Source organism: Aquarana catesbeiana, linkage group LG09 (genome assembly GCF_042186555.1).
Source record: "Aquarana catesbeiana isolate 2022-GZ linkage group LG09, ASM4218655v1, whole genome shotgun sequence".
In the NCBI taxonomy this organism is placed as follows: domain Eukaryota; kingdom Metazoa; phylum Chordata; class Amphibia; order Anura; family Ranidae; genus Aquarana; species Aquarana catesbeiana.
The window spans coordinates 90,262,417-90,368,701 of NC_133332.1; the positions used below are offsets into that span (position 1 = coordinate 90,262,417).

Sequence of the window (106,285 nt, forward strand, 5' to 3'; positions counted from 1 at the left end):
CGTGCCCTGGCCATGGAAGCAGAGAACAAGGGTGAATGGTAAATTGGGTCAGTGGACCAATATGACCGCAACTTACTCTTTTTATTCAACCCCATGAGGAGGGAAAGGCCCAGAAAGGTCTTAAATTCGGAGACCGTAATTGGTCTCCAATCTCTGGCAAGGGAGGACTGGGGATTAGCGGCGATGTGTTGACCAGCGTATAAATTGCTTTGGTCCACAATAGATCTATAGAGATCTTCGGTGAAAAACAGTGAATAAAAATCCAGTGGCGTAAAGTCAACTGTTTCCACCTGAATTCCGGGTTGGCCAGTGAAAGGGGGAAGTACGGGTGCTGCAGAAGTGGAGGGTTCCCAATTCGGATTGGCCAATGCAGCAGGAAGGGCACTATGGGCACGACGGGCCTGTCTTTGTCTTCTTGGTGGCAGCGGGACACTACTAGTGCTTGCCACCTCGCCAGCTTGAACTGCACTTATGGGACTCGCCACGTCACCACGTGATACTGCAGTGCTGGATGTACGACCAGGGTGTACTAGGCCGCTGGTGCTTGCCAGTTCACCAGAAGGAATAGCGGCGCTAGTACTTCTCTGCTCCATACGAGAGCCCTGCGGTTCTTGCACTTCAAGGACAGAAGAAGATTGGGGTCTGGTACGCCTGACCTTAGCAGGGACCACAACTCTGTCGTCAGAGCTATCTGTCATGGAGCCGCTGTCCTCTACAGGTTCGTATTCTGAGCCTGAATCTGACAGATGAGTGACTTCCTCTTCACTATCTGTCATGCTCAGAAACGTGTAGGCCTCTTCACTAGTGTACCTTCGATTTGCCATTTTGGCCTCTAAATTTAGGGGTACACTAGTGAGACTCACAGGCAAAAAAGCTCCCGACTGTCAGCGACTGTATCAAAACGCTACCAAAAAACTGTTAGCGATCGCAGGGATCAGGCCTGACTCTGCGAACGCTGCAGTTATGTGTGCTTAGTGTTTTGTAAGTGTCAGTTATCGATCGATGCTGCACTTGGGTGGGCTGGGCAGGGCTGGGCCGAGGAGCAAAACGCAGGTGCTAGCAGGTATCTGGGCTGATCCCGCTAACACTGCGTTTCAGGGAACCCTAAACTGCTGGGGAGTATAGATCTGATCGGATCAGATATCGATCCGCTCAGATACTATAGCACTAAGGGAGGTGTATGCTGCGTGCGTGGGTTTTAGCGGTACTGGCGCTAACCTGACGCTGCCTGGGGCGACGCAGACCTTATCTGACCCTAAAAATGTAATTTATATCACCGCCGGGCAATTAGGGGGTTAAACCTTTATAGGGTAATAAACGGCGGGTGCCCTAAAACTATAATAAACTGTAATAAACTGTAATAAACTACAAAAAACAAACTAGCTAACCAGTGTCACCCGTAACACTTATACGGTGCGCGCTGGTGAAAGGGTTAACTAGGGGGCAATCAGGGGGTTAAAACCTTTAGCAGGTAGTATATGGGGGTCCCTGTCGCTATAAAACACTGACAGCGAACCTATATACTTACCTCCCTAACTAGTGTCACCTGTGTCACTAATACAGCGATCAGAAAAACGATCGCTTAGCGACACTGGTGACGGGGGGTAATCAAGGGGTTAACTTTTATTAGGGGGGGTTAGGGGGGTACCCTGGACCTAAGGGGGGGTACCCTAGACCTAAAGGGGGCTAACCTAACTGCCCTAACACTTGTAACTGACACAAACTGACACCAATGCAAAAAAAAAAAAAAATGCTATTGGTGTCAGAGTGACAGGGGGTACAGGGGGGTGATCGGGGGGTGATGGGGGGTGACAAGTGTGCCTGGCGTGTTCTACTGTTAGTGTAGTGTTGTGCAGACTTACTTGATGTCTTCTCTCCTCGGCGCCGGATCAAAAAGACCGACTCGAGGAGGGATGACATCACTTCCTTTCCCTCTGTTTACATTACAGAGGGAAAGGAAGCATTCTCATTCGCCGGGAGCGATCGGGAGGGGGTGGCCAACAATGGATGGCCTCCCCCTCACCTCTCATCGCCCGGGAAGAAATGGCGACCGCCTCGGGCACCGGGGGGGGACCGATCGGACCCCCCACCCGCGGAAGGCAAATCACGTATATGTACGTGATTTTGCCTGTCCGTGCCACCTTGCCGACGTAAATCGGTGTGAGGCGGTCATCAAGTGGTTAAGATCAGTGTTCATGATTTCACAATAAGAAAGAGACTGGGCAAAAATTACATCCATGGGAGAGTTCCAAGGTGAAAGCCACTGCTGACCAAAAAGAACACAAAGGCTCTTCTCACATTTGCCAAAAAACATTTTGATTATCCCCAAGACTTTTGGGCAAACTCTGTGGACAGACGAGACAAAAGTTTTTTTATTTTCCAAACAAAGTTTTATTGATCAGATTGTGCCTGCATTACATAGTCCATAACATGTGTAACACATTAAACATACTGTTCTGGAATCACCACTGCATCTAAACAGTAAACTCTCAGAGAGCACAAAAAATAGAAACCAAAGACAAAATAGGTACAAAGAAAATCAAATACATATAATCCATTGCCCCGGGTTCCTTCCTAACAGAAGTATTTATCATGCCCTACCAATTAATAGAAGGTTTAAAATAAGTCCTGTCGGTGCAAGGCTTGTTGTGTCCAACCAGGGAGCCCACAACTTATCAAATTTGCTGAAGGTACCCCTGTGCTGAAAGATGTATCTTTCTAACCAAAGGGTATCTCCCATTTGGGCAATCCATTCCTTTAGAGTGGGGGGGTCAGTGGATGTCCAGTGCCGAAGTATCAACTTGCAGGCCTGAAACAAGGCAATAGCAATAGCTTGCCTAGGGACTTCATCCACCGGTACATCACCCAGAATTCCTAGTAGACAAGGCTTGGGTTCCACCAGTACATGGACCTGGAACACCTGGTTGATTATAGTGATAACACCATTCCAATATCGATGTAGCTTTGGGCATCGCCACATAAGATGGATCAGATCCCGAGACAAAAGTTTAACTGGTAGGTGTGCGTCCCGTTACATCTAGTGTAAAACTAACAGCATTTCATAAAAAAAACATCAAATCAACTGTAAAACATGGTGGTGGTAGTGCAATGTTCTGGGGCTGCTTTGCAGCTTCAGGACCTGGATGACTTGCCATAATTGATGGAACCATGAATTCTGCACTCTACCAGAAAATCCTGAAGGAGAATGTCCGATCATCAGTTCATGACCTCAAGCTCAAGTGCACTTGGGTTATGCAGCAGGGAGTTTAGGGGCAATTACTTTTTCACATAGGGCCAGGCAGGTTTGGACAGATTTTTTTCCTTAAAGTGGTTCTAAAGGCTGAAGGTTTTTTTACCTTCATGCATTCTATGCATGAAAAGAAAAAAATCTTCTGTGTGCAGCGCCCCCACTTCCCAGCCCCCCCACAATCCTTACCTGAGGCCCCTCCAATCCAGCGATGTTCTCCTCATTGACGGAGACGATTGACCCAGTGAGCCAATGAGGAGAGAGAGGGGGCGGGGCCGAGCTGCAGCTCTGTGTCTTATGGATGCATAGAGCAGTGATTCGAAAGTGAGCATGCAGCGGTGCCCCCAGGGCAAGCGACTTTCTCTAGGGGCACTGCTCAAGGGGGAGAAGCGTCAGGGGGGACCCAAAAAGAAAAGGATTGGAGCTGCCCTGTACAAAACCACTGCACAGAGCAGGTAAGTATAACATGTTTGTTATTATTTAAAAAAGGAAGCTTTAATATCACTTTAATAAATTAAATACCGGTATTCATTTAAAAACTGCATTTTGTATTTACTCGGGTTATCTTTGTGTAATATTAAAAATCTGTTCGATGATCTGAATATTTCAGTGTGACAAATATGCAAAAAAAAAAACAGGAAGGGGGAAAATACTTGTTCACAGCACTGTATATTGTAGCTTCCCAATCTTCAGATGTGGCGACTGCGTTAGTTTTCTTTTTTTCAGGCTAAGAACAATTTTAGCAAATTCAGAAAATTCATCTGTTCCTCTGGACTGCACTGAAAGTTTGTTGTTTTCAGCTCTTACAAGTTTTCATCTGTAAACTGCAAAACACCTCCTCCCTCCATAATGGAGAAGAGGAGAGGGGGCAATGTTTGTAGTTCAAATCAGGAGAGCAGCTTTGAGAAACAACCCTGCTCCTCCCTAGATACAGTACAAAAAATAAGTGTCACTCTATGAGAGGGCGTGTGTAAATAGCAGAATCACCAGGTGAAATTAAAGTGTTACTAATCCCACAACAGTAAAATCAGTCTGTATATGCAGTAAAGTGTGCTTGTTATACTCACTGTAGATCCTATGGGGTTTATCCTCTGCATTGTGTAAAAATGTTGTTTGATCTTGTCTTCTCTGATCCTCCCCTTCTTCCACACCCCCAATGCATCTGCTGATAGTACAGAGCCCTAGGAGGCACTCTGCACATGTTCAGTTTGGTGCGTATTGCTAGAGAGTTTTTTTTTTTTGGGAGGGTGCACAGGGCCAATCAGTACTGTCCAAACAGAGTCATGCAGCCTCATAGGACAATCAGGGGAAGAATGAAAACTCCTCCTACAAGCTTTAACCAGACACTGATAGAAGTCACAAGACTGCTATATACTGCTGATGAGAAAAGGTTTTTAGCAGTTTATATTTACTAAAATAATTGGATTTCCATGTTCTGTGTACTGTGGGAGACCAGATATAATGAACGCACAGTCCTGGGTTTAGTAACACTTTAAAGAGAAAACAATGGATTGCTGACCACATACTACACAATCTGATTGTACAATCTTCTTAGATTTACCAACAACTATGTCATGTAATCAGTAAGCTCCAAACGATTACAATTTACAAGTTAATTGGCTTGTATAGGTTTTTATATTCCATAGACAGGCATGCGGAAGAGAGACCCTGAACATGCAATGTCAGCGTTTGAGGCCACTCCCACATACGCATGTCACATTAGGGTGAGCAGCTGTGCCCCTGTCGCTGCTGTGTCCTCAGATTGGTAAGCTGCAAACTATTACGATTTTTTCTGATGGGTTGATAAACTGTGAAGCTGACGTTCAGGAATGCATATTTTTACACATCGGTTCAGTTTGATTCAATCACTTGCGGGATCCCAGTGGGAGCTGGAAATCCAGCGATCTCCACTTGCTTCTGGGTCCCGTGCCGAGCGGCTGCACCTGCTGCATAGTGAACACAGGAGGTTGCTCGATCAGCATGGGCACCATTCAGAGATCACTTTGCATTTTTCTCAATGAATGCAAAATGTTCTCTGATTGGACGAGGTGGAGATCATGATCTGAAGTCTGAATATTTAGGGCTCGGGGAGACTTTTGAGAAGAAAAGTTGTCAATTTCAGTTCCATTTTTCCATGTGCATTTCTAATAGAAATCGCCAAATATCAGTTATCCTATTTCTTGCAAAGGTTCAAGACTAATAGCCAATATCTCATAACTATTTTAAAACTAAAGTTTAATCTGACCTGTCTTTTTATATTACATACCTTTTTTTAAACCCTGTGACATCATCACTGTCTCTGTGCTTCTCTATGCAATGTAGGCAGATAATGGGAGTTATTTACTAAAGGAAAATACACTTTGCACTGCAAGTGCACTTGGAAGTAAAGTCGCTGTAGATCTGAGGGGGACATGCAAGGAAAATAAAAAAAAGCATTTTAGCTTGCACATGATTGGATGATAAAATCAGCAGAGCTTCCACTCATTTCAGATCTACCCCTTAGATTTAGAGCGACTGCACTTCCAAGTGCACTTTCAGTGCAAAGTGGACTTGCCTTTCGTAAATAACTCCCAATAGCTGGTTGGATGGGCTGGCAGTTCTGTACATAAATTCCTAAAATCATCACAACACGTTTCCTCAGTGCACTCTGACTAATGCAAGCAGTGGGCTGGCTCTTGGGATCAGTTATGCAAATATAAAAAAAACCTTGATTGTTGGCTGTCAGTCTGGAGGAGTAGTCATTCCTAGGAAGACTGTATTTGCATGCATATAAGCAGGTTGAGTTTTATGCTGCTCCAGCTGGGAGAGTTAAGTGTTAATATGTTTTCTGGTTCTTTCTTGCCTGGCTTTCTTGGGCCTGACCCATTTGGTCCTGTACTATATAAAAATGGACAACGGTCCGACTCGAGGGTGCACAATGAGTGAGTAGGTGCGCATGTTACCTGTTATGTCGGCGTCACCAGGTTCCGGCCACACGACTTTCTCCCAATTCCGGAGCATCTATGGATCAAGAACCTCCACAGAGTTTAGGGACCACTGAGAGCTACAAAATGTCTGAAGACTTCAATTCTGGATATCTGCCATAATGGACTTTATCCTGTGCAGGTATGCTGGGGCAGCCACAAGCCTGAGTTAGGGATTAGGGATGTTAGGGAAAGTCTGTTCCCATTTTTTTTTATAACTGTTATGCCTAGAGTTTCCAGTAAAGCTTTTGAAACTTTGTCCTTGCCTGGTGTGAAGTTACTCAAGGGGTGTAATGCAATTAACAGGCACAATAGTTCACTGCGTGAGTCCGCTAAGCACATATGAAGACAACAGTGTAAGAGTTAATACTGTGTAAAGACACAAGTGGGTACCAAGGGTAACAAAGGTTTCTGTGGCAGCCTGTTGTAAGTGTGTACATGTGGCAGGTGTGATAGCCTCTTACAGGAGGAGATGATGTTGGCACTCTCTCAAGGATCACTCCATCTCCTATAGCAATAGGAGCAGATCTGCACAGCAGAGGTCCCCAGTCTGTACACAAGTGTACGGAAGAGTTAAGTGAAGTGAAGTGCACACATGGAGTCATGGCTCAACCCCATTTCGTTACTGGTAGTGAGGTAGCAGGGATACACTGGACAGGTGGAGAGGGCATAGGCTTTGCATGTACCTCCTAAATGCAACAAGTGACAGTAGTGGTGTAGATCAATGTCATGAAAGTCAACTAGAGTTCAGTCATCTGTTAAGTCAAAGGTACCCCATGTGAGAGGTAGTGAACCTTTCCAAAGTGCCTAGAGTAGCTCAGAAGTACCCCACACCCTGGGGTAGGCCTCCTATGTGACCCACACTTTGCATCCCACGAGGAGATGACCACCCTAGGCCACCCTAGGTGATGCCTAAGTGATGCTAAGCATCTATGATTAAAAGAACCATATCTCGCAACTTTTTGAGATGGAAACGAGTAACACCAATTAGCGAAAGTATGTAGGCATAGGACACACCCCCTGCCATGCCCCCTTAAAGGAAAATTATACAAAAAAATGATTAGGTAAGCCCACAAGTGCATTTTTTACCACTACTGTTCCTTTATACTGGCTTTTGGTATAGCACTGAGAAACACTTTTTGAAAGATAAAAAGTGCATTTTATATACACCTATATAGAGCAAACCAAAATGAGGGACAGGGGGACTTTGTTACAAATCAGGGACAATCCCTCAAAATCAGAAACAGTTGGGAGCTATGAAAGAACTGAAATCCAAAGAATGAATGGGGAGGGCTCGGGAGAGTAAAGCTGGCAAGGGAAGGTTTAGATTGATGTTTCTCAACTATGGCTAACTGCCAGGCCAAGGCCTCCCCTCTCTCAAACCATCTGCAGCTCTCTTAACCTCCAACAATGCCTCCCAGCTTCCATAATGCACACCAACCTTCCATAGTGCCCAGCCCCCTTGAGACCCCTTCATCCTCCACAGTGCCACCTAGCCTCCCACAGTGCCCCTCAGCCTGCAGCAGAGACTCCAGCCCTTTATAGTGCATGCAACCTCTAACAGTGTCCCACAGGGACCCCCAGTATCACAGAATGCTCCCCAGCTTCCTCCAGAAACATTGGCTGCAGAGTTCCCTAACCCACTCCACAACCCCTATCCTCCCCACAGTGACACCCAACCTAATCCAAAGCCTTCCAGCAAGTGAAACGGGCTCCATCTGACTTGCTGCAACTTCTAATGTATACTGTGAGAAGCTCACAGTGTTCAGTGAAATCAGAGTAAGCAATTTTAGTACAGGAGAGGAAACTGTACAACTGTGCAAGACTGAAGGGAAGTCCAGAGTTAAGCTTTAAATAATTTTCATTTTGATGCTGGGCTGGTGCATCTTAATCAATCACATGTAATACAACCTCACAGAACCATGACCCATTACAGTCTCCATTATATCCTGCACTGAATCAATGTGTGCACCTATAGAATCTAGTAATGCAAACTGGTCACTGCTTCTCATGGCAGTCCCCTAGAGGCTGCAGTCTGCTTGGAATTGTCAATGGACACCCTGTAGTAGATTGGATTAGTTGTGGATTAATGCCAGTGCATAGTACACATATAAACAGATAGAAATTAATGAAATTATAGATAATTGGTAGAAGGAGGTCAGTAATAAAATGGATGAGATATAAGACAGAGTCCCAGAGAAAAATCAAGAGATAGCAAGAGAGAACAACAAACATGAAACTCCTGGTGGCTGTAACCCTACTTCTTCTAATACACAGCGGTAAGTGCAACAGAGATCTGCTGGCTAATTCTGGGCACTCGCAAATGATCGAATCCTTTGATGATCACATCCACTAATCCACAATGAATTTGAAGATTGATTATTGCAGGCAATGGCTCCAATTTGTGCTTGTTTTATTCTCTCTAATTTTTATGAATCCGCCTGATTAATTTGTATCTTTAGGCAAAACCCTTTTTTTTAGTTTTAGAGGGAGCAAGTAAAGCTTGCTGTAGATAGATGTTAACCAGGTTAAAAAAAAATAAAAATGAATGGATTCCCCCATCCACTCAATTGAGAAGGATGAAGAAATCCTCCCTGCTGTGCTATATATACTGACAGTGTATTCTCGGCTCTCAGAATACACTGATCATTGCTGCCGCTGATTGGCAGCAGCGCTTATCAAACAAGAATTTTACAACATTCCTTTTCGAGAGGAACCAGTTGGTAGATCAACTTCTATCTAGCGGGAATTGACATAGATGGATCGAAATTCAACTGGTGAAGCGGTCAAATTTCAATCCACCTAGGGTTAGCTTCAAAGTTAGGAAGAGCTTGACAAGCTATTCTCAACCAGGGTTCCGCAGAACCCTATAGTTCCTCAAGAGGTTACCAGGGGTTCCTTGGGTTGTTACTGATTTACTCTCCATTTGATAGTGCCAACACCGCTTGGCAAAGCCAGCATCATGGCAACAAGCTGTTTTAGCTGTCTGCAAGGCTGGCATTCCTCCTATTGACCAATGTAAATGGCATTTTTGCCATTGGACCACAATGAATTGACTTTAGTAGGAGTTTCCCAAGACCTACCAGGTTCTTATGCTGTCTGTGTCACCACAGGGATTTAGCCCTCTGTTTGTACTCATGACCAATGCCTTGTGGACATCTATCAAAGAAGGGATATCCCCTTACTTTGGAAGATTTCCCCTAACTAATTAATATATCTCTGGGACACAAAGTGAAAGGAAACTAAAAAGACAAAAAAAAAACCTACAAAGGATTTTACCACTTCTCTACTCAATAGATTGTAATAGTGGTGTGTATCGATGTGTTCATATTAAGAACTAAAGTTACTTTTGCCCACCAATTGGCATCAAGCTACCCTAAAGTTTGAATCTGATTGGTGGCTCCTGGAATAAAATTTCAGTTCTTAGCAAGAACACACTGATATACAATAAAACCTTGGTTTGAGAGCGTTTTGCAAGACAAGCAAAATTTTTAAATAAAGTTTGACTTGATATACAAGCGATGTCTTGATACACAAGTAGTGTCATGTCACAACTGAGTATAAAAGAGAAGAGAGGCGCCTCTAAGTGTAGCAATATGGTTACATTTAATGAAGGTACAACATTTTGCAACATATTGCTACACTTAGAGGCACCTCTCTACTCTTTAATACTATGTAGCTCCTGCTGGATTTTGCTTCTAATCCCCTTGTGGAGGCTTCCCTTTGTGGATGGACATTTTATAGTTACAGAACCTGATCGCATTGCTATAATCTTTTTATATGGACTATAAACTGAAGGACCTATGAATAAATAGTTATGGAACGAATCACTTGAGTTTCCATTATTTCTTATGGGGAAATTTGCTTTAATATACAAGTGCTTTGGATTACAAACATGTTTCTGGAACGAATTATGCTCGCAATCCAAGGTTTTACTGTATAAGGCTAAATATTTGGTTGTTCATCTGACTGTTGTTTGTGCGTTATCATGCTTATCGACATTATGGTTCCAGATTCTGGAACACTTTTGACCTCGCCCATTTTGTCCATGCCCAAATCACACCCACTTTATGAATTGGTCCTGTCCAGATCCCACCTCTACATATTGTGTATACGCACAGCTGCGGGGAATGCCTCTGCCACCTCTGATTGTCTGTTGGCTTTGACAGCTTCCCGGTGGGATAGCTCAGGTAGGTTTGGACTCAAGTCCACCTGAGCTCATCACTGCCCCTGACAATGCCTTCATCTGTTATTCTCCCTGAACCTTTAGAAGCCATGAGTGTTCAGGCATCATCCAGAGCAGCATCTACTTCCTTACTCAGAGATGACACACTCAAATGAATCCTGGCCTGTGCAGTTCTTGGCTGTGTCCACAAAAGTATGCCACAGACCAGACTTTGCTGTAGCCTCTCACTATGTGGCTTGCAGCAAAGTTAAAGTGGTATTGAACCTTCATTTTTCTTAAAATAACAAACATGTCATACTTACCTGGTCTGTGCAATGCATTCGCACAGAGCAGCCCTGATCTTCTCTTCTGGGCCCCTCCTCTTCCACGGGTGGCCGCACTAAAATCGGCTTTCCATGGGGGCACCCTACGTGCTTGCTCCCGAGCCCTGCTGCTACATCCATTGACACAGACAGCGGGGCTCGGCCCTGCTCCCACGTCACAAAATTTGATTGACTTTGGCTCCCATTTCTATCAATCTGTCCAATGAGGGAGGGAAGACAGTGGCGGGAGGCTGCACTTGTACACATCGCTGGATCTGATTGAGCTCAGGTAAGAAAAATGGGGGGTGTAGGGGGGCAGGGGGAACTGCAGCAGAGAAGATTTTTCACCTAAATGCATTCTATGCATTAAGGTGAGGAACCTTGAGACTTTAGAACCACTTTAATGTGTTGCAGTCTGATCAATGGGGAACGGAGACTGAGGAAATGTTTATTTTTGCCTGCAGCAGACTAATGACATCAAATCAGACTAGGTATGGTCACTGGACAACAAGATAATCAAACATAGAGCTTAGTTTGAAAAATAAACTGTTGCTGCATATTGTAACATTAGTAATTTTTTCATGCAGACTTGAAAAGCTACGAGCATTCCATTTTTAAATAACCATTGGATAGCCAGTAACTGTAAATGTAAAGCAGATCTCTCTCTCCCAGTCTATGAGTAGTCCTGACAACTTGCACTGGGCTCCAAGTTTTACACTGGTGAATGGTCTTCATTATTTTTAAGCCAACAAGAACGAGGATAATATAAAGTGCTATGTGTATTGCTGTGATTTATCCTGTAGGGGGCAGTCTTCGATGTTACACTTGCCTGTTCCCAACCCTTTCTCCAATGGACTGTATAAAATTCCCAGTGAAGTGTCTTCCAAGTGAAAGGTGTCTCTTCTCTACAGCGACTGGGAAAACAAGTAAGTGCGAGATAGCTGAATGCTTGCACATAAAATAAATCTACAATTTTAACCAACTCAAGACAGTCATGTTTTTAAAAAGATTCATGTATTTCACATTGCATCTCCACTAAAAATATACAGCAAAAAACATTTTCTACTACTGTAAATCATAAAAATTAGGTCTCACTGCATTTTTAAAGTTGTGCTATTAGGAATTATTGTCATAATTATCTGTTCTCCATTATTGCAGGCACAATGGCTGAAATTATAAATCAGGCTGACAGGAAGAATAGCTAATAGACACAAAATTCTGTTTGCAGTCTCTCCTATCTATAGTTCAAACAGTGTCATATTTCACATATCGGGGGGGGGGGGGGGGGGGGGGCAGGGGTGTCTGTCTATAAAGGGAATATAAAGACCTTTAACCACTTCAATACAGGGCATTTTCACCCCCTTCCTGCCCAGGCCAATTTTCAGTTTTCAGCACTGTCGCAATTTGAATGACAATTGCGCGGTCATACAACACTGTACCCAGATGAAATTTTTATAATTTTTCTCCCACAAATAGAGCTTTCTTTTGGTAGTATTTGATCACCTCTGCGGTTTTTATTTTTTGCGCTAAAAACAAAAGAAGAGCGACAAGTTTGAAAAAAAACACAATATTTTTTACTTTTTGCTATAATAAATATCCCATTTAAAAAAAAAAAAAATGTTTCCTCAGTTTAGGCCGATATGTATTCTTCTACATGTTTTTGGTAAAAAAAAAAAAAAAAATCACAATAAGCGTATATTGATTGGTTTGCGCAAAAGTTATAGCGTTTACAAAATAGGGGATAGTTTTATGGCATTTTTATTATTATTTTTTTCTTTACCAGTAATGGCGGCGATCTGCGATTTTTATCATGATTGCAGCGGGCATATCGGATACTTTTGCCACTATTTTGGGACCATTCACATTTATACAGCGATCAGTGCTATATAAATGCATTGGTTACTGTATAAATCTCACTGGCAGGGAAGGGGTTAACACTAGGGGGCGATCATGGGGTTGTGTTACCTAGGGAAGGATTTTAACTGTAGGGGAAGGGGACCGATCAGTGTTCCTCTGTACTGGGAACACATGATCTGTCTCCTCTCACTTGACAGGACGTGGATCTGTGTGTTTACACACACAGATTCACGGTCCTGCTCTGTTAACGGGCAACCGCGGGTGCCCGGCAGACATCGCGCATCGGCTCCCGAGTGACGCGGCGGGGGCGCGCACGCACGCACGCACGCCCCCCAGACGGCCCGGGAAGCCCAGGACGTCATATGACACCCGCCCAGGATGGGAGATTCCTCCTGCGGACATCATATGACTATGGCTGGGATGGGAAGTGGTTAAATTATGTTTATTTTTATGTAAAACTATAGAAAACTGCTTGAATTCAACAATATGATAAATATGTTTTAAAAACCTTGTTTCTATGTAGAATTTGCAATGATGTACACTATATTACCAAAAGTATTGTGACGCCTACCTTTACACACACATGAACTTTAATGGCATCCCAGTCTTAGTCCGTAGGGTTCAATATTGAGTTGGCCCACCCTTTGCAGCTATAACAGCTTCAACTCTTTTGGGAAGGCTGTCCACAAGGTTTAGGAGTGTGTCTATAGGAATGTTTGACCATTCTCCCAATAGCGCATTTATAAAAGTCAGGCACTGATGTTGGTCGAGTAGGCCTGGTTCGCAATCTCCGACCTAATTCATCACAAAGGTGATCGGCTTGAGGTCAGGACAGTCAAGTTCCTCAACCCCAAGCTCGCTCATCCATGTCTTTATGGACCTTGCTTTGTGTACTGGTCCAAATCATTTGGTGGAGGGGGATTATGGTGTGGAGTTGTTTTTCAGGGGTTGGGCTTGGCCCCTTCGATCCATTGAAGGGAACTCTTAAGGCATCAGCCTACCAAGGCATTTTGGACAATTTCATGCTCCCAACTTTGTGGGAACAGTTTGGGGATGGCCCCTTCCTGTTCCAACATGACAGCACAACAGTGCACTAAGCAAGGTCCATAAAGACATGGATGAGCGAATTTGTGCTGGAGGAACTTGACTGGCCTGCACAGAGTCCTGACATCAACCTGAAGGGACACCTTTGGGATGAATTAGAGCAGAGACTGTGAGCCAGGCCTTCTCGTCCAACATCAGTTCCTGACCTCACAAATGGGCTTTTGGAAGAATGGTAAAACATTCCCATAGACACACTCCTAAACCTTGTGGACAGCCTTCCCAGAAGAGTTGAAGCTGTCATAGCTGCAAATAGTGGGCCAACGCAATACTGAACCCTACGGACTAGGACGCCATCAAAGTTCATGTGCCTGTAAAGGCAGACGTCCCAATACTTTTGGTAATATAGGGTATGTACATAGAGGTAGCCATATTTCACTGGTTACATATGTAGGTTCTGCTTCTTACTTTGCAGTGCTTCTTAATGGCTGTGCTTTACTTTGTTTCTGCAAATCTATGAGTCAGCTTCTGCCTACAAAAGTTAGAACCTCTGTGGGGTTTTTATTGCTGTCTGTGTCCCCACTGAGGAGATTCACCCTCTATAATGGTCCTGGCGACCATTAGCACTAGAACAGAAAGCAATGGGTACTCCACAATTGTCACTGGTATAGGAGGTAAGGTAGTTGTTACTGTTCCAACAAGATAGGTTTTCGCTTCACTTGCATGATAGATAGATACAGGGCAAACTGTGTCCTGTATTGAATCAATCAATATACAGTTGTGCTCATAAGTTTACCTACCCTGGCAGAATTTATGATTTCTTGGCTATTTTTCAAACAATATGAATGATAACACAAAAACTTTTCTTTCACTCATGGTTAGTGTTTGGTTGAAGTCATTTATTATCAATCAACTGTGTTTACTCTTTTTAAATCATAATGAAAGCACAAACTACCCAAATGACTCTGATCAAAAGTTTACATACCCTGGTGATTTTGGCCTGATTACATTCACACAAGTTGACTCAAAGGGGTTTGAATGGCTATTAAAAGGTAACCATCCTCACCTGTGATCTGTTTGCTTGTAATTAGTGTGTGTATAAAAGGTCAATGTATTTCTGGACTCCTGACAGACCCTTGCATCTTTCATCTAGTGCTGCATTGACATTTCTGGATTCCGAGTCATGGGGAAAGCAAAAGAATTGTCAAAGGATCTGCGGGAAAAGGTGGTTGAACTGTATAAAACAGGAAAGGGATATAAAAAGATATCCAAGGAATTGAGAATGCCAATCAGCAGTGTTCACTCTAATCAAGATGTGGAAAATGAGGGGTTCTGTTGAAACCAAACCACGGTCAGGTAGACCAACTAAAACTTCAGCCACAACTGCCAGGAAAATTGTTCCGGATGCAAAGAGAAACCCACAAATAACTTTAGGTGAAGTACATGACTCTCTGAAAACATGTCATGTGGCTGTTTCAAGATGCATAATAAGGAGGCACTTGAAGAAAGATGGGCTGCATGGTCGAGTCGCCAGAAGAAAGCCATTACTATGCAAATGCCACAAAGTAACCCACTTACCAAACAGAAATAAGCCTTAAACCTTCTGGCTGGCGCACAGTAATTTGGAGTGAGACCAAAATTGAACTTTTTGGCCACAACCATAAACGCTTCATTTGGAGAGGAGTCAACAAGTCCTATGATTAAAAGTACACCATTCCTACTGTGAAACACGGAGGTGAATCACTGATGTTTTGGGGATATGTGAGCTACAAAGGCACAGGAAATTTGGTCAAAATTGATGCCAAGATGAATGCAGTATGTTATCAAAAAATACTGGAGGAACATTTGCATTCATCAGCCAGGAAGCTGCACATGAGACGTACTTGCACATTCCAGCATGACAATAATCCAAGACACAAGGCCAAATTGACCTGTCATTGGCTACAGCAGAATAAAGTGAAGGTTCTGGAGTGGCCATCTCAGTCTCCTGACCATAGGCGTCACCAGGGGGGGGCTATCGAGGCTGGAGCCCCGAATGTGGAGCTCATAGCCCCGAGTCTCAGCGGGTGTGGACTGTGGAGGAGAGAAGAGCCGGCGGGTCGCTGCTGTGGCGGGCGGCATTGGAGGTGGAGGAGGGACGATCAGGCATGTACAGGCACTGAGCCATCGGACCGCCACCTCCCCCCCCCGCAGCGCTCACCTCTTCTCCCTGCCTATGCAGCGCGGCTGCATACAAACATGATCCTAGGAGTGGACACTGATAAGCTCATCGTACGATCCAGAAGTCATGCAGCAGCACACAGCTGTGACATAAACTTCCTCGGCACTCGTTCACTTGTTCTTTCCTTCCCCCGCTCTTCATCCTGTCTGCTGCCGCGGAGAATCTAGATGAGAGCGGGGGAAGGAAAGAACAAGAGAACGAGTGCCGATGAAGTTCATGTCACAGCTGTGTGCGGCTGCATGACTTCTGGATCGTACAATAAGCTTATCAGTGTCCACTCCTAGGGTCATGTCTGTATGCCTATCTAAGCAGGGAGAGGAGGTGAGCGCTGGGAGGGGGGATAGAGCAGCATGGGGGGGGGGGGGATAGAGGAGCACGGGGACCAGAGCAGGGGGGGGGGGACCAGCAGAGCACATGTGGGACCAAAACAGCATTCGGGGGATCAGCGGAGCATGCAGGGGACCAGCGCAGCACACAGCACGCGGCGGACCAGAGGAGCACAGGTGAACCAGAGGAGCATAGGCGGACCAGAGGAGCATAGGCGGACCAGAAGAGCACAGGCGAACCAGAGGAGCATAGGCGGACCAGCGCAGCACGTGGGGGACCAGCGCAGCACAGGCGGACCAGAGGAGCACAGGCGGACCAGAGGAGCACAGGCGGACCAGCGCAGCACGCGGGGGACCAGAGGAGCACAGGCGGACCAGAGGAGCATAGGCGGACCAGAGGAGCACAGGCGAACCAGAGGAGCATAGGCGGACCAGCGCAGCACGTGGGGGACCAGCGCAGCACAGGCGGACCAGAGGAGCACAGGCGGACCAGAGGAGCACAGGCGGACCAGCGCAGCACGCGGGGGACCAGAGGAGCACAGGCGGACCAGAGGAGCACAGGCGGACCAGAGGAGCACAGGCGGACCAGCGCAGCACGCGGGGGAGCAGCGCAGCACGCGGGGGACCAGAGGAGCACAGGGGGACCAGAGGAGCACAGGGGGACCAGCGCAGCATGCGGAGGACCAGAGGAGCACAGGGGGACCAACGCAGCACGCGGGGGACCAGAGGAGCACAGGGGGACCAACGCAACACGCGGGGGACCAGAGGAGCACAGGGGGACCAACGCAGCACACAGGGGACCAGAGGAGCACAGGGGGACTAGCGCAGCATGCGGGGGAACAGAGGAGCACAGGGGGACCAGCGCAGCACGCGGGGGACCAGAGGAGCACAGGGGGACCAGAGGAGCACAGGGGGACCAGCACAGCACGCGGGGGACCAGAGGAGCACAGGGGGACCAGCACAGCACGTGGTGGACCAGAGGAGCACAGGGGGACCAGCGCAGTGCTGGGGACCAGAGCAGCACGCAGGGGACCAGAGAAGCACAGGGGGACCACAGGAGCAAGGGGGACCAGAAGATCCGGCATGGGTGAGACCTGTCAAAGTTGGCCGGTCTGGATGAAGTCCAGGGCCAAATTTTTGTCTCAGTCCAGCCCTGGAGATGAGCAGGCGGACAAGCAGAGATGACATCATCTCTCTCCGCCCACCCGTCACCAATCTTCCGCTTTCACAGCTGGGACTTCAATGTGGGAGCGATGTGCGGCGGGGAGCAGAGAGATGATGTCATCTCTCACTGCCTGCCACACATCAGCGCTCTTCTGCCCTCACTAAATGGGCCTCTTCAATGTCGGAGGTGTGGTGGGGAGCAGAGAGATTACATCATCTCTCACTGCCCGCCCTGCATCTCCGCTCTCCTGCCCTCACTAAATGGGCCAGTGCTGCCAGCCTGCCACCAATGCAGCGAGAATGCACATTTAGTGGCACTGGCTGGCATAGCAAGTGACAATCTGCTAATGGTGGCAAGTGACAATCTGCTAATGGTGGCAGGTGACGTGGCAAGTGACAATCTGCTAATGGTGGCAGGTGATGTGGCAAGTGACAATCTGCTAATGGTGGCAGGTGACGTGGCAAGTGACAATCTGCAAATGGTGGCAAGTGACAATCTGCAATGGGTGGCAAGTGACAATCTGCAAATGGTGGCAGATGATGTGGCAAGTGACACGCCCAGGGCTCCCACTGATTCTGCATTATGGTGAGTTGAACCACTTAATTATATATTACAATATAACAATGGAAACAATGCGCTTTGATCACCCTGACACCATATCAACCATGGTGCCATGAAGATTGAAACGCCAACACCAGCCTTCTTTTGCCCGCAAAAAATTGCTTACCACCAGCGTGCACCCCCCCCCCGGTTGGTGACCGCTGCTATGGGCTATAGCCCCAGATCTTTTTCAGACCTAGCAACGCCCCTGCTCCTGACCCCAATATCATTGAGCCACTCTGGGGAGATCTCAAATGTGCAGTTCATGTAAGACAGCCCAAGAATTTACAGGAACTGGAGGCTTTTTGCCAAAAGATATAAAAGGAAGCTTTACCATCTGAGAAGATAAAGAGCCCCATCCACAAATACCACAAAAGACTTCAAGCTGTCATTGATGTTAAACAGGGCAATATACGGTATTAAGAACTGGGGTGTGTAAACTTTTGATCAGGGTCATTTGGGTAGTTTCTGTGTTCAATATGATTTAAAAAAGAGTAAACACAGCTGACTGATAATAAATGGCTTCAGTCAAGCACTACCCATGAGTGAAAGAAATGTTTTTGTGTTATCATTCATATTCTCTGAAAAATGGCCAAGAAATCATAAATTTTGCCAGGGTATGTAAACTTATGAGCACAACTCTACAGACATAAAATATGGAATGGGTAGCAATCCTAGTGGCCGCCTTAAGACAAGAGGTGTGTTACTAGTGGGATCACCAGGTGAAAAGAAGAAAACTAATGTAGCCACCACATTTATGGACTAGCAAGCTGCAGTATTTTAAGGTTTTGTTTTTGGGTTTAGCTATGCCTGAATTTAGGGTGTAAGATGGTGCAAATGAGACCCCCGCTTCCTCTGACAGCATGAACATACATACATTGTGTCTTTCTCTCCTTGCAGGAAATAAAGTGTGTAAAAATAAACACAAAGATAAAAAAATAAAGAAAAAATTAGCTAGATCAAGGTCTAATCTAGGTTAGTGCCAGGGTTAGTGTTAGGGTAAAGGTAGGGTCAAAGGTCATGGCAGGTATACTTTGGGTAGGATATAAAAAAAAAATTAAGTTAGTGTCAGGGTCAGTGTCAGTTTGTGTTAGGTAGCATAAAAAATGCAAAATGTACACAATTGTTTCTGGGCCCTACTACGGATACATAAACAAATAACATACACATATGTGGTATCACTGCATTTGTCAGGAGTAGGAAAATTAATGTTGGGTTGTTCCTTGGTGGTAAAATATGGTTATAGCAAGCAGTTAAATAAAAATCTTTTTTTTTTTTTTTTTTTTTTTTTACTATTTTGGGCCAATTTTCGTTTGATAATAAAGAAAAAGTCATGAAATATCTTTTACCATTTACTGCCAAAAGAAAGCCCAGTTAACAAGGTATAATCTACCTGGATGTACAAAGTAGTTGTGATGATATGTACGGTTTTACTAACACATGTCAAAGTTGCAAAATTGTGTTCAGGCATTAGGATTTATTTTACCCTTAGTCACCAAGAGGTAAAACAAGGCCTAAACATTGATCTCCTTGCCTGTCATTCTTGGTGAGCTCCTTTCCTGCCTATAGGTACCCTTGAATGCCCTTTGTGGAGAAATTTTCCAGGTTTATTATGCAACACAAACAAAATAAATGAATATATCAAATCTTACAAAATATACTGTAAATAGGCTGCTTAATATGTCCCCATAGGATGGCACAGAGCACCCATGTAGTAACCTGGTAAATGAAAGGCTCACATGTACAATGATTTACCATCTTTCTCCTACAGAAAACTTCCCCTTTGTCCTGCATGAGATGAGCTGCGCCCCCAACAGTCTTTGCGGCATCAGTGGTCAGAAGAACACCTTGGGCATCAACGTGACTTATGAAAACACATGCTGCGACACCGACCTCTGCAACGCTGGCACTGCCATTACAACGACTTTAAGCTTTGCCCTGCTGCCCCCTTTATTGCACCAGCTACTGGTATAGACACAGGAGCGGTTTCAGAGTTTCTATAGGCCGGGCTGTGTCTGAAACCTTCATACAAACAAAACATATGGAAACTACGGAAGAGGCTTTCTTCTGGGTCTGTATGTTTATCACAACCCCTTTTGATAAATAAATGAAACCTGCACCAAGGCTCCATTCAGTTTTTTTATAGCATTTTTTTTTTTTTTTAACTAAAAGAGGCAGTGGTGGTGGGAGCACACTCCACAGGTTACTGTACATGGCTGGACATCAAGGACCATGCCATCTTTAGGTCCCGTTCCCATGGGCGCTCCGTTAGTCTCTTTTTGACCTGTGATTGATCAAAAATGGAATTCAATGTATCACTATCGGTGGCCACATGTAAATGGGTGTGCGTCCGTTTACGTCTGGGTCTGTTCAGGTTTGTCAGACCAAACACAATAAGTTTGTGTCCAGGTGGACCTGAGTGGAATTGATGTCAATAGATGCACGTCCATCAACATCTGGCCACGTAAGATAGAGATAAACTAGAATGGATCAGGACAGACATGGCTATCACATCTTTTGTCTATGTCTGTTCTGATCTGACTCAGCAGGGGATTGTCTATGGATCTCCTGCTGCGATGAAACCGAGTCGCTCACTCTCATGTCCCACCTCTCCAGATAAATCTGATCCAATTGGTACTATGATGCAGGTCATGCCCACATAATTCGTAGCACCAGAAGCTGCCATATTGTTGTGTTCATATATACCAATCAGACACAACATGACCACTTACAGCTAAAGCGTTGATTATCTTATTACAATAGCATGTGAAAATGGGTGGTATATATTAGGCAGCAAGTGAACATGTCTCTGAAGTTGATGTGTTGAAAGAGGAAAAAACGGGCAAGCGTAAGGATTTGAGTGACGTTGACCAGGGCCAAATTGTAATGGCTAGATCACTGGATAAGAGCAACTCCAAAACTGCATCTTGTGGGATGTTCCTGGTCTGCACCTACAAAATGTGGTCCAAGGAAGGAAAACCGGTGAACCAGCGACAGAGTCATGGGTATCCAAAGATCATTGATGCATGTGGGGATCTGTAATCCAATAGAAGAGCTACTGTAGCTCAAATTGCTGAAAAAGTTCGTTTTTCCAATAGAAAAATGGCAAAACACAGTGCATCACAGCTTGTTGTGTATGGGGAGAGTCAGGGTGCCCATGCTGAAATGTGTGCATGGGTAAAACTGTCTACAATGGGCTCGTGAGCATCAGAACTGGAGTACGAAGCAATAGAAGGTGGTGTCTGAGGCGTTGACTTGGTCTCCAAAGTCTCCAGATTCTCAATCAAATTGAGCATCTATGAGATAAGCAGGAAAAATGTCTGATCCACGAAGACCCCACCTCGCAACTTACAGGACTTAAAAAGGAACTGCTACTGACATCTTGCTTCCAGATACCACAGCATACCTTCAGAGGTCTAGTGGAGTCCAAGCCTCTACAGGTCAGGGCTGTTTTGGCAGTGAAAGGGGACCTACTCAATATTACCTCTGCCGGGTTAGCCCCCCCATATCAAAATTTTTGAAAAAATCTTATGCAGTTTGTTAGATCTTTGTTAGATCAGGTTAGATCAACCGTTGTTTGCGTTAGATCTCACACAGAAGAAGCGATATTAACAGTTATTTGCTGGGGGGGCTAACCCGTCATCAGCCCACCCTTATCAAAAAATTGACCAAACAGTTAGCTATTTTGGAAGCAATTTGTTAGATCCGGTTTGATCAAGTGTTTTTAACGTTAGATCTCACATAATTAGAGACTTATTAAGTGTTTAATGAGGGGGGGCTGGCCCCCCTTATCAAATTTTCGGCCCAAAAATCATTCAGGCTAATAGATATTCGTTAGATCCGGTAAGATCAAGTGGTTTTAACGTTAGATCTCACATCATTTCAGAGATATTCCACATCAAAATAGAGATATTAGGTGGTACATATGGACGGGTTAGCCCCCCCTTATCAAATTTTCGGGCCAAAAATCATTCAGGCTAATAGATATTCATTAGATCCGGTAAGATCAAGTGGTTTTAACGTTAGATCTCACATCATTTCAGAGATATTCCACATCAAAATAGAGATGTTAGGTGGTACATATGGACGGGTTAGCCCCCCCTTATCAAATTTTCGGGCCAAAAATAATTCAGGCTAATAGATATTCGTTAGATCCGGTAAGATCAAGTGGTTTTAATGTTAGATCTCACATCATTTCAGAGATATTCCACGTCAAAATAGAGATTTTAGGTGGTACATATGGACGGGTTAGCCCCCCCTTATCAAATTTTCGGCCCAAAAATCATTCAGGCTAATAGATATTCGTTAGATCCGGTAAGATCAAGTGGTTTTAACGTTAGATCTCACATAATTTCAGAGATATTCCACATCAAAATAGAGATATTAGGTGGTACATATGGACGGGTTAGCCCCCCCCTTATCAAATTTTCGGCCCAAAAATCATTCAGGCTAATAGATATTCGTTAGATCCGGTAAGATCAAGTGGTTTTAACGTTAGATCTCACATCATTTCAGAGATATTCCACATCAAAATAGAGATATTAGGTGGTACAAATGGACGGGTTAGCCCCCCCCCTTTATCAAATTTTCGGCCCAAAAATCATTCAGGCTAATAGATATTCGTTAGATCCGGTAAGATCAAGTGGTTTTAACGTTAGATCTCACATCATTTCAGAGATATTCCACATCAAAATAGAGATATTAGGTGGTACATATGGACGGGTTAGCCCCCCCTTATCAAATTTTCGGCCCAAAAATCATTCAGGCTAATAGATATTCATTAGATCCGGTAAGATCAAGCGGTTTTAACGTTAGATCTCACATCATTTCAGAGATATTCCACATCAAAATAGAGATATTAGGTGGTACATATGGACGGGTTAGCCCCCCCTTATCAAATTTTCGGGCCAAAAATCATTCAGGCTAATAGATATTCGTTAGATCCGGTAAGATCAAGTGGTTTTAACGTTAGATCTCACATCATTTTAGAGATATTCCACATCAAAATAGAGATATTAGGTGGTACATATGGACGAGTTAGCCCCCCCTTATCAAATTTTCGGCCCAAAAATCATTCAGGCTAATAGATATTTGTTAGATCTGGTAAGATCAAGTGTTTTTAACGTTAGATCTCACATCATTTCAGAGATATTCCACATCAAAATAGAGATATTAGGTGGTACATATGGACGGGCTGCCCCCCCCCCTTATATTCAGCGCAATGAAAATCACACCCAACTTTTGCTGTGGCGCAAAAACTTTTCCTCAGCTGCGGGGGCCCAACTTATGATTCTGCACACAGGCCCACTGCTTTCAGAAAATGCCCCTGACCTGAGCTCATCATTGCACATCCATTCCAGATGCTCGTATGTGACATCACATACATCCCATACATCCCATACATCACATACATCACATACAAGCATGTGGGTTGAATGCGAGAGGTGAATCAGCAGGATGAGTGTGCCAGGAGAGGGTAGATGTGTCTCATCTCTGCTTCCTTTTACCACTCTGCATATCACACATATCATAGATGAAAAGAGGGTACAGTGGTGGGAAAAATGAGCAGGAGGGGTTTAGATGTGGGACAGAAGAACAGGAGGGTACAGCCGTGGGGCAGATGTGCAGGGGGGGTTCAGTTTTGGTGTAGATGAGAAGGAGGTTCAGTGGTGGGACAGAAAAGCAGGGGGGGTAGAACAGTGGGGCAAATGTGAAAGGAGGTGTATTGGTGGGACAGATGAGCAGGAGGTTACAGTGGTGGGGCAGGAGAACAGGGGGAACATAGGTGGGGCAGAAGAGCAGGGGGTACAGAGGTGAAACAGATGTGCAGGAGGTACATTAGTAAGGCAGATGAAAAAGCGGGTTACAGTGGTAGGGCAGATGAGAAGGTGATTCAGTAGTAGACAGAAGAGCATGGGAATATGGCGGTGGAGCAAATGTGCAGAGAGGTACAGTGGTGGGGCAGATGAGAAAAATGGTACATTGATGGGGTAGATGAGCAGGGGGGTTACAGTGGTGGGGCAGAAGAGCAAGGGGGTACAGTGGTGGTGCAGATGTGCAGAAGGTGCAGTGGTGGGAGGGATGCGAAGGGGGTTCAGCAGTAGGACAGAAAAGCAGGGGGGTACAGTGATGGGGCAGATGAGCGGGGGGGGGTTTAGTGTTGGGCCAGATGAGAAGGGGGTTACAGTGGTGGGAAAATGAGCAGGAGGGGTTCAGTGTTGGGGCAGATGAGAAGGGGGTTTAGCGGTGGGACAGAAGAGCAGGGGGGTACAGCGGTGGGGCAGATGTGAAAGGAGGTGCATTGGTGGACAGATGAGCAGGGGGTTACAGTGGTTGGGGAGAAGAGCAGGGGGAACAGAGGTGGGGCAGATGTAGAGGGGGGTACAGTGGCGGGGCAGAGGAGAAAGGAGGTACATTAGTGGTACAGATGAGCAGGGGGTTACAGCGGTGGGGCAGAAGAGCAGGGGGAACAGAGGTGAGACAGATGTGCAGGAGGTACAGTGATGGGGCAGAAGAGAAAGGGGGTTACAGTGGTGGGGCAGATGAGAAAGGGGGTTACAGAGGTGGGGCAGATGAGAAAGGGGGTTACAGTGGTGGGGCAGATGAGAAAGGGGGTTACAGAGGTGGGGAAGATGAGCAGGGGGAACAGAGGTGGGACAGATGTGCGGGAGGTACAGTGATGGGGCAGAAGAGAAAGGAGGTTACAGTGGTGGGGCAGAAGAGAAAGGGGGTTACAGTGGTGGGGCAGATGAGAAAGGGGGTTACAGAGGTGGGGAAGATGAGCAGGGGGAACAGAGGTGGGACAGATGTGCAGGAGGTACAGTGATGGGGCAGAAGAGAAAGGGGGTTACAGAGGTGGGGCAGATGAGAAAGGGGGTTACAGTGGTGGGGCAGATGAGAAAGGGGGTTAGAGAGGTGGGACAGATGAGCAGATAAGTTCAGTGTTAGGACAGATGAGAAGATGGTTCAGCAGTGAGACAGAAGAGCATGGGGGTACGGTGGTGGGGCAGATGTGCAGGGGGTTACAGTGGTGGGGCAGATGTGCAGGGGGTTACAGTGGTGGGGCAGTTGAGCAGGGGGGTACAGTGGTGGGGCAGATTTGCAGGTGATACATTTTTCGGCACACTGCTCAAAAGGCTGCTTACCTCCTGGCCTATCAGTTTTTATTAAAGATGGAAAATGGGCTGTGGAGCAAGACCCGCTGTCGCCCAAAACTATTTTCTCATTTTCAATAATCAAAGAAGGTAAGGAAAAAAGGATGGAAAAGGTAAGAGGAGAGAAGGGGGGGGGGGGGTAAGGCTGGGGGGGTGAAATGGCATTGGTTCAGGATAACTATGGTGAACGGGCTCCGGAACTTATCTGTGACATTAAGTCCCAAGAAGGGCAGTACCCTCTGCGGAAACGACAAACTGGTTCCATAGTCCCCAAGTTTTAGAGTATTTTTCCTGTTGGTGTTGTGCAGTGAGTACTAGATCTTCCATCTCATTTGGAATGGAGTTTTTATAGAGTTTGGCTCAGATGGAGGAGACATGTAGCAGGAAAAAGCTGGATCACCAGGAACCTTGTATTCCGTAAATTTTTGCGTGGTTTATCTGTCTCCCAGAAGTGGATCAATTTAGGGCACAACCAAAATATGTGAAGTAGTGTTCCTCCATCCCCCTGGCATCTCCAACATTGGTCAGTAGTTGCAGGGTGAGGTACCACCTTGTTAACAGTTTATAGTTGGTCTCTTTAATTTTCGTACAAACCGATGATTTCACGAAAATCTGAGGACATGTTGTATCTGAGCAGATGTAAATGTACACCCCAGCTTACTTTCCCATTTGTTCAAGAACGGTAAGTGTGGTTGTTCAGCCGGACAGTTCAAGAGGGCGTATGTTTTGAATAGAGCCTGTGGAAGGGAACCCTCTTTGGAACAGTATGCTTCAAAGGACGTCAGGGGACGATTAAATCCCTGTGGATTAGGCAAAGTATTGAGAAAGTGTTGTAATTGTAGCGCTGTCCACAAGGAAAGTTTGAAGGGCTCATTAGCACTACTGTGGAAGGCCATTGGCCTCCCGTTAGGAAGTGGGATGCCTGGACCCTACCTGTTTGGCTTAGGGTACGAAACATTTGGGGTTCCAGACCAGGGAGGAACCACGGTTTTTCTATGATAGGGAGCAATGGGGAATCAGGGAAGAAAGCCAGTTCTGTGTGCTGACCTGGGAGCATATGCGGAGTGTCGTACCCATTATGGGGTGTGACTTCAGCACAGGCGGTAGTTGGTCATAGCACCACAGAGCCCCTGGCAGCAGAATGTCAGTCTGGGCCTGTTCCAGTTGTGCCCACAATTTAGAGCAGCGATGCCAAAATTTATTAAGTTTAAGCTACTGCCACAGGGGCCTAACTTCTCATATAAAATAACGAACTGTTATGTATTTATCATAGATTAAATAAAACATCTCACTGATCAAACTGCAACAAGCTTTTATCCCTACTTACATTGCGATTATTACTGATTTCTGCCATGTGCATGCTAGGTTTAATGCAATAATAACTTCATCTAACAATTATCTACTAACATGGATGTTGTTATTGGCAAAGAATATGAAATCTCTGAAATGATGTGAGATCTAACGTTAAAACCACTTGATCTTACCGGATCTAACAAATATCTATTAGCCTGAATGATTTTTGGCCCGAAAATTTGATAAGGGGGGCTAACCCGTCCATATGTACCACCTAATATCTCTATTTTGATGTGGAATATCTCTGAAATGATGTGAGATCTAACGTTAAAACCACTTGATCTTACCGGATCTAACGAATATCTATTAGCCTGAATGATTTTTGGGCCGAAATTTTGATAAGGCCTCATTAATCACTTAATAAGTCTCTAATTATGTGAGATCTAACGTTAAAAACACTTGATCATACCGGATCTAACAAATTGCTTCCAAAATAGCTAACTGTTTGGTCAATTTTTTGATAAGGGGGGGCTGATGACGGGTTAGCCCCCCCAGCAAATAACTGTTAATATCGCTTCTTCTGTGTGAGATCTAACGCAAACAACGGTTGATCTAACCTGATCTAACAAAGATCTAACAAACTGCATAAGATTTTTTCAAAAATTTTGATATGGGGGGGGGGGCTAACCCGGCAGAGGTCTCAATATTAGGTGGATGGTTGTAATGTTCTGGCTGATCTGTGTATATCTCTAAATATTAAACAATCAGGCACAGAGGTCACAAGCAATTCTGAAGTACACTTACAAGCAGTAAGGCAAGTACAACATGGACAATTTTGAATAGCTCAATAGTGGTACTTAACCACTTCAATACAGGGCACTTCCTGCCCAGACCAATTTTCAGCTTTCAGCGCTGTCGCAGTTTGAATGACAATTGCGCGGTCATACAACACTGTACCCAAACTAAATTTTTATCATTTTGTTCCCACAAATAGAGCTTTCTTTTGGTGGTATTTGATCACCTCTGGGGTTTTTATTTTTTGTGAAACAAATAAAAAAAAAGACCGAAAATTTTGAAAAAAATAAAAGTTTTACTTTTGTTTCTGTTAAAAATTTTTGTAAATAAGTAAGTTTTCTCTTTCACTGATGGGCACTGATAAGGCGGCACCAATGAGCAGGCACTGAAAGGCTGCAAAGATGGGTTGTTATGAGTGGCACTGATAGGCATTGTGAGTGGGGCACTGATTGGCAGCTGCCTGGGCACTTAGTATTTCCCTGGGGGTCTAGGGGGCATACCTGGTGGTTCAGTGTGGATGGCTTCCCTGGTGGTCCTGGGTAGGATCCGAGGGGGGGGCTGTGCTGATAAACAATCAGCACAGACCCCCCCCCCCCCCATCAGGAGAGCAGCCGATCGGCTCTCCTCTACTCGCATCTGTCAGATACGAGTGAGGAAAAGCCGATCACCAGCTCTTCCTATTTACATCGTGATCAGCCGTGATTGGACACGGCTGCTCATGTGGTAAAGAGACTCTTTACCTAGACAGACACTCACACTCATATGGACGCCCAGTCAGGATATTGAAACCACTTTGCCGCCGTCATTCTGCTATATGGCGGGCGGCAAGTGGTTAAAGAGGAACTGCAGTCTGCTCACATAATTTGTAATAAAAACATCTTTGCCATTCTGAAACTTCCTTCCAACCACTTTGCATATTACTTTATATATATATATATATATATATATATATATATATATATATATATATATATTTATTATTTTATACATACTGCGATTCTGTACTTGCCAAATATGCTGCAGCAACCTCCCTCCACTGAGTCTGGCTGTAACCATTCTAACTCTGGGCAGCTGAAGCTGCTGCCTGTTCCATTCCTGAATTTACACAGAGGCACACCTCCAGCTCTCATTGGCCCTCTTAGGACTCATCCCCCCTCCCTTCCTGGCAAACTCTCACGAGTGTGAGCTGTGCATGATGTCATAGCCTAGGCTTTTTACCAGACAAGAAACAGGAAGTGGGCTGTATAAAGGTATTTACTGGCAAAAAAAAATGTTTTACTATCTAAAATTAAAACAAGGGCAGAGGATTTAATAGATGTTGAAAAAATGACCGAAGTTCTGCTTTAAATCACTAGCAATTAACCCCTAGGAACACAGAGTGATGGCTAAGCAGATAAAACCAAATGGTGTAAGCTACACAAATAGTATAGACTGATTGATCATGCATTGTTGTGCAATGCTTCAATTGTGAGCACTTCATCACTACTACATCATACTTGTGCAGCCTTCACCATAGCAAACCAATTGTTCCACTTGCTTAGCAATCTGTCCCTAATAAATAGTCTATCAATTTTAACAACATGAATGACCTAATTAAACTGTCTCTCTCTCTATCTTAAAGTATAAGTAAAAAGGCAAAACTTTTTTTTTTTTAGTTTTAAAATTTGTTGTTGAGTTTGATTGCTGTCTGTGTCCCTGTTAGGGAGATTCGCCCTCTCTATTTGTCCTGTTTACCGTTATCATTGAAAGTAAATCCCAAATTTTGGGCTGTCCCCAGAAAAGTAATAAAAGGGAAATCTTCCAATGAGGACACTAGTTCAGGTGACCTGCAGGGATTTCCTCGTACTTCTGGTTTTGGCTATGTGACAGGAAGTGAATGGGAATCTCCCCAATGGAACACAGAAGGCAAAAAATAAACTGACAGGGGTTATGACCCATCCTTACTCTATCAAAAAAAAAAAAAAAAAAAAAAAAAAAACTCTCCTTTAAAAGGGCTCATCCAAAAACCAGCATTGCAATGCCATTATTTGTGGTTACTGATGGTGTGCGGTGATAAAACACGTCCAAGCACCTGGACGTGACAAAGATCGAAGCAATCGTTTTCTAGCACACTTAGTCACTGCATCAGAACTACATTTTGAAAGCACTGTGTGGGTCAGCACAGGAACATGAAACACACAGTAAAACTGCATTATGCAGAAAAAAAAGACCTAGGGCTTAACAGTTCACTGCTCATGGTGTGAACAAGTTGTTCAACGCATTTTGCTGCACTTTACAGCAATGCATAGGGGTGAAGCCAGCTTTACTGAATTTACCCAAGTTAAATTCCCTTTGTCCCATACTGCACCCCAAAAATAAAAGCTGGCATTTGATTGGCTGCTATGGACAAAAAGAACTGCTCTTCCTTCTGCCTCTGGAGTTAAAGAGTACTAGTTGAGGGACAGTAATACCATGGCTCAATAATGAGGTTTTACCTACCCCCCCCCCCCCCCACCACCTCACGTATGAATGAACCATAATGGTGCTGCCACTCAGTGTTGATAAATGTGATAGGTAGTCAGAAAATTATATGTGCAATTCCTGCCCCTAAAGTGCCTGATGGTTCCTCTGGATTTTGTGCCCCTCAATGTAGCTAGCCTGTGAAAAAGTCTCACACATGGTATCACTGTACTCGAGCGGCATAGCAGAATGTGTTTTGAGCTGTATTTTTCTAAGTATGCCTATGCTGTATGTTAGAGAGGTCTTATAAATTGACAACTTTGTGTAAGAAAAAAAAAGAAAAAAAAATTGTTTTTTTTTTGTGGAAAAAATTAAAATTAAGACTCATCATGACTCTTAGAAAATACCTTGGGGGGGGTTGCTTTCCAAAATGTGGTCATTCTGTTTCAGTTTTAACTGTCCAGGTGCTCCAGGGCCCTCAAAATGTGATGGGTATTCAGGAAATTTAATGTGTAATTTATGTCCCTAGAATGCCTACTAGAAGGTGCTCCTTGGATTTTGGGCCTATGGCTGGGCTGTGAAAGTCTCACACATGTGATATCCCCATACAAGAGAAGAGTAGCAGAATATGTTTTGGGGTGCAATTCTATGTTGTGTTAAAAACTGTATTTCATTAAAAAAAAAAAAAAAAAAAAAAAAAAAAGTCACAAAAAAAAAATTACAACTTCAAAAAACTCCCTATGCCCCTTACTAAATACCTTGGACTGTTTAATTTGCAAAAAAGGGACATTTTGGGGGTATTTGTACTGTCCTGGCATCTTAGGGCCTCAAGAAATTAGATCATGAGTAGATATGTTGCTTAATTTTCAAATATATATGCCATAGTTTGTAGACACTATAACTTTCACACAGACTAAATATACCCACCCATTTGTTTTTCCCCTTTACCAAAGAAATGTAGCGGAATATATTTTGCCTAAAAGCTATATAACAGTAAGAAAAAAGTTTTTTTTTCCCCAAAATATTTGTGTTTTTTCTTTATCTGATCTTGAAGTGGTTAAAACATCTCAATATTGATAATTATTAAAAAAAAAAAGGTGATTTTAAATTAAAAAAAACAAACTACTTGACCTATGCCATCTTGTACTTTAGGACACTAAGAAGTGGAAATAAGTCAATTTTTTTATTTATATTATAGAAAACATTGTAACAACAATACAAAGGATAGAAAGAATTTTGCGTTCCGATAACTCATAGTTCAAAAAAGGCACTTCTGAAAGAAAGATTTACCAAAGCAAAGTTGTATTTGCATACTTACAATCTGAGATCAGGAAATGTACGCATATGCATTTCTCTAGGACACTACAAAATATATTTTTTTGGGTTGAGAGACCAACATGAATCTCGTCAGGGCCTTTCCTACAGAAAATGGGATGACCTTTGTGTGTCAGCATACTTTGCTGGGAATGTACAGTACAATTATTTTTTTGTTAGATACACCTGTAAAAGATCAGCTTGCTGAATAGGTTATCAACCGTGTGTTTTCACAAAAGCGTGTTTCTCTGTATAGCCCATCATTATATATGTAAATGGGGCAGCCATATTTGATCATTCTATATACAGGTTTTGCATCTTACTTTGTGGTTATGACCAGCTTTACACTGGTGATCAGTGGAGGAATGCTCTGGGAAGTTTATTACATTGAGTAGATGTGGAAAATTCTTTCATTACAGATATATAAAAATATAATTGGTGTCCTTGGGTACCTATCTGAAAAGACAAAAATTTGCTCATTGCTGAAAGGACCCCTAGCAAACTCAAAAGGAACCTTAATATTCCACTGAACCCTGGTTGAAAAAGGTCTATCTACACAGCTGATTCCCAACTACTCAGTCAAAAACTGCTGCCATTCCACCATGATGACCATCAGGGTTTTTTTTTTTTTTTTATAACATATACACCATCATTTATAATCAAATGAACAAGCTCCTTTTGTATGTAGTTTGCTCCATTATTATAATTCTTATATGTTTTAGCTTTTGCTTTATATAGATATACAAAAATTAAAGAGGATTTTTTAGATTTTTTTTTTTTTTTAAGATCTGTGTAAAATAGATAAACTATAAACTTTAACAATAGTAACGTTTTAGGGAACCTGGTTTCAACTGAAAAGTTTGTACTTGTATATGAACATGAAGGCATCCATCTTTGCTTATTATGTACACCTCACAATGAAAATCTATGAGTCAGCTGACTTCTTCAAAACAATGTACTCCCTATGAAGCTCTCTGCAGCTTTTAGGTGCTTTGCTCCACTTAGTGGCTAATGGATAAACAGCTCTATTTCATTAAAGAGACTGAAAAAGCAAGCTTGTAAAAAAAAAAAAAAAAAAAAAAAAAAAAAAAATCACACAAAAAAATTACTTTAAAACCTAGCAATAAAAAGTCAAAATATTCACTGATGATACACTATACTTTCCCTTTAACATGGTGCCGCTGTATAAATAATGGCATTCATGTACAGTAGCACATATGCAAATAATTTGTCACACAAGCTAGGCGCTAATTCTTTAAAGTCTATATAAAAAGGCAAAACTTTTTGTTTTGGATAGAGTGGGAAAATGGTTAGACCCTCGGTCAGGTTTATTGCTTGGAGGAATAGCTAGGAAGCACCAAAACCTTGGAAATGTCTTACTGGTTTTACTATCCAATAGTGCTGTGGTAGTGTTTATACAGGGTGTTAGGATTCTGGGCTGGCAGCTTCTACACCGCAATGGATTCCCACAGTCACCTTGGTTTGTAATGTAAATAGACTTTAGATTGAAGCACCATACCACAACTTCCAATGTAAAATCTGGTGGAAGAATAAAAAAAACCAAGCTATCCGCAGATGAACACTGCATCTTCAATCCAGTCTGTATACACAGTTTTCTATGAAGTAGGCGCGTTTTGGCCCCCCCGACATGTGTTGGCTTTAAAAAAGAAGTATGGATTTTCTTTTTATTTCAGAATCACTTAAATAGATGGAGCAAAGCTGCATCTGTCCCCGGGCGCCTTCAGGGCCTTATGTACACTGCAGCTGCTAAACTGAAGTTTAGGAGCAATTGGGTGTCTGGATGTCACAGTACCGCTAAAAATCACAGATCACCGCCTACTTTACATTACTAGTAAAAAAAAAAAAATAATAATAATAAAATGCCATAAATCTTTCCCATAGTTTGCAGACGCTATAACTTTTGAGCAAACCAATATACGCTTATTGCGATTTTTGTTTAACAAAATTACATAGAATATATATTGGCCTAAACTGATGAAGAAATTTGTTTTAAAAACAAAAACTTTTGGGGACGCAAATTTTGATTGGGCACAACGGTGAACGACTGCACAATTGTCAGTTAAAGCGACGCAGTGCCAAATTGTAAGAAGTGCTCTGGTCAGGAAGGGGGTAAAATCTGCCGGGGCTGAAGCAGTTAATGTATAGTCTTCCACCTGATTTTACATTCCAATTGTAGTGCAATGTTTTTTGCTGACTGTGTCACTGCTGGGAAGATTCAGTCCCTCTATTTGTCTGGGTGACCACAGGCACCAAAAAGCAAAATGAGGGGAAACCCAAAGTTCCCCTTGCTTTGGGGAGATTCCTTCCCACTTCCTGCTTTGTCTCCAGAATAGGAAATCTCCCTAGCAGGACAGGTGGCAGAAAATAATCCAAAAGGTTTTTTACTCTTCCCTATTCTATCCAAAACTACACAAAAATTGGCTATACATACATAATGCAGTCCGGTCCAGCAGTCCTCTGTGCCTCAGAGGTCATGTCAATCTCTCTTGCTTCTATAGTTGAATTTAAAAGGTCAGCAAACCCAAAACAAAAAGTAAGGTTGTGCAGTTAGCCAACGCAGGAGCCCACCAAGGAAAGCGTCTGAGCTAACATGCACATTTGCGTAACATACAATTTTCCTGATCTCCAAAACAAAGACGTAGCTCATGTTTAACTATATACATATTAGAGGAAATATATATTTATTTTTCAGGAAAACATATGTAGCCCTGCTGATTTCTTCTCCCCTGTAAACACAAAGGAGCAAAGGCGAGCGACAGACACAGCAAATAAGAGCAGATCTACCTAAAATGTTGCCTAGTGGTCAAACCCAGGAACTGCAATGATGGCATTGTATTATAACACTACTTTGAATGAGAAACAGCAAAAAGAAGGAGCAAGTTAAATGAGTGGCAGGTGGACAGGCCAATCGGCGCCCTGTCTTTCTTACAGTAACAAAAGCTAGGAATGTGAATGTTTTTTTTCTTCCTTTGTTTTGAATTAAATTTAAATACAAAGAATCCCTCTTTCTCTTCCCAGAAAGCTGAATGGGTTTATTTGAGGGGTTTGGCCACCTCGGCATATGCAAGTTCAATTTCAGAGGCGATAGGGCAGGTGTTGACAAATTCTTCACGTTGGTACGCATTTTGGAGATAGCGATAAATTCCAGAAAATTCTTGGGGGATCTTGAAGCCTCGGTATTTCTCACAGACCACCTAGAGAAAACAAACAATACCAGAATTGTAATTGCTGTACACTTTTCACAAGGCTCGTTCAGAAAGGAGAACAAAGCAAACTGCATTTAGGCTTAATTCACATAGCGAGTCAGCAGCTTCAGCCTATCTGTGGTAGATTTCACTGTCGACGGTGGCTGGGCCATGGTTAGCAGGCAATCAGAAGGGGGATATCCACCTTTTTCACATTGAATTCCCTCTTCAGCAAGCGGTAATTGCGTCCATTGGTCACAATTGAATTGCATGCACCTCTATGTGTTATGGTGGCAGGTGTCACGTGCCCTATTTTTTTTGTTACACCATGAAGCACAGCTGCGCATCCTCAACAATGCATCTAGGGCTCTCAGGTGGCCCCTCACTGGCTCAGCCAACTGCCTTATTTTGCAGCCCGATAGTGACCATCTGAAAGGGATATGAGTATATGTCTATGTACATCTTTTTGTGCATGCTCTTAATCATGGTTTATTTTTTTAAAGCAGGACATATTCCGTTTGCAGAATGGCCTTCTTTTACTCTCATTTTATCCACATGAATGTTTGCACTTTTAAAACAGCAACACGCTGCAGCTTCAATCCTTAAGAGTAAGAAATGCATTACAGTCAGTGGCACACACCCGTACGAAATCCACTCAAGCGTTGCAAAGCAACGAAGCTATCATAGCCTAATTGTTTCTAAACAACAGTTGGGCTTCAAAAGCAGATCATGCTAACTGCATGCAGTTTATTCTCACCAATCAACTACTTAATGTGGATGTAAAGGCAGAAGTTTTTTTTTTTTTTTAGTTTCTGCATGGGGGACTGCCAAACAGGAGGTAAGGGATGTAAGGGATCGCTCTGTGCAATATTGTTGCATAGAGCAGGTGAGTGAGGCCAGGAGCTGGCTAATATTGCCTGCATTATCAGAAGACACTTTGCAGCAAGTGCTATGGTGAAACTATTTTCTCCTAGTGCCCAGCCCAGGCACTATGTCATCACATTCTGAAAGCTGAGTTAATGAGACCGAAGAGTGGAGCAAAGCATCTTGGGACATGTAGTCCAAAGAGCCAAGTTTTGCATTCAGTGGGACTGTTATGAACTACAAGTACGAGTTGGCTGGAGAAGAGAACAGAATGCCGGCAGAGGTAATAAAAAGCCTGTGTGGGGACGGAATCGCCCTCTTGGCACCAGAGCCTGGATCTGCAAAGCAGTGACTCGGTGTTAGGTTGTGCTGCGGCCAGTGCTACAGAGAGTCATCGCGAGCGGATGAGGGTACATGCGCTGCCAGCCACATCTGATTGTTCGTTGGCAGCCTAAGGGCTGCTCTCATCTCATCTACATCAGATTCAGCTGAACAGTAACTGGTGTCAGGCACTATCCCTTAAGCCAGACTCTGCAGAGGCCTGCTGCAAAGCCATCTCCCCACTCTCCAACACAGAAGGTCGCGAGGATTGGTGAACGGGCACTTGCCCATTCCTTTTACACCAAAGGACACTGCATGCAGACATCGTTGTCTTATTCACTCCACCAAGCTTGCAAGGGGACCCTTGTTACGCTTTAAGCCAAACAGAGAATCTAGTGTACATCTTGCTTGCCAGGACACATTGTGCACATCTTAAAGAGTTAGCTGAAGACTCCAGACTTCCTCTTCAGACTACAGAATATCTCCCCACAAGGGATAAGAACAATAGGTGCCTACCTAGGCCCCTACAGTAACCAAAGAGTGCTTGCTTGGTGTAAATTCAGAGTTTGCACATTACTGGGACTGTGGTGTCGGGGATAAAAGGGAGGTTTGACTGAAGCCTAGTCACTCCTTTTACCCTTTTTGGCCTGTAGCCATAGGATTCTATACAGGATTAAATTCCACTGCTTATATGCTCTTGAAGTGTTATAATTGTCCATTTCTTAATTGTCACCAAGTTTGACTGTCTTATCTGTTGCAAACTCTTTATTGCTGAACTCATAATCTTTAACCTGCCAGTAAACAAATCTAGCTGGTTTACTTTGTATGCATGTGTGTGCCTTTAAATTCCTTTGTTTATAACAGAAATGTCAGAACTCAGCGTGTCAGAGGACTTGCAAGGTCAAGGCAACCAGTGGGGTACAGAATATCTGAGCGTCCCTCACGAGGGTGGCACTACATGGGTATAACTTTTTCATTTTAAGAAGAAAAAAAACAAACAAACCCTAAAATGTAAAATTTTTGTTTTAGGAGCTTGGAAAGTATTGCACCAGTGATCAGAAGATTGCTGATGCCATGCAGGTCTCCTGCAGACTGTCAGTGTAAGCATTCTGTTTGTACAGCCTATGGGCAGGCAGTTTTACACTGACAGGAAGAATCAATGAACTACCACAATGCTCAACAGCACCGCCGTGGCAGTTCATTGAGAACTACAGGCCAACAGCCACAAAGGCCGTCGGTACTTGTAGTTCATTGATTCACAGAGATCTGTAAATCAATGATGCGGCTATGTGGGCGGAACCCCGCACGGCCATGCTCTCTTTGAATTGCGGCAGCGAGTATGGGAAGAAGATCCCTGGCTTGCTGTTACAAGGGGGGGGGGACAGAGGGAGAGGGGTCTGATGCTGAACATGTTACACTCTAAATATGAGTGTAACATGTTCAGAAAGGTGAACCTATGTTGGTTTTACCCTGCTTCTCATGGTTGCCTCATGAAGAAGTTATTGTGTGGCCTCTTAAACTTTGCGGAGAACAGTTTAAAAGTTTCCATCTATACTGACCTGTACTATGTGCAACTTGGGTAGAAGGTTGCAGTCAGCCAGCGTCAGCTCATCTCCGTCCAGGAACTTTCGGTGTGATACTGTCTCATCCTCTGCGCTGTTTTCATCAACTTCATCTGGGAGAGGGGTGATCAGGTACGAGTCCAGAGTACGCAGAGCCTTTGAGAAACCCCTTTCCAAAACTGAAGAACAAACAAGCAAAGTTAAAGCAGAGGAAGTGAACAGCAATGTTCAAGTATGATGCTATAGACTGCTAAGGGCAGATATCTTGTCAGCTAGTAATGTACAGGAAGGCAAATCAGACTTTTCGATAGTGACATTACCAGGAGACTCGGTACAGTGATGTCAAATGTCCTTAGTGATGATCTTTGAAGCCATGCAGCTATCAAGAGAAACCAATAACCTTTCACTGTTCTGCCTCCTCTAATCTGACTTGTCAATGAAGAGACCTTCACATGTCTCTATTATTTCTAGCATGTCCCTGCAAACTCTCCCCCCGGTGTCCCAGCACCGATGCCTCTGGAGGCCTTTTGAGCATTCAACACTACTAGGGTGTTGAATGCCTGTGTTTCCCATTGTGCACTTCCTTTCCTCCAACCCCTATGGTTCTACCAAATCATGCGTTGACGAATGGGTCTGAAGGATGGGAACCTGCATGCACATGCCTTGTGGATGCTCCACACTATTCAAACACTACAAAAATACAAGAGAACCTCTTTGTCCATTTAAAGTAGAACTATAGGCAAAACTTTTTTTTTCCCCATTTTGGATAGCGTAAGGCAGGGTTATAACCCGTCAGTTTATTTTTTGCCATCTGTGTCCCATTGGGGAGATTTCCCTTCACCTCCTGTCCCATAGCCAAAACAGGAAGTGAGAGGAAATCCCTGCAAATTAAGGGAATCCCTTGTGGACCCCCAGGTCACCAGAACTAGTGTCCCCATTGGAAGATTTCTGGGGACAACCCAAAATTCAGTATATTCTTTTACTTTCAATGATAATGGTAAGCAGGATAAATAGAGTGAGGGAATCTCCATAGCCGTGTTCTAATCAGTCTTCACTCCATCCAAAACTAAAAAAAAAAAAAAAAAAAAAAATGGTGTCTTTTAGTTATACTTTAACCTCCCTGGCGGTATGATTCTTTCGGATTTTAGGTGCTGAAAGCGGTACAATTATTTTGCATGGAAATTTGACGTTTTATATTTTAGGTCTGTAATTCTTAACAATAACACACTTAAATCTGTCCAAACAAGAGTCTAGTAGATATCCCGGGTATGATAAAGTTTGAAACACAAAAACATAAATTATAATATAATAAATAAAAATAAATAATTAAAAAAATAAAAATAAAATAATAAAATAAATTTCCCCACGATTCACTATCGCTCAATTCTGCAAGTGTTCTAATTTACTATCACTGTTTTCTAGCTGGTCTAAAACCATTTTTGACGTAAAGGGACACTTTTTGGTTGCTATGGACAATCTCCAGTTTCCAGCCAGAAAGAACAGTATATATAATATAGAACTGAGCACTGGGGACAAAAGGGATGTGAAATCATTTCATACAGTACTGTAATCTGTAAGATTACAGTACTGTATGTGTTATGATTTTTACAGTTTTTTGAATTTGCCGCCAGGCTCCGCCCCCGTGCGTCGCAATGCTCGCAGGGAACGGAGCCTGGCACGGAGAGGCTTCGGGCAGAGGACGGAGCCCGTAGACACAGCGGGGGACATCGCAGGATCCCGGGGACAATGTAAGTAACGCCGCACCAGGATCCTGCAATGCGATCCCGAGTGTGGCTCGGGGTTACCGCTAATGGGACTGAATTTTAACCCCGAGCCACACTCGGGAAAACCGCCAGGGGGGCTACAGGGGTTGTAAAGGTTCGTGTTTTTTCACCTTAATGCAGTCTACGCGCTGTCTCTCTGCCCGGGGTTCTCGGCTGTTGATTGGATAGATTGATAGCAGCGCAGCCATTGGCTCCCGCAGCTGTCAATCAAATCCAATGAACAAGCGCCAGGGGGCGGGGCTGAGTCCTGCATTCGGCACCGAATGCTGGACTCGGGAGCGTGCCCGCAGGGTAGCCCCCCAGGAGAGTGCTTCTCCCAGGGGGGTTATCTGATGTGGGGAGGAGCCAAGAGCCGCCGGGGGACCCCCAGAAAGCGAGGTTTGGGGCCACTCTGTGCAAAACAAGCTGCACAGTGGAGGCAAGTATGATATGTTTGTTATTTTTTTATTTTTTTTTAAAACCCGAACCTTTAGTGTCACTTTAAGTCAAAGTGACAGAATCAAAATGTAACATTGCAGCTTACCAATCCTTTGAGAAGGTGGCTGCACTAGTTTTATTTTCTTTTTTTCCACCTCTTTTTTTAACCTGGTGATCTTGGGAAGACCAAACTTGCTGCCCTAGGGTGGCTACACAGGGCAGTTGCGACACGGGTGCTTTGGCTTGTATAGGCTGTGTTTAAATGCAACAAGGGGCATACTTTTTCTAGGCTTTACACAGGACAGACCTCAACCTAGCCACATTTTCACTTGGACACATGTTCAAAGATTGAGCTCTTTGTTCTATTGAACTATGCAGACAACCTGAGGCTGATGTCACATGGACAACTATGGGACAGCCCTTCACAGACTTCTGTGGGATCGCTCCCGTACCAGCAGGAGAGTGACGTCTCACTGGGGAGAGATTCTACAGAGACGGTTAGGTGCTCTCTTAGCAATGCTGATGCTGGCGACTGCCTTCGGCTTCAAGATCATTCATGTCACGTGGCACTTCTAGTGTATTTCCGCTTTTGCAGTCAGATTTTAAAACCTTCCACTATAATGTTTATTATATGCTCCCAATCACACTGGACAGGATCATAAAACAAAATTCTTACATTTCTGGTTGTTTCTGTGGCACAGGTTATACACAGGACTCTTCTGGTAGCTTGCAAGCGATTCCAAACCATTTCAAATTGTAATTAGATGGACATTTATTATTTTTTTTTCTTAAGGTACTTTAGCATACAATGCACCAGCCAAGCCTTAAGATCTATAAACCTTTGTTAAGACAGACAGTGTAGGTGTTCTCCCACTTTGGTTGTAAAAGTGGAAATAAAAGTAGCCAGGCTACAGCCATCTCCCTCACTTACGTTGGTTAGCTGCTGGATTGGAGTTCTTGATGTAGGCAGAGAACTTGGCAAAGACATCCAGCCCAGCTGTGTGGGATTCAGGATTCTTGGCAGCCAGCTTTGGGAATCTGAGAGAAATAATAACATTCATGAATACAAATATGGACAAATAGATGTCTTCAGAAAACAAGCACTTTTTTTTTTTGGTTTAGGCCCCTATCACATGATCGGACCGTTCAGGTCCGCCTGTCAGTTTTGACGGCGGACCTGAACGGACGCTCCATGTTAGCCTATGGAGCGTCGGATGTCAGCGGATACATGTCTGCTGACATCCGACCCGGTCCGATCCGCTAAAAGCAGATGGATGGCCCTACGTCCAGGTCAGTCGCTGGCGGATCGGATGAGATCTGATGAAAACGGACATGCTGTCCGTTTTCATCCGATCCCTCCATAGGCGGCAGCGGCGCCTAACAAGCCCCTCCCTGCTCAGTGAGCAGAGAGGGACCTGTCATCCGCCGGCTCAGCGGAGATCAATGGACAGATTTCCCGCTGAGCCGGCGGACCGAGGCGGGCTCCGTAGAAACGGAGTCCGCCTCGTGTGAAAGGGGCCTAAGGGTTGAGGCATGCTTACAAAGTTCTACAAGGAGGGCTAGGCAAAAAGTATTTCCAATTGTAACCAATCCATGGTTTATTTTCATTTTCAGAGCTGCTGAATCCGATTGGCTACTGCAATCCTAAAAAGGCCAGGCCTCTTTTCGATCAGATCTTGGTTTTGTAATACATGTTTGGCCTTACAACTATAAATGGTCATTGGAAACATTTCATAGATTGTTTTACACACCCTGTTTGTAGCACTTAGCCTCAATCACGCACCGCACACTTTAAATGAGGCCTAGTTTTTACCACCCCCAACTACCCAAATTTAAGCTGAAATATGCAGCAGACAGGGTGCTTTACATACTACGCATAGCTCACAACTGTCCCTGATTTCCAGAGACTGTCTCTAATTTGGAACAAAGGCCCCTTGTCCTCATTTGTCCCTCATTTTGGTCTGTTCTAGATAGTTGTACATAAAATGTACTTTTTATCTTTTGAAAAGTGTTTCCCAGTGCTAAACCTTTCATCCAGTTTCTAAATTGCTGCTTTTGTAAGTTTCAAAAGCCACTATAAATGAATAGTAGTGGTAAGAAAAAAAAAAAAACCCCGCACTTGTGGGTTTAACCAATATATATTTTTTGTATATTTCTCCTTTAAGAGGGTGTGGCAGGGGGGTGTGTTCTATGCCTACATACTTTTGCTAACAGGTGTCCCTCGTTCCCATCTCAAAAAGTTGGGAGGTATGTACTACCGTCAAGGTGCTTCGCGTCTATGGCACAAACTACCCAACCACCCATTTGGGCAAAAAGGGAAGCACCACAATCGCCTGTGTAATGTACACAGTAGTGGGCACGCTTGTCAGCAAAAGGGGGGTAAAATCATCTATAAAAAGAAGACCGGTATATTTAGACGCAAGTCTAAATCTAATGTTACTTTGCACAGCACCAAGGGTGATGGGGGCGCTAGATGCAAGGAGTATTATTATTTCAGGTTCTTTTAAAAACACAAAAGTTGATAAAAAGCTAAATGTTTGCTTTTTAAATAGTGTAGTTGAAGCTTTTGTATATTTCTTTTAGTACATGCTTAATAAATTCTAGTTGATTCTATGAGTTTGTAGTCTCTTGGAAGCCTTCCTGTGATAGGATGACATTGCTAACCACAGGCTGCGAAGGCTGTGATCATGTTGTCGCCTCACCAAGCAGAGTGACAGAGAGATGAGCTCATCAGTCTACTGCTTCTCCTGCCACTGTCCAGTCCCAGGCTGGGGGAGGGACATGACCTGTAAGTGTTACTGAACTGCAGCAGATAAAATCCAGGTCCTCTGCTCTGCCAGACAGAGCAGTGCATATCTATGGACTGGATAGCAGGAAATACAATCTTTTAGCAGGTAGAGCATCTCTTGTCTATGCAATTCCATCTGTGTTTTAGCGGATTGCATGCAGTTTGCCATTCATGATGTAGCAATAAAAAATAACATATGTGTCCTTTTATATCTGATGGGAGTTTATTTCTACAGGTACAGTTGTGCTCATAAGTTTACATACCCTGGCAGAATTTATGATTTCTTGGCCATTTTTCAGAGAATATGAATGATAACACAAAAACTTTTTTCACTCCTGGTTAGTGTTTGGCTGAAGCCATTTATTATCAATCAACTGTGTTTACTCTTTTTAAATCATAATGAAACTACCCAAATGACACTGATCAAAAAAGTTTACATACCCCAGTTCTTCCCCCTTTAACATCAATGACAGCTTGAAGTCTTTTGTGGTATTTGTGGATGAGGCTCTTCATCTTCTCAGATGGTAAAGCTTTCCCATTCCTCTTGGCAAAAAGCCTCCAGTTCCTGTAAATTCTTGGGCTGTCTTGCATGAACTGCACGTTTGAGATCTCCCCAGAGTGGCTCAATGATATTGAGGTCAGGAGACTCAGATGGCCACTCCAGCACCTTCACTTTATTCTGCTTTAGCCAATGACAGGTTGACTTGGCCTTGTGTTTTGGATCATTTTCATGTTGGAATGTCCAAGTACGTCTCATGCGCAGCTTCCTGGCTGATGAATGCAAATGTTCCGCCGGTATTTTTTGATAACATACTGCATTCATCAATTTCCTGTGTCTTTGTAGCTCACACATCCCAAAAACATAAGCGAATAACTTCGGTGTTTCACAGTAGGAATGGTGTACCTTTCATCATAGGCCTTGTTGACTCTCCAAATGAAGCGTTTATGGTTGTCACCAAAAAGTTCAATTTTGGTCTCCTCACTCCAAATGACTTTGTGCCAGAAGGTAAGTGGGATACTTTGTGGCATTTGCATAGTAATGGCTTTCTTCTGGCGACTCGACCATGCAGCCCATCTTTCTTCAAGTGCCTCCTTATTGTGCATCTTGAAACAGCCACACCACATGTTTTGAGAGAGTTCTATATTTCACCTGAAGTTATTTGTGGGTTTTTCTTTGCATCCCGACCAATTTTCCTGGCAGTTGTGGCTAAAATTTTAGTTGGTCTACCTGACCGTGGTTTGGTTTCAATAGAAATCCCTAATTTTCCACTTCTTGATTAGAGTTTGAACACCTCTGATTGCCATTCTCAATTCCTTGGGTATCGTTTTATATCCCTTTCCTGTTTTATACAATTCAACTACCCTTTCTTGCAGATCCTTTGACAATTATTTTGCTTTCCCCATGACTCAGAATCCAGAAACGTCAGTGCAGCACTAGATGAAAGATGCAAGGGTCTGTCAGGAGTCCAGAAACTCATTGACCTTTTATACACACACACTAATTACAAGTAAACAGATAACAGGTGAGGATGGTTAGCCATTCAAACCCCTTTGTGTCAACTTGTGTGCATGTGACTTAAAAAGAGTAAACACAGTTGATTGATAATAAATGGCTTCAGCCACACACTAACCATGAGTGAAAGAAAAGATTTTGTGTTATCATTTGTATTCTCTGAAAAATGGCCAAAAAAATCATAAATTCTGCCAGGGTATGTAAACTTATGAGCACAACTGTATTTATATAGTGCCGAAAATGTATGCAGCTGTATACATACTGTACAATACACCAGGAGCTTACAATCTAAGGTACCTCTCACATGCATAGATACACATATTAGTGCCAACCAGGAGAAACCAGAGTCCTCGGAGGAAACCCAGCAAGCACAAGGAGAACATGAAATCTCAATGCAGACAGTGTCCTGACGGGGATTCAAACTGAGAACCCCAGTGCTGAAAGGCAGAAGAGCTAACTACTAAGTGCTTTATTGGTTTAAATAAATCGATCCACAGTTCTTGGTATAATGGCCCCATTATCAATCTGTTATCAACAGGATTACTTGTAGGTCAGATACCTACTTAGGGGGGCACAGGGTCTCTTCCAGAAACTCCTCTATCTTGTTGATGTCAGTACGGACCTCATCCCCAAAACGCAGGAAGGGGGGCTGGGCTCCGGGGGCCATGTTCATCAGTATGTCTGGCTTCCTGTAGGAGTAAGAATTACACATATGTATATATTCTGAGCAAAATTCTTAAAAAAAAAAAAAAAAAAAACAAAACAAAGAGGATCTTTCAACCCAACCAATAAAATAAAACCTAAAAAAAAGGTAACAAGGTTATATTACACATACAAAAACACACACATTTTATTGTCAAAAGTAATGGAATGCCTGCCTTTACACGCACATGAACTTTAATGGCATCCCAGTCTTCGTCCATAGGGTTCAATGTTGAGTTGGCCCAACCTTTGCAGCTATAACAGCTTCAAACCTTCTGGGAAGGCTGTCCACAAGGTTTAGGAGTGTGTCTATGAGAATGTTTGACCATTCTTCCAGAAGCACATGTGTGAGGTTAGGCACTGATGTTGGACGAGAAGGCCTGGCTTGCAGTCTCCGCTCTAATTCATCCCAAAGGTGTTCTATCAGGTTGAGGTCAGGACTGTGCAGGCCAGTCAAGTTCCTCCAGCCCAAACGCGCTCATCCATGTCTTTATGGACCTTGCTTTGTGCACTGGTGAGCAGTCATGTTAGAACAGGAAGGGGCCATCCCCAAACTGTTCCCAAAAAGTTGGGAGCATAAAAGGAGACGAAAAATCACAGTAATCCAGGCTGGAGATCGCGGGGATGTTGAATCAAGAACGCGATTATTATACAAGTAACCGTGCAGCTCTACCTAGGAGTCAAAATTGTCACCATAACAGGAATAGAGGGGAAATCTTCCAAAGGGGTCACTAGTTCTGGTGACAACCAGGGATTCCCTCCTCCACTTTGGAGGAATTTCCTGTTTTGGCTATGGGACAGGGAACATACTTGCCAACTGTCCTAGATTTGTGACCATTGTTTCCAACACAGAAAGTGGGGGGGGGGGGGGGGGGGGGGAGTCCAAAATGTTGTCACATCAACAGGGTGTAAGAGGAAATCTTGCAATGGGGACACCTGTCCCAGCGACATATTACTAGAGAGATTTCCACTTAATTTTCTGTTGTAACCACGGAACAAGAAAGTGAAAGGGGAATTCCTTCTGAAAACACGTAAAAAAAACAAACCCATTCCCATTTCATACAAAAACTTAAAAAAAAAAAAAAACTATGATCTACGAACTCTTTGAAGTAAATCTAAGCCCTATCCTTCCTGGCCATTGTCCTGAAATACCTGTATGCCGATTTAGTCTGGTGGAAGGATTAGCTACCTCTGTAGTAGGTAAAACCTTGTTGAACTCGCTCTTCTACGCCAGGAAAATTATTCTTCTAAATGGAAAAAATCTGATTCAACTACCCTGTTATTTAGAGAAGCCTAATTAAGGGCTCAAATAAAATATCAAAGCACAGGAGGAGCCAATACCATATACAATCCCCAGCAGCTAGCAACACAATGGCCCCCTGGGCAGGTTAACCCCTTACCAACCAGCCATCGTCATACTGCGGCAGGTTGGCTCCCCTGCGCGAATCGCCATAGGTGTACGTCGGACGTTTTAAGAGCGATAGGGGGCGCACGCGGCGAAACGCCGTAGCCGATGCGCATGGCCGGCAGACGCGATGTCTGCGGGCCACCCGCGATCGCTCCTCAGAGAGCCAGAACAGGGATCTGTCAATGTAAACAGACAGATTTCCATTCTGACAGGGGAGGAGAGAGATCTGCTGTTCCTAGTGATCAGGAAGAGAGATCTCTCTCTCCTCCTCTAGTCAGTACACTGCCCCCCAGTTAGAATCTCCTCCCTAGGGAACACTTAACCACTTGATCGCCCCCTAGCATTAACCCCTTCCCTGCCAGTGTCATTTATACAGTAATCGGTGGCTATTTGTAGCACTGATCGCTGTATAAATGTCACTGGTCCTCAAAAAAGTGTCCGATCTGTCCACCGCAATGTTGCAGTCCTGGGAAAATAAATAAATAAATAAATAAATTTGCAGATCACCACCATCACCATCACTAGTAAAAAATAAATAAAAATGCCAATCTATCCCCTATTTTGTAGACGCTGTAACTTTTGCACAAACCAATCACTATACGCTTTTTTTTTTTTACCAAAAATATGTAGAATACATATTGGCCTAAACTGATGAAGAAATCTTTTTTTTTTTTTTTTTTTTAATTTTGGGATAACATAGCAAAAATTAAAAAATATTGTTTTTTTCAAAAATTGTTGCTCTTTTTTGTTTATAGGGCAATAAACAAACAAAAAAAAATGCAGAGGTGATCAAATACCACCAAAAGAAAGCTCTATTTGTAGGGGGGGGGGCATACATTTTGTTTGGGTACAACGACGCATGAGCGCGCAATTGTCAGTTAAAGCAATGCAGTGCCGTATTGCAAAACATGGCCTGGGTCATTAAGGGAGTAAATCCTTCTGGTCCTTAAGTGGTTAAAACATATAATCTAAAAAACATCGCTCAGACAAATGTCCCGATATTCAAAGTCCCTAATGTAAATATGTAATAAAATATTTCCTCATGGGATTTTCATGGGGTCTATACATATGGTGAGGATCCCATGAGAAAATATTTTATTTTATATTCAATTGAAAGACTTTGATTGAATATTCTCTGAATATTATCTGAGCGATAATTAAGGACTCATTTAAACCAGATGCAGTCAAGCGCTTTTTAAATGCGGTACAACTGCATATGTAAGAAAAATAAATGTACTTCAATAAGCCTAGTTTGGACAGTTTTTATGTGGAAAAAAAAAAAAAAAAAGAAGTACAGCATGCAGTACTTGCTTACATGTAAACTAACCAGAAAGCCGTTAAACACACTACAAATACATATAAACGTGCAGCTCTAAGGCTCCAAGTTCTGGAACTTTTTTTTTTTAGTCAGATTTGGGTGTTTTTTGGCTTTTTACATTGGTGATCTTTTGACATGTACAAAATCGCGGCAAAAAATGCGCGACTTTCTGCCTGAAAACGCTACGCTCAGGTGTGAAAGGGGCCTAACTATGCCTTGAGCTGGATATACACAAGTATAGAAAATGAAGCGTTCATTCAGTTTTAAAAATTGTTTTAGATCATAGGTGGCAGAACAAGAAGGATGGAAAAACATTTGGTTTTTGATCAAATAAAATATTGAACGGTTTGTGAATTCCATTCGAGAAAAATGGTTATAGTATAAGGTGCATGAGCCATGAAGAGGTTAACCCAGAGGTAGAATATTCGTTGTTGCCAACATTCTTTCACATTCTAGAAATACTAGCGGTATGATGCAAACAGATACCTTTAGTCTTCATGCATACAGGGCGCTAGAAAAAAAGACGAGCTGCAAAGCCACTAACGACGCCAGGGAAAGGTTGCTGTAACAATGCGCTTTTAGTAGCTTTTTGCATTGGCGTTAATGCGAGTTTAGCCGCGTTGGCTTTTAGCAGCGTTTCTCTGCTTCCATTTAAATTCAATGGTTCCCTATGAGAGATGGCTCTTAACTGATCCGACTTTCAGCCCATTGATTTGAATAGAAGTGGCATCCAAGTCAGATCATCGCGATCCGACTTGTGGAATGCGACTTGTGCTCTGGGGATCTTGAAGGGGTTCCCCAGGCCAAAAAAAAAAAAAAAAAAAAACAACCACGGTGTGGTGGCGCCCCCCCCCCCCCAGATATGGTATAAGGTTTGGATTTTTGGAGGGGAAACCCCGTGCCAAAAAAAAAAAAAAAAAAGTGTGGGGTCCCCCCAAAATCAATACCAGACCCTTATCCAAGCATTCAGCCCAGCAGGTCAGGAGGAGGGGGGTGCTTTGGCGCAGGAGGGGTTTTGCACTACCCACCCCAAAGCACATTGTCCCTATGTTGATGGGGACAAGGATTTCTTCTCGACAACCATGGGTGGTGGATGTGAGGGTCTGCGGGCTGGGGATTATAGGAATCTGGAAACCCTCAGATCCCCCACCCCCATGTGAATGAGTACGGGCTACATTGTACCTCTACTCTTTCACTCCAAAAAAGGCAGTGTAGTGTAAATAAAAAATACAAAGACATCACCCCTCACCGGCCAATGAAGAGGCCCAAAGACACTAAGAGGAAGATGCCAGCGCAGGACTATTGGACAGGAAAGTATTTACCCTTTTTAAACTGCGTAAGTATTCACCCTTTAGTTCTGCTTTAACTCTGTGGCAGCTTTGTGTTTAGTGTGAATGGGTCCTCACACACAATGATGGACAGTTAGAGATGAATTAATAAGCACAGCCCCTCCCACTTTTCAGGACAGATCATACAAAAGTAACATTTTTTTTTTTAGCAGAGTAAATAGACTTACTGTGGTAGATCAATACTTTGAACAACTGACCAAGAATGCAGCAAGAGAAGTAAAAGCAATTATTAGAACATCCGATGTGCATACTTGTGCCAGGTCATCCCCACAAAACATTTTTTGGATTTTGCTGCATTAAAAACTAAAAATGAGACCCCTATGATGTCACCCATAACACAGGCAATCTGTGGCTCACCGGACGATTGTCCACTAAAAGTCTATCAGAGCAAGTCACAGATCTGTCACAATGAATGTACTACAGGTCATATTTCCCAGGTTGTCTCTACCCCTCCTCTGTGCCTCTTGTGGGAGAACTTTGGAAACAATGCAAACCGTTTCAGAGACTGAATGAATGGTTGTGCCATATGGTATGCAGCTACCGTCCATACCCAGATCACATGCAGAGACATTCAGAAAAATGAGTCACATTTTTCTGCTTTTCAAGTTGTCCCTGCTCTACACACTGTACTCCAATAGTCTGGATGACAAACATGCAATTAAAAAGGAAAGAATAGTTGCATGTTCAGCGAGTAGATTTGGAGCTATTATTGCAGTGTTTATCCTAGATTGACATTGTATATGATTTTTACATACACGCAAGCTTCCGATTTCATCGGTTTTTATAGTATTAGACCCCTTTCACACCGGGGCGTTTTGCAGGCGCCAAAGCGTTAAAAATAGCGCCTGCAAACAGCCCTAAAACAGCTGCTCCATTCACTCCAGTGTGAAAGCCCGAGGGCTTTTACACTGGAGCGTTGCGCTGGCAGGACAGGAAAAGTCCTGCCAGCAGCTTCTTTGGAGCGGTGAACTCACCGCTCCTTCCCATTGAAATTAATGGGGCAGTGCTGTCATACCGCCGGCAAAACGCTGCCGATTTAACCCCTTTTCGACCGCTAGCGGGGGTTAAAACCGCCCTGCTAGTGGCCGAATTGCGCTGCCAAAACGGCGTTAAAAATATCGCTTTACCGCCGACGCCCGGGGTGGCACAATGTGAAAGGGGTCTTAAAAATAGAGTTGTGTAGATTAAAAACTAGGGAGAGCTCTCCTCACTTTTCCCATCCTTAATTTTATTTAGGACACTTTCACACTGAGCCGCCCAGAGCATCATCGGTAAAGCGCCGCTATTTTTAGCAGCACTTTACCATAATTTTAGCTGCGCTTTTCGGCTGCTAGCGGGGTGCTTTTAACTCCTGCTAGTGGCCTGAAAAAGGGTTAAAAGCGGCACTTCCCATTGATTTTAATGGGCTGGACGCTTTAGGAGTCTCAAAGATGCTGCTTGCAGGACTTTGAGCATCCTGCCAGCACAGCGCCCCAGTGTGAAAGCACTCTGGCTTTTACACTGGAGAGGAGAGGCGCCATTTTTAGTGCCGTAGCTCCTTTAAAGCGCCTCAGTGTGAAAGGGGTCTTAGTTTTCTTTCCTTTTTGCTACTTACTAATGTTTGTACGGTAATAGTTCACCCATGCTTAAAGCATTTGTTTCCATGAACATTTCATATTCCTGATATGTGCCCGCTGTACCATATACTTCTGAGAAAGTATCTTGTTCTTTTTGTACTGCTTCCTTTGTGTGAAATCACTAGTGTTCCTGCCACTACCTCTGCTTTCCTATTAAAAACTGACCACACCAAGTAGGAGAGCACAGCGTGGTCAGTTCTCTAACTATGCTGGGAACTCGGCCTGCTCTCCTCCAATGATCAGACTTGTCCTGACACGCCCCTTTGCACAGCCTGTCACTGGGAAGCTCAGTGTGCTGCTGCTTCTCCTCCCCCCAGCTCTTATGCAGCTGAGAACAGAGGGAATGTGATCACTTATAAAAAAACAAAATACCTTTTTCCCATTTTTTTATATCTATACAAAAATGTTATGCATTTCATTTCTTTTTTAAACTGAATGGGTTGTTTTACAAGGTGATCGTTTACAATCATTAGTAGGATATGTCTATTGCTTGACAGATATACCACATTTCTGTGGAAGAATTTCTCCTATATGACCTACCCACCCTCCCTGCGTGGAGGTCTGGTTAAACCATAATGTATCGCAGGGCGGGTCTTAATTCCCCATTTTTTTTAAACTGTACTTAAAATTATAAATAAAACTTTTTGGACAAAAAAAAAAAAAAGTGGAATGAATGTATTGCTCATCTGTTGTACATGGCTTTTAATGAATTGGGTCAGCCTTGCATCGTGGGAAGAAGCAGTAAAGCACCATTATTGTATAGCACTACAAAGCAAAAAGCAGATCCTGTAATGAGCAAATGTCGCTATCCTTATGTACAGATATTATAACTTAGACCACAAAGCAATTTTTTTTAAAACAAAAAAAAATTGTGATAAGGATTTTTTTACATCAACATCTGAGGTTTATGTCCAAAAAAAATATTGAAAAACTACAAATTCCTTTATTACTTTTCCAGAGTTCCTAATGTCAGAGCTGCTCCGATCTCCAAATTTAACTAAATAAGCAGGAATAAACCCTCCTATGAATCCTTATGTAGTCAAATATTTTAACATGCTATGTTAAAAAAAAACAAAAAAAAAAAAAAACACAACACACACACACTCTTTAGGGCTGACCTGTTCACGCCATACCTGTGCAGCGGTGTGCATTTTTATGCAGTGCAACTCACCACACTGTATGTCATTGGTTCATGGCTGCAGCATGCTGCGGTGCATAGAGTTGAATGAAGTGTCATTTTGTGATGCTTCAATTAAAAAACATGTAAACACAACGCACACTTGCACAAGTGCATTTTAGCGTGCAGGCTGGTGTAAACGGGCTCTAAAAAAAAAAATACATTTAATTTTAATGATTTTCTTACAAACACAATAGTTATACTGTCTCTGGCCAGTCTCTGCATCTTACAGATGGCAGGAAAACAGTCAGAGGTGTATACTGCACTGAGGATTTTTTTCAGACTTCAGTTCTGGTTTAACACTCACATGCATAAGTCAAAGCAGTGATTCTTTTATCAGATGGCTCTGTCCAAAGTGGTCTGTCTCTCAAAGTAGACATGCAAAATATACTGCCCTTTAGCTATCTCACAATGCTCTGGGAATTCTTTGTCATACATTAAATGCTTATTTGTGAAACAGAGACTGTATTCAAATAGTAGTTTGCCTTGAGCTCCCCTCACCTGCAGGACTACTCACCTTTTCATGTCAACTGTAGTGACATTAAATGTGACTCCTTTTAGCCAAAGGACCATGAAGAGACGCTGGGAAAAAGGGCAGTTTCCAATGCGCTGTCCATCACTGCCAGCCTAACCAGGAAAAAAAGAAAAAGGGAAAGGAAAATGAGTGTCATCAGAAACTTGAACAGCCAATTCATATTTGTAACATCTTGAAAAAAATAAAAATAAAATAGATAGATCCTGGCCATTCACACACAAGAATTGCCTTGACAGTGACAGCTTTCAACTGATATATTTTTACTGTTTCATTCTGCTTTCTTGTCCCTTGCATGGAAGGAATCTCCCCTGCCAGCTATTGTACTCTGGACAGCTGTCACCCGCAGCTGTCCGAATACCTGCACAAAATCTGCATCTAACTGGATAAAGACAATGTTCAGACGTCACCTTTCCACCCAACAACTTCCAATTTTAGATTGAAGGATGTTGGACAGGAGGGTGCCGACATGGCCAGGGCCATCAGCAACCAGACAAAATGTTCTCAGTGTATGGCCACCTAACTTTATAGCAGTTACAACGTAAGAGGATGCAGCAGAAAGCTGATCTGTTTGACATTTGTGAACACCAGGATTTACACGACTGTCATCTCGGTCCCGGCAGTAGATGCTGCCCCTGAGTGACGTCTGAACAAAAAGTGGCAGCGTCCTTCTGTAGAAACGCAATTGAAGGCATTATCAACACACCGCAACTCCTATAGCTGCTTTAGAAAGCATGCAATGTCTGCTCCATGGGAACATGGATCCCCATCTTGCCACCAAAAACCCCAGAATCCTATACAGAACTTCAGCTCCCGGATCAGTCTGTGGCATGGAAGGATGCCAGCCCTTCTTTGGGCTTCCACAGAAGATGGCTCATGACGCCTCTAAAGCCAGACACATTTTTGGGCATGCACCATAGCAGGCATCCAAGTTACACATTAACAATGAACACGTTGTGCAACTATTAGTACAGGAGACTCAGAGTGAAAGGGAGGGGTAATACAGGAACTGTGCCAAATACTCAGCGAAAGACAGAAGAGCCAAATAATAGGAAGAGGGAGAAGTATCGAGAGTTGGGTGGAAGGGATAGAGAACGTGGGAGGACAGAAGAGAGGTGGATAGGAAGGTGATCTGTTTATTCAATCGCCCACACTTGGCACTCCGAGATATGGCAAATTCCTAAAACACTTCATGTCACACCCATCTCTGCAGTCTGACTGAGACCTATAAGTGCGCAAGCAGGAAAGAGAGGCCATGAGGACATAGAATTGTTTGTACAAGAAGATTGTGTGATGGGAGCAGAGAATGACAAAATTGTACTGTGTCATTAAAGCAAAACCAAAAAAAGTGGAAAGAAACTACAGAAGACGTGAAAAGATTGAAAAACAAATAAAAATGGAAACTATAGAAAAATTAAGAAAACAAAAAAACAAAACAAAACAAAAAAAAATAAAAAATAATGGAAGAAACTAGAGAAAACCTGAAACAAAAACTATATATAAAAACAAAGAAAAAATAAAAAGGGAAAAAAAAAAAACCAAGCAAATAAAAAAAAAAAAAAAAAAAATTAGCAAAATTTCAGATCAGTTTGGCTAATCCCTATATTTTTTATCACGTTTTGAATGCCATTGTCTAGAATACAGCGAACATATCCTAAAATGTCATTAGTACCTGCATTTGTTTCATCCCACCAATCACATTTTAGAAGTTAGTTTGTTTTTTACCCTTATCCAATTTATTACATTTGTTCTATTTTTTTTAAAGCAGAGTTCCACCCATTTTTTTTTACTTGCAATCTATCCCATGGCCATCTGCATTTCAATTAAAAAAATAGCAAATTATATTTTTTTTATATACTCTTTATTTATTTCCTGGAGCACTTCCGGCTCCGGCCACATAGTCGATGGCGTAACTAGGGGATTGCAATGGACTCCTGGGATAACGCGTTTGCGATATCAGGAACTGACTCGATCGAGAGGATCGGGAGATTCTGATTTACAGGTTGCTATAGCAAAAGGGCGGGAACTTCCGCTGACGCCACCTTTGCTATGGCAACCTGTCAAGATGAAAGAGCGCTGCGTAGGCATGAGATGGGGAGGTGCATGCTGGGTAGCCAGCTGCACCAAATCCCAGAAATGAAGACGAGGGCTTTAGATGCCCACAGCAAAGATGGACCCTGCTTGCTTCTGAGATCAACTTCGTTTTGCACAATTTAAACATATAATAAAAAGGACCACATTAATGGCATTATCTAAATGTTGTAGACACAATTACGGGGGAGTAATTAAAATAAAAAAAATACATAATGAAATGGGAGGGGACTGGAACTCCGTTCTAATGACTATAACAGAGTCAAAACATTATACCAACAGCATCTAGGGTTTACGTCCGCACTATTTATACGCTCTAAGTGCAGGCTGAACATTGAAGGTGATATTAGATTGGAAAACATATCTGTGTGCAATAAAGTTTCTATTTGTTCAATGGCTACTGCTTTGTAAAACAAGATTTTCCGGAGGCATTTGTGGTACCCCTGGTCTTCACTGGGTCTATCAGTAGAATCAGAAGTTTGCAGGTTTTTGATTTGCATGAATATTTCCACGGAGATCCATCTGGAAATTTCTGAAATCCAAGCAATCATAATTGATCAATGATTCCTGAGCAAAAAAATGGTAACGCACAATTACTATACACTAGTAAACAGGAGAAAGAGCCTGGATATGTAGGGAGCAAATATGGCTGCCCTCATGTTATGAAGTTTAAGTATGGCAATTTTTTTTTGTACACAGTTACAATGGTCCAGTTTTAGGCAATATACATATGTATGTGCCATACCTGTGGGATCCCTGTGGAAGCTGGAAAGTAGTGGGCACTGCAACTACAGTGATCTCTACAGCTTCCAGTCCAACGTCCTGTAATAGGGCGACAACAACCCTTTCAAGGTTTGTATGAAGCAGCAGCATTTTAGATTTATATGCACAACATGCCAATGTATAGCATGCCGACATGTCCAGCCTCAGGTGCCGTCTATTAGAAGAAAGAACTTTTTCAACACCACCATCACTGCAATGATTAACAGTAGCTGCTTCTCTCTACTTGCAAGCAGAGGGTGGTGGATTTATGATCATCGTTGGTTTATTTTCAGTTCTCACTCCAGCACAATTTACTATACTTTATAACTCAGCATTTTAACAACATCAACCGTTTTGACATGCACACAAAAAAAAATAAAAAAGGATGATCATCTATCATGGGACCTGCTGTCTTGTGGTAGGAACCTAAAAAATACTCGGAAGTAAGAGACGTGCACAACACTGGAGTTCAAAACCTTCTAAAGAGGAAGTAAATCCTCCCAATTCCACCTCGCCCCCCCCCCTCAAATAATAATAGAAAAAAAAAAAAAAAAAACAAACAACAACAACACAACACTGAGTGAGCTTAGCTAATTCAAGCATTTTTTTTACAAAGGGACTAGTTATATTTTAACTGCTCTTCCCCAGTTGTAACTTAGGCACCAGGCGCTGTATTGCAAGAGGCAGGAGAAGTCACTTTCCCCATACCCCAGAAGCTCGGTTTTCTGAAGGTACAAATAAGACTGTAAAAAAGGAGCAAGAGGAGGACAAGCACAAGCTACCTAGGCCTGACAGGGCAAATGACAGTACAGTAAAACCTTGGTTTGAGAGTAACTTGGTTTGAGAGCGTTTTGCAAGACAAGCAAATTTTTTAAAGAAAATTTGACTTGATATACAAATAGCGTCATGTCACAACTGAGTATAAGAGAGAAGAGAGGCACCTCTAAGTGTAGCAATATGGTTACATTTAATGAAGGTGCAACATTTATCAACTGACATGGTTGAGGATTAAAACAGACACACCCAAGTAGGCAGGAATCCGGGGTAAATATGTCCACATAGACCGTCCTCCTCACTGCCATTGACATTATCCCTTCCATGCTGCGCTCCACTAGTGGTTCAAGCATCACTTTCAGATTGCTCTACTGCAGGGTAGTCTACCTGGTCACGATTGCAGACTGACCGCGGTGAGAGCCCGCCGTGCTGGGGATGGTCTATGTGGACAGAGTTACCCCGGATTCCTGCATACTTAGACGTGCCTTTTTTTAATCCTCAACAATGTGAGTTGCTAAATGTTGTACCTTCATTAAATCTAACCATATTGCTACACTTAGCCCCGGTTCACACAGGGGCAGCCCGACTTGCAGCGCGGCTCTGTAAGGCGACCTGCACACGAGTTTAGCGGTGGCTTGCAAAATGACTTCTGTATAGAAGTCAATGCAAGTCGCCCTGAACTCGTCCCAAAGTAGTACGGGAACCTTTTTCTAAGTTGGAGCGACTTGAGTCGTTCCTATTAGAACGGTTCCATAGTACAGAATGGAACGCGACTTGTCAGGTGGCTAAGTCAACTGACACGTCGCCCCTGTGTGAACCGGGGCTTAGAGGCGCCTCTCTTCTCTTTTATACCCTGTAGCTCCTGCAAGAATTTTGCTTCTAATCCCCTTGTGGAGGCTTCCATTTGTGGATGGACATTTTATGGTTACACAACCAATTACATACATTGCTATAGTCTTTTTATATGGACTATAAACTGAAGAACTTGTGAATAAATGGTTGTGGAACAAATCATTTGAGTTTCCATTATTTCTTATGGGAAAATTTGCTTTGATATACAAGTGCTTTGGATTACAAGCATGTTTCTGGAACAAATTATGCTCGCAATCCAAGGTTTTACTGTAATCGCTTTAAAAGCGGACCTAAGCTTTGCATATACAGTTACCTTTCCTTCAAAGATGCAGTGTACACTTTGCTGTGTTGTACACTTCTACGCTCTGTATGTTGGGTTATACATTAGATACTGCTAGTCATCAAAGTACTGTCCTCTGAACAGGGGCGTCGCTAGGGGGTGGCTTTTGGGGCTATAGCCCCGAATCTGGGGCTAATAGCCCCGAGTCTCTGCAGGGGTCCCCAAAGGGGAGGAGAAGCTCTCTGGGGACCCTTATCTAAGTGGGGGGCTCTCTGGGGACCCTGATGCAAGGGAGAGGCTCTCTGGGGACTCTGATTTTAAGGCAGAGGCTCTCTAAGGACCCAAATTTAAGGGGGATGCTCTCTGGGGACCCTAATGTAAGGGGGGCTCTCTGGGAACCCTGATGTAAATGGGGGGCCCTCTGGGTACCCTGATGAAAGGGGGAGGCTCTCTGAGGACTCTGATGTAAGGAGGAGGCTCTCTGGGGACCCTGATGTAAGTGGGGGGCTCTCTGGGGATATATACACACACACACACACACACACACACGTATATTACTGTATATACAAGTGTATGCCCGCCCAAGCGTATGACTTTCTTTACTAGGCTGCTGTGGGCTCTAGCCCCAGATCTTTTGTAGACCTAGCAACTCCCCTGCCTCTGAATAGGAATTTTACCTCTGTTCAACAAACTGTCTCACAAATGAATTTGAAACAGCATTTTTAGAATAGAACTATATATAGATTATTTACGTCAAGCCATTCACTTTCACACTCATATCTTAAGAAAGCACAAGTTGTCCATTAATAGATGCTCCTGTACAAGTAGCCTAGATCATATATCTGGATCTGTGCAATGATGTCAGCTCTGATACTTAGGATTATCACGTACATACAAAACAATAATGACAAAAGATAAAAACAGTCATAGTTCATTTTATACTCCGCATACCTGTCTGGAGGACAAGGAAAGTCGTACACAAAAATGTAATATATTGTTTACAGCAGGTAATAAAACACCTACATATATGGTAAAACTGACAGTGAACAATAAAGAAAACATTTTAACAGAATTCTATAACAGAGAGAAGGCAAGTCTACGTATAATAAAGTTTATAAAGTTTATACTTCACATGATCCAATAGGGAACATGTCAGCATTCACAAAATCAAATCATAGTTTTTGTGAAGCATTGCTGGTGTCTCATATGATTAGAATCTGCAAATAATCCATAGTCTATAGCCAGACCTAACCTGTCTGATAGACCTGCAGTTAGAACAAACAGCCACAAGGCACAGCAACTTTGCAGCATTATATTGAACCAGTTTACACTTGCCTTTCCTTTGTTCTCTTGTGCAAGTTTCCAAGTCAATTGGTTTTCATTACATACCTTATTTTAGACCCAGTGTCATCTGCACTGGTACTCTGCAATTCTCTACGCAATACAGGTAGATCATAGCTGGTGGGAGGTGGCTGTACAGTCCCAGTAATCCCCTTAAAGTGGGGTTCCACCCAAAAAAAAAAAAAAAAAAAAAAAAAAAAACCCCTACATAAAAAATCCTATATACAAAAAAAAAAAAAAAAATTTGGATATTTTTTTTTTTTTTTACTTACCTCTAAATGCCTGTTGCTAGGTGGTCCCTCGTAGTCTGCCTCTTCCAGTGCCTGGGCTGGTGACATCACTTCCCCCTCGGCACAGGAAGGGCTCAGCTCTGCTCCCTCCCTCCTGTCAATCATCTGGGACCCATTACAGGTCCCAGGTGACTGAGCGGCCAATCGCGGCGCCGCTCGCGCATGCGCAGTGGGTGCCAGGCTGTGAAGCCACAGCCCGGCGCCCACAGTTGCAATGCCGGCGCCGCTGAACGGAGGGGGAGAAGAGCGGGGCTTCGATCCCCCGCATCGCTGGACCCTGGGACAGGTAAGTGTCCAATTAAAAGTCAGCAGCTGCAGTATTTGTAGCTGCTGACTTAGTTTTTTTTTTTTTTTTGACTGGCCCTCGGGTGGAACTCCTCTTTAAGGGCCCTCAGCCCTGATGCAACCAGTGGAATTCAAGGGGTTAAAGTAAAACTATAGGCAAAACTTTTCTTCTTCATTTTAGATAGAATAAAGGGAGGGTTTTAACCCCGCCTGGGTTTTTTTCTGCCATCTGTGTCCTATTGCGAAGATTTCCCTTCACCTCCTGTCCTATAGCCAATAAAGTAAATGAGAGGAAATACCTGCAAATTAAGGGAATCCCTTGGGGCCCGCGAGGTCACCAGTCCCCATTGGAAATTTTCCCTTACCTTTCTGGGGACAACCCAAAATTTGAGATTTTCTTTTACTTTCAATGACAATGGTAAACAGGACAAAAAGAGAGGGTGAATTTCCATAAGAAGGATACAGACAGCAATAAAAACCTAATAGGTGTTCTAATTCAGCTCCACTTTGTCCAAAAAAGTTCATATTTTATCTACCCGAAGCCTCGGTCACATGAATATCCTTGTGTCCTTTTTCAGGTGTCCACATCACTCTCTACATGATGTAGACACCTTCTATGGGTGAAGGCCACACTTCCTGCAGCAAAGTCCCTTCTCGTAGGTTCCAGAAGTAGGAAACCTCCCGTGGGCGGAGAGGAGACCAGTGCTGAAGAAGCGAGGAAAAAGACCTGGTCCCCAAAGCAGCAATCGGACTTTGCTCATAGAAGAATCTATGACTTCGATCCATTATACTGCAGGATGGCTTAGGAAGAGGTGTTTGGAATCAAGACTGGAGAGTAGATAATTGATGAACAATGTACTATTTAAAATGTAAAATATAATTATATTACATTTTAATATAACTATTTTACAACTTTTTTTTTTTTTAGTTTTAGATAACAGTGGAGAAGGATTAGAACACCCGTCAGTTTTTATTGCGGTCTGTGTCCCTATTAGAGAGATTCACACTGTATTTGTCCAGTTTATCATCGAAAGTACAAGAAAATCCCAAATTTTGGGTTGTTCCCAGAAAAGTAATAGAGGGGAAATCTTCCAATGGGGACATTAGTTCTGGTGATTTAGGGGGCCCAAAGGGATTCCCTTAATTTACAGGAATTCATTCTCACTTCTTGCTTTGACTATGGGACAGGAAGTGAAGATACATTTCCACAATAGGACACAAAAAAATGACAGGAGTTATAACCTTCCCTTACTCTTAGCAAAATAGAAAAAAAAAAAAAAAAAAAAAAAAAAAAAAGAAAAAAAAAAAGTTTTGCCTATAGTTCTACTTTAGTTTAATTGTTTCCTGGAGTTTTTTTTAGGTGACGTAGAGAAAGTAAGTTAATTTAAGCGAGTACCTGAATCACAGGAGTGGATGAACAGAATTAAAAACCTTGGCAGAGAAGACAGTTCACATATGTATTGCAGCCAATTATTTTGCCTGGAGTTTCCCTTTAAAGTACAATGACAGAAACCCAATAACAGATAGGTTTAGGAAGTGGCGGTCACATTCCTATGGTATAATGGCTCTAGGCCACGTTAATAGGATAAATGCCTTATTAAGTGTTTAATAGAGGAAAAATCCGTGCACAGAAATAGCTGTGAGCAACAGAGAGAGTACACACGCCACACCCCGGGCCCACAAAGAGATTAGGTCATTGAGTAAATCCTGGGCTAGGGCGGTGTTCCTTGTCCCGGGGTTCCTCCCAGAGGAAAGGGCAAGTCAGGGCTGCAACTTGTTCTTATAAGGGGACAGTGTAGTATGTTTTCCTCTGATGCAGGGAGGAGGGTTGTCAACTAGGAGTGTAATTATAGATTCTCCAGGCCAAAATAAGTCTAAGGCTGCGTTCAACCTTGTGTAGTGCATGAATGCGTAAAAAAAAAAATTGCACATTGCACGGATGAATGCATAGTAAAATGTGAAGCTTAAAAATGCGCAGAGGCCATAAAGATACTTGGGCTTCTTTGCACATGTATGTCATGTGTATGGAAGTCTACTGAAATTAATAGGCTGCCTTATGTGCAACAACATACATGTGACACAATCCATAATGTGAATGGAGGCGGAGTCAACCACAGATGCATCAAAGGCTGCTAGACACATGTCTATTGCTGGCCTGTGTTAGATCAGCTTGTAAAGGGGGAAAGTTAAAGAGAACCTGTGACGATAAGAATTATAGGACATTTCTGACTTTAAATGGGAACTGCAGTCTGCTCAAATAATTTGTAATAAAAACATCTTTGCCAGTCTGAAGCTTCCCTCCAACCACTTTGCATATTTTTTTTTTTTATATATACTGCGATTCTGTACTTGCCAAATATGCTGCAGAAATCTCCCTCCACTAAGTCTGGCTGCATCCATTTTAACTGTGGGCAGCTGAAGCTGCTGCCTGTTCCCTTCCTGGATTCACAGGGGCACACCTCCAGCTCTGCAGCTCTCATTGGACCTCTTACGACGACTCCCACCTCCCACGAGAGTGAGCGAGAGAGAGCTGTGCATGATGTCATAAGCCTAGGCTTTTTACCACACAAGAAATAGGAAGTGGGCTGTATAATGTATTTACTGGCAGGAAAAAATGTTTTACTATCTAAAATTAAAACAAGGGCAGAAGATTTAATAGATGGAAAGTTGAAAAAAAAATTACTGAAGGTCCGCTTTAAAAGTATAACAAAAGCCAAAAGTTTATTTTTTTCTTTGGAAAAGTAGGGAATGGTTGCAGGCACTAAGGCCCCTCCGTTGGACAGAATCCACTTGCTCAGTGGAAGGATCACTCTGCTGATCCCCACTGAACAGGAGGATGACGGTTCAGTCTCCACTTACTGTGCTGAGTGGAGACGGACAAAGTCCCACTCTCCTCTATGGACGGTCTGTTTTCATGCGATCATATCTGATCCGCCAGATGGATGGAAAATAGGACTACCATCCGTCTGGATTTTGCGGACAGGATCGGATAACGATGGATGTCAGCAGACATGTCACTGCTGACATCCACCACTCCATAGGGGTGAATGGAGGGTCCAATCAGGTCCGCCGGAAAAACCGACGAGGCGGACCTGATCAGACAGCCCGTATGAAAGGAGCATAAAAGTTTTTTGTGATCTGTGTCCCATCAGAGAGATATTTATTTTTACTTCTTGTCCTGTAGACATAAGAGAAGAAATCTCTAAAAAGCACAACAAAAAAAGCTCAGAAAGTAGTCACTGGAAAAATGTTCCCTATTGGAACACTTTTCCACTAAACCTTTTCAGTGACAGCTCAACATACTGAGTTTTGCTCACCTTCTGTCCTAGTAAACATTGGCTGCAGGACAAACAGGGTACATTTCTCTACTGTGGACACAAAAACAATAAAAACTTGACAGGGGTTCTACCCCCCCATTTCATTATATCTATCTATCTATATCTATATATCTATATATCTATATATCTATATATCTATATCTTTGGACACCCTTGAAATCTGACTTGTAGGATAAGCAAATATTGTCTGAACACAAGAGGGATATTCTTGGAAGGGATATAGGGCAGCTAGACACGCAGCACTGCCACGTAAGAGGTCTCAGAGGTGACAATATAGGTGAGTTCTGGCACTTTGTACATTTACTTTTTTTGTCTTTTTTTGGTTATGTTCTTATGAAGCTTTTACTGCATTGAACCTTGTCAGTTTTTTAATAAATAATACACTATATGGCATATGATGGATGAAAGCCTCTGTGCTGTGCTCCCTGGAGACTATTGGAAGGATACCAGTATGACCTGCATTGCTGTTGGAAGGATCCCGGGGACACCTGTATTGTGATTGGAAGGATCTCCATAGTTAATTCACAGTAGCCTTATTGCTGATTAACGTTTGGGCAGCACATGTGATGGTGAGTGCGCACTACATGTGGGTGGCGGTTGGTGTGGTGACGGCTGTCACTGCTGTTCACGTGTCTCATGCTGTTTTGTGAGTGGTCCTATATGCACCGTTGTGGTACATATGGCAATTTTATACAGTATTACACTATATAGTCTCTTTCTTCCTATGCCATATCCAGAGTCTTAAAGACCATAAAGAGGTGCCAATTATCCTGGAGGTTATGGATACATGCGTTATTGCTGCACTTAAGTGCGCAGCCAGGATCTCTGGTGATTGAGACATTTTGCTATTTTGGAGGATTTGAAGACCGTTTGCACTGTAAGAATCACAGTTTATGAACTTTTTAGCGCTTCAATTTTATACACACTGTATATTCTTATATGTGCTTTGTGTATTTCTTCCAGATCTGTGCAGTAATCCAGTGTGAAACTTTACCTCTGCATAGGAGCTTGCTGTAATAAAGACTGGTCACTGCTGCGCTCTCTCCTTTAGCAGGGCGACTGGTCTTGTCTCCGCCCCTTCTGTAGTTTTCTGCAGGCAGCTGTAGTGGGTGGGGACTGCTGGGCCCCTCCCACAGCTCTTCACAGGCACAATGATGATGCCACTGCTACTCTCATATGGTAATAACTGGTTTTGCAAAGCATTAGGTGCACAAAAAGTGGATTTATATCCTCTGTAGCTACTGAGAAACATGTTTGAATAAAAGTTTTTGTGCCAGAAGTTTAGCTTTAAATAGAACCTACTATATTCTCCTTCAGAGCAAAAATGACAACAACAACTTACCATAAAGCATATTAGTACCTATTAGTGCCCATAAATGCAGCAGAGATCACAGAGAGGAATCGTGAGGATTTACCGCAAGGTCACACAGAGCGGGGGGAGCTTGGAGATGAAACGCCGGCCGCTGTCAAACAAAGCCCCGCCTCCTGGATCGGCACTGGACCAGTGTACTGTCTATCATAGGAGCTGGTCCAGGAGGCGGGGCTTTGTGTTTGACAGCAGATGGTGTTCCATATCCAAGCTGTGTCACAGTGGGAGATCCCAGCTTTGTGTGATCCGGCCGGCTCTCCTGACAGTTTCCTGGCTGATCGCTTCTGGCAGAAGTGGTGCGGCCATTTTTTTTTACAGGGCATCAGAGCGTCCCGGGGGCAGGAAGGCAATTGCCCCCTGGGCAGCTCTGATGCCTTGTAAAAAAAGGGCCGCACAACTTCTGCCAGAAGCGATCAGCCAGGAAATTGTCAGCTTAGTCCGCCCCTGCTCTACACTTGCCAAATGCGTGTGAAAATTATGAGGGCTGAGTTGTGTTAAAGTGTATGGTAAGACAAAGAAAAAAAAAAAAAAAAAAAAAAAAAAACACACACACACACACACACACACACTTAATAGATCACTGAATACATAGACACTCTGCATGGATGCAGAGTGTCCAGATTGAGCAAGGTAGAGAGGCAGGAGCAGTGATGTCCTGTTCCTCCAATCGGAGAAGGCTTTGCATTCACTCAGAGCATGCAAAACATTCTCTGATTGGCACCCGTGCTGAGCGGCCGACCTCCCGTGTTCAGAACACTGGCCGCAGGATCCGGAAGCAAGTGGAGTATCAGTGCCTGCTAGCGTGATTTTCAGCTTCCAGGAGCATCAGCCAGGTATGGTATATACATAGCTACATTGGTCCAAGCTAAACTAATATAAAAAACTGTGTATAAAATATTCATACCTGGAGTTTTTCTTTAATTGTTTGGTATAACACTTTTTTCCCCCAAGGCGGCCATAAACATATTGAAGTTTGTCTGGTTCAGCAGGAACCAGCCGAATTTTGATCCATCTATTGGTGGACTGGTTGTACTGAAGTCCATCAATCGACTTCAGTACAACTAGTCTGTAGGTTTTTTTGTATGATCACTTCCATTGCTGATTATTGAATTCCGATGGTGGGAAAACCTCCCGCTCTCAGAATACAAGCAGAGGGATTTCCCCATCAACACAAACTGTGTTGATGGGGGAAAATTGAGCAATTTTCTTTCCTTCCATCCATGGTTGAAAAAAAGAAAACTGCATAATATTTGGCCAGCCTTAGAGAAGGCAGACACCGAAATCAGGCACAGCTGCTGAAATATGCAAATACTGCTCACTAAAATAAAGCTTTACTAATTGGATTGTTAGAGAGCCCGCCAACTGAACAGCAAATGCCAGGGGTGAACAGTCAGCCTGAAACTGTCATAGCGAGAGAGACAGGAAATACTGCCGGAATATGTGCAGATGTCATTCATGGGCTTCTGCAGAGTCTATAAAGCCCTATACACACTATTAGATTTTCCGCAGATTTTTGTCTTCAGATTTACCAAAACCATATAATATGAGGTCAAACCTTAAGAGTTTCAATTTGTATGCAATCAGGCAGGCCCTTGCACTACATGGTTTTGGTAAATCTGAAGACAAAAAACTGCAGAAAATCTAATAGTGTGTATGGGGCTTTAGGACATCAACAGACCAAACAGACCTGAACAGCTCAATGCACCAGAACTCACTTGAAATCTCCATCTGTCTCTGCACCGCAGTTCAGCTACAGTGCATAGACATGAATGAAATGTTTAAAACAGAAAACGGTGCCTTTTAAAGTGGACTGTCAGCACACAACCCTTTCTTTAATGCAACACAGGTTAAAGCGGAGTTCCACCCAAAAATGGAACTTCCACTTTAAGTGATGGTGACCCCCTGACATGCCACATTTGGCATCTCTTTTTAGGGGGGGGGGGGGGGGGGGGGGGATGCGGATACCCAGTTTTTTTGGGCACCCAGCTCCCACTTCCTCCCCGGGCTCTGCGGCGCCGGAGTGTAGTTCACCTCTCCCCTCCCTGCTATCTTCTGGGACACGTCACAGGTCCCAGAAGATTGCCCGACCATTCACATTGCGGCTTGTACTTGCAGATAACATTGTTTTAAAGATTGTGTTTTTATGTTTCAGTCATGGCAGTCTAGTGCAAACCCAACACATCACATCACCCAAAGTATACCATCCCCACAGTGAAACATGGTGGTGGCAGCATCATGCTGTGGGGATGTTTTTCAGCAGTCAGGACAGGTAAACTGGATAGAGTTGAGGGAAAGATGGATGGTGCTAAATACAGGGATATTCTTGAGCAAAACCTGTACCACTCTGTGTGTGATTTGAGGGTAGGACAGAGGTTCACCTTCCAGCAGGACAATGACCCCAAACACACTGCTAAAGCAACACTTGAATGGTTTAAGGGGAAACATGTAAATGTGTTGGAATGGCCTAGTCAAAGCCCAGACCTCAATCTAATAGAAAATCTGTGGTCAGACTTAAAGATTGCTGTTCACAAGCGCAAACCATCCAACTTGAAGGAGCTGGATCAGTTTTGCAAGGTGGAATGGGCAAAATCCCAGTGGTAAGATGTGGCAAGCTCATAGAGACTTATCCAAAGAGACTTGGAGCTGTGATAGCCACAAAAGGTGGCTCTACAAAGTATTGACTTTAGGGGGGTGAATAGTTATGCACATTGACTTTTTCTGTTATTTTGTCCTATTTGTTGTTTGCTTCACAATAAAAAAAATAAATCATCTTCAAAGTTGTGGGCATGTTCTATAAATTAAATTATGCAAATCCTCAAACAATCCATGTTAAGTCCAGGTTGTGAAAAACGTCAAGGTGGGTGAATACTTTTGCAAGGCACTGCAAATCCATGTTCTGGCAGGGGAGAGGAGACAGATAGTGTGTTCATAGTATATAGGAACACAGATCAGTCTCCTCCCCGAGGCAGGCCCATGCCCCTACAGTTAGAACACACCGAGGGAACACATTTAACCCCCTAGTGTTAACCCCTTCCCTGCCAGTGACAGTTGCACAGTAATCAGTGGCTATTTTTAGCTCCGATTGCTGTATAAAATGTCAGTGGTCCCAAAAAGTGTCAAAAGTGTCCGATCTGTCCGCTGCAATGTCACAGTCCTGATAAAAAAAAAAAAAACACACACCACGCAGGAAGTGATCAAATACCACCAAAAGAAAGCTCTATTTGTGGGGGAAAAAAAAAGTACGTAAATTTTGTTTGGGTACAGCGTCGCATGACTGCGCAATTGTCAGTTAAAGCGATGCAGTGCCGGATCTCAAAAAAATGGCCTGGTCAGGAATGGGGTAAATTCTTCCGGGGCTGAAGTGGTTAAAATCCCAGTTCAAATATTCAGTGTGGTATTCTTTTAAGTATGTCATTGAGTAACAAAGAATGCTGTCCTGTGGCACACCAATTCAAAGTCTGTCAATTTGAACCCCTTCACGCCAACCGCACACAAATTTGCGTTCATGGCTTGAAGGGGTTATACCGGGAAGATGCCTACAGCTGCAGGCATCACCCCAGTAACGTCTTTTAGAGCGGGCTATTGGCTCTTTAGTGATAACAACTGATGCAGCTAAAAGCCACTCGGCTGTTAAACTAAGGAGTGGGAGGGGACGGATTCGGCTTTGATCAGGTCTCCGATGTAAACTCCCGGAAGAGACGTCACAACGTTGCTTCCGGTTTACTCGGCTGTCAATGGTGCTGATTTTTTTTTAAAAAATGACAGTATTCAGAATTGTCAAATTTGGCGACCTGAATACTTTTAAAGTGCAAAGAAGGAATTCGGGGTCTTTTAGACCCCCGATCCCTCCATAAAGAGTACCTGTCACCACTTATTACTGTCACAAGGGATGTTTACGTTCCTTGTGACAGCAATAAAAGTGATCAGATTTTTTTTAATGTGTCCCCGCATTTTTGCCCAACAAAGAAAATGCATACGCAAGTCGCGCCCGCAAATGTAAACGGTGTTCAAATCACACATGTGAGGTATTGCCACGATCGTCAGAGTGAGAGCAATAATTCTAGCAAAATACCTCCTCTAACTCTAACCTAGTAACCGTTAAAATTTTTTAAAGTGTCGCCGCCTATGGAGATTTTTAGGTACTGTAGTTTGTCACTATTCCACGACTGTGCGCAATTTCAAAGCATGATATCATCTTTCACATTATACAAAAAAATTGGGCTAATGTTACGTTTTTCTTTACCATAAAAGTGAATATATATATATATATATATATATATATATATATATATATATATATATATATATATATATATATATATATATATATATATATATATATTTTATACACACATACACACACACACGTTTGGGGGTTCCAAGTATATTTCTAGCAAAGGAATACCGATTTTAACTTGTAAGCAACAAATGTCAGAAATAGGCTTAGGTGTGAAAGGGTTAATGGTGGGTACATTTTAAGATTAATAATAATTCTGGTCTTTCCATTTATAAAAAGAGCTGAGTAAGAGTGCAGTGACAGAACTGCCCTTCCCAAGCGTTATCCGGACTAAGAGGCAGTGAAGTTTAGTAAACATTAATGCATGACAAGAGGCGGAGGTCCGTTACTATGTAAACACTAGGAAGGTCTGTGGCCTCTTTGCTTTTTACCTAAATATAAAGGCTAGCTAGGAAATGCCAGATCTAGAGCTCAAGGGCTGGGATTAAATATGCATCAACTAATTAAAGTCAGACTAATTAAAGGACCAGTAAAGTTATAACACAAGTTATCTGCCCTTCGGACCTCATCTGTCCTGTCCACAGTCAGTAAAACTGAATCTCTAGCCAAACTTATTTTATTCTGAATTGAGTAAGCCATGATCAGAACCCTTCATCAGTTGTGTTTTTCTGCTATTCGCAGTGCAGCTTGATCACCCTCCAGCCCCCAGCCTGTGATTGAGCAGCGGTATTGCTGATGAGGTCATCATTTTTCCTCCTTTCTGCCAACAGCAGTGATTACAGAACACCCGATTGGCTCCTGCTTTCACCTCTCCCTCTCCGAGTCTGAGGAATACAAGAGGTTGAGATCAAGAGGTACTTAAAATGGTATTAAACCCAGAAGCAAACCTTTATTATATTGCAGCTTACCACTTCTTAGATGTGGTGGCTTCATTAGTTTTCTTTTTTTAGGCTTTCTTTCCTATATAATTTTCACCTGGTGATTCTGCCAGTATGTGTTTTTTTTCCAACATAACCAGCTCTCCCGCAGATGTAGCAGTTACAAGGTTGAGACAAACCATTCAAAGCTGACAGGGGTGCTTACAATGGTAAGCTTTTACTTATGTTAAACATTTATCTTAAAAAAGGAAAATAAAACTATTTCTGTAACTGATTATAAAGGGTTAGCTGGAGTCCAACTTCAATTTGTTAGTATATATAATTTTATCAGTGTAACACTCCTTTCCCCCCCCAGACTGACAATGCTGCTATCCAAAGTTGCCCCCTGTGCACCTTCATCCAGAGTGGGGGCACTCTAACATAGGAACTTGTTGCATTCAAAATTACACTTTATTTTTGAATGAAACTATGACTGCATTGATCCAAGTTTATACGTGCCCACAGTTCAAAGCAAAACACAGCAAAAAAAAAAAAGTTAGAAAAACATGGCGTTACACTTTACCCACTTTTCTACTGGGTACTAGCATTTGGCACATATGTTAATTTTTTTTTAGGAATTACTTTAAACCCCTTAAGAAATAATATATTTTTGGAAAGCAGTGACCCTGAAGAATAGCATAGAGCCTCGTAAAGGTGAAAGCTTTTAGGCCCCATGCACACAGGGCCTTGGCCCAGCTCTCCTGAATCCCTTTCTCCTGACATGAGAAAAGCAGCGCCAAAAACACGCCTAATGCCACGTACACACGACCGGTCTTTCCGTCAGAATGAACTCTGATGGTTTTTTCGACAGAGTACCTCCGGAGTTCTGCTGAAACGGACTTGCCTACACACGATCACGCCAAAGTCGATCATTTACAATGCGATGACGTACGACGGGACTAGAAAAAGGAAGTTCAGTAGTCGATAGCTGCCCTTGCGCTGTTTTTGGTCCGTCGGAACAGCATACAGACGAGCGGTTTTCCCGATAGAACATGTTTCAAATCTTGTTCGTATTTCTAGGCCCGTCAGAATTTTTGAAAGAAAAAAAGTCAGATGAAGCTCACACACGATCGGAATGTCCGATGGAATGATTCCATCGGACCTTTTCTGCTGGAAAGTCTGGTCATGTGTACACGGCATAAAGCTGCGTTTTTGTAAATGTGTTTAGCAGTGTTAATTTCATCAACGAAAGATTTTTGTTGACAAAATTACCACTATTTTAGCCGACTTAAACAAATGATATTTTAGTCAAAAGACAATGAGTAAGGCCTCATGTACACTGCGGCTTTTTCAACTGCTCCTGAACTCTCGTCTGTAGGTTATCCTATCAGTACATGTACACGGGGCGTTTATAGTCTTCTCTAGGCAGTTGAGTTTAGAGAGAGTCTCTCTCCCTCTCCCTCCTTTTAGACACGTTTAAATGCACCTAGGCACATCAAGCAGTTTTGCAGCCAAAATGCTGCTGCTCCTAAACACGATGGCATTTGGGGTTTTTTTCTGATTCTAAACGCCTGTAAACACCTGTGCAGGACACACAGGCCAACATTGAGGAATATTTATAGGCAGAAAAAAAAAAAAAAAAAAAAAAAACTGATGCTTTTAACGCCCAGTTTGCATGAGGCCATACCTGAAAAGCTGATCACTGGCTGTAAAAATCCATACCAATCTCAGCCTTGAACTTGCTTTAACCTCATGAATACCAGGGAAAACATACCCTGGTAGACAAGACGTTAAACTTTGCTAGAGAGCAATGGTTAGTTCAGTTATCTTTACAGGCTGCAAATACTTTTGGAATTTCGTTTTACATTTTTCAGCGAACAGCAAGAATCCTGGAAAGGACCAAAACAACTCATTTCCTTATTTGACTGTGGAATGAAGAGGATTTTGTGATGGGTATTATGGGTAATCATCTACACTGATGAAGTGGTCAAGATGGACCTGAGCCAGGGGACTTCTTCACTTGCACTAAATTTTAAGTAGCAATTGTTTCCCTTCAGAAATACAAAACAGGGTTAAAGCTACAAGTCAAGCGCATTTCCACATATCTAATAACAATCAATCTACTGAATTTCATAAAATTGTTTTTTTTTTTTTTTTTTTTTTTGTTTTGTTTTGAAGACTCCAAAAGGCATCACAGAAGGCTGATACTTGGGAACAGATTCAGAAGTCTGTGGTTAGTTGTGAATGTTGTGTTAATGTGATTGGGAAGCCATAGGAGAGGCACCGCCAGGTAGGCAGACAGCTGAAACTATACAACTTTCAGAACATATCTGCATTGGAAATACTGAATGGGAAGATGATCCACCATAAAACACAACATGAGCAAGGGCCATCGTGGTAGTTGTCCACAGAGCCTACCTTTCTGTGCAGGCAAGGTCTTATTGCTTTGCGGGTTAAAAATCCCAATGCTCATTACGTCAATACAGCTGACGTCAAGCCATTTTTATAAGCTTTGGAGACTGTTTGGACAGCGGTGACAATCAGTTTCCTGTGCGGTGTCCCCCTTGGGTGATTTCCACGTCCTTTCAATGGAGGCAGCACTAGTAGAGAAGTAAAGCAAGGAAAGAAAGAAAAAGGCACGTGGGCCTAGTGCATTAAAATTTTGCAAATAGGGTTTCCATCCGTCTGGATTTCACAGACAGGATCAGATATCGGCAGATGCCATCGGACATGTCACCGCTGATATCCGCGGCTCCATAGGGCTGAATGGAGCGTCCAATCAGGTCCGCCTGAAAAACTGGCAGGTGGAACTGATCGGAAAGCCCGTGTGAAAGGGCCCTTAAAAAAAAAAATAAAAAATATTATTATTATTATTATTATTATTATTAATAATAAAAAGGGTATTTATTGTTTTTTTCTTAGGAGCCTGCAGAGCATTGCATGCACACAATCAGCAGATCATGGATGCAATTTCAGGCTCTTGCAGACTCTCAGTATAGCCGTTTGGCTGTACTACCCGTATGGCCAGACAGTTACCGATAAGCAGAAAAAAAGAAATCAACGTACTGTATTTTGCAAACCGTTTTTTTGGGGTGTCGTTAAGTTAACATTGACACCTGCAGTGGTTTGTATGAACGGCTTGTAATGTGGTGCGGGAAATGCACCGAAATTGCTGCGAATTCCGCACCGCATCAACCAGGGCTAAATATAGAAATATTGAAATTATAATAAAAAGTGGGCTGGTGGGTTCTGAAAACTAAGGATTTTTCAAGGGATGAAGTGCCAACAGCTAAGATGAGCTTCAAAAAGGTCAGATGTGTGACATAACTGCAAATAAAAAGTATACATATCTGAAACATGGCCTGGTTTCACAGATGGCAGAGCTGCCAAATATAGGAAAGGGGAGAAATAAAATTACAAAATTAAATACTGTAAATGAATGACTTCATGGCAGTTATAAACCACTTCCTGGCCTTTACAAAGTAACTACAAGCTTATATTAAAATTTAACAGACGTGCTTTAAAAAAAAAAAAAAAAAAGTCTACAGATCAATAAAAATACAAGTGAATAATGCACAAGTCAGATTGTGTAAAAAGTATTCAAAATTATAACAATTCCATGTAAACTTGTCAAAACTGAAGATATTCAAGAGAAAGCTGGTATTACAATGGAGAGTATTTTGTTGTCCATTACATTTTACTGGTAAATGATCATGCCTCTCAGGTCACCCCAGCCTTTCCCAACCTAAAATGACCAAACTTAACTAAACAGGCTACAATCCACTACTGAAAAAAAAAAAATTATCTAAGGCCCCGTTATAAATCCCCACTATGAAGCAGAGGGATGACTGCTAAGTTGACAGACATGCATGTTTGGCTCCAACAATCATGCATGTTCAGAGGAAGCTCTTACACAATGATCATGACACACATTCCATGTCTATGGCTAGCCTTGAGACTTGTGTACATGGACTTCTGTTCATTTCAGAACTGCTTTTGTCCCGATACTCATCAATGAGAATCCAAAAGCAGCTTGGAACAAAGTTGATGCAGCCTAAAAGAAAAGTCAAGTGCAGGTCAGAGAAGGTCAACTGGACATGCTAAGGAACTTGGAAACATCTAAATGTAATCTCAAACTCAAGCAAATTACGCCTTAATAAAAGCTCCATTTGCCCATCTTCTCTAGCCTTACATCAAAACTGCTTTTCTCCCGATACACATCAACAGGAATCCAAAAGCAGCTTGAAGGAAGCCACGTGCTGGTCAGAAGGAGGTCAACTGTACATGCCAAGAAACCTCAAAGCTTCTCAGTATAATCTCAAAGCTGCATTTGCCCATCTACTCAAAAAAACCTAATGTTCCCACTTGTTTGTAGTCCAAACTCACTGTTTTACCTATCAATCTTAAATTGTATTGACATTATTTCTACAAATTGCAGTGTTAAAGGTTTGCTCTCTAATCCAATGGAAAAATGGGCAAATCAAGAATAAACCACAAGAAAGGAAGACCGTCCACATCCCATGCACTATGTTGCCAGAAAAGGTTGATTGTGTGGCATGGCTAATGTATTAGCGGACACCTTATGTATATGCAACAAAAGTGCACTTAGTGAGTGTTTGCTTATTTACACTGGAAGAAAGGAATGAAATGGTGTCAACAGAGGAACCTTTGCTTGGCTTTTCTCTAATGGCAGCAGATGGTGAGGCAGACGGGGACTGTACACCTGCAGAAAGCTGGATACAAACAATGTCAAATATAGTGGAGAAGCACGCGTGGCTTATAGGTCTCTGGTGAAGGGCCCTGCAGAGAACAATTGTTCTGTTTCTCAGAAAAAAATTTAAATTAAAAAAAAAAAAAAAAAAAAAAGGAAGAAGAAGAAAACAGAGGAAAGCTGGATTTTTATGAAGAAGAAAAAAAAAAAAAAAAAAAAAGAAAAAAAGGTCAACACCTGACAGCTCAGAAGATGAATGGAATAGGAAAATAGGCCATGTCCTACTTTTTTCTGTGTGCAATACATCTTTCCCTTTATTAAAAAGGAAAAATGAATTTAAAAAAAAAAAAAAAAAAAAAAAATTGAAGAAAGCTTGAATGGTTAGTGTTTGTACAATAATTCAGTGGCCAAAGTTCACTTTAAACATAGTTCAATAAACTCCAAAACTAGAAGAAAAAAAAAAAAAAACCCAAGAAGAAAGGTCTGAAACAAACATTTTTTCAGCACATATAAAGTCTGCAGAAATCAGACTCCTATGTATAAAATAGCAAAAAAAAAAAAAAAAAAAAACGAAAAACAAAGATTACATGGGATAAAACCTCATATGTTTGCAAGCTGTAATGCATTGCTGGCTGTTGACGCAAACCAAGATTGTTCTTCTATATATTTTCAAGGCTTTTAATATTCGGTCAGGTTTTTACAGTAGTTTGTGTCCCTGGTGGAAAACAGCTTCTCCGGGAAGAGAGCGGTAATCATCTAAATGGGTATACTAGTTTCTGTGACAGCTGTTTGTGGGATTTCCCTCATTCTGGAGAGATTTTTCTCTCTTCCAGTTGTATTTGTAGGACAGGAAATTAAGAAAATCTTCCCAATGGCGCACAGGTGGCAAAAAAAAAAAAAAAAAAAAAAAAAAAAAAACTAACTTAACAATTTCCTAATCTATCTGAAATGGGAAAAAGTTGGCTTTAGATCCACTATAAATGATCCTATAAAATGTTATTACTTATCTTTACTTTATTCACTACAACACATCAGCCCTAATGGCTACAGATATTCACCACACCAATTTTACTAGCCGATCAAACCGGTTTGGCATCTATAACCTCAGCTAATATTAAGTGAGCTTTAATGTTTCTAAAAATGTCATCCTTTATAATACTCCAACCTTAATGACCTGGTTACATATTCTCTCTAGTGTCATAATACATCACCTGTTTAATAGGTTTTACTCTTAAAACTGATTGAAGTCACTAATATTCCTCATTTCCTGTTCATTAACCCTCTGCCGCAAAGAAGATGGAGGGCTTGGGACCTGGCATATCTCAGGACTACAGATTTGGATATGTAAAAAGGGACGTTTAGCTTAGGTGTTATTAGTGGCAATGGGGAGTAGTTATATTGCCCAGAGTTAATCATCAACATTTTAATATTGTAAAGGCTGAGTGCACATGGGTGATTTTTGGAAGCGTGCAAAAAATCCCCTGTGATTAATCAATAGTGACTAGTAAAGGATAGCTACAGATCAGACAAAAATTGAATGTCGCTTGAAATATTGATTATTTGCTATTGCTCTCATGGTACTCTAAAAAGGTGTGATCAATTGCTGCCGCTATGTTTTTAGCACTTGCTAAAAGTAACTTTAGTAGCATGATTGTATTACCAAAAGTCATCTCTGTGCACCCAGACTTACAATGAGCAACTCCAAAATTTGGCATTTAAAGTGCAACTCTGCTTTCAACAAACACTCACCCCCAAGGTCCTCATTATCAGTGCCAAATAGATACATTCTATCTCAATATCCAGCTTGTCCTGGGTTAATAGTTGCTGCCATGCTTACTTAAGACATCTGGATTGGAGGTATTTCTGCAGTATCTGCCAGAACCGTGCACCTTCCCGTCCATCATGCTTTCTGGCACATCTAAGTGTCGACCTGAAGCCAGTAGACTGCATGGCCAAGGAGCCAGCATCTAAAAGAACTCAGTGGCTGCTGGTGGTTTTTGTTGGGGGGGGGGGGGGCAGCAAGCAACCCCCTGCAGCACCTGAACCCCCCCCACCCACACACATTGTTTTCCAGTTCACCGGCACTTACCCGTTCAGCAGGCACATCGGGCAGGGGGCAGACTGCGGCAGGCATCTTGCAGCGTCTTCCCTGTCCTTCTGAGATCACAGCGGCTTCCGCCGTGCGTCTCCTCCCCTCCTCTTAGGTGTCCAATAAGATCACCTAACCTTTCAGCCAATCGGGTAACAGACCCCCACTTCCTGATTGGCAGAGAGGTGATTCAGTGTTAAAAAAAGCAAATATTCATTTGTTTTTCTAACACATCTGGGTGGACACTGGACGCAATGCTTTGTGCTCCGAATCCACCCTATTTTGAAGCCCATTAGAGCCTATGGCCAATTAGAGCCTATGGCTCTAATTAGGCGCTTTAAAAAACATCCCTGCCGCTGTAATTCAGGTGCCCAGCATCTGAAAAGGGGCTGGACGCCTGAATAGGGGGTGGCAGCGGCAGCCATGGACAGATTCATGCAATGCATGAATCTATCCATTAGGCATATAGGGGGGTGGTGGGGATAGAGGGGGCGGCGCCCATGCACCCTTAATACACGGGCCGCCCCTGAAAGAACTGCTCCTTATGGAAATGAAAGTGTTACTACACCCAGGATCCTGCATTCACTATATCTGGTCTCCCACAGTACACAGAACATGGAAATGCAATTATTTTAGTAAATATAAACTGATAAACACTTTTTCTCATCAGTAGTGTATAGCAGTCTTGTGACCTTTATCAGTGTCCTGCTGAGCACTGGTTAAAGCTGGTAGGAGGAATTTTCATTCTCATCTGACTGTCCTATCTGTCCTATGAAGCTGCATGACCCTCAACCCTCTGCATGGACAGTGCTGATCACCTGCACCCCCCCCCCCCCCCAAAAAAAAAAAAGAAAAAAAAAAAAAACCTCCAGCAATAAAGCACTAAACTGAGCATGTGTAGAGTGCCTCCAAGGCTCTGTACTATCAAAAGATGGATTGGGGACAGTAAAAGGGGAGGATCAAAGAAGACAGGGTCAAGCAGCCGTTTTACACATGTGTAAAATACATAATAATGTGGAGGATTATCCCCTTAGGTTCCACAGTGAGTATAACCAACATTCTTTACTGCATATGCAGATGATTTTACTCTTGTGGGTTTAGTAAATAGACCATGGTCAGTGTAAAAAAACCACTTTAATAATGGTTGGTGTTTTGTGACATTATAAAAATTGTAGTGGTGCTTCAAAAGGGGACTCTAGATAAAATGCTGGTTCTGTAGCAAAAAATTAAGGTCAGCATCTTGCATTGTTAGAACCCAATCTAGACATTGCCAGAATGCAGAAAGGAAACTTTAAAAAAAAAAAATTTAAAGTAGAACTTTGCCCAGGATACAGATTCTTAACAAGCACTAAAAACAAGCCCATGCTGACCTCAATAGCCCAAAGCACTGTGGAGCAATTAATTTCATGCTCAATGTTTGCAACAAAAGCACATTTGCTTTTGGCAGTTTAGCAGTGACTCAGCAACTCAGCTCTCTATCCCACAAGACTTGGTAGCCTGTCAGCCTTCAAATCTCCAATGTAAACAGAGCAGGTGCACAGGAATAGGAAAGGGAGAAGCGTGCCAGAATGACTTATGGGGCTTCTGTGCATCTCTTGGAAATTGAGGATGAATTTCTCCACAGTGCCTGCAGCTACAGAGGTTAGCTTGGTATAAAACGTATTTATTTAAGAATGTGTAATTATTCTAAAGCACATCGCCTGGTCACAGTTCCCCTAACTGTAAAGAGGCAATTTGTAAACAACATTCAGATATTGCCACAATAGGTCTTTTGCAAGAATCTTTAAAGCTGCACTTCAGGAATGTGAGAAAACTCTGCACTACAATGGTTAAATGTTGATTTATTCTAGGAGTATACAGATCAGGAGAAATACTTACCTTACACCTGGCTCCAGCAGGCTCCCTTGATCCACGTGACCAGTCCCCTTACTAGGGCTCTTTGGGTTGTGGTCACATATCCGCCCCAACCACATACAATGCAGGGTAATAGCCCTGGATTGCACCTAATGATGCCAAAGTCTCCTCCACAGACCAGAACTTCAGGGAGAGAAGAGCACTCAAGCAAGGAGTCAGGTAAGTAGCAATGCCTATGCATCTCTCCTCAAACTAAACCAGCACTTAATTCAATGCAAGGGTTGCTTTTGTCACATCAAAGAGTTCAGCTTTAAATATTTTTACATGTACTCTACCTTTGCCTTGCCAGAAATACTCAAATCGGATGAAGTTCTACAAAACACTGCTTCCATAAAGCTGCCCATACATGGATCGAAATTCGGACTGTTCACAAGGGGCCAGAAAAATTTCAAACCTTGTATGGCCACCATGGGTGAAAAATCAGTCAAACTATTGATCAACTTTTGTTCAATCACCCTGTCAGATTTTAGCTACCCAATCAGCACTGTGGGCTATAGCCTACAGCAGTGATCTATGTATTCTGATGCCAGGGAAGTCTCTCTGCTGTCAGAAAACAGAGGATTCCCCCATCTACATTGAATGTGTGGATGGGGAATCAGGTCATTTTATCATTCAACTCGCTGTTTAAATAAAAAACAAAAAAAATACTCATCTATGGCCAGCTTTACTGCCAGGTGTGCACATGATTAGTAACAATCAGGTAGCCCTGGTTCACACTGGAGCCATTTGCCACGTGATTTGACATGTCAAATCCCATACCAAATCTGCGGCAATTGCCGTCAATGGCACCGTCCGAATCAGTGCGCTGCATTTGTGGAGCCGCATCGATTCCCAAAAGTAGTTTCTATACTACTTTTGGCAACTTCGGTGTGCGATTTCCATTGACATCTGTGCAGCAACCCGCACAGATATCTCTGAAACCTCCCCCGAAGTCAGGACTGACATTGTGTGAGTTCCGCTGAACTCGCACAATTTCATTCCTGCTGTCAGTGTGAACCCAGGCGTAATCAGATAAAGCAAGGGGAAGTTTGATTCTAATGTTTACACCATAGAAATAAATTACTGGTGGGAAACTGTCTGTTAATAATTCAGATAATGAAGACAAATTCCCCAGGGGTGTGGATAGAAGAGGGGGGGGAAACACATTTAAAAACAGGGCTACACAATTATATGAATGAGATTTAGGGACAAGTCACAGGTACGCGGTGTGCCTTGAGCACATATACCATGCATTGTGGAGTGCTGCATTAAAAAAAAAAAAAAAAAAAAAAAAGGTGACTGCTTACTGCAATACAAGTTAAAGTGTGTGTTAATACAGAATAGGCTTTTATGGTTGTCTGTGCCTCCACTGGGCAGCATCGCCCTAATTGTCCTGGTGACCACTAATGGAAAATCTAAAATTTTAAAGATTTTTTAAGAATAATTCCAGACATCGCCATGTTATACATAGGTACATTGATCCAGCTTGGACATAGCAGGTCGGCACTTGGCACAGACACCATTCAGAAAATGCATTTTCGGAATAAAGGCAGTGTTCTCTTATTGGATGAGGTGTAGACACAGGACACACCCTCATGGTTAACAGAGGACAGAATTAGAAATAGAATTTAGAAACTTAATATTAAATAAGTCACCGGGACCAGATGGCTTGCACCTGAGGGTCCTTAAGGTACTCAGTCAAGCGATTGACAGACCATTGTTCCTAATTTTTACGAACAGTCTATTGACTGGAATGGTACCAGCCGATTGGAGAAAAGCCAATGTAGCACTGATATTTTAAAAAGGACCAAGATATATCCTTGGGAACTATAGACCAGTTAGCCTAACATCAATAGTTTGCAAGCTCTTGGAGGCGATGATAAGGGACTATATACAAGATTTTAGTAATAAAAACGGTACTATTAGCAGTAATCAGCATGGATTCATGAAGAATCGTTCTTGCCAAACCAATCTACTAACCTTTTATAAGGAGGTGAACTGCCATCTAGATATGGTGTATCCGTATTTTGCAAAGGCATTTGACACAGTTCCCCATAAACGTTTACTGTACAAACTAAAGTTTGTCGGGATGGACCAAAGGGTGACTACATGGACTGAAAACTGGCTACAGGGGTAAGTCCAGAGGGTGGTGATAAATGGGGAGTACTCGGAATGGTCTGGTAGAAAGCGGGGTCCCCCAGGTCTGGAGGATGGGATAAACAGTTCAATCTCTGTATTTGCGGAGGATACTAAGCTAAGCAGGGCAATAACTTCTCCGCAGGATGTGGAAACTTTGCAAGAAGATCTGAACAAATAAATGAGGCGGGCAACTACATGGCAAATGAGATTTAACGTTGAAAAATGTAACATAATGCATTTGGGTACCAAAAATATGAATGCAATCTACTCACTGGGGGAGAACCTCTGGGGGAATGTAGGATGGAAAAGGACCTGGGGGTCCTAGTAGATGATAGCCTCAGCGATGGCATGCAATGCCAAGCTGCTGCAAGCAAACAGAATATTGTCATGCATTAAAAAGGGGAGTCACTCCAGAGATGAAAAGATAATTCTCCCGCTCTACGAGACTCTGGTTCGGCCGCACCTGGAGTATGCTGTCCAGTTCTGGGCACCAGTCCTCAGGAAGGATGTGCTGGAGAGGGTCCAGAGAAGGGCAACAAAGCTAATAAAAAGGGACTGGAGGATCTCAGCTACGGGGAAGTGACTGCAAGCACTGAACTTATTCTCTCTGGAGAAGAGATGCTTGAGAGGGGATACGATTTCAATGTACAATGTATAGCAGGGAGCATCGGAAAGTTAAAAAAAAAAAAAAAAAAAAAAAAAAAAAAAAAAAAACTGTTAGCCCCCCTTTCACACTGACGTTTTTCAGGTGCTTTATCTGCAATCCCAATGTGAAAGCCCGAGCCCTTTCACACTGCCAGTGCCCGAAAAACGCTGGTAAAGCGCCGCTTGAGACCCCTTTCACACCGGGGTGTTTTTCAGGCGTCTTTCGGGCGCTGGCAGCGTGAAAGGGCTCGGTCCATCGGCACACCCAGCCCGGTGGCAAAGACACCAAAGTGCTGCAGAGAAGCTGCTTGCAGGACTTTTTTTTGACACCCTGCCAGCGCAGCGCCCCAGTGTGAAAGCACTCAGACTTTCACATTGGGATTGCAGATGCGGCTTCTTTCAGGCACTTTTTTTTAACGCTAAAGCGCCTGAAAAACACCCCAGTGTGAAAGGGGTCTTAGATAAGCACCTGAATGACCACAACATACAGGGATATACAATGTAATATAAACATAAAGCACAAGCACAGGTTGGACTTGATGGACTTGTGTCTTTTTTCAACCTCACCAACTAAGTAGAGGCGGCGAGTGACGTCATACTCTCCATCCAATCAGAGAACGCTCTGCATTCATTCAAGAGATGCAAAAAACGTTCTCCGAATGGTAGCTGTGTTGAGCGGCCAATCAGCACGGCACCCGGAAGCAAGTGGAGATCACTGGAATAGCGTTGTGCCGACTTCAGTAATTTCCAGCAGCATTGGCTAGGTAGGTCACATACATAAATTACTGTCCACTGACTGAAGACCTAAAGTTCAGGAAAGCAGCACTGAAAGAGCAGGAACCACTGGGGAATATTTACTTTATTGAGCTTAGTATGTTAAAGTGTTACTAACACCAGGACCCTGCATTCACTATATCTGGTCTCCCACAATACACAGAACATGCAAATGAATTTAATTATTTTAGTAAATATAAACTGCTAAATACCTTTTTTCATTAGCAGTATATAGCAGTCTTGTGACCTCTATCAGTGTCCAGCTGAGCACTGGTTAAAGCTTGTAGAAGGAGCTTTCATTCTCCTCCGACTGTCAAATGAGGCTGCATGACTCTGTATTTTCTGTCTGGACAGTCCCGATTAGCACAGGGCCAATCACATGCACCCTTCAAAAAACCTCTCTAGCAATGCACACACTGAGCATGTGCAGAGTGTTCTATGAGCAGATAGATTGGGGACAGTAAAAGAAGGGGAGGATCAGAGAAGACAGGATCAAAACAGCCTTTTTACACAAACGTGGAGGATTAACTCGTTAGGTTTCACAGTGAGTATAACAAGCATGTTTTACTGAATATACAGACTAATTTTACCGTTGTGGGTTTAGTAACACTTTTAAGCTAAAACACAGTGAGGGTTTAATACCACTTTAATGAACAAAGTAGCTAGGAAGGAAAATGTAACATGTAAAAAAAAATAATAAAACACAGATAATGCATGCATCTATACAGTACTGCAAGGTCACCATACGGAGCGCAGACAGTGAAGCCATGAAGATCTTGGTATGTGAGCACAGGATGTCTGCAGATAAATCACACTTCCTGCAGGATCTGGGCAGCTGTCCTCACAGGAAGTGACTCTTATCTTTGAGCTCCTTCCATCAGTGTTCCCATTATTTACTAATCCTGTAATACTCAACTTCTCACAGAGTAATATTCTCCCTCCAGTTCTCAGAGTTTTATAACCGAGGAACCCTCCCTATCCAGTAACACCGGACTAAGCTTGAATCACTGCAGAGTAGTAGACAGATATAAAAGACTCAAAATTAAAAGGACACTAAACTTTGGTTAATAAAATTATATTCAAATATGTATTCTTATAAAGTGTTTGTTAATCCAACATTATATATTCCCGATATGGGTCTGCTGGTACCATTACTTGTGTTAAAGTATCCCTGTTCTCTTTGTATTGCTTCCTTTGTGTGAAATACCTGGTGATCCTGCCAGTCCCCTTCCAAACTGACCATACTAGGCAGGAGAGCACATCCATCCCAGCATGGTCAGTTTTATGCTGGAAGAACAGCCTGAGGTGAGGGGTGTACTCACTTTTGTGCGAAAAAATATATATATATATATATAGATAGATAGATAGATAGATAGATAGATAGATAGATAGATAGATAGAGAGAGACTCTTCACCCTCTATAGAGGATACTGGTTTACAAAGTGGCCATTTTAAAGCCAATACTTCTAAGCGCGGAGCAAGTGACATCACCGCATCGGCCTGTATGTGAAGTCCTGATGACTCACGAGTCTTCCGCTTACTACAGTCATAGCTAAATCTCCGATTGCGGTCCCCTTCCTTCCTTTATTCTCTGCTCTACGTTTCCTCACTTCCTCATTGTCCTTCTGAAATGGCGCGTATGACCTCAGGACAATGAATGGCAAGATAGCAAGCCTTCAGGTCATTACAGAAAAAAAAAAAAAAGCGCTAAAAGCAATTGCATACAAAAGGTCCACACCTCTACGTAGGAACCCCATGAACTACAGCTGCACCGCAGAGCCCCCATCTATTGCACCCTCTATCAGTGTACTCACCATGCTTCACATTGCCTACAACACACCGCTGCACATTCACACACATTCTAATTCTTTTCAAGGGGATCCCAAGAGCTGTACTGCACCAAAATTTAACTGCACAATATTTAGCTTGCTGAGGCACCGAATATTACGAAATTGATGGCTTTTTCTTCCTAGAATACTGTTGTTCCCTTTTTGCATCTCGGTGCTGCTGACCTCCTGCAGTTTTTTTTTTCAGCCACTTGCTGTCTACATGCACTCTCTTCAGCATCAGCTGCACAGTATTGTTCTGGATAGTGACAACAATGGACTATTCCTACTCAGCGTTTGCCAGAACAGCCACCTGTATTGTCCACTAGGAACACATGTGACACCTAATAAACACGAACGACTGACCCTTTTCTAGAACCACCAAGTGTTCTTTTTGTGAAAGCTATAGATTTAAATAAAGAATTAAAGGAGGGGGGGCTGAAACCGCTTTTGAAACTAAATGTAAGCTTAAGTGCCATTTAAAAGAGAAGTATGGGAATGTTTTTTTTGTTTTTTTTTTATTATTCATACTTACCGAGGTGGATGATGCTGCATCTGCCCTCCGCCAGCTCTAACACCGAGAACCGAGCGATCAGACCCCGCTGAACACTCAGTTCTCAGTCCTCTGAGCAGAGAACTGGTGACTGTCAGTCACTGCTCTCTGCATTGCTCCCCCCCCCCCCCACTGGAGTGCTGGGCTATGGAGAGGGCGGGAGCTCAGGCGGGTGGCGAAACGGACATGTGGGCAGATTCCGACCATATTGTCCCGATCTTTCCCATGCCTGGACCAGCTCTGTGTGATGTCAGCTGACAGCGGGCTTCAGACCACTGTCTGCTGAAAATGGGTCACAGGAGTGCAGAACAAACTGTGGGAAGTACAGTCAAATGAGCGTTGGCTGTACTTCTCCTTTAATGGTGGCCATTCACCCTTTGATAAATTTATTTTCTGATCGATTTCTTTCAAATGGGAATAGATTTAGTCTAAAGTCAACAACTTATTCTGCTGATATGCCACACAAAGCAAAATACATTTCAATTGATGGTTAAGATTGATAATTTATTAACCTTTCTCTGCTTCCATCTCAAAGTATCTCATACTGCCAACTGATGCAACACCCCCGAAAATAATGTTTTATTGAATCCAATTGTAATGGAGTCTAAATCCACAAGGAGGGAAGTTAACGCTTTTTAAATTGCCTTTAGAAATGAAGGTTTTGAACAAATCGCACATCAATTGGATTAAAATTGGATTAAAAAATAAATAAATGAATAAAAATTTGAAGCGTGTGACCACCATTAGAGATTGGTTCCTGCTGCCGTCAGTCAAATTCTTGTGAGGAGAGAGTGGGGGGCGTGGCACACTGTGTGTGTCTATGGATGCACACAGCCTGGCTCGCACATTTGCCCCTATACTGCTCGGCTTGCTAAGGAGGCACCTGGAGGAGGGAGGAGCGGACAGCACTGGCAGGGGACTGCCAGGAAAGGCAGTAAGAGACCTTTCTGTACAATATCATTGCACAGAGCAAGTACAACATCTTGTTTATTTTAATCCCAAAAAAAAAAAAAAAAATGTATCCTTTAGTATCAGTATTAGAACTGCATACAGTGACGGTATGCCAAACATACTGGTAAAAATAAATATTCGGGGTACATAGTACTACACATACACTGTACGGTGTTAGAATTGCCTTCTATGGCTTGAACTGGCTGATTATACATTACGCTGCACAGCAAAATCATTAATATTAGGGCTGTGGAAATTAAAGATTAATTCCTCGATTAATCGTTAATTTTTTTGATCGATCAAAATTCTTTTGATCGGTACTCACCTCTCCGCCGGCTTCCGGCTCTTTAGGGAGTTCTGTCGGAGATCCGGTGACGTCATGGACATCAATGTCACCGGACTCCTCCCCCAAGTGCCTCCGAAAGAAAGAAAAAGAAAATCTCCCACCCACATATTGCTGCAGGTGCCACTTCCTGGCTTCACCCCAGGCAAAAAAATATTTTCAAGTCCTGTAATTGAAGTTCCCCAAAGCTGGCTTCCAGGGGCTCAACAAAAAGTCAAATAAAAGGGAGAACCCGACCTTAAAGTTGTTACCAGTACATGTACCCTTATTGGCAGTGGGACTCTTGTCCCAGACACACCTGTCCCAAACGGTTGTAGAACTTGGAATTTTGTAGATTCCCCTGCAGAGTTCCGCTTGCCACTATCCTATACCTGGAATATGTATTGGCGATAGAGACAGCACTTGTACTGTCACAGACAGAATGTGGTACACCTCCCTGAGTCGCATGACCTCTGGTGCCACCCTGGTGGTTGATATATATATGCCTGATATATATGCCTGCATAGGCATTTCTAGCTTGAACCTACAACAGGTTTGTCCTATAATTCAGAGCAAGGCATACTGGCCAAAAATTCCAAGCTATTGGGCAGTATTCTCTCCTGTGGAGACCAAGTCCACTGAACTGTAGCCAGCCTAAAGTCAACTTAGAGAGAGATTGGCATCAGTGGTTATTTATTATTTTCCAAATTCCTGAAAAGGAAGAATATCAAGCACCACTTTTTGCTCTGCAACACCCCAGAAACAGAGCCTTCTGACAATGCAATGCCTGGATCTTCAAGTTAAAGACCGAGAATGAACCTCTACCATGACCTGGAGTAAGGCTGTATGTAGAGAACGTGCTTTGACCTAAACACAGCTTCCTCCTGTAGAAATATATCCAAGGAACCCCTGGAATTGACTCCTGAGCAAAAGATTGAGGTAAAGAGTATTGAGGTGTCTTCAGCAAGCCCAGTGCTGAGGCTAAATGCTTTGAGAACCCTCCGGAGCTGTGGCCAACCCAAAAGGGAAGATAAAAAAAAAAAAAAAAAAAAAACCAACAACAACACGGCTTTCCACTGCAATTGCAGAAATCTTTGATGAGCCTGGAAACAAACAGCCACATTAAGATGTGCATTCACAGATGATTATGGACCCCAAAATCTACCTCTTGGAGAGAGGTCATCACTGAACAGTCTAGCCTATCTGAAACAGAAGGATGTTCAGTGGCTTGACATCTTAAGATAGACCTTATGTGCCTATTTGGCTTTGGAACTGCTACCAATTAATTGTCTCACAATAATGAGCCCATAACTTCTGCTTCAAGAGCAAATGCAAGGCAAAAGACTGATGACTGTGACAGACCCAGACAGTCCCATGAGGTGCACTTAACCTACCAGGTTTCTGCCGGCTAAAGATGGAACAAACCACCTCATAGACTGCCCTAAGATTTTCTGGCCTGAAATACTCATAACCCAGCAGCCTCAGATGCCTCCCTCACCCAGGTGGGGAAAACTTACAGCATCTGGTATCCTCGGGCAATCTCCCATCTATATACTAACCAGGCTTGATCCTGCCTAGGCTTCGATCAACCAAGATCAGGCATGATCAAGGTGATGCGGCCGCAGTCTGATGAAAAAATGAATGCGCCAGGAAACACTGCAATGCCAAATACCACAGTGGCTCAGATGTACCCGAAACCACTGTCCATCGGGAGATGTGGACACTGCCAGATCCCTGAACCTGAGAGCGGTGCCCCTGCTTCCCCCGGCTGCCTCTTTTCTGGAACCATTTAACTGGTATAAACAGGTAAATAATGCAGCAACTATACTATCCAACCTAATATACAGTCCTCCAAGGATGCAGACCTAAAACAATGTTGGTTTACCTCTATGCAACCCTTTAGGTATGCAAGTACCTAGGTATTCAAAACATGCAGGTATACAAGTATTCTTGCCATTCATGCATTTATGTATGCAGTACAAGGTCAATAAGCACACACGCATGTACCCCCAGGCAAACAAGCCCATATGCATGTAGTCCTATGCAAATAAGCACATATGTATGTAGTCCCAGGAAAACAAGTACATAGGCATACCAGCTTAATGTAAATAAACAGACGTATGCAGTACAAATGAAAACATGCCAGCATGCGTTTAAGCAACATGCATCTATGGAAGCATGCGTTTATGGAAGCACGTGCTAATGCATTTAGGCAAAATATGAAAGCGTGTGGTGTACACACGCATTTGTGCAACATGTGCCCATGGAAACAAGCCTTTTCGCAATAAGCAAGCATGTGTTTATGAAACATGTATCTATGCAGACATGTATAAACATGCATCTTTATGCAACCATGCATCTTTATGCGATCATGTATAAACATGCATCTTTATGCAACCATGTATCTTTATGCGACCATGTATATCCAAGCAGTCATGTATGAGGCTCAGGTACCATCCATTTTGACTGACAACTTTTTCGAATGGATCCGATTGAAGTCCATGATTCTTAATAGAACCACCCAGACCTCCAAGTATGCTTCAAGAGCACGTTTCACATCAGTGAATCAGTCAGCCAACCTTACAGACACTGGAGAAAAAAACTGAGGTAATTCCTCTATAGGAGGGGTTATATAGAGGGGGGGACTTCCTATCTCTTGGGTGTGTCAGTGCCCATTCACCTATAGGTGGCGTATAACCCAGATAGTAATTACTATAGCTGTTCTGTGTCCCGTGATATACGATAAAGAAATGGGGCAGCTTACATTCATGTGAATGTTAGTAATTAAATAAAAGTAGATTCTGGTTTATTATTATTTAATTAGCCCTTTATTATTATTATTCCGGATTTATATAGCACTTTACAAAATAAAAAAAGAGTTATAATACAATAAAATACAAGAGAATTAAGAGGGCCCTGCTCAGAAGAGCTTACAATCTAATAGGGTGGAGCAGGTGGCACAAAAAGTTGTAACTGTGGGGAATGAGCTGATGGAAGTGGTAGACGATTAGTTGGAGACGTGATAGGCTTTCCTGAAGAGATGAGTTTTCAGGGATTGCCTGAAGGTAGCAAGAGTAGGGGATAGCTGGACTGGTAGAGGTAGCGAGTTCTAGAGGATAGGAGAGCCTCTGGAGAAATCCTGGAGACGAGCGAGCTTGAGAGTAGGAGGTCTTGAGAAGAGCGGAGAGGACGATTTGGGTGATATTTGCAGACAAGATTGGTGATGTAGCTCGGGGCAGAGTTGTGAATGGCTTTGTATGTTGTGGTTAGTATTTTGAATTTAATTCTCTGGGTGATTGGGAGCCAGTGTAGGGATTGGATGAGAGGGTTGGCAGACACTGAGCGGTTGGTAAGGTGGATAGGTCTGGCAGCAGAATTCATGATAGACTGAAGAGGGGATATCCTATGGAGAGGCAGGCCAATGAGAAGGGAGTTGCAATAGTCAAGGCGAGAGATAACGAGGGAGTGAATGAGGAGCTTGGCGGTTTCATTTGATAAAATATTACAGAGGTGAATTCTACAAACTTGTGACAATGATTGGACTTGGGGCTGAAATGAGAAGTCAGAGTCTAGGATTACACCCAGTACCCTGGCGTGAGGGGGAGGGACTGATAGTTGCATTGTTGATTTTGATGGAAAAGTCATGGAGGGGGGCACGGGAGGAGGGCAATATTAATAGCTCAGTTTTAGAGAGATTTAGTTTAAAGTGGAGGGCCACCCTGAAAAAAAAAAAAAAAAAAAAATTACACCAAAAATCCTAAAAACAAAAAAAAAAAAAAAAAACAAAAAATGTTTTTTAAACTTACCTAAACCCTTGTTGCTAGGCAGTCTTCCTAATCTGCCTCTTCCTTTTCCGCGGCGTCTTCTGCTTCCCAGAACACCACGGGGCAATTCACAGAGCGCCGCTCGCGCGTAGTAGGAAACTGGCAGTAAAGCCGCAAGGCTCCACTGCCCGTTTCCCTTACCTAGGATGGCGGTGCCGGGACCTGAGAGCCGAGGAACGGGTCAGCCTCGGGCAGCCGACATTGCGGGCACCCAGGACAGGTAAGGACTTATTTAAAGTCAGCAGCTACAGTGTTTGTAGCTGCTGACTTTTAATTTTTTTTTTTTTTTAGGCCGAAATCCCGCTTTAAGGAAGTGGTGTGACATCCATGCTGATATGTCAGTTAGTAATGCGAGAGGAGACTGAAGGAGTGGAGGTGAGGAGTAGACAGATAGCTTTGGGTGTCATCAGCGTATAAGTGGTATTGGAAGCCGTGGGCGGTTATCAAGTGACCAAGGGAAGAGGTGTAGATAGAGAAGAGAAGGGGTCCAAGAACAGAGCCTTGGGGGACCCCCCACAGAAAGGGGCAATGGAGAAGAGGAGACAGAGTTGTAGGTGACACTGAAGTAGCGCTGTGATAGATAGGCAGAGAGCCAGGGTAGAGCAGAATCTCGGAGGCCAAGGGAAATGAGGTTATTGAGAAGGAGCGGGTGGTCAACAGTATCAAAGGCTGCAGAGAGGTCAAGTAGTAGAAGTATGGAGTACTGGCTGTTGGTTTCAGCAGTTAGTAAATCGTTAGTGAGTTTTAGTAAGACAGTTTCCGTGGAGTGCTGCGAGCGAAAGCCAGACTGTAAGGGCTCAAGAAGGTTATTTTCACTGAGGTAAGAGCCAAGACGGTTGTAGCGTTCTAGAAGTTTAGAGGTGAATGGGAGCAATGAGATGGGTCTTAAGTTGTTCAGGTTGGTGGGGTCCAGTGAGGGCTTTTTAAGTATGGGAGTGATCTGCGCATGTTTTAGAGGGGAGGGAAGATGCCACTAGAGAGGGAGAGATTGAAGATGTGGGTGAGGGAGCATAGGATAGAAGAAGAGGGTGACCGTAGTAGTTGTGAGGGAACAGGATCCAAGGGACAATTGGTTAGGTGGGCATCTGAGAAAAGTTTTGTAACCTCTTCAGTAGTAGCCAATTCAAAAGAGGAGAGTGTTGAATGTGCTGCTAGGCAAGGTATGTTGGGTGGGGAAGACATACGCACAGTGGAGATGTCCTCATGAATTGCATCAATTTTTTCTTTGAAGTGATTGGCAATCTCTTGGGCAGCGAGTGAGTTAGTGGGTAGAGGGTGTGGGGGACGATGCAGAGAGTTAAAAGGTTGAGTAGAGCCGATGGAGACTGGATGACAAAGTATTAATAAGAGAGACAAAGTAGGCTTGTTTGTCAGCATGGAGGCAGGAATTATATTTTAGAAGGGCAGATTTATATAGGGAAGTCTTGCAGGCATTTGGTTTTACGCCACCGTCGTTCAAGAGCATGGCAATGTCTCTTGAGATTTCTAGTGTTGTCAGTTTGCCAGGGTTGTAACGGTCGGGGCCTGATTCTGTGTGTGGTTAGAGGAGCAAGTGCATCTAGTGATGAGCTTTGAGCTTCTTTATGCTTCCAGCAATGTATATTATGTTTTAGGAATTGCACTTGTCAAAATACTAAGGGAAAGGGGGAGAGGGAGTAAAGACCAACCAGGTGGGAATAGCAAACTTTGACCATTGAAGAGTAGACAGCTCACATCGATGCTTACAAGCAGACATACACCGACATGACCTGCTCTTTAAAAAGTCAACTTTCCCAGCCTCTGTCGTCATCCGCCACCTACCATCCCCCTTCCCCAACTACCTAAACCTGTTCCTCTGCCGAAGGACCGGTGTAATTATTACCCAGGGGTGTCGCATGCTGCATGCAGCTTACAAATAAAATACTTTCTGCAGGTTTCTGAAACTCAAATTTAATGTTAAAGACCACAAGAAAATCAGCTATTTGCATGTCACTTTGCATTTTCAAGACATCTGTCAAAAATCAGAACGCTTCACTGCAGACTGAAGTCTTAAAAGGCACGCATGAAAAGTTCCGCTGCAATTTTTTCTGATATGCAGCCTAGGTTCACACTGACAGCGTCATTACCGGCAATAGCCGCCGATTTGTCAAATCGCACTAATGTGAACCTAGGCTAAAAGAAAGGACACTGATTTGAGCTTCTGCTTTTTTTGGACGTAATTTCAGGCTGTGTTTGGCACAAATTCACACGTATTTGCACAAGTATGCGCGTTCATGCATTCGTGTGCACAATACCATCCTAGGGAAAATTCATTCATATTTATGTATAGTGCAAAATACTAACCGTGATCATAGATTTTTCTATTTTTTTTTTTTTTTTTTAACTCAAGACTATGGAAGCGCTTGTTTACTCACCTGTGTGTACAGGCACTCTGTAAACAGTGGGCTGCATTTTAGATCAGTAAAGAAAAAAAAAACCCCGCAGTACTGAGCTTTTTCAAGCTGTAGTGTGCAAGAGGCCTAAATCAATACTGCAGGGTTTGGTAGACTATAATCACCCAATGGCTTTAATATTTGCTTAGCAAACTTCAATGCCCCATTCACACGATAGGATTTTCCGACAACAAAATCCATGTTTTTTTTCGATGGATGTTGGCTAAAACTTGTCTTGCATACACACGGTTTAAACAAATCTTGTCGGAAATTTCCGAACGTCAAGAATGCAGTGACGTACAACACGTACGACGAGCCGAGAAAAATGAAGTTCAATAGCCAGTGCGGCTCTTCTGCTTGATTCCGAGCATACGTGGAACTTTGTGCGTCGGAATTGTGTACACACAATCGGAATTTACGACAACGGATTTTGTTGTCGGAAAATTTGAGATCCAGCTCTCAAATTTTGTGTCTCGAGAATTCCGATGGAAAATGTCCGATGGAGCCTACACACGGTCAGAATTTCCGACAACAAGCTCCCATCGAACATTTTCCATCGGAAAATCCTATTGTGTGTACGGGGCATAAGGCTCGGTTCATACCGCTGTGATGGCAAAGTCGCACGACTGCCTGCAACTTTACCCTGGGACTTCCCTCCATCTTGGATACTATTTAGGAGCCTGTACAAGGGCTGAAATCCCACCCAAGTTGGACCAAAGTAGTGCAGGAACCTTTTCTAAAGTAGAAGCGACTTGTGTAGCATCAGTTAGACCCCTTTCACACCAAGGGCGTTTTGCAGGCGCTGTAGCGTTAAAATAGCTCCTGCAATCTGCCCTCAAACAGCTGCAACATTGTCTCCAGTGTGAAAGCCCGAGGGCTTTCTCACCGGAGCGCTGCACTGGCAGGACGCCAGGAAAAGTCCTGTCAGCAGCTTCTTTGGAGCGGTGAAGGAGCGGTGTGTTTACCGCTCCTCCACCGCTGCTCCCCATTGAAATCAATGGGGCAGCGCTGGGATACCGCCGGCAAAACGCCGCTATTGCGGCACATTGCGTGCGGTTTTAACCCTTTCTCGGCCGCTAGCAGGGGGTAAAAGTGCCCCGCTAGCGCCTGAAATGCACCGCAAATCCGACGGTAAAATGCCACTATAAATAGCGGCGTTTTACCGCCGACACTATAGGTGGCTCGGTGTGAAAGGGATCTAAGGCGGCTCTCATAGGGAAACATCGATTTTGACATGTCATGCGACCTGAGGTCTCACAAGTCGGATCCCATGTTGTAGCAGTGTGTACTGAGCCTAAGGGCCCATTCACACCAGATGCAGTGGGATGCATTTTTGAATGCATTTTCACTGCAAAGAAAAGTTCAAAATCCAGGTTATCCTATAGGCAGAGTTTTCACAATTACAGTACAGCAAGCTACATTTTTTCGACACCACAAACTTATGTAAATGCACAGAAATGCAACACAAAAGCTCAAAAGGGATCTCAAAAGAAAATGCAAGCACTTAGGAAAAGTGCACCGCAAAAGCATGTAATCCCATGTCAAATGCACATAAAAAGAAAAAAAAAAAAAAAATGCCGTTTCTGGTGTGAATGGCCTTGTCTGAGGTCCCAGCTCCGCCCAGTCTTAGGCCATTATGAGGAGTCTTCCTTTATTTATAGATTACACAGAAAGCAGAAGAAACACTGGGAAATCATTTACACATTACCCATGTAAACTATATCATTTATATGTCATTTCAATTTTTTTTTTTTAACCTAAAGCTTTCATTAAAGACCAGATGATCCTGCCATGAAAGTCCTTGCGCTGGCACTACCTGTTCTAGTCTTTATGCACTTGAAAACTTAGCAGCTCCTGTTTGCTCAGATGTAAAATCCCCAGAGCTTTCTGGCACCTGGGGAGCGGCACGTGCCGAGTACAGCTGCCAATGCCAGTCAATGCCTGTATGTATTTCTGCTCAGGTAAACGCTGTTGGCTTTTGCTTCAGTGTTCACCCAAGCACGCGTGTGCAGCGCCTTTCCCCCCCAAACACGAAAATGGCACATTTGGGAGGTGCCAGACTGACATATATGGGTAAAGGCTGATGCAGAAGCCATCATGCTTACCCAAGCATAGCTGCTGTTCATTTGCATTGCCAGCTGTATGCGGCTCCCTGGGCCCCAGAAGGAACCAGGATTTTACTCTTCATCACATAGGAGCTGCTAACCCAACACTGAGATGGGAATGAGGGACACCTACTAACAAAAACGTATGTAGGCAAAAGACACGCCCCCTTAAAAAAGGAGAATTAACCAAAAAAAAAAAAAGGGTTAATTAAATCCACAAGTGTTTTTTTTTTTTTTTTTTTTTAAACACTACTATTCCTTTATATTGACTTTTAAAATGTATGAATGCAGCAATTTAGAAATTGGATGAAAGGTTTAGCACCGGGAAACACTTTTTGAAAGATAAAAAGTGCATTTTATATACAACTATATAGATCAGACCAAAATGAGGGGGGAAAGAGGGACAGAGGGGACATTGCTCCAAATCAGGGACAGTCCCTCGAAATCAGCGACAGTTGGGAGCTATGGCTAAGCATCCATCCACACCATTAGTGTGTCAGCTCTGGTCAGACACTGTACTAACTATGCGAGGTTAGTACAGTGATTTCCCTCGCTGAGCTGTTGTATTCCCCCACCACCACCACAACACTCCGATCAGCGTTTTCTGCCATTGGCTAAGAGTGCTGACTGGGAGTCGGTCGACTGCTGGTTTTCCAGCATGCATGTTTGACAAAAGCCAGCCGGCTATTTATTGTACCAGCAAATGTCTCCCGACATCCTGCCTGTGTGGACGGGGCTTTAGGCAGGCCATACATGGTTCAAATGTCAGCCGGTTCAGCAGGAAGTGGCCGAGATTCGAACGTGTAATGGCAGGCTGAATGTACCAAGTTGATCGATCAACCTGGGTACAACCAGCCTGCTGGGTTTTATCTTCGATTATCGCGAGTGGCTGCTTCTCCTGGGGTGGGCTGGCTCCCCTTTCCGGAGAAGACAATGGCTGGCAGGAGGGACTCCCGTACACTGTCTGTGTTGATGGGGCAATTGAGTGAATTTCTTTCAGGTTGCAGGAAATAAATTCTCAGTGTATGGTTCAACACTCTTTATTCAGGTACGGGCCATTGTAGTCACCATCATGAAACCCACCAGGGGAGGTGCCATGCAGCCATTGCTGGAGTGCATGGCTGCAGCCAATCAGGAGGTCCGAGGTGCAACAAAGGATGAAAAAGAACCGCATTTTTCGCTCCATAATACGCACTCCCCCCCCCCCAAAATGTAGAGAAATTCCTGTGCGTCTTATGAAGCGAATACTGACCAAGCCCAATTCGCCTCCCAACCCGTCATTGTCATGTCACAATAGAGGGCGGCCGCCTCCCGCGAACGCCGGGCGATCTCCTGTCACCCACAGAAGACAGAGCAGCCCCAGTGGCCGAATGGAGTACTGCCGCTCGGGCTGCTCTGTCTTCTGAGTAACAGGCGGACAGGTGAATGCGATGACGTCCTCGCCAGGAACAGGTCAGGCTGCATTTAATCGGCACTATTAAATATTTTAGTACACCAGTCGGTTCAGAATATTTTTCTGTTTTCCTCCTCTAAAACCTAGGTGCGTCTTATGGTCAGGTGTGTCTTATGGAGCGAAAAATACGGTAATTGCTTTCAACCAAATATGGCACTTGTACTTGGAGATAAGAGACATTAATAAACAAACCGGGCATGATGGGAAAAAAAAAATATTGGCGTTCTATGGAATATTTTTACTGACTTGGAGCATGTCTTTATACAATCCCTTATGTACAACAGAATGTGATTAGATCTGTATCAGAAAAAGACTGGTTTTACTGGAATTGGACCAGTTGTCCAACCTTGTTAATCACGGTCTAATTTTATCTTTGCCTAAAGCCAGCCATAGGAGGCGATTTTCTTTCCTGCAACCAAGGGTCCCTCCCACAGAAGTATGTCCACCTGAAAAACGGACAGGCAGACCAGATCATAAAGCTTGTGTGAAAGGGGCCTAAAACCAGCCATAGGCGGTGCGATTTTCTTTCCTGCAACCACGGGTTGATTCCCCCATCACTACAGTCAGTGTTGATGGGGGGGATCCCCCCTGTGGAGCCATTGTGTTCTCCCTGCAGGAAGGGTGGTGCGGGGAGCCGTCGCTGCTGGGAGAACACACAGAGATTATTCCTAGCGGCTATAGTCGCTGGCAATAATCGTATGAAAAATCCGACATACTGTTTGAACCCAAGTCGATCGATGGATTGACTTGGGTACAATCAGCCTGCCCATAGGTGAATTGAATCTCAGCCAGGTCAGCAGGGATTCGAACCATCTATAGCTGGCTTTATACTCCACTCTCAAAACATGGTGCCAACACATCAGACGTGCTCATGTACTAACTGCCCCGATATGTTCATTTTCTGAAAATGTGCCAGTGGTCTCCAACCTGTGGCCCTTTGCTTGCTTTTATCTGGCCCTTGAGGCATTATTCCTTCCACCGACACCCAACAATGGTGGCACCATTCCTTCCACCGACACCCAACAATGGTGGCACCATTCCTTCCACCGACACCCAACAATGGTGGCACCATTCCTTCCACCGACACCCAACAATGGTGGCACCATTCCTTCCACCGACACCCAACAATGGTGGCACCATTCCTTCCACCGACACCCAACAATGGTGGCACCATTCCTTCCACCGACACCCAACAATGGTGGCACCATTCCTTCCACCGACACCCAACAATGGTGGCACCATTCCTTCCACCGACACCCAACAATGGTGGCACCATTCCTTCCACCGACACCCAACAATGGTGGCACCATTCCTTCCACCGACACCCAACAATGGTGGCACCATTCCTTCCACCGACACCCAACAATGGTTGCACCATTCCTTCCACCGACACCCAACAATGGTTGCACCATTCCTTCCACCGACACCCAACAATGGTTGCACCATTCCTTCCACTGACACCCAACAATGGTGGCACCATTCCTTCCACTGACACCCAACAATGGTGGCACCATTCCTTCCACCGACACCAACGATGGGGCACTATTCTTTCCACCGACACCAACGATGGGGCACTATTCCTTCCACCGACACCAATGATGGGGCACTATTCCTTCCACTGACACAAACTATTTCTCCCCCCCCCCCCCCCAATACCAAAGATCAGGCATTGCTTACTCCTACTGGGCACAGTCCGACCCCCCCTAAAGTCTGAAGGACAGTAAACTGGCCCTTCCTTTAGAAAGTCTGGAGACCCCCTGCCCTATGCATATGCAATGCCATGTATGACTCCATTGTGTTTCTACTCTGTTAGCTCTGTACTTATGCTAATCTACATGACTGTAGCGATTTGCTTTTGGCATCTGAATTAATTTTAGGAAAAAAAAAAAAAAAAAGAGATGATTGTTTATAATACACAGTGCTTTAGAAAACGAAATGTCATTGCACGCAGTTGCAAGCACCCCTTTTCCCGACGAATACGACAGTGGGGGGTTCATTTATTTATTTTACGCACCACAAAGTAGCTTGGCATATGTACTCTCCCTCCGCTGCCTTTTCAGCACAAGGGGGAGCGGTAAGGGGTGATAAAAACGCAGCTCAGCTGCAGATTTTTACCACCCCCAAACACAAGCGTAGATGAGCCCCAATAGTGTGATAGGGTGCCATTCAAAATAAATGACAATGCACCAATGCTGAAAATACACGTGTGTGGATGAGAATACATTTTAGCACCACATCCCTTAAATATTCTAGTACAAAATATTTTTGTACTAGGCAATGCACCAACGTGGCTTTAAATACACATAAATATGAATATTCAGACCAAAGGCTGCAACATGGAGAGTATAAAATGTTTTTTTTTTTTTTTTTTGTGAACCCCAAACATCTCTTTGTATGAGTATTCTGAGGACAGGACTTCCCCTTTACTGGTTGGACACGTGTAAGACACATGTATAGTTTGTATATAGTGTTACAGCAGAGGAAAATTATTTAAAAAATAATTGGACAGCAGAATAAAATAAGAAATTTACCGAAATTAGGCTCAAATTTTTTATTTTAATTTTTATAAAATGTAAAATTTCTTACCATTATTTTTAAAAGCCTTTATTAAATATTTACAAAAATATAAAGGCTGACTTGTGGGGTAGGGACCAAGTGCAGCGATCCCGGGACTAGAAGATTCTAATGTTATCACAATGGGTGAGGCATTAAAAGTGCATTACCTGGAGATCCCGGGGCAGGGAGCCAATCAGCTTAATGAGAGCAGACCCCCACCACCTATGGGTGTGAGCCAAGTCAGGATCCTGTACTGAGGAGCACATGTAGCATGTCAAAGGTGACCTTCTGAAAATGCTACCCGCTTGGCATTCTCAGGGTTCATTAATTCAGAACCCCAGGATTGATATAAGAGCCAGGCACTGACATTTCAAAATGAGGATAGCAATGCCAGAGCCTCATCTTAGTGCAGGTTTCATTAAACTGAATGATCCAAATGTGCAGGAGTGACACCAGAGAGTCACAATCACAGGCATATCCTACAGGTGTCACCCAGTTCACAGATCTCATTATCTAGATCAGGGACATGCAATTAGCGGACCTCCAGCTGTTGCAGAACTACAAGTCCCATGAGGCATAGCAAGACTCTGACAGCCACAAGCATGACACCCAGAGGCAGAGGCATGATGGGACTTGTAGTTTCGCAACAGCTGGAGGTCCACTCATTGCATATCCCTGATCTATGTAGCTTGACAACAAGCAGTGTGTCACCTATAAAGAATCTGAGCTTTGCCAGGAGTTCAGAAGCACTCAAGTCTCTTTCTTCTTTTGCCTTAGGCATTATATTCATATGCACCCTGAACTGTTGTAGTAACTAAAAGCCACAGACTGTCCTTAGGAGACTCTCGTCCTATTACTCCGAGTTCCTACTACTTATCTGCCAAGTAGAAAACTAAAGCCGGCCATACACTGAGCAAAATTAGGCCAAGTCCTGAAGAACAACCAAGATTTGCTCAATGATTGGACCTGCTGCCTCTGCTCCATTCAACAAAAGCTGGTCCTTTATACAGCAGCTTCAGCCAATCAGAAGCAGACACAGATTGGGTATTCTGACAGCCGTGGATGGTGGTTGTAAGGATACAATAGGCCGGTAGGGTGGTTCATCCATCCATGTTGTTTAGCATGGATAGAGGAATTTCTTCGATTTCTTGCAGTCAGTCTGAATGAAAGCAATCTAACAATGTATGGCCAGCTTACAGCTTGTCTCCGCCGGCGTTACATATTTAATGTTCGCAATTTTTTATAATTTTTTTTTTTTTTTTTACTCGTGTGATTTTAACATCTGTGACTGCCCTTGGGTTGGGAAGCTGGAAGTTCGCCCCGTGTACTATACCCAGTCTGTGCTCAGGTCCCTGCACCCGCATAGATATCAAACTGGGAGCAGCGGCTGTGTCAGTGCAGCTGCTACATTCCAACTGACATGAATGGGAGTGCCTGGGCACCCCCTATGTGAGCAAACATGGTCATCACACGGGGCGTTCATGTCAATGAGCTCTGATTCACATTGTCACAGCGCATGCGATTCGCACAAAAATCGCACCACATTCCTGTGCAGAGCGCTTTCAGCCTATTATTTGGTATGGCTCACATTGCAGCGCATCCACAAGAACATGGTGCAGGCACTTTTTTTTTTCTGTGGCACTGGAATCACATCGCATGGGCATTCATACCCATGCAAATCGGATTCAGGCAAATGCACTGCATTCTATGACTGGTTTTTGGGGTGTTTTTAATTTTTTTCTCTCTCTTTTTTAAAACTGACATCTGCAGCAGATTGAATGAATACAATGCGATTGCAGCGATTCCTGTGCATTTCCCGCATCGATGTGAACCGGCACTGAGACCTAAATGCTGCACCTTTTTTTTTGGCTGCTTAAATGCCTATCAGTTGCATTTTTGTACAAGGCGTTTTTTTTTTCTTTTTTTGTTTTTTTTTTAAGGAGGATGAGATGTTGAGGTTTCAGGGGCAGAAAAAAAAAAAAAACACCAGAACGGCCGTTTGCGGCCAGGGGAGGCAAACATGAAAGCAGGCCATACACTATACAATCACTTTTAGATCAACCACCAACTATATAGTGCAAGGGGCCTGCCTGACTGGCTACAGATTGACTTGATAGATGAAGTCTCCACTCTAATTCATCTGAAAGGTGTTCAATCTGGTTGAGGTCAGGACTCTGTGCAGGACAGTCAAGTTCCTCCACCTCAAACTGCCTCATCCATGTCTTTATAAACCTTGCTTTGTGCACTGGTCCAAATCATTTGGTGGAGGGGGGATTATGGTGTGGGGTTGTTTTTCAGGGGTTGGGCTTGGCCCCTTCGTTTCAGTAAAGGGAACTCTTAAGGTGTCAGCATACCAAGACATTTTGGACAGTTTCATGCTCCAGACCTTGTGGGAACAGTTTGGGGATGGCCCCTTCCTGTTCTAACATGACTGCACACCAGTGAACACAGCAAGGTCCACAAAGACATGGATGAGCGAGTTTGGGGTGGAAGAACTTGACTGGCCTGTACAGAGTCCTGACCTCAACCCGATAGAACACCTTTGGGATGAATTAGAGTGGAGACTGTGAGCCAGGCCTTCTCGTCCAACATCAGTGCCTGACCTCACAAATCCACTTCTGGAAGAATGGTCAAACATTCCCATAGACACACTCCTAAACCTTGTGGACAGCCTTCCCAGAAGAGTTGACACTACACTATACAATTTTCTTATTCAATTTTTTTTAGCTTTACCTTTAACTAAAGTTCAAGTGTGTGTATAAAGGCAGGTGTCCCAATACTTTTGGTAATATACTGTATACCGCCCCAATGTACTACCATCACCAGGGATCAAATTTCTAGAAATCAAGTCCAGGGATCCAGTCCTGATGAGATCAGAGTGGATATAATAGAAGGATGGGGAATCCACCTGTTGCTCAAACACCACTGATTACACAAGTCATCGGTAATAATGTACCGAGCTGTGCTCCGCCACACAGGATCCAATGTACCGAGCTGTGCTCCGCCACACAGGATCCAATGTACCGAGCTGTGCTCCGCCACACAGGATCCAATGTACCGAGCTGTGCTCCGCCACACAGGATCCAATGTACCGAGCTGTGCTCCGCCACACAGGATCCAATGTACCGAGCTGTGCTCCGCCACACAGGATCCAATGTACCGAGCTGTGCTCCGCCACACAGGATCCAATGTACCGAGCTGTGCTCCGCCACACAGGATCCAATGTACCGAGCTGTGCTCCGCCACACAGGATCCAATGTACCGAGCTGTGCTCCGCCACACAGGATCCAATGTACCGAGCTGTGCTCCGCCACACAGGATCCAATGTACCGAGCTGTGCTCCGCCACACAGGATCCAATGTACCGAGCTGTGCTCCGCCACACAGGATCCAATGTACCGAGCTGTGCTCCGCCACACAGGATCCAATGTACCGAGCTGTGCTCCGCCACACAGGATCCAATGTACCGAGCTGTGCTCCGCCACACAGGATCCAATGTACCGAGCTGTGCTCCGCCACACAGGATCCAATGTACCGAGCTGTGCTCCGCCACACAGGATCCAATGTACCGAGCTGTGCTCCGCCACACAGGATCCAATGTACCGAGCTGTGCTCCGCCACACAGGATCCAATGTACCGAGCTGTGCTCCGCCACACAGGATCCAATGTACCGAGCTGTGCTCCGCCACACAGGATCCAATGTACCGAGCTGTGCTCCGCCACACAGGATCCAATGTACCGAGCTGTGCTCCGCCACACAGGATCCAATGTACCGAGCTGTGCTCCGCCACACAGGATCCAATGTACCGAGCTGTGCTCCGCCACACAGGATCCAATGTACCGAGCTGTGCTCCGCCACACAGGATCCAATGTACCGAGCTGTGCTCCGCCACACAGGATCCAATGTACCGAGCTGTGCTCCGCCACACAGGATCCAATGTACCGAGCTGTGCTCCGCCATACAGGATCCAATGTACCGAGCTGTGCTCCACTATACAGGATCCAATGTACCGAGCTGTGCTCCACTATACAGGATCCAATGTACCGAGCTGTGCTCCACCACACAGGATCCAATGTACCGAGCTGTGCTCCACTATACAGGATCCAATGTACCGAGCTGTGCTCCACTATACAGGATCCAATGTACCGAGCTGTGCTCCACCACACAGGATCCAATGTACCGAGCTGTGCTCCACTATACAGGATCCAATGTACCGAGCTGTGCTCCACCACACAGGATCCAATGTACTGAGCTGTGCTCCACTATACAGGATCCAATGTACTGAGCTGTGCTCCGCTATACAGGATCCAATGTACCGAGCTGTGCTCCACTATACAGGATCCAATGTACTGAGCTGTGCTCCACTATACAGGATCCAATGTACCGAGCTGTGCTCCACTATACAGGATCCAATGTACCGAGCTGTGCTCCACTATACAGGATCCAATATACCGAGCTGTGCTCCACTATACAGGATCCAATGTACCGAGCTGTGCTCCGCTATACAGGATACTCTGGGGGGAGATTTACTAAAACTGTATCACACAGAATCTGTGCAAAGTAACCAATCAGCTTGAAGGTTTTATTACCAAAGTTTAATGAACAAGCTGAAGTTAGAAACTGATTGGTTACTTTGCTCAGCCGCAGCAGATTCTGTGAAGTCTTAGTAAATCCCCCCGATGTAACGTGCTGTACTCGATACAGGACACAATGTAACAATCTGCGCTGTCATACACTATACAATGTAACAGACGATGTACCTTGACGAAGAGCTCCACCTGAGGCTGGTCCGGGTCGTTGAGCTCCATGTCGGGGATGGGGTGATTTGCTGGGACTGTCAGAGAAGTGCTGAGGAGTGCGAGGACCGCGATGATCAGCCTCTGGGTGGGGTGGGGTGGGAAGTGACTGCAGGAGAGGAGTGACCACCGCAGGCAGTGGGACTGCACGATGGATGGAGAGCGCGGATTGGAGGGCTCGGGGAGGTGGGGGCGTGTCCGGGGCGTGGAGTGACAGCTCAGGTTGAGGAGTGGAGAGGTGGTGACTGTCGGTGGTTGGGGGAGTGCGGAGAGCCTGCAGGCACTGAGTGGTACAGGAGTGGGGGAGGGGGGAGATCAGACCTGCTGGTCACTTCTCTGGAATTTCTACATTATTATATACGAACTGAAAGCGAATTCTAATCCACATATGTCAGCTGTTGTGGATCTCCCAGCTCTGCCAAGTGACACAGAGGCTGACACTCTATAGGAAGGAGTCCCCAAACTCTCTATACAAAAGGGACTGTCCTTAGGGGGGCAGACTCTGACCAATGGGGGTGGAGAATTTACTTAGTGCCTATTGGTCAGGGGAGGAAGAAACAATCCCCCATTGTTGGTGTCAGTGGAAGGAATTGTACTCCATCAATGAAGTCAGTTGGAGGAAATGTTCCCATCATAGTGTCAGTAAACAATTTATACTGATTATAAATCATACTGCCCCATCACTGGTGTCATAAGAAAGAAGAACATCCTATCCATAGGTGTGTACAGCCTATAGCATTAGGGCGTGCACCCCACATCTCAAACACATATGTGTGTGTACATACTGACGGTGTCACCAGGGCAGAGATTGGTGTCAGTAGTATTTATCATTTTATTATTTTTTTACAATTTTATTTAATTAATTCATTTTTTTACATTTTTTTTAGGAGCCCCGTTAGGGTGCTTTGCTGAAATATCAGGGGTCCAGACAGGGGGAATCTGCGCCACACAGGGTGATTATGGTGTGCCCTGGCACACCCTGTGCGCACACCTATGATCCCTATCATTGGTGTCAGTGGAAGGAATAGCAACCCAACATTGGTGTCACTAGGAAGAATAGCTTCCCATTGTTGGTGTCACTGGGAGGAATAGCATACCACTGTTGATGTCAGTGGAAGGCAGAGCATCCTATCTTCATCATCGCTGGTGTCAGTTGAAGGAACAGCATTCCAACATTGGTGTCAGTGAAAGGAATATCATCTCATCATTGGTGTTAGTGGGAGAGATACTATCTCTACAGCACCAAGGTATTAAATAATACGGGACATGATGATTGGGGGGGGGGCATTGGCAGGTAACATCTATGCTGCCAGGAGTCATTTTAGGGAGGTGGGGTTGAGGATATGTTCTAGGGTGTGCTTTGTTTTGGGTTAGAAATTACCTGTGTTAGAAGTAGAAGGAGGGGGGTAGATTTGAAGTTTAACCCCCCCAACACAATTTCTCTACCCTCTCAAATCACCCAAGCATATATCCTCTAACCCTCCCCAAATCAAAGATCCTATCCTAGTTCCATCCACCCCCCCAATCCCATCCCAGCTCTGGTGTCAGTGGGAAGAACAAAATCCCATTGTTGGTGTCAGCGGGAATAGCATCTTATCGTTGTGGTCAGTGGGAAAAATAGTATTCCACCACTGGTGTCAGTAAGAGGAACAGTATCCCATTGTTGGTTTCAGTGAAAGGAATATAATCCCATTATTGGTGTCAGTGGAATTGTGCTCCATCAACATCTACTTATGGAGAAATAGTGCCCATGGATGGTGTCAGTGTGATGGATTACGCTTCATTATTTGTACCAGTGGAAAGGATTAGGCCTCATCATTGGCGTTGGTGTAAGCAATAGTGGCTGATGGTGTCATTAGGAGGAATAGCCGGAATATGGCAAACAGAAGGGTAGCAGGTAGCCCACAGGTCACAGTTTGGGGACCGCTTCTCTGAAATCTTGTGTAGAGGATTGTCATTGGCAAACACTGACTTTTGTGTTTAAAGGGGGACCACTCAAAAAAAGGCGGGCCACTCAAAAGGATGTGTCTGAACACAAAATGCAGCAAAAAGGTTGTGTTTGATCTGCTTTGCTTGCATAATAAATGCATCTCAAAAGGACCTGCTGGATCCAAAGAGATGCAACGCAAAGCACTGTGTCCTTAACAGACCTGAAAAATAAATGGGAATCTGCTGACCTAGAATTTGATCTGCACTTTTTACAAAACACGCTCATCTATGCAAGCCCAAATGCTGCCCATACATACAGCAACATTTCACACACATATTTCATTTAAAAAGTAAATCAAATTCATTTCAAGTGATTCGATTTCTACATGCATTGCCAATTTACTGATTGTGTACATTTGTCTGCCCTGCTTCCGAAATCAGTTTATTTGGTTATCCAAGTCCAAGCGAATGGATATGCAGCTCTCGGTAATTCAGAAGCAGCTTGGAGCATGGGCGTAGCATAAGGGGTTGCAGGAGTCACAATCGCAACCCCGCCCCTAGCTCCAGGGGGCCCCTGCAGCCTCCCTGTCATATCCTCCACAAAATCCAGCTCCGATCTGCCCTAGGGCCTCACAGCCACACTCTAGTACTGGGCTTTTACTTTGCCTTCCACAGTCCACACCCCTCTGTTCTCATTGGCTGGGGAGAAGCGGTGAGCAATTTCCTTAATGGAGAGGAGCACAAGGTGAGAAGAGCCCAGGATGGGGAAGTGTCTGTGCTGTGTGCTGGCAACATGGAATGGTAACCGAGCTCAGCGAGGCAAGAGGAGGAGAGTGCTGTCCTGTAGCCATGATGGGACCAATGTCACTGGTGAGGTATGACACTGTTCACTGTCTCCTAGTCACCAGCTGGGATTCTCTGTACCCCCCACTCGGGGATGTCTACTTATCCCACTTCTCTGACAACTGGGGAACAGACACACACTTCTGGGAGGTGACCTTCCCCCAACACCTGCCAACACTGACAGAGAAACCTTTAGAAATTGCTAAAACAAATCCCTTAAAGTGGTTGTAAACCCTTACAGACCACTTTGACCTACAGGTAAGCCTAGATTAAGGCTTACCTGTAGGTCCAAGAAATACCTCCTAAATCGATATTTGCAAAAAGACAGGCACCGCTGTCTATGGCGCATGCACTGTAGAAAGCGGTGCGCAGGCGCACTGAGCATGCCGCTGCTAACGGCGATATGCCATTAGTGGCGGCTCCCGTGCGCATGCACCGAATTGACGTCATCACGGCTCCGGCCAATCACAGTGCCGGAACCATGATACCCGGAAAGAAGATGGATGCTCCGTAGCAGAGGGGACAGCGGTGACATCGCAGGCTCCTGGCTCCTGTGTGCGATGCATAGTAGCCCATTATGCTTTACCTTTGCAGGGAAACAAAGAGGAGGTAAACCCATCAGGGTTTACTTCCTCTTTAACACCTCCTCGGGGGGCCCCTGAGGGGCTGCAGGCTCCAGATTTTGTTTCACATGGCTTTGCCCTCTCAGATCTAAGTTGCCCCCCCAAAAGCCCCCTGACCACCCCCTCCACCCTGCATGCTATGCCCGGCTGCTGAGCTTCTTTCCCATTACAGCACTCTATACTGTTCCTCCTCTGCAGGGCTGAAATCACATTCCTTTACAACACAGCCAGTCAGCCATGATCTGCACAGGGTGTATCTGCCTACTGCAACTACACTGCTGTTCCGACCAGAGAATTTCACAGGTCAGAAGGGCAACATAAAATCCAGATACACTCTGTGAAGACTGACAGACTGTGTGTAAAGGAATGTGATTTCAGCCCTGTGTAGTGTGTGTGTGTGGGGGGGGGGAGCTGTATACAGTGCTGGGATGGGAAAGGAGCTCTGCCAAGTGATCTGCCAGGCATCCCTGTCCTCTGATTCTCCAGCGGTGATCTCTGTCCTCTGATTCTCCAGCGGTGATCCCTGTCCTCTGATTCTCCAGCGGTGATCCCTGTCCTCTGATTCTCCAGCGGTGATCCCTGTCCTCCGATTCTCCAGCGGTGATCCCTGTCCTCTGATGTAAAGAGGAACTCTGGGAACTCTAAACTCTTAAGCCACTTTGAGTATCTTGGTGTGCGGTGGGTGTATCTTCACACACGTTGGAAGTAGTTGGGGGGGGGGGCTAGGTCAACTTTTGCATCGGGGCCCACAAGCTGCAAGCTACGCCTCTGGCTTGGCACAAATTATAAGTAAGTCTAAAGATAATCAAAAGCAGGTCCAAGGAACTCAAACCCCACTCAAAGCTACAAAAATGGCTGTAAATTCAGCTTGCTTTGGGAAAACAAAAGGAATGCAAAAAAGAAGGTGCAGTGGCCAGGATTAAAGTGCACCTAATGCTTTGTTTTGCAGATCTATGTGTTTCTATGTATTTTCAGTAGAAAAAAGAAAAGTGACCAAACCATCAGTAGCCCTCTGCCTTGTCTTCTTCGTGCATCTTGGTGCCATCTCTTCCCCAGGTAAGAAATGAACATGCACCTGGCCATCCACATGATGTAAAAGAAAACTTGATTCATCTGACAAGGCAACCTTCTTCCATTGCTCCGTGGTCTATTTCTGATGCTCACATGCCCATTGTAGGAACTTTTGGCTGTGGACGTGGGTCAGCATGGGCACTCTGACCAATCTGTGGCATTGCCAGTACTGGAATAGGGTTATCCTGTGCCCACGGCAAGGATTCAGAACCCCTCCTCCACCTCCTCCATACATGCCATAGAATGAGTGTACCACCCTACATCTATTCTTTGGCCCCTTACTTCTTTGCGCCCAGGACAGCTTCCCCTCCTGCCCACCCCTTGTCCCAGCCCTGGGCTATGCAGCCCCATACACAACAAACTGTAATGCGCTGTGTGTTCTGACACCTTTCTATCAGAACCATCATTACTTTTTTCAGCAATTTGAGCTACAGTAGCTCTATTACTTAATCTGACTCCATTGGCCAGCCTTTACTCCCCTCGTGCATCAATGAGCCTTGGCCGCCCATGACCCTTTCGCCTGTTTTCTTTCCTTGGACCACTTTTGGTAGGTCCTGACCATTGCATGCCAGGAACATCCTATAAGAGCTGCAGTTTTGCAGATGATCTGACCCAGTCGTCCATCCATTACAGTTTGTCCCTTGTGGAAGTCGCTCAAATCCTTATGCTTGCCCAAATTGTCTGCTCTCAACACATCGACAAAATGTTAATTTGCTGCCTAATATCTCCCACCCACTTTCAGGTGCCATTGTCATGAGCAGTGGCGGTGCATCCATAAATGGCGCAGGAGCGCCACCCCCTCTCTCCTGCTCTATCACCATAGATAGATTCATGC

General features: G+C 43.7%; 2 protein-coding genes across 2 annotated transcripts; one reads left to right on the top strand and one right to left on the bottom strand.

Annotated features, from left to right (window-relative positions):
- Window positions 1–8,391: 8,391 nt before the first annotated feature.
- LY6G6C (lymphocyte antigen 6 family member G6C) lies at window positions 8,392–20,032 on the top strand. The gene is made up of 3 exons (XM_073597943.1): window positions 8,392–8,489; window positions 11,502–11,624; window positions 19,680–20,032. Exons 1-3 carry the CDS (start codon window positions 8,444–8,446, stop codon window positions 19,880–19,882), a joined length of 372 nt encoding a protein of 123 aa, XP_073454044.1. The 5' UTR covers window positions 8,392–8,443; the 3' UTR covers window positions 19,883–20,032.
- Window positions 20,033–30,753: 10,721 nt separating this feature from the next.
- CLIC1 (chloride intracellular channel 1) lies at window positions 30,754–101,107 on the bottom strand. Its single transcript, XM_073598964.1, has 6 exons — window positions 100,949–101,107; window positions 51,446–51,555; window positions 43,922–44,047; window positions 39,989–40,095; window positions 36,854–37,035; window positions 30,754–34,118 (listed from the first exon to the last, which is right to left on the bottom strand). Exons 1-6 carry the CDS (start codon window positions 100,994–100,996, stop codon window positions 33,957–33,959), a joined length of 735 nt encoding a protein of 244 aa, XP_073455065.1. The 5' UTR covers window positions 100,997–101,107; the 3' UTR covers window positions 30,754–33,956.
- Window positions 101,108–106,285: the final 5,178 nt, after the last annotated feature.

Excerpts from the sequence above, each read along its gene's own strand:
- CLIC1 (XM_073598964.1), bottom strand. The coding sequence starts at position 100,996 with ATGGAGCTCAACGACCCGGACCAGCCTCAGGTGGAGCTCTTCGTCAAG. Across the intron at positions 40,096-43,921 it reads GAGACCCTGTGCCCCCCTAA|ATTCCCAAAGCTGGCTGCCA; the intron begins GTAGGTATCTGA and ends TATTTCTCTCAG. Across the intron at positions 34,119-36,853 it reads CCAAGTTGCACATAGTACAG|GTGGTCTGTGAGAAATACCG; the intron begins GTCAGTATAGAT and ends TGTTTTCTCTAG.
- LY6G6C (XM_073597943.1), top strand. The coding sequence starts at position 8,444 with ATGAAACTCCTGGTGGCTGTAACCCTACTTCTTCTAATACACAGCG. Across the intron at positions 8,490-11,501 it reads ACTTCTTCTAATACACAGCG|GGGGCAGTCTTCGATGTTAC; the intron begins GTAAGTGCAACA and ends TTTATCCTGTAG. Across the intron at positions 11,625-19,679 it reads TACAGCGACTGGGAAAACAA|AAAACTTCCCCTTTGTCCTG; the intron begins GTAAGTGCGAGA and ends TTTCTCCTACAG.